This window comes from Hylobates moloch, unplaced genomic scaffold, assembly GCF_009828535.3.
Source record: "Hylobates moloch isolate HMO894 unplaced genomic scaffold, HMol_V3 SCAFFOLD_10, whole genome shotgun sequence".
Lineage (NCBI taxonomy): Eukaryota > Metazoa > Chordata > Mammalia > Primates > Hylobatidae > Hylobates > Hylobates moloch.
The window spans coordinates 79650740-79794918 of record NW_026652285.1 but is presented as its reverse complement, the minus strand read 5'-3'; the positions used below and the strand labels follow the sequence as shown (position 1 = coordinate 79794918).

Below are 144179 nucleotides of genomic sequence, written 5' to 3'. Positions count from 1 at the left end.
CGCCTTTAATCCCAATATTTTGAGAGGCCAAGGCGGGCAGATCACCTGAGGTCAGGAGTTTGAGACCAGCCTGGCCCACATGGTGAAACCGCATCTCTACTAAAAATACAAAAATTAGTTGGGTGCGGTGGCATGCGCCTGTAATCCCAGCTACCCAGGAGGCTGAGGCAGGAGACTTGCTGGAACCTGGGAGGCAGAGGCTACAGTGAGAAAGATCATACTACTGTACTCCAGCCTGGGCGACAGGGCAAGACTCTGTCAAAAAAAAAAAAAAAATTCAAATGCACCAAGGTACTATTAAAATAAAAATAAAAATAAAAACAAGATCATCACAGTGTGCAAATTAATATTTCTGGAGAACGGTTTAATAATATCAAAATTTTAATTGTGTAACTATTACATCCAGAAGTTTTACTCCTAGGAATTTATCCTAAGATAACTAGCAAAATGAACAATGATATAAGTTAAGGATATTGATCTAATTGTTCACTTGTAATAGCAAAAAATATCGAACAATTAAATTTCTTTTTTGGGGGGGTGGGGGTGGGGATTGGAATCTCACTCTGTTGCTCAGGCTGGAGTACAGTGGCACAATCTTGGCTCACTGCAGCTTCCGCCTCCCAAGTTCAAACAATTCTCCTGCCTCAGCCTCCCATGTAGCTAGGATTACAGATGTGAGCCACCACAACCAGCTAATTTTTGCATTTTTAGTAGAGATGAGGTTTCGCCATGTTGGCCAGGCTGGTCTCGAACTCCTGACCTCAGATGATCCACCTGCCTCAGCCTCCCAACATGCTGGGATTATAGGCGGGAGCCACCCAACAGTTAAATTTCTATTAATAGGAAATTGGTTATATAAATTATGGTCAAAACATGCAATGAAATTCTAAATAGCTATTAAATGTGATGACCTAGTTGACACTGAAATACGTCCATTACCTAATGTTGAGTAATTAAAAAATTAATATTACACCTTCTGTATTTGTCTGCTTTCACACTGCTGATGAAGACATACCCGAGACTGGACAATTTATAAAAGAAAGAGGTTTAATGGACTTAACAGTTCCACATGGCTGGGGGGCCTCACAATCATAGCGGAAGGAGGAACAAGTCACATCTTACATGGATGGCGGCAGGCAAAGAGGGAGCTTGTGCAGGGAAACTCCCATTTTTAAAACTATCAGGTATCCTGAGACTCATTATCATAAGAACAGTGCAGGAAAGATCCGCCCCCATAATTCAATCACCTCCCATCTGGTTCCTCCCACAACATGCGGGAATTGTGCGAGTTACAATTCAAGATGGCATTTGGGTGGGGACACTGCCAAACCGTATCACCTTTTATGTAAAATTATATGTATATTTTGTGTGCATGTATTTGCAGTGTGCTGTCTAGAGCACTGTTCATCAAGATATCAGTAATATTCCTCTTGTATAATATAATTCAGGATAACTGTTTTTTCTTCTTTACTTTTTTTTTTTTTTTTTTTGAGATGGAATCTCACTCTGTCACCCAGGCTGGAGTGCAGTGGTACGATCTTGGTTCACTGCAACCTCCACCTCTCGAGTTCAAGCAATTCTCCTGCCTCAGCCTCCCAAGTAGCTGGGACTACAGGCATGCATCACCATGTCCAGCTATTTTTAGTACAGACTAGGTTTCACCATGTTGGTCAGACTGGTCTCAAGCTCCTGACCTCGTGATCTGCCCCCCTCGGCCTCCCAAGGTGCTGTGATTACAGGCGTGAGCCACTGAGCCCAGCCTCTTCTTTACCTCTTTTTAGTTGTGTTCACCTTTTTGTATTATCTACAATTTTATAATTTAAAAAATAACAAAGATATCTTTACTGTAAAACACAAATACTGAAAAATGCTTTTCACGTCCCTTCTGAGTCTTCTCTAAATTAAGGCTTCCTGGCATATTCAAAATTTCTTCAAATGAAATGAACTGGAGTCCTTCAGCATCCTACATTCTCTCTTCAAAAGCACCTTCTCCCACCCAGGTAATTTTCACTCCCTTAGAGTACAGTAGCCAGAATGGAACCCAGTGATGTGGATATGGTCTCAGCAGCCCAGAGTAGAAGGGAGCACTCACCAAGCAGCCAATAGTGTGACTAGCATTGATGGAGGCACAACCCACTGCTGATTCTTATTTAGCTCCCTGGTCTTTTTCACACCAGGGTGGCGTTGAAGTCACTGGGTTCCCACCATGTGTTAATGCTATTGTTTACTTGAGCCCAGATGCAGAAATTGACATCAATCTCTATTGACATCTCACCAGCCTAGATTGGGCTTATTTTTTCAGCCTCTGAAGAGCTTTGTAGAACCCGAGTCTTCCAAACAGCACCTTCACTGTTCTCTTAGACTATCAGGAACTCTAAAATGACATGGTCAATTTCTCCCAAGGTTAACCCAGTTCTTCCTTGCAAGATAAATTTATGTCCATTCCTCTAGTTGCATCCTCTATGTTCTGGGAGATGAAATGATCTATGTTACACATCAATAGTGTCTATTTTCTCTAATCCATTATTGGTAAGAGTATAAGTCAAAACAGAGCTTCTGGAAGGCAATTGGAGAATGTTTATAAAAATGTTAAATGTAAATAATCTTTAACACCGAAATTACCCTTCTCTCTATATATATTTTTATGCACTGTTTTATATAATTTGACTTTCAGGATGACTTCCTAGGAGGTGGTGGGCTGTATTTGGCTCATGGGCAATAGTTTGCCAACCCCTGTTCTAAACCTATGTCAAGTGCATTTTTCTTTCCCTACTTGCTGCTTGCCATCTGTTGCATATACTTTGCACCAGTTAGTTTTTGCTGTATAACAAATAATCCCAAAACTTAGCAGTTCCACACAACAACTGTTTATTTGTGTATGATTCTGAGAGTCAACAGCTTGAGTGGGGATCAGCTGTGACAGCTCATGTATTCCATGTGGAATCAACTGGGCCCCCTCATTTACCCGAGATCTGCTGGCCATCAGCAGCCTCAGATATCTGGCTGGCTTTCAGCAGGGTGATGGAAGCAACTGGGCTATGTGTCTCTTGTCATCCAGCAGGCTGCCCAGGGCTTATTCACGTGCTGGTGGTTGCAGTGTAACCAAGGGCATCAGGAGAAGGCAATCCTCAACCTGAAGCATTTTTCAAGCCTCTGACTGCATCACATTTGCTACTGTCTTACTGACCAAATAAGTCACATGTTGGAATCATGGCCAAGGCAAGATGGTAGGGCTGGAGAAATAGATGCCACCTCCTGATGAGAGAAATTGCTGTTACATCGCACAGGGATATACATACAGGGTGGGGAATAATTTGTGACCATTTTTGAAATCTGACTAATTCCATCAACAATTTCACCTCAGGTCCTGTCTCCTTCCAGGAGCTCTGTCAGGCATCTCCTGCTCAGACAAGTGGCCATCCTGCACAGAGGACCATTCCCCCTCTCCTTGAGATGCTCCTTGGTTGATATCTTTTTGGCCAAGAAGCACTAACCTCAATGCATCTTTTCCAGATACAGAACCGTAATTCTTTTCCTCACCTGCAGCCAATTATTTCTTAACCAGGAAAAGCAATTTGAGCAGCTCAAATTCTCCTCAAAATATTTCTCCACTCTCTGATTTCCCACTTCAAAACTTGTATTTAAATTATTAGCCTGCATCACTTCCCATTCACTGAATTTTCCCTGCTCTCCATGTGTTCATTTTCAGGCTTTTAAAAAATGAAGACTATAAAACTGGGACAGTTTCCATGATAACACATTGGTTTCTTTGAACCTCTTTACTCTCACATGCCGAGGGAACCACCCAGTCAGCTGAGGCTTGTTATAATCCTTTCTGTGAAGAGGGATCACGCCTGCTTCATTCACCCTCCTTCCAAAATTGCCCTTCTCTCTCTCTCTCTGTGTGTGTGTGTGTATATATATCTGTATATATATATATACTTTTTTTTTGAGATGGAATCTCACTCTGTTGCCCAGGCTGGAGTGCAATGGCACAACCTCTGCCTCCGGGGTTCAAGTGATTCTCCTGCCTCAGCCTCCTGAGTAGCTGGGACTACAGGTGCACGCCACTATGCCTGGCTAATTTTTGTATTTTTAGTAGAGACAGGGTTTCACCATGTTGGCCAGGATGGTCTCAATCTCCTGACCTCGTGATCCACCCGCCTCGTCCTCCCAAAGTGTTGGGATTACAGGCGTGAGCCACTGCGCCCAGCCCTCTCTATATATTTCTTACTCACCCTCCTTCCCCCAACACGATATATGACATCATTGGCAGTCTTTAAAAGAAAAGACAAATCTTGCTCAACAACCATCATTGATAGAGATATTGACAGACAGCTGAGGTGTGAGGAAAGCACTACATGTAGAGCCGGAAGGTCCAACCAGTTTCAGATCCAGCGTCCACTGCTATCCATGCAAGCAAACAGAATAATATAGAGAACAATAGAGTGCTCAATAAATGTTCATTCATTCAAGTTTGTCCGCCACTGTATGCAAAATACTGTAGAAGGGGCCATATGAGGTTCAGAGATCAGTGAGACCCAGCAGGGAGCTCATAATATGGTGGTGAGTGAAAGCTCACAGCCCTATTTTAATTCTCAAATAAAACAATGATATAAGAAGAAAGACACTCTTAAACACGCCTCAACTTCTGAGCTTAATAAGGAGAAAATGCATAACAATGACAATGATGTCAAATTCATTCTGTCATCCAGACCATCCCCAACTTTAGCCCCAACCCAAGTCCTGACTTGATTCCTATGGAATAAACACTCCCATGTCAGTCCACTGAGAGTATGACTTTCCTGCATTTCATCCTTGATAGGCAATATCTCAAAAAGGACTTGGAAAGTTCAGCTCATCCAAGGAGCAGAGAAAACTAGATAATGAGATTAAGGAGTCACAAATGACAACTACTTTCATGAGAGAATATCTGGATAAAGAAAAATAGGCCAGGTGCGGTGGCTCATGTCTGTAATCCCAGCACTTTGAGGGGCTGAGGCAGGCAGATCACTTGAGGCCAGGAGTTCGAGACCAGCCTGGCTAACACGGCGAAACCCAATCTCTACTAAAAACATAAAAACTAGCTGGGCATGGTAGTGCATGCCTGTAATCCCACCTACTGGGGAGGCTGAGGCACAAGAATCGCTGGAACCCAGGACGTGGAGGTTGCAGTGAGCCAAGACTGTACCACTGCACTCCAGCCTGGGCAACAGAGCAAGGCTCTGTCTCAAAAAACAAACAAAAAAAGTGCAGAGAGCAAAGGTGACTATCTTTTTACAAGAAATACAGGCAGTTTCATTTAGGCTAATATCACTTGCTTGTTTCTTTCATTTCTGAAAAAAATGGCAAGAGAAAATTAAAAATAAAGAGTCAGTTTAAATTAGGATCAATGGTAAACCCAACCTGTTATTTGGGTGAATATAAGCAAATTAACTTAAGCTCTCAGAACTTGGAATGTTTATAAAATGGGGATAATTGTGTTTTTAATCTCTGATAATATATCAACACCTAGTCAAGAGCACTTCAAAAATAAGCAAATAAATGACAAATGTACTCTACTTCTTGCTCATTACTATCCCCAAAGTGGTCTTTAGGAGGAAGAGAGAATGAATTCTGTACCTAAGATGATCCAGGTGCTTTCCATGGAACAATCCCATTTCTCAACTCTATTTATCTTCAGTTTTCCAGACTAGGAACACGAGGGTCAGAGAAGTTAGGCCACTGAACCAAGATCACAGCGTTACTAAGTGGCAGGTCTTTCTGACTCCAAAACTAATGCTCTAAGTCACTCCCCAAATAGTGCTAACTATAGCACAGGCTAGAACAGAGTATGGCTTTGGTGCCCCATGGGGAATGTTTATCCTGCAGAGACACCTGGATTAGAGGTTGGCTTGCTGTCCCCAGAGAAGGGAATCTGGCAGGGCTGGTGGAAGTGTCTGGCAGGCACCCCGGGGAGCTGTGTTCAGTCTGGCCTCATGCAGTCTGCACCGATGAGCAGGAAGAGGGTGTAGCACAGGCTCTAATGAAGTCCACAGATGCTGGAGGCGTATTGTAAACACCAGTGGGCATGACTGACCAGGAGGGTGGAGGAACAAGGAGGCTGCTCTGGCAGCTCAGAGCGTGTAGAAATATGGGCAAGAAGTAATGAAAGAAAAACTCCATCCCCGGGGCTTGTTTGGGAACACAGCAGCCCAGACACTCCCTGAACAAGAAGCAAGGGTCTGTAGAGGCACGTGTGGCCCTGAAGCCAGAGGGAGAACTCCCGGAAAACACAGATGAGGCAGAAACAGGGCTCTGAACTACAAGCCTCCATCCACCAGCGAGTGTCTAGCGAGCACCTCTGGGTACAAGACTGCAGTGAGAGTCAGAGTCAAAGACTTGGTCCCTGTTCACCAAATAACAGTATTATTAACATCAACTAATTTGAATCCTGATTTCCCTGCATACTAGCTGGATGACTTAGCTAATCACTAACACCTTAAAGCTTTACTTTTCTCGTCTGCAAAATGGTTATAATAATTAATATCTCCCACATAGCGCCTTTGTGAAGATTCAATGATATAATGGTTCTTAAAAAAACTAAAACAGAAAAATGACTGGCCGGCCGGGCGCAGTGGCTCATGCCTGTAATCCCAGCACTTTGGGAGGCAGAGGCGGGCGGATCACGAGGTCAGGAGATCAATACCATCCTGGCTAACACAGTGAAACCCCGTCTCTACTAAAAAAAAATACCAAAAATTAGCCGGGCATGGTGGCGGGCATCTGTAGTCCAAGCTACTCGGGAGGCTGAGGCAGCAGAATGGCATGAACCCAGGAGGCGGAGCTTGCGGTGAGCCGAGATTGCGCCACTGCACTCCAGTCTGGGCAACAGAGCGAGACTCTGTCTCAAAAAAAAAAAAGAAAGAAAAAAAGAAAAATGACTGGCCATAATGCCCAAGCTAAATCCTGAATAAAGGGTGGCTGCTCAGGTTATTATTATTAAGCCTCTCTTACATGCCCAGACACCAGATTTGATATTGTCCAGGTACTGGGAGAAAGCAGATGACATACTGGTCTGGGATACTTAAAATAAATTATATTAAAGGAACTATTTGTCAAGGTCTGGGTAGGATTGCATGGAATAACAATGGATTTTCAGACACTCTGGGACTAAGAAGGCTGCGGACCTAATTCCTCCTCAACCCTATGCCTGGCTAAGAGCTGGAGCCCAAGGAGATTGGCAGCCACCACTGGGAGCTGGAGCTGGATCGTGGAGGCTGTGATGTGTGATGTATCATTGGTCAGACCAAGCTGAAGCAAGGAGGAGCCTTTTTTTTTTTTTTTTGAGATGACGTCTCGCTCTGTTGCCCAGGCTGGCATGCAGTGGCGCGATCTCAGCTCACTGCAACCTCCACCTCCCAGGTTCAAGTGATTCTCCTGCCTCAGCCTCCCGAGTAGCTGGGACTACAGGCACATGCCACCACGCCCGGCTAATTTTTTGTATTTTTAGTAAGATGGGGTTTCACTGTGTTAGCCAGGATGGTCTCGATCTCCTGACCTCGTAATCCACCCGCCTCAGCCTCCCAAAGTGCTGGGATTACAGGCGTGAGCCACCGTGCCTGGCCAGAAGGGAGCCTCTTTCTCCTCCCACATGCCCCCAATCTTCTGCCGCTATTCCCACTAGCTAAGTTCTAGGGGATGGCTGAGGCCAAGGGGTGCTGTCGCAGTCGACTTCCAGGCACCAAAGGAGAAGGGCAGGGAAGGGTAGAACATGGGGATGGGGATGGGAAACGAACAGGACAACCGGTGCAGCTCCAAAACTTGTTTACTGGTCTCATTAACCCCATGGAAGTTGATGGCATGTCTTCCTTTTTCCGATAATGAAACTTGGCTTAGAGGTACAGCACTCAGATGCCCAGCTAAAAAAAGTGAGAAGCTTCCATCAGAATCCAAATCCAATTCACCCCACCATGATTGTGCCAGTGTTGACAGAATGGATTGGGAGGGCCCTTGTTGTCCAAAAGAATTTGGTGAGAGAGTTTTCGCCATGAAACAAAAACTTGCATAGAATTCTAAATTATTTTGGACAGGCCAGGCCTATCGGCTCAAGCTTATAATCCCAGCACTTTGGAAAGCCAAGGTGGGAAGATCACTTGAGGCCAACAGTTTGAGACCAGCCTGGGCAAGATAGCAAGACCCCAATCTTTACAAAAAAAAATTTTTTTAATTTATTTTCAGCAAAGAAATAATCTGTAAAAACAAGAAGAATAAGGAAAACAGAGCCTGGGTACCCATTTAGGTTAAGAATTAGTTCATCCCTTCAACAGACATCTTGGTGCTTCTGGCCTTTACTGGGAGACAAAGGTAACAGCTAGTAGGCATAGCTTTCACTTATATGAGCACTTCTAAGCGTGTTATATGTATTCACACATTTTAATAATAGATTCAATTCACTTAATCATCATTAAATCCTTCAATCAAAACATGGATGCTAACCTTTAAAAACTCACACAATCTCATGTAAGAGACCTATACACAGATGCTTTCAGCTATATGATAGTTGCTAAGGCACAGAGGCCACCACGTGTTTCGGGGCAGAGAGAAGAGTTAGTAACCTTGTGGTGTGCTCGAGGTGGCACTTACTTACTTCCCAGAGCTGACTGTGTATTTTTTCCTAAGCATTCAGTAACTTCACTTTGCTAACTTGATATCGGACTGGAGGGGGTCATTGGCCAACACTATAAATAAAGGCTTTTTATTTCATTTAATTTTTGGAAAGATAATGATTGTTTAACATTTACCGGTACACCATTGCCAGAAGGCTTCCTGGAGGAGGAAGTATTTGAGGTAGACTTATTTATAGGGAGATGGAAAGGTGTCCCAATGACCTCTCCATCCAATTCCTTTTCATACTCCCTTGCTCCAGCCTCATTGAGCTAATCACCATGCTCCTGTCCTCTCACCCCTACTTCTGAATAGACTCTCTGAAGACCTTTATGTGAAAATTCCTGCCCAGGACTCTGATACCAGCTGAATGAGCTTGGACTATCTTTGACATCTCTAAGCCTTTTCTTTGCAGGCTGTCCCCATACACAGTAGGATGGGGAAAATGTGGGCGGCCCTGCCTGCTCCACAGGGTTGCTGTTGGAATGAGATAGATGGTCCAAGAGCCACACTGGAGAGGTGAGCACCAACAAAAGCATGCAAGGAAACACTGGATGTCAGAGCTGGAGGCAAGTTCTGAAACTACCGAAGCCAGTCTTCTCAGCTTACAAATGAGAAAAGCAAGGCGCTTTCAGCTTATGTGCTTTTTGGCTAGATTACTGAGGGAAGTGGAAAAACATGATCCCATGAGTGTCCCAGAAGATCTCTTTTGCCCACCATTGACCTGTGGGCACCACCAGACCAGACCTCCTAGGAATGAGATTCTGGAATCAGTGCAGAAGTAACAACTGCCCATCACTTTCTAGGAAGTGGGCAAGTAAGACAAGGGTTACATCTTGGGAAGGAAAAAAGGGAGGTAGGCTGGGGCTGTGCAGAGACCCCCAGTGGGATGGGACCTTGGAGGGTGTCCTTGTGTGATGGTGTGGCTTATGTGGTCTCACCCCCACTTCTTCTGCTCCAGTAGACAGAAGAAGGAGGGGAGGTAGAGAGGGAGGTAAGGAAAAGGGGGTCATGCCAAACTACAAGAGCCAGTCCAAGAGGAGAGCTGGAGCCCTGGGGGCTTTCTTGAAGATGCCCCAGGAAGCAGCTTTGTGTGGGCTCAGGTGAGATGAGGTGAGGCCAGTCACATAGGTGACACTGACGTGATGCTCAGGTCAAGGCCAGGTTAAGTCTTGGAGGGCAGGCCAGGGGGAGGGACTCCTGGAGCACGTGGCCACCAGTAGGACCCAAAGACAAGAGACAGATCCTACGGACTGAAGAGCAAAGGACACTGCCAAGGTCCTGGGGAAAGGTATGGAGGGGCCGGAGCTGCGGTTCTCATCATTCTTCCCATAGGAGTTCAGGGAAAGATTTGCTTATGTTTTTAATCATTCTTTAATTATAAAAGTAATACGTCAATACATCTCAAAGCAAACACTCAAACATTACATACAAAGCAGAAACCTTCTTTGAAACTCACCCAGCCCACCACTCTCCTAATTCTGATGTGCATCCCTCCAAGCCTTCGGCTATGAGGTTATATCCATATTTGTTCATAGGAGAAATATGTGACTCTGTGTGTGTGTGTGTGTGTGTGTGTGTGTGTGTGTGTGTGTGTGCTTTTATTTTGTTTTTTTGTTTGTTTTTGAGACAGAGTCTCACTCTGTTGCACAGGCTGGAGTGCAGTGGCACGATCTTGACTCACTGCAGCCTCCACCTCCCAGGTTCAAGCTATTCTCCTACTTCAGTCTCCAGAGTAGCTGGGATTACAGGCGTTTGCCACCATGCCCAGCTAATTTTTGTATTTTTAGTAGAGACGGGGTTTTGCCATGTTGGCCAGGCCGGTCTCAAACTCCTGACCTCAGATGATCCACCCGCCTCAGCCTCCCAAAGTGCTGGGATTACAAGCATGAGCCACTGCACCTGGCCTGCTTTTATATTAAAGAGATCAACACTATATGTTCTCTTGAATCTTACTGCCTGCACCCGAGATCACTGCATGTACAGACCCAGAACTACAGCACTCTTTGTAAACCGCCCCTTAACAATTCCACAGTCTGGGGAAGTGATCCATTATCTAATCATCCCCCTAGTGATGGACAGCTTAGACTGTTTCCAATTTTTCATTTTCAAACAATGCACTAGTGAATATCCCTTTACAAGCCTGCTACTGTAAGAAAAAATATATATTTCATATATATTTTTGTCATCTATATTACATATCATTATAGAGAATATATTCATTTACAATATATCATACAATATATCCATTTTATATATATATGAAAAACTATTTCTTTCAGAGATGAACATCTCCTAGGAAAAGTGGGCACCTCCACACCTAATGTACCCCCTTGACTTAAAACAGGTCTAGGCTGACATCTTGAAAAATACCGTCAGTAACTGTGACTACATAAACCCGAGATGGGACCAAAAACCTTAATAAGTCCTCTCTGTCTCCACTTGTGAGGACTCTGTATATTCGTCCTCTCTTAGTCATCATTTGGGTGAGTTCTCCATATTTACGCTTGTTCTTTTTTTCAGCTGTCCTCATAAATCAATCCCTGCAGTCTCCTAATCAAATCCAGCTTTTCAAATGAAACTGTAGCCGGGTGTTTAACTAACTAAATATTGTTTTTCCCCCAGCACTGACAGAGAGAGAGGGTGGGATGAAGCCTTGATCGGTGTCCTCTCCGCCTCAGCAATCAAGGAAGCTGCCGCCGCAATTACTGACAGGGACCCAGGTAGGCGTCAGGCAGTGGGCCATGGGTCTGGAGGAGCAGCAGTTAAGAGGTTTCCTTTTGCTGTCTGGATTTCGGCTGTCTGTCCTGGGATCCCCAGGAAGCAGGTCACCCTTTCCATGGCTACCCTTAATAAAGGCAGGAAATCGAGGGTGAAGTTGCCTGGAGTGGCACTCAGCTGCCACCCTGCCCTTGGAGCATGCCTGCTGAGTTCTGCTTCCACCGGATCTACTAACAAAATTGGCTTGTAGCCGTTCTCAGAGAACAGAGGATGCCAGCCCCAGCTATTCCACCTCCAGACACTCTTCCACTCTGGTCTCAGGTGGCTGCTCACGTGGCCTCAGCAGTAGCAAGACTGAGGGCATTTTTCCTGAGACCTGCCCTTGAACCTGGCTCAATCCTCCCATTGCCTATGGGATCTACAGCAGGAGTTATCAAAGTTCTCCACCTGCAGTGCAGGGGGATGGTTTCCGGATGTTCCATGGACTAGCATCAACAGTGTCATCTGGGAACTTGCTCAATAGGCAAATTTTCAACCCCCACCCCAGACCTACTAGGTCAGAGTCTCTAAGAGCGGGACCCAACAGTGTGTGTTCTAATTAGCCCTCTAGATAATTCCGATGCATGCTCAAGTTTAAACAGCACTGATCTACAGGACCGAGCTCCTAACTCAGATGCCCAGCTCTCCATGAACGGGCCCTGGCAGCTCCTCCAACCCCATCTCTCACTGCTTTCCCTACGGGATGCTACACTACATGGAGCAGCCCAACATACCAGGAGGGGTCTCTCCTCGCCTCTGTGCTTGCCAGCCCTCCTCCTAGCCATGCCCTTGCTCGGATGTATCCCATATCCACCTTTTAAATCCCAGCTCTGTGTCCTCTAGAAAGTCTTCCTTGGTTTCTCCAAGAAAAGCTAAAAATAGCTAACATCTACAGGGCACTGTTCCAAGAGCTGTTCAGTCATTTCTCGGTAACCATGGGGGATTAGTCCCAGAAACTCCCAAGGATACCAAAATCCACAGATGCTCAAGTTCCTGATATAAAATGATGTAGGTTTGCCATATAAGCTAAGCACATCCTCCACGTACTTTAAGTCATCCCCAGATTATTTATAATACCTGATACAATGTAAATGCTGTGTAAGTAGTTGTTACACTATGTTTGCTACACTATTTTGTTTAAGGAATAATGACAAGAAAAAAAGAATCTGTACATGTTCAGTAAAGATGCTTTTTAAAAAAATATTTTTAAGCCATGTTTGGTTGAACCCATGGGTGAGGAGCCCAACTGTCTTTCTCCCTATATGTTACTGACTATATGTAGAGAAATAAAATATCCATATAGTAATATGTAGAGAAAAAGACAGTAGTTGTTGTCGTTTTTGAAACAGGGCCTGGCTCTGTCACCCACGCTCGAGTACAGTGGCACAATTTCAGCTCAGCTCACTGAAACCTCCATCTCCCATTCTCAAGCCATCCTCCCACCTCAGCCTCCCGAATAGCTGGGACTACAGGTGCATGCTACCATGCCCAGCTAATTTTTGTATTTTTTTGGTAGAGACGGGGTTTCGTCAAGTTGTCCAGGCTTGTCTCAGCTCCTGGACTCAAGTGATCCTCCCACCTCTGCCTTCCAAAGTGTGAGGATACAGGCGTGAGCCACCATGCCCAGCCAAAAGACAGTTGTTGGGACATATATCTATAGCTGTAATCCCAGCACTTTGGGAGGCTGAGAGGGTTGGATCACTTGAGGTCAGGAGTTTGAGACCAGCCAGCCCAATATGGCAAAACCCTGTCTTTACTAAAAAATACAAAAATTAGCGGGCATGATGGCACACGCCTGTAATTCCAGCTACTCGGGAGGCTGAGGCAGGAGACTCACTTGAACCTGGGAGGTAGAGGTTGTGGTGAGCTGAGATTGCACCACTGCACTCCAGCCTGGGTGACAAAGCAAGACTTCGTATCAAAAAAAAAAAAAAAAAGTGCTGGCCAGGTGCAGTGGCTCACACCTGTAATCCCAGCATTTGGGGAGGCCGAGGGGGATGGATCATGAGGTCAGGAGATCAAGACCATCCCGGCTAACATGGTGGAACCCAGTCTCTACTAAAAAATACAAAAATTAGTCAGGCGTGGTGGCAGGCCCCTGTAGTCCCAGCTACTCGGGAGGCTGAGGCAGGAGAATGGTGTGAACTGGGGAGGCAGAGCTTGCAGTGAGCCAAGATGGCGCCACTGCACTCCAGCCTGGGTGACTGAGCAAGACTCCGTCTCAAAAACAAACAAACAAACAAAAGTATCAGATAGTTACATATGACTATAATAGAGAGAATTGGGCAAATTTAATTTTATATCTATACATACATCTAATCCTCTCAATAACTCCATGAGAAATGTATTACTGTTAGCTCCATTTTACAGATGAAGAAGCAGAAGCCCAGAGAGCTTAAATAATATGTCCAAGTGAATAAGTGGTGAAGTTGGCTAGGTGAGGTGGCTCATGCCCATAACACAGCACTGGCATTGCCTGTAATCCCTGGGGCAAAGGTGAGATGATTGTTTGAGGTCAGGAGTTTGAGATTAGCCTGGATAACACAGCAAGACTCTGTCTCTAAAAATTTAATAATACTAACCAGTGGTGAAGTTGAGATTTCAACCCCTGGCTCTAGAGCCTTTAACTGTTTTCTTCTATTGCTTCCCTGTGATATAGCCAGACCAATGGTTTTAGTTCTTCACCTTGGACCCCGTCAGAACACACCTGCTCCCACTGCCCCATGACAGCCCTTTAGTTGTGCAAAGAAAACTCTCATGTCCTGCCCAAGATTGTTCTTCTCCAGGCCAACACTCACTGTTTCCTCAACTGGCCTCCATGTGACTTGGCCCTGTATCCACCGCTGCCAGCCCTGTCGTTACAGCTGGCTTCTGAAAGGAGGGACCTCGGCATGTCCTCACATTGGCTGCCTTTGCTTTCTGCTGTTTCCTGTTTCAAATTGCAGGGCCCAATACTTTGCATCAAAAATGAAGACATGACATGCTTTCAAAAAAATCTCATTTTCTAAAGGCATTTCCTATTGATTTCCTTCCTTATTGAGGCTCCTCCCAGCCTGGCTTGTGTTTAAAAAAAGAGAGAGAGAAGGATGATTTTTTTTTTTAAAAAGGAAGAAAGAAATCTGTGTTTCTCCAAGCTCAGACTGGTGTGAGCCTTCTTGCTGACTTAGCTGAAAAGTTGCTGCCTGGGTGCCCCATGGATGAGCGCCCAACCAATGTTCCCCAAAACCACTGGCCTCGGGACCATCTCTGAAATACAACCACCAAAATTCCCCTCAAAATCCCCTCTTCACCACCTTTTGTGGCATTACTGGAAGGAGCATTTCTCCTCAGGAAATTCTCTGCCTTACAAGCTCTGCTTCAGAACTGAAAGGTTCATTTTCCATCTTTCTTTATTTTATTATTTGTTTACTTTGAGACAGGGTCTCACTTGGTCACCCAGGCTAGAGTGCAGTGGTGCCATCTCAGCTCACTTCAGCCTTCGTCTCCTGGGCTCAAGAAATCCTCCCTACTCAACCTCCCGAGTAGCTGGGACCATAGGCACGTGCCCCCGTGCCTGGCTAATCCCAGCTTTCTTCTGTTTATCCAGTCTGACTTTCCTTATCCTAGGCATTCTGCCACTGCATCCCTTGAAATGTCCCCTTGTCCACTTGAAGAATCTGAGTACTGGCTTTGGAATCAGATGAACCTGAGCCTGAGTTACAGTTCCTCATGAGCTAGGTGGCTTTGCAAAAAACACTTACCCTCTCTGATACAGTTTTCTCATTTGGAAAATGGAGATAAAGATAATCTGCATGAGTTTCCTAGGATTGCCATAACAGATGATCCCAAACTTCATGGCTTAAAACAGAAACGTATTCTCTCATAGTTCTGTAAATCGAAGTATCAGTAGGGGCTGGGAGCGGAAGCTCGTGGCTGTAATCCCAGAAATTTGGGAGGCTGAGGCAGGAGGATCACCCTAGCTCAGAAGTTCAAGACCAGCCTGAGAAACATGGTGAAACCCCGTCTCTACTAAAAATACAAAAAAATTAGCTGGTGTGGTGGCACACGCCTGTAATCCCAGCTACTTGGGAGGCTGAGGCATGAGAATCACTTTAACCTGGGAGACAGAAGTTGCAGTGAGCCAAGATTGCACCCTAACACTCTAGTCTGGGTGACAGAAAAAGGTTCTGTCTCTCGATAGATAGATAGATAGATAGATAGATAGATAGATAGATAGATAGATAGATAGATAGATAATAGATAGATAGATAGATAGATAGATAGATAGATAGATAGATAGATATCAGTAAGGCCCACTCCCTCTGAAGTACATACATAAGGAAGAACCCTTCTTCGTCTCTTCTAGTGGCTCTCGGTGTTCCTTGACTTGGAGTTGCATAACTCCAATTTCCACCACCATCTTCACATGGCCATCTCTTTCCCCTGTGTATATCTCCTCTGTGTGTCTCTTATAAAAACATCTATCACTGGGGCCAGGCGCAGTGGCTCATGCCTGTAATCCCAGCACTTTGGGAGGCTGAGGTGGGTGGATCACAAGGTCAGGAGATCAAGACCATCCCAGCTAACACGGTGAAACCCCGTCTCTACTAAAAACACAAAAAATTAGCCGGGCGTGGTGGCAGGTGCCTGTAGTCCCAGCTACTCGGGAGGCTGAGGCAGGAGAATGGCGTGAACCAGAGAGGCGGGGCTTGCAGTGAGCTGAGATCATGCCACTGCACTCCAGCCTGTGCAACAGAGCGAGACTCTGTCTCAAAAAAAAAAAAAAAAATCTATAATTGGATTTAGAGCCCACCAGATAATCCATGATAATCTCATCCCAAGATCCTTAACCTAATTACATCTGCGAAGACCCTTTTCCCAAAGAAGGTCACATTCATAAGTTCCAGGAGTTAGAACATGGATATAACTTTTCAGAGGTCATCATTCAACACACTACAAATATCTCCTTCATAGCTTGATGGTGTGGTTGAAATGAGATCATGAATAGAGGATGCCTGGTAGAGTGTGCTCAACAAGTGTGTAGATACATTAAATTGATGCAAAAGTAATTGCAACTTTTGCTCTTACTTTTAATGGCAAAAACTGCAATTACTTTTGCACCAGCCTGATGGCTTTTTTTCCCTTCTCCTCTGCCTCTATGTCCTTACCCTGTCCCACCCCCTGTCTGTGGAAGCTGACCTCTTGAGCTGGCTGCTTATAGCTGGCCCATGGCCACTTAATGGTCACATTAACAACTTAGATTTGGCCATGACATCACAAAGCCCTCCTAACATATGTAGACCCATCTGACATATGTCAACACCTTGTGAAGTAGGCATGGCAGGTACTTCACTCATCCCCAGTTTACAAATGAGTACATGGAGGCTCAGAGAGGTTACATCACTTGCTAGGCCCACTCAGCTAGTAACTGGCTATCAAATGAAGCTATGAAATTTCCCTAAGTTCCAATATGTAGGCAGAAGATGACCCTGATGAGGATGTCCAGTCATCTGGGGGTAACAAGAATGCAAGGGAGATAACTGTCCAAGAAATGTCATTTCTGCCAAAGATCAAGCCTAGCTCTGCCTTTGCTGCCAACCAGAATGTAAGTGCAGGCAATATGTCTGCCATTCCCCAGGGCTTGTCTCAGGGTTCCTGCCCACCTCACCTTTCCATTGATGTCTGAAAGAATGTCGTAAAGTTCTTGTTTCTGATTCTCTTCATAGTCAAATGTGAAAGTGGGAAATAATCTCAAAATCATAATTGCCTGGCTCCAAGACATTTCTGTAGGAGGAAGGAATATTAGGAGGGAGTGAGATCTGCCTGGGTTGAAGGTTGGACCCTTACTCACAGACTGGGTGACACTAGGCTCATACTTAGCCCACTCTGTGCCCCAACTTGGCCACTTGGGGATAAAGTAGGTTGGATAAAGTGATGGCTCAGTGTTTCCACCACACCCATTCTAAGAATCCCAGACTTGCCAGGCACGCTGGCTCATGCCTGTAATCCCAGCACTTTGGGAGGTTGAGGCAGGCGGATCACGAGCTCAGGAGATCGAGACCATCCTGGCTAACATGGTGAAACCCTGTCTCCGCTAAAAATACAAAAAATTAGCCAGGCATGGTGGCGGGTGCCTGTAGTCCCAGCTACTCGGGAGGCTGAGGCAGGAGAATGGCATGAACCCAGGAGGCGGAGCTTGCAGTGAGCCAAGATCGTGCCACTGCACTCCAGCCTGGGTGACAAAGCAAGACTCTGTCTCAAAAAAAAAAAAGAATCCCAGACTCCAGCATCTTCATACCATCAAGATTGTCTAAAATGATAGAGATAGCATAAAGCCAAATCATTGGGATCCATGTCTTTTTATCTCTTCTGCTTCCAAATCCTTGGTCTAGTTGCTTGTTATGGCAAAAAGAATGTTATTTTTCCTACTCAGTTTTTCCTACATAGCTGTGTTACTCTAAGCAAGTATCTGACCTCTTTGAGTCTCAGTTTTCTCATCTATACAATGGAAATAATAACAATACTTATATTACTGGGCTGCCAAATAGCTAGATCTCTGTGTGTATGTGTGTCTGTATGTGTGTGTGTGTTCATGAATATACGTTTGGTGGGGTGGGGATAGGGTGGGATCTTCGTATCCAAGTTGACCTGAGCCTGGCTCTCCCACTTCTTGGATACAAAACCTTTGCTGGTCACCTCCTCTCCTTCAGCCTGTCTCCCTCTCCCTCACCCTCTTGTGGGTTGGGATAATAATGTTAGGCTGATTCAGTGACACAAAGGAAGAAGGAGCTTAGAGTTATACAAATCACTGCATCATCTCATTAAATCAAGTCAGAAGTGAGCTCTGGAGGCTGGGGATTGGGGGACATGTGCAAGGCCCTAGAGCACTCCATAATCCTGTCAGATAGGTTGTGATTTCCCTAGAGAATGGGTTCTTGGTCCATTCATTCTTTTTTTTCTCTTTTGAGATGGAGTCTAGCTCTGTCGCCCAGGCTGGAGTGCAGTGGCGCGATCTCAACTCACTGCCACCTCCGCCTCCTGGGTTCAAGTGATTGTCCTGCCTCAGCCTCCTGAGTAGCTGGGACTGCAGGTGACTGCCACCACACCCGGCTAATTTTTGTACTTCTAGTAGAGACGGGGTTTCACTATGTTGGCTAGGCTGGTCTCGAACTCCTGACCTCAGGCGATCTGCCTGTCTCAGCTTCCCAAAGTGCTGGGATTACAGATGTGAGTCACAAAGCCTGGCCTCATTCATTCTTTTATTCATTCAACAAACATTCACTGAGCCTTTCCATGCATTAGGGCTCTATGTACTCTTAGGACACAAAGTCAAACAAGATCCAATCCCTGTGTGGAGAAGCCCACACTGGAAGGAGCCCTTCCAGTGAAGTAGACAGGCAGGTCAAAAGATTGCTGGAGTCCAACATACACCACTATGGGAGTCTGAGCGGAGAGCAAGGCATGGAAGACAGAGGAGGCTGGCTCTGGGTGAAAAATTTGGGAACGCTTTGGAGAAGGAGCAGCACTGTATCTGGGCTTCGAGTGGGAAGAAGTTCACTAGGCAGTGAAGAGAGGAAAAGAACATTCCCAGCAGAGAGGAGGGCAGGTCTAAGAGCACGGGGGGCCCAGAGGGCTGTGGGGAGTTCACTGAGGGGACGGGGAGAAATTTGGTATAAACACATGATGATGGCCAGGCACAGTGGCTCATACCTGTAATCCCAGCACTTTGGGAGGCTGAGGCAGGTGGATCGATTGAGGTCAGGAGTTCAAGACCAGCCTGGCCAACATGGTGAAATCCCATCTCTACTAAAAATACAAAAATTAGCTGGGCGTGGTGGCAGGCACCTGTAATCCCAGCTACTCAGGAGGCTGAGGCAGGAGAATCACTCGAACCTGGAAGGTGGAGGCTGTAGTGAGCAGAGATCGCGCCATTGCATTCAAGCCTGGGTGATAGAGCAAGTCTCTGTCTCAAAAGGAAAAAAAAAAATAGCAAGGAAGACGCCAAAGTGACTAGGTGGAGCAGTGGCAGGAGTAGAGACACTTTTACCCAACACAAGGACATCAGGAAATGACTAGGAAGAGATGAGGCTGCCCACTGGGATTGTAGAGCACAAGAAAAATATCAGAGATGGAAAACGTCCCCATAAGAAGTGGAAAACAGGCCGGGCACGGTGCATCACGCCTGTATCCCAGCACTTTGGGAGGCTGAAGCGGGTGGATCACCTGAGGTCGGGAGTTCGAGACTAGCCTGGCCAACATGGAGAAATCCCATCTCTACTAAAAATACAAAATTGGCCAGGTGCAGTGACGCATGTCTGTAATCCCAGCTACTTGGGAGGCTGAGGCAGGAGAATGGCTTGAACCCGGGAGGCGGAGGATGCGGTGAGCCGAGATCGTGTCATTGCACTCCAGCCTGGGCAACAAGAGTGAAAATCTGCCTCAAAAAAAAAAAAAAAAGGAGTTGAAAACAGAGCTGTGATCCACTTCTCGGTGAGTGGTATAACCGCAGGTATACTGGATAAAACCAGAAAGTATGCTTGGCTCAAATTACTACAGCTTAGGAGCATCCAGCATTGAGGGGAACTAAATCGCCACAAGATTTATGAGTGTACAGGGGAGGGAGGAGGGTTCAGGTTGGGGGACACTGTTCTCACCATAAGCAGCAGTGAAGGAAACCAAGTCTTTGGAACCAGTCATATTCCTCCGAGGCTGTACAAACTCAGCCTTGATATGACCTTTTCTGGGGTCTCAGGAAGAAAGAAAAAAAAAAAAAAACAAACACGTGCCTTCATGGTAAAGAGGTATCAGACCAATTAATAAGGCAGATGTGAAAGCTTCTGAAATGCCCCCGAGCACGAAGTCAGGTGCTCAGTTCACCTGCTCTACAGACAAGAAAAATATTTTTTCGGTTCCTATTTAGATAAAGCTGGACATAAATCATTCTTTGAAAAGGTGTCTTGGGTGCCTTTCATGGTGGGGGCTCAAGCCCTTTCCAAACATTGCCTCATTATTCCTGGCAGACACGAAGAGAAAAAGCCTTGACAGACATCACTTTTGGTGTCACTGAACAGATGTCACTAAGTAACTGGCCTCCAACTTTAAGACACACGCAAGTTCCTGCTGGATGTGGCACAAGATCCTCCCTGCTCACTGGCTGTTAGCTACCCTGCCCTGTGGCCTGAAGGAGGGAAGGGGTGTGTGTGTGTGTGTGTGTGTGTGTGTGTGTGTATACACATACATGTAAGCACTTTTAGTCTTAATTACACTATGAACAGAAAATGGGGCAACAGCCACTAATGTTATTAGCTGGGTGGCTGGGATATATATTACTGGGAAATCTATATTCTCTTCTGAAACTGCCAGATTTTTGCAAGCATTTTCCCCATCTCAGGGTGGGTAGGCTGCTGTTGTCCTCGGTAAATGCTTTTTGTTTATTTCCAGCCCTTCCAACATGTTGGCAAATTATTGCAGTATGAACTTCTAATCCGAAAAGGAGGGTAAGGAAGGGACACTGAGAAGAGGAGAAAGTTATAACAAACTCAAGCGACTGACACCCCAGTTTTACTTGTCCCTTTGGACTTGTTTAGGAGTTGGGTCCAGTTTAGTGTTTCAAAGGAGGGAAAAGATAGAAAAGTACGAGGTGCCTTAGAAATGGAAATCTTCTGATGTGGCCTCTTCTTTTCTTTTTAATAAAGAAGGTAAAAGAAAAAAAAGAAAAGAGAGAAGACAGGGAGAAGACAGAGAGACAGTGACAGCCAGAGAAACAGAAAGAGAAAAAGCTGGGGGTGGGAGCGGCAAGAGGGAGAAGAAGAAAGACAGGAAAAGAAAAGAAAAGAAGGAAGGAAAAGAAAAAGAGGAAAGAAAGAAGAAAAGAGAAAGAAGAGAGAGAAAGGAAAGAAAGAGAAAGAGAGAAAGCAAGGAAGAGAGGAGAGGGCGAGTGCCCCGAGGGAGTCGGGCAAAAGCGAAATCCCGGCTTCCTACCCGGGAGAGCCGGGGAGCCGAGTTTTCCGCAGCGGCCGCGGGCTCGGAGCTTTTAAGGGTTTCTAATCCTGGAAGGCTGTCTGACATCACCCCGTTTCTTGTCGGCTGATGTTTCGTACAAGCCTCTCATTTCCTCAGTGTTTTCAGAGCCACCAATTACTGCAACAGTCTCGTGTTTATGTTTGCGCGCGCTCTCCTGCGTCGCTGGCCCTCCGCCTGGGAGGCAGCGCTTCCCTCCGACGCGCGGAGCCCAGAGAGGGTGGGTCGGGGGAGCGGGGAGGGGGAAATCTGGATCAGGCATTGAAGAAAAAGGGAGGGGTCCCCCTTAATTTTTTTTCATTGACTTCAGCACCATGTGATCAGGAAGTCTGGCCTCCCTCCATTTCCCCTCCCGACTAAAGGGAAACATTGTGTAGCAGCCGCCTGGGCCACCGGTGGGATGGCCTTCGCTGCCTGACGTAGGGAGATAAAAATAACCGGCATATTTAAGGCAGGATCAGGAATCCCGGCGCTCACACGCGGCCTGGTCAGTTCCCGAGGCCGCCCGGCAGCGCAGCCTGCGGGGAGGCCCCGCGCTCGACTGTGCGCGCCCGACCGCAGGCCGTGCTAGCGCCTACGACGGGACCCCGACCCTGACCCCGACCCTGACCCCGACCTTGACCTCGGGACCCGGGCCGACTGAGGCCTGGCTGAGCCTCCCAGATTCCGCAGGGAGGCCGAGCAAGACCGGCCCGAGGCAGTCTGGCTCAGAATCGCTGGGCTGGGCCTGGGTTCTGTGTCCTGCCTCCCTGGAGACGAGAAGGAAGGATGCCGTGGCAAAGGGAAGGTGGTGCGAAGTTTAATGCCGAGGGGGGGTGTTACAGAGCCTCTGTCTCAAGAGAAGGCGCACAAGGTGCCACCAAAAAAGCTACTTGTTTCTAGCCAGGCCCCCGACTCAGACCCACCACTGTGTGCACAAACTCAAATCAAATCTGCCTTCTCTATCCCCACTTTCCCTTCCAACTGCACATTGCAAAGATTTGCAAACATGTGGCAGGGCTGGAAATAAACAAGAAGCATTTAGCAGGCAAAAGGCACTGATGTGTTTCCACATTCATGCTCTCCTTGAAACCTCAACCCACACTACACAAGAAGTTCTGTTATCCTTATCTTACACAAAGGGAAACTGAGGCTCGGGGAGATGGAGCCACACATGGGTAATGCTTTCCCTACCACCTCAGTGACCTCTCGAAACTGCACGGCATTGGCAGTGCTTTATCATTCTGGAAACCACCTCCCCTCTCTTCTTCCTCCTCTCTAAATAAAATTATTATCAAGCAAAAACAATGATGGTGAGCTTTCACTGACCTATGAAATCTCAGCTTTGCCCTAGCCCTGGGGCACAAAGAAGTTTTCACATCCAATTAATAATGGGAAATCTCCCTGCCTTCTGATGTCTAAAGTAACAAGATGTTTCAAAATTTCTGGCAGCTTTTCACCTAAAAACCAGATGTGCTGACGAAAAATGAACAGACATCCACCCTTAATCCAGAGATAGCAAATACCTATTTATCCGGGTAGAAGAGGCAAAGAACTTTCATTTTGGGAGATTTGGGAATTTAACCACCTATGGGGATGGAGACCCTGGGGTCTGTCAAGATTTTTCTGAATCTAAGCACCCAGCACAATGCCTAAGACTGAAAATACTCAACCCATAATTGTTGGATTGAGTGAATGTGGGGGGTTTGTGGAAAGTGACAAGCAGCACTTAAAAACACATTGGGATGAGGTATGCTGGTCATATCTTTAGTGATCATATAAGCATGATCTCATTTAGTCCTTATAACTACCCTAGTCTGCAGGTATCATTATCATCCCTGCCTTGTATGTAGGGAAACTGTAATGCAGAGAAAAATTGCCCAAGGTAACACAGCTGGGGGCTGGAATTTGAACTCAAGCAATCTGACTGCAGTAGCCAAGTTCTTCACCACTAGACTAAATCCAAAGAGTTGCGCCATGAGATGTCAGAGAAAGGGACCTGTTATTTACTAAGCACCTCTTTTGACTCAAGTTCCATGCTTACTACTGGAGAGGCGGGTCAGACACCACAGGCTCCAGGCTCTCAAAGAGGTGACTCCGGAAGCAAGACTGGACTTCAGACTCCTTGAAAGCAGCCCTAGTTCTCATTCACTTTTATCTTGCCAAACATCAACTATCACAAATGTCTGTTGAATTGTTCCCCCCTGAGAGAAACCTTATTTGACCACCACCAACAGCAGCATATTTAGATCTCCTTCCTGTTTCCACATTAGATATGGCACATGCCTGCCTTAAAGCACTTGTCACCCAGCATCTGAGCTTTTTACTTACCTGCCTGCTCTCCCACTGGTCTAGGAGCACCTTGAAGGCAAAAATGGTGTCTAGATCAGTATAGACTCCAGAGCATGGCGACCACTCACTAAATGTTTGCTAAATGATGAATGAATGCATATGAGACCTTCACTAGCCTCCCGTACAATGTAGGCCTCCTATCAGCACAAAGCCCAATTTTCTCTATCTCAGCGCCCTGTTCTTTTGCCTCATAGAATTTGTCACAGTTTGTAATTTAATCTGTTTTTCTTCTCCCCCCATGAACCCATGAATGCAGGAACTGCCTCGCTTATGCCTGCCACCATAGCATTCCCAACATGTATTAAAGTGCCTCACACATTGCTGGCACTCAGTAAATACTTGTACAATGAATGAGTGAATGAATGAATGAATGAATCAACAATAACCATTCCAAAGCCAGTCATAACTGAGCGAAGCCACTTGAAATAATGCCATTACCCAGATTGTATTCATAAAGTGAGGGCCTTTTGTTTGGTGACCACGTCAAATCTAAGTCTCATCCATATTGATGATAAAAAAGACTTAAAAGGGGCGTTATTGAATGAGGCCCTTTTTCTCACACAATGTGGGCTGCAGTGATCACTATAGTTAGAGCTGCACACAGACTCCCTTTATGCCCCTCTGTTTTCATTAGCTCAGGGAACTTGCCAAAGAGTGATCCTTTTGCACTGAAATTTTCCATGCTGGGTCTTGGCAAAAGGTGAATTTTGGGGAAAAGTTTGAATAAAATCCCTTCAGCCATTTTTTAGTTTGATGAAGATGAAAAAACTACATTTTTTTCTTGCTTTTAATTGAAGACATTTTTAGGACACAGGAAACTCAAATTGAATTGAACTTTGAAAACTTGAAAGTCATATCTAATCCCGTCTGAGGAAACTGTGGAGCTCATAATAATAATTTTTAAAACTAAAAAGGAATTGAAAAATCTCTTTGCAGCCTTAGCAATCTTGATGTGCTTTCTCCAACTTGAGCTAAGTAAGTCTTTCTGTGATTCTAGCAAATCACAGAAGCTCAGAGCTGTTTAGAAGTGATTTTAAAACTTGAATTTCAGCTCCTATGCCATGACAAATCATATTTTTTCCCTCTTGCCTTTGTCTCAAGAAATTTCTTCACAATGTACCAGGAATATGTGATTTAAACCATAGCCTCAGAAAATAACAAAGCTGAGGTTCCTAGAATGAAAGGACCACTTCTTCAGAGCCAAATATACAACTTTCTTTCCAAAACTTTCTTAGATAAATGCTAACCAAAACATTTTATCTTGCATTGGATTTGGATTTTCTCAATACTCATTGTCAGTACCAGATTCTTGCTCCCTTTTTTTTGTGGGGGGGGCGGTGTGGGGGGATGGGGTCCCATTCTGTCGCCCAGGGCTGGAGTACAGTGGTGCGATCTCGGCTCACTGCAACCTCTGCCTCCCGGGTTCCAGCAATTCTTCTGCCTCAGCCTCCTGAGTAGCTGGGACTACAGGCGTGTGCCACCCTGCCCAGCTAATTTTTGTATTTTTAGTAGAGACAGGGTTTCACCACATTGGCCAGGCTGGTCTTGAACTCCTGACTTTGCGATCCGCCCACCTTGGCCTCCCAAAGTGCTGGGATTACAGGCGTGAGCCACTGCGCCCTGCCAGATTCTTGCTTTCTTATTCACTGGAAACCACCTCACGCTTGTCATATAGTTCTTGCCACAGAATTACTTGCAAAAACCAGTGCTAGGCTGGAAAGTCAGAAACACTTGGATTTGATTCCCTGTGCTGATGTTTACCAGGCAAAGACCTTAACCCCTCTAAGACTCAGTTTGTTCACCTGTAAAACAGGGATAATAATACTGACTCAACGATTGTTGCAATGGTTAATTTAGGCTAAGTGCTACCCCTGCAACCCACCAGACCCCCACATAGTGCCTGGTACAAAGTGAGTGCTCAATAAATGGCAGTGTCCTTCTAACCCTCCTCTGTCAACTCTTTATTCACACTTATCCTATCTTTACATTAGCTAGCTGGCACGTCATGTCTTCAGCTTCTCAGTTCCTCCTGGTGTCTAGCCAGTCTGAGGCACATAGTAGACACAGTCAGAACAGAATCAAGTGAGTGTTGCTGTGCATTTCCACTTAGGCTGTATATTTTCCGAGATAGCAGCAAATGTCTTATCTTTAACTCCTCACTGTCTCTCTCTCTCCTGCTAGAATGATCCTTTCCACCTTTGTAAATCCAGGATGCAGCTAGGTAAACGAGTGCGTGGGTGAATGAACCGGCAAATGCCTCCCATTTCCTCACATGATCTGAAGCCTGAACGTTAGCTTTAATTTTCAAGCAAGTTTCATTTTAACTCAGGCATTGTCTGAGAGCCAGGATTTCTTTGGAATGCTCATTTACCTTGATGGTTGTGTATTCAAAACCCACCACAGCTCAATGATCTTATTTACATGCAGTTCTATTTAGCAGTGAACAAGCAGGGGACCTTCCATCACAGTCCAGTCCTTTGTTGGGACAAAAACTGCCCCATTCGAATTTCCACTGTGCTGACATACCACTGCTCCAAAAGAGGAAAGTCCTAAGGAATCAAAACGAAAAAGAGAGGGAGGGAAGGATCCAGCTCAAGCCAGCACACCTCTACCTCCCCTGAATAATGTATATCTGATTTGTTTGTTTTCCTTCTGCAAGGTTGGCTGGCCTTGCCTCCTCTTTAGTAGATACATTTAAAAAAAAAAAATCAGAGCTGGTTGAGTTCCAACTATGTGCCATTTCTTTTCACACATCTTATATCATTTCATTCTCATCTCATTCATTTTATAGATGAAAAACAGGCTCAGAGAGGTTAGGAAGTTTCTCTTCAGTCACACATCTAGAAGATGCCACTGCATGCTGAGAGCACTTTCAAATTCTTTTTCTCCAATCTTCCCCAACAACTCACAGCCGCCCGACATACGGGCTTGCGCACATACACACCATATTCACACTTCACTGACTATGTTTTACAGAAAGATTCAACACTGGAAGAAGCTTACTTATTGAAACAGAGTGTATCATTCTGGGAAAGATAAATTCACAAATTCACACAGGATTAACCCTGGGAGGAAAAGGGACATACAATCAGGAAAGAACGCAGGGAAAGTTTAAGCTGTATTTGGTAACGTTTTATCTGTTAGGCTGGATGGCATTTACATGAGTGCTTGTATGTTGGACTTTGTAAGTGTTCATTTATTGTAAATCTGTCATAATACACTTTCAGATTCAGCAGCATTGCCCGGTGCTCACTCCCAGTTCTTGCCATCCACACATACATCCTCAGACATACACACTGACAAACACAGAGCCATACTCCGCACACCGACAAGTACACACAAGCACCGACACACACTCACCCATACACATTCACACATTTATCTTCACGTGTTGAGTCGCAAGAACCCCCACACTGGCTCATGTTGACAAGCACACACTCACACACATACAAACACACTGCCTGCCAGCCTAGCCTCTGACCACCCCTCTTCTCCAGTCAAGGACAACAGGGTCAGATGCAGAGACCCTGAAACCTGGGAGGTTGAGATGACACCAGCTGAGTGCTGGGCCCACCTGAAACTGCACAGAGTGGGAAGGCACAAGGCCTGCTTCAGGGAGCTGGCACAAGCAGGTGCCACTGATGGCCAGTCACATGGGACCAGTGTGTATCCCCCAGGCCCAGGCAGATGTTCTCTCTCACCACAGGCTCCTCTAGGAAGGGACAGAGTTAAGGAGCAGAGGGAAGACTCTGGTGCTTCACAGTTCGGGGTGGGAAGCAGTAACTTGTGTGGGAAACAAACTGCTCAGAAACCATAGCAACACCCATTTGGCGGCTCTGGATTGGACCCTGACCAGACATTTATTAAGCAGCCGCATAAGCTGCGGTCTCCAGAAGAACAATACCAAACTGATCAAATGTTAATAGCTTCAATCTGTTCCTCCTCACACAGCTCCTACCCATCCCCCTCTCTCAACAGACTTTGCCTTTCTGCTTCTTAGCCTCAGCAGAAGACTGCCTCTGCTGCTACCCTAGAGCCTAAGTTCAAGTCCAGGACCACGAGGCACGTGCAGGTGACTTACAGTGCAGAGATGGAAGGCAGGTCTCACCAGGGGGCCCTTGGGGGCTAAATGGGGCCATTCTTAGGTTAGACTAACCGAGCTGAATAGTGTCCAAGATCATGTGATTGGATAGTTCTTAACCTCACTGCTTTTAAGAATTAGCTGGTAAGCTTTAAAAAAAAAAAAAAAAGAAAGAAAGAAAAAGTCAATGTAATCTGAGTCTCTAGGGAACAGGCTCTGATCATTTGTATTTTTTACATTTCCTCAGTCAATTCTAATACGCAGCCAGGATTGGGAACCACCGCATAATTTCAACTCCTTGTAGAAGTGGGGGTGGGGAAGCCCAAAGAGGGACAGGGACTTGCCCAAGGTCACAGAGCTGGCGAGACACCATGCTGAGGGGGAACCCAGACATCCTAACCCTAGAGAAGTCGTGTTCATTTTCCTGGGCAACAGCGCTCCATGTGAGTCTTAAAAATGTATCCCTCTCCGGCCGGGCGCGGTGGCTTACGCCTGTAATCCCAACACTTTAGGAGGACGAGGCAGCTGGATCACCTGAGGTCAGGAGATCAAGACCATCCTGGCTAACATGGTGAAACCCCGTCTCTACTAAAAATACAAAAATTAGTTGGGCTTGGTGGCGCCTGCCTGTAATCCCAGCTTCTCGGGAGGCTGAGGCAGGAGAATCAGTTGAACCAGGGAGTTAGAGGTTGCAGTGAGCCGAGATCACGTCACTGCACTCCAGCCTGGTGACAGAGCAAGACTCTGTCTCAAAAAAAAAAAAAAAAATGTATCCCTCTCCTTAACTCACTATGGGTCCTGCTCTTTTCTGCCAGGACTTAGAGGTCGAGGAGGTGGTTGGGGGGGAAGGTGATAAAATGAATCCAAGGAGGATGCCAGAAAATGTGTTTTTGTGCTGGGTTTTGTTTTGTTTTGTTTTTGTTTTTGCTCTGTCGCCCAGGCTGGAGTGCAGTGGCACGGTCTTGGCTCACTGCAACCTCCACCTCCCAGGTTCAAGGGATTCTTGTGCCTCAGCCTCCCAAGTAGTTGCTACCAGGCCCAGCTAAATTTCTTGTATTTTTAGTAGAGACAGGGTTTCACTGTGTTGGCCAGGCTGGTCTCGAACTCTTGGCCTCAAGTGATCCTCCTCCCTTCAGCCTCCCAAAGTGCTGGGATTTACAGGCATGAGCTACTACACCCAGCCCAGAAAATGTAGTTTTAACAAAAATATTAGGGACCAGATATTCAAGACATCACGACAGTCACACTGACTGGTTTACATTTGCCATGGTTAAGACATAATTTATCATGGCTAACCATGGGACTCTCCAACCAGATACCCAGGCCCCCAGGCCCCAAACCTGGGAAATATCTTCACCTCTTCCAGCTTCATTAGTGCCTCTGTGAAGTCGGTCTCCACGCTGTGAAGAGTCTACCTCATAGGGATATGGCGACATCCTCAGAAGCATTGGTTGATTTCCCAATCCATACCACCATCCTCTCTCACCCAAAATGCCTAACCGGCCTCCCTCCACGGGCAGAGGTTCTGTCATCCATCCTCCACAGAGCTACCAAAACATTCTCTCTAGAACACACATCTGGCTATGCTGCCCCGTGGCCAAAGCCTCTGTTTTTAGGTGCACCAAGCAGCTTGCTCACTGCACACTGACCACATCCCACCCTCTAGGTGAAGGCCAGGGACACCAGCGGGAAATAAGATAAACACGGTCCCAGCTAGTGTTCAAGTTACATTCTCCATGAGGAGACCAACACTGACTAATCATGCAACTGCAACAGCTACAGAGCTGAAGGAGGGGTAATACTGAGAGATCGTGTAATGGGGGTCACATTACCTTCTCTGGCGAAGTCAAGAATGGATTTTTCTGGCCAGATGTGGTGGCTCACACCTGTAATCACAGCACTTTGGGAGGCCGAGGCAGGTGGATCACTTGAGGTGAGGAGTTTGAGACCAGCCTGGCCAACATGGAGAAACCCAATCTCTACTAAAAATACAAAAATTAGCCGGGCATGGTGGCACACACCTGTAATCCCAGCTACTCGGGAGGCTGCGGCAGGAGAATCGCTTGAACCCAGCAGGCGGAGGTTCCAGTGATCCGAGATTGCACCACTGCACTCCAGCCTGGGTGACAGAGCCAGACTCCATACCAAAAAAAATGGATTTTTCTGAGCAAAGGATGGGATGTTTAATCTGATATCTGAAGGATGAGGGAGTTAAGAAGAAGGGGAGGAAGAATGGTCTCAACAAGGGGAACAATGATATGCACAGATGCTCTGGGTGGTGTGGGAGCACAGTCCAGGACCCAAGAGCAAGAAGAGATTGGGGCATGATGAGGCAGGTCAGGGGTCAGATCACACAGAGCCTCTTAAGTCATGGAAGAGATTTAGGGTTTAGCCTTTGGATTTTAGTAGAGTGACTAACCATCCCAGTGTGCCCGGGCTGAGGTGTTTCCCAGGATGCAGAACTTATAGTACCAAGATATGGAGGGATGGTGGGGAGGGTGGAGAGTACCAGGACTGCGGGAGGGTAACGAACACAGTGGCTGAGTTTGGGAAGTTAGTGCAGTATTCAAGTGGAAATGTTAGCTAAGCTCCTATTTCCACTGGTCTGAAACTAGAGATCTTTGCAGAAAGAAATAGGTGTGGGAGCTATCAGCTCAGAGAAGGTAATTGAAGTATGGGAGTTGAATAGTCAACCAAGAGATAAAGTAAAAAGAAAGCTGGCAGATAAAATAAACTCCAGCCTTCATGAACCCCAGTGTATAAAGATCTGGTAGCTAAAGGTGAAAACAAGTAAAGGAGGCTGAGAAAGAGCAGCCAAGGCTCTCCAGGAGGAAAACCATGAGTCTGTGGGCTATCTATGCATGAGAAGAGGGAAAGTCCAGCAGGACAGAATGTTCCACCATCATCAATGCCACTAGAAAATCTAACCAAACAACTGGGAAATGCCAACGGACTATGGAATGTGGAGGTTATGATGACCTTGTGAAGCAGCAAAGGTAGAGGTGGATTGGAGGGCGAGGGAAATGGAGATGATGCACATAGCACAGAACATTTATTTGAAAAATTTGGCTGGGAGGGAAATTGATGAGTCAGGAGCTGGAGTGAGACGTGAGGTGGAGTGAGGGTTTGCTGTAGATGAGAGACCTGAGTGCGGGTAAACGTTGATGGGGAGTATCCAGCAGAAAAGGAGGGACCAAACAATGTAGGAGTCCCCACAACTCACCGCACACTGCCTCCTGCAAGCTCTGCACACCACGCCTCCAAACACTCCATGCATTCTTTGCCTGATACGCACCCTCCCTTTATCCGCGATAACTCTTACTGGAATCAAAGGACCACCCTGGGAAGCCTCCCTTCATCTATATTTGTACAGCCCAGCACACATACCTCTGCCACAGCACCCAAATTTGGCTGCTTTCCATGTGGTCTCTCCTGCTAAATGGTGAGCTCTTCAAAGGCACGAAACTCACTTCAATCTTAGCCCACGCATTGGCTGGCCCAGAGTACGTGCTCAGTAAACACTTGTAGAATGAATAAATGAATGAACAATGTTAGTAATCAACAATAAACCAGAAGATGCACATGACCAACCTTGAGGACTTCTGGGTTGGCAACAAGGGTGAGTTCTGTTCCCTAGAAGCAGGGCCCTCAAAGAAGCTAGTTCCTACAATCCCTGAAAGGGGGAAGGGGACTGGAAGGCAGGGTGTGGTGGACGCCTCACCGAGCTCACATTCTTCCCTTCCATTGTTCCTGGCGGCTGCACATGGAAAGTACAACACCCACTAAGGCCCATGTGTTTCCCTCCTGCCCTCCCTCAGCAGGGAGGGAACAGATGGGTGTAATTTATGCCCACACCCTCCTCTTGCAGCCTTGGCACTGGGGAGAGGGGATGCAGGGGCAGAGACCCACCCAGGTTCCACAAACTTCTCTCAGTACTGAGGCAAGAGAGCCACAGCAGGGGCTGGCCGGGCCAGGAGCAGGAGAGGACAGGCAGAGGGGAGGAGGGGGACAAAAAGAACAGAACTGCCATGTGGGAGTGTCCATGGCATTCCAGCCTTGTGCCAGGTGGGTGCATACATTATCTCAGCACATTTCTGCAAGGAGCAGGCTCTTGCACCTGCTTGAAACTCAGAGAGGTGAAGGAACTGCTCCAAGGTCACCCAGCTGGTGAGTGGCTGCAGTGTCAGGGTTCTAATCCAGGTGTCCCTGGTTCCAAAAACAGTGTCCTCCCCACTAGACCCCACTGTGGGAGAAAGTCACATCTTCAAGCCTCCCTGCACCCTCCCTCTCATGGGTCATCTAGGGCCATGACAGGCAAAAGGACCCTCAAGGTTCACATTCTTCTGCTGAAGGAAGCTGGACACTAACGCCAAGACTGTAGAAAACACATACAGATGAGCTGGAGAAGGCAAAGCTGGAGAGAAACACAAAGATGAGCATGGAAAGAGCCAGGGGCCAGGTCCTGTCGGGGCAGGCACTGCCTTGGAGGTGAACCCTCAGAAGGTGACTATCCTGTAGCCAATCCTCAAAGCTGGAAAATAGTCTAAGAGTGATATTCTGAGAAATGCTGAGCTCTGAGACACCAAAACATACCTTCCCTTCCTGGCCACCTCTTTCCTCTTCATTTAATGGCAATTGAGGCAACTGGTATAGAGTCCACGTTTAGGGAATCACATGAACCTGGGTTCAAACCTGTAGATCCTCTCTACATGCTAGCTGTGTGCCTGTGGGCAAGTCATGTGGCCCTTCTGAGCCTCAGTCTCTTTATCCGTAAAATAAGGTTGTGAAAAGGAGATGACTGTGCCAGATGTGGTGGCTCACACCTGTAATCCCAGCTCTTCAGGAGGCCGAGGGAGGCGGATCATCTGAGATCAGGAATATAACACCAGCCTGGGCAACACAGTAAAACCCTGTCTCTACGAAACATACAAAAATTTGCTGGGCATGGTGGCGGGCACCTGTAATCCCAGCTACTCAGGAGGCTGAGGCAGGAGAATCGCTTAAACCTGGGAGGTGGAGGTTGCAAGGCTGCAGTGAGCCGAGACTGCATACTGCGCTCCAGCATGGGCAACAAGAGTGAGACTCCTTCTCCAAAAAAAAAAAAAAAAAGAGATGGCTGAATTCAACACGCAATTGCTGCAATTGTGTCCATTGAGCCCATCCAGTGCTGTTTTGGTTTGGTTTCTTTTTGCTTTATCAAGTCAGCTACTTGCAAAAAATGAGACACTGCACTTAAAAATCCAGATTTCCAGCTTCTTTGGATAATCAGAGTGCCTGCAAGTTGGTTCTGCATTGACCCACAGCTACAATTTAGAGGGGATATACACACTTCATTTTTCCACTGCCCCATTACTCCCTCCCTGCCTCATCAATATCACCTGCCCACGGGATGTGGCTCTTGCTGCCCCTGGTATAAAAACCATTTTGACCTTAACCCTGAAACTCTGACCACCTTGAGTGCAGTGACCCCAACAAGTTCTGGTTCACCAATATCTCCCCAGAGCCCAGCACAAGGCTTGGGTCCTAGTAGATGCTCAGCCATTCGTTTGTTAACAAATATATATGTCGAGTCCCTACTCTGTGCGGGAGCCACGTAATATGCTGAAGATTTGAGCAACTAATAAGCCAGATATGTACATGATGCTCACAACAATACAATCCATGAGACAAGTTGTGTTATTATCTCCAATGTTTAGGTGAGCTGGGGAAACTGAGCCACAGAGAAGGTAAGAATCTTGCTCAAGACTCCAAGATAAAGGGGAGCAGAGGTAGAATTCAGTTTTTCTTCTCCAGCACCAATCAATGCTCTGAACTAGGGGTCTGCAACTACAGCCTATAGGCCATCTGTTTTTATAAATACAGTTTTATTTTCTTTTTTTGAGTCTCGCTCTGTCGCCCAGGCTGGAGTGCAGTGGCGCAATCTCGGCTCACTGCAAGCTCCGCCTCCCGGGTTCACGCTATTCTCCTGCCTCAGCCTCTCTGAGTAGCTGGGACTACAGGCGCCCACCACCACGCCCGGCTAATTTTTTGTATTTTTAGTAGAGACGGGGTTTCACCATGGTCTCAATCTCCTGACCTTGTGATCCACCCGCCTCGGCCTCCCAAAGTGCTGGGATTACAAGCGTGAGCCACCGCGCCCGGCTATAAATACAGTTTTATTTTCTTATTTTTGTTTATTTATTTTGAGACAGAGTTTCGCTCTTGTCCCCCAGGCTGGAGTGCAGTGGTGTGACGTCAGCTCACTGCAACTTTCATCCCCTGGATTCAAGTGATTCTCCTGCCTCAGCCTCCCGAGAAGCTGGGATTACAGGCGCCCACCACTACACCCTGCTACATTTGTATTTTTAGTCAAGATGGGGTTTCACCATGTTTGCCAAGCTGGTCTTGAACTCCTGACCTGAGGTGATCCACCCACCTTGGCCTCCCAAAGTGCTGGCATTACAGGCGTGAGCCACTGTGCCTGGCCTAAATAAAGTTTTATTGGTGCATGACCACAGCCATTTGTTTGCTTTGAGGCCGCTTTCACACAACAATGACAGAATTGAGTGGTTGCAACAGAGATCCTTTAGGCTCTCGAGGCCTCAAATAGATACTCTCTAGCCCTTTGCAGGAAAAGTCAGCTGACTCCTCTGAACCACGATTCTAAGCATCCTATCTTCATGAGGGGTTTTTGCACTCATAAGATTTCCACTGACGGGAGGGGGCAATTTTTTAAATACATAAAAGAGATACATGTGACCGGGCGTGGTGGTTCATGCCTGTAATCCCAGCACTTTGGGAGGCCAAGGTGGGCAGATCATGAGGTCAGGAGTTCAAGACCACCCTGATCAACATGGTGAAACCCTGTCTCTACTAAAAATACAAAAATTAGCTAGGCGTGGTGGTGCACACCAGTAGTCCCAGCTACTCAGGAGGCTGAGGCAGGAGAATCACTTGAACCTGGGAGGCGGAGGCTGTAGTGAGCCGAGATGACGCCATTGCACTCCAGCCTGGGTGACAGAGAGAGACTCTGTCTCAAAAAAAAAAAAAAAAGATACACGTTACAACGGAGAGGACCCTGGTAGCTACTCTACTGAGGGTCCTGGAAAGACCTTTGATAAAAGGTCATTAAGCCAAGATCTGGGTGACAAGGAGCCAGTCACATGGAGATAGGAGAAGAGATTTCCAGGCAGGGACCGCCTGGAGCACAGGCCCTAGGACTTGAGCAAGCATGGGGGTTCCAAGAACAAAAAGAAAGCCAGCATGCTCCCAACTCAGCAGGAGAGCAGGAGGGCGCGGTGCGGGTAGGAAAGGATTTGGCCATGAAGGGCTTTCTGAAAACGTAAACGGATGAACTGTGCAGGCCTGGAGGAGACCAAAGCCTCCTCTGGCATTCGCTGGCTTTCTGAATCCAGATCCTTCCTTCAAACTGGCAGGCCCTCCTCTCCCTGGCTATGAAAGGAGTTCCACTATGTGCCGCGCTTCTGGGACTGAGGCAATAAAAGACTGATGGAAAAGCCCCCTGGAACGACTCAGGGCAGCCCCGAGACTTGAAGGCTGCCCCGATGTGTGTGCTGAAGTGAGCCAGGAGATTCATCACCCCCAAGAGCTGGAGGCCCCTGTAACCCGGGAAGCCTGAGGCTCCCTTCCCAGCCAGGCTGACTCATGGCACAGCCTCCCACGTGCACCTTAGCCTGGGGGTGCCTTCCCTTCACACAGCCCTTGGCTACTGGGGAAGGTTTGCCAAAAAGAAAGGTGGCCAGGGGAAGGAGGCACTGAAGGGATAGGGTAAAAGTCCCATCAACTTCACTGCAAGGAATGATTGAGTTTGCTGGGAAAATAAAAGCAGAAAGCCTGGAAGCTGAAGTACGTGTGTGTGTGTGTGTGTGTGTGTGTGTGTGTGTGTTGACACTGGGAGGCAGCAGCCAAAAAGGAGTGCCTGGGTAATATATGACCAGGGCAAACCAGGTTTTCTAACTGTCATTTATCCAGCTCCCGGGTCTTTGCTGTGTGGGTGACGCTAAGCACCTGTTTGCACGACTGGCTTGTCAAATCTGTAAGGATTTGAAAAGGGGATAAGTGAATGATGGCACGGATGAAAGATTTGGGGTCCAACAGGCTTCCTGGCTCCACCCCTTACTAGCTGGATGACCTTTGAAAAATCATTTCCACTCTGAGTCTTGGTCTCTTCACCAGGCAAGTGGGACTACCACCTCCTATAAAAGGCTATTTTGTGGGTTAACTGGAATTATGACACCCTTAGCAAAGTGCAGGTAGCACTTCTTTCCCTTCCTGGATTCCCTGGACCCAGCTGGGTACCTGGCACAGTGAGACTGGGTAAGAACCTAGATAGCACAGGAGGGACTGGGTTTCTGAGGTCTCTGTGTGACTGATGCATGTAGAATGGTCTGGTTCTTCAGGACACATAGTCCTGAGTCCTGAGAACGACCAGGGTATCAAATGGTGCTGTGACTGAGCTTTATTAATTAGTGAATTCACTCAACAACAATGCATGGGGCATCTGCTCTGTGCTGGACCCTGCAGGAATGCAGGAAATACAGAGATGAAGAAGAAAAGAGGTGTTGGGATGCTACCAGATTGCCAAGTGGGAGAGGGATAAATGAAATGTTGTGGGCACATAAAGAAACATTGGTGGCATGAGCACACAACTGCATGACCATTTTCTTAAGTTATTTGGACACTAACATAGCTCACAAACAGATATAGCTGCCCTCCCTGCTCATAGGAAAACATCACCTCTATCAAAAAGCAATCACACAAATAACTCAGGTTTCATATTCCAGGTAAACGTGGATTCTGTTCTCAGCTCCTTCAATACCCAACTATGTGACCTGGGACAAGCCATTCACTCCTCTGAGTCTCAGGTGGCTTAAAACTAAACTGAGGATAATACCTACCTTCTCAGGCCCAGAGGTTTGACAGGTGGAACAGAGGAAAGAGAAGCTCCGGTTTGTGCTACTGACTCTAATTGCCCTCCAATATTGGTTCTCCCCTTCTCTCTCAGAAGAACCCCATGATATTTGCTGAGTACATGGCCACCCTGAATAAATTACAGCTTTCCTTGCTGCTGTGTTTGGCCAGTCAAGTAAGTTCTGACCAATGGGATAAACTTGGAAAAGTTGTATACAATTTTCAGGGAGTGTGCCTAAAATATGCTCTCACTTATCTCTGCCTTTCCTTCTTCTTGCTTTCTGGAATACAGATTTAATGGCTGGAGCCGCAACAGACACCTTGGACCATGAAGTGACCTTGAGAATAACACAGGAGGAACCTGGGGCTCCAACACTATGTCACATGCCAACCCTGGACTAGACTACCTCTGACTTATTACATGGAAAAAAAAATTGCTGATGTTACCCTTGCTAAGGGTTTAGGGAAGGGGTGATTATCGCCCATCCTCACAACTGAATTCAATTCTTTCTAACTAATTTTCATTAATATTAGCACAACACATTCAGGGGGCGAGCACAGTGTGGTGGGCACTACCCTATAGGCACTGCCTGCATTTCCTCCTGAGGGCCCATCTGCCTGACCATGCATTGCCTCCCAGACTTCCTACACTCTCCCCTGGTTTCCAGTGCTCCTCCAGTGACATCATGAGCCCTGTGGGATGCTCTCAGAGAGCTGAGCTCATTATAGCTAACAATGACTGCTGCCGAGGTCTGGTGGCTGCAAGGTGAGAAATACAGGAACACCTTTATAAATGTACAAAGATGAGAACGTTTCCAAAAGCAGGTCCCAAATTTGTATATGGTTCAAGTTCAGCTGTGTGATTCAGCACCAGCAGCCTCAAAAGCTATCCATGTATGTACTTGTCCAGTATGTACACACGGAATGCCTTCTCCAGCCAGGGCACTGTGCTAAGCCCCACAGGGTGGAAGGACAGAGAAGGCCCGGTCCCCAAGAAGCAGGGGCCAACATCTGAATGAGGAATTAACATGTTCACACAAAGCAGTTCACACAATGCAGTTTATTCACTCATTCAGCAAATATTTACTGAACACCTACTATGTGCCAGGAAAAAGGGCTAAGCTTATAGGAAACGGAGGAAATAGGTGAGGAAAAAAATTATAAATTTAATCCAGGGCTGCCAACTGAACAAGAAAACAGCCTCTCAGTCCCAAAGAGGCCAAGCATCCCCCAAAACTCCCACACTTTGAAGTCCAAATTTTCCTAATAATGAAAAGGGTCACAGAGCTTAACAAATGGACTTGACTTGCTTACTTGTTAATCCCAAGAAAGCAGAGGTCACTAGCAATGGGAAAATACCAGCAGTTTCCTTTGTTGGAGGCGAAGGTTGGAATCTAGAATGTAAGGCCCTCCACTTCTTAAGTGTTAGTCAATGAGCTGAGTTTTACAGTGGTATCGTGATGGCCATCAGACACACCTGCGATGGAATCCTGGCTCAGCCACCACCCAGACAACGCAGCTGTGTGACCTGGGGGGATTTAATATTTCTGTAAAAGGGAAAGAATATGCCACCATCCACATTTGGTACTAGGAGGAAAAACTGCTCTCTATCTATGGGGAATAAAGGAGAAGGAGCAGGAAAGGTCGAGGGGGGAAAAGAGCTTAGAGAGGCCCCCCCACCCAGCCTGTATCCGGTGAGTCTGCCATCCTCCTGGTCTACGAGGGCCTTGTCTATTCATCTTTCTTTCTTTTTTTTTTTTAAGTTGTAATAAAATATACATAATATGCAAGTGCTTTCCCCTTTCAGGGCCTCAGTCTCCCCATTTAAAAAGCAAACGGGTTGGCTAGGTGAAATCTGCTGCTATGCCTCTATTCAGGAGAAGCCAGCTGTAACATTCAACTAGAGGATTTCCTGGACTTCTCTCGAGTGTGACTTAGCAGCCTAGTTTTGTATTTGCAGGGCATTTAACAATCAATCATCTCAGAACAATATCCAAGTAAGCATTTTATCAGGGAAGTTAAAGGAGAGGCGGACAGAGCACACGGAACACCACCAGGACAGACCGGGGCTGGAGCGCAGCCGGCCAGCACGTTCAGAGCCCTGAATTCCAGCCTTGCCTGCCCTGGAGCAGCCAATCACACGGGCCTGGCTGCATCCAGAAGTCTCATTAAGTCTGTTTTATGGCTGTTTTTTTGACAAGTGAGGCCTTTAAAACAGGTTTCCTCATTGTACAGAGGGTGAAGTTCAGTCCAAACATTGTCTGCAGAAGAAACTGGGTGGACCCAAAAGCCAGGGGGACCCTAATAAACTCTACTCCCACTCTGGGGCCAAGGAACGGGATGCTTCTTCAGACACCCTGTAAGTGGCTCTGCTAAGAATAATAATACAAAATAAAGAATAGAAGCCCCAATCTCCCAACACCTCCTAGCTGTCTATACTTTCTATATCTTTAACCTCGCAAATCTAGTATAATATTATTGTCCTGGTTTTCTGAAAGAAAAACTGTATTTCTCTTCAAATCCCTACAGCTAGACAGGACTAAACCAGTATTCAAATTCTAGTTCATCTGATGTCAAAACAGTTCTGTCTATTCCACCAGCTGCCTGCCACAGATGGTGATCGCTTGGAGTGGATTCCTTAACAGCCCAGCTTTTTAGGAAGAGTCTTTGAGAGTCTAAATTACCACATTTCTCCCTGGTCCCCCAGAGGAAGACCAGTCTCATCTTGGAATTGTGTGTGGTTTGGGAGGCTGAGTTGGAGTCAGATTCTCCATCCAGGAGGACAGAGCAGCTGCAGGCCCTGCTGGAAGGGAACTCATGTCGTAGCAATATGCACCAGATTTGAAAGCCTTGCTGGTGAAGTTTCTCAGGGCCAGGTCTGGTGAGATGGGCCTCCTTGGCCATCCCGGAACCCTAGGAGAGTCACAACCACCCACTTGTTAAGAGAAGATCAAGGGGGAAAGTCAGACCCTGAGGGCAGAAGGGAGACCAGGCCAATCAAGGAAAATCTACCTCCCACAGCCTCCTGGAGAGAGATTTCTCAAGCTCTCCTGACTGAGTCAATGTCTTTTAGGAGGCAAAAGTCAAGCTTCTTGGCTCAGGACACAAAAGCCCCTTTTAGGACTGGCCTGTCCTCGCTGGGACAGGCATCTCCCAACTACTCCTCCCCACCTGCCCAGAGCCAGTGCTTGGCCACAGGGAAAGGTGAGGATCGTCTACCTGCTCAGGCTCGCCTGTGGCCATACTGTATGTGTTCTTTCCAGGCCAGTCCCTCCAGGCCAGTCCAACTGTCACCTCCTTGGCAAGGCCTAAGTCCCCTGGTTCCTCTGTCTGCCCAGTGCTCTGTGTTCTTAGGCAAACCACTTAGCCATTTGGTGGCTCAGTTCCCATTTTGTAACTCAGAGATGATAATAGTACCTTTCTCCTAGGTTTGATGTGAAGATTCTATGAGATGAAATAAGTTAGCACTTAAGCAGGACCTGGCCAGACTCAGTGATTCATACAGTTAACCATCATCATCATTCTATTTGGCCTGGATTCCAAGGATCCAGGAGGGAATTTGCTAGCAGGAGCTGCACATGAATGGCTCAGTACTCAAGCTTCCATGCAGCAAAAGCCTCGTTGGTTGCCCCAAAAGAGGGGTTTCCACCCTGCTTGGGCCCCCACTGGTCTGTGTATGTGCTACCTTAAGGCCCCTAGCCCCTGCAGGGCAATGGTCTGTCTACACACTCTTCTCCCATTATACTGAGATAGGGATCGTTTCTGAAACCGCCTCAATAATGACAGAAGGCCAGGTGTGGTGACTCATGCCTGTAATCCCAACACTTTAGAAGGCCAATGCTAGAGGACTGATCGAGCTCAGGGGTTTAAGATCAGCCTGGGCAACATAGTGAGAACACTGTATCTACAAAAAAAAAAAAAAAATTGTAATTAGCCAGGCATGGTGGCACATGCCTGTAGTCCTACCTTGTCAGAAGGCTGAGGCAGGAAGATCACTTGAGCCCAGGTGGAGGTCGAAGCTGCAGTGAGCAGCTCTCCAAAGGATCCTAGGGATTGGAGGATTGGACATTAGTCAGAACAAACCTTGGAAATTCTTTATTGAATATTTTCTAAACTTCTTATTCCAAGTCAGCACTCAGAAAATGGACTCCAACGTTCGAGAGCAGCATATGCAACATGGTGAAACCCTGTCTCTACTAAAAATACAAAAATTAGCTGGGCGTAGTGGCGCGCACCTGTTATCCCAGCTACTCAGGAGGCTGAGGCAGGAGAATTGCTTGAACCCAGGAGGCAGAGGCTGCAGTGAGCTAAGATCGCACTACTGCATTCCAGCCTGGGTGACAGAGAGAGACTCCATCTCAAAAAAAAAAAAAAAAAAAAAGACTCCAACACTGTCTTAGTCTAAGATATGGACTCCCAGGCTATGTGTTATTAGCACTCTCTGAATGTTGAATGCCTTAAGCAATCATCTTAGTCTTCCCAGCAATCCTTAAGGTAGTGTTTCTCAAACTTGAGTGCACATCAGAATCACTTAGAAGGCTTGTTGAAGCACAGATTGCTGGGCTCCACCCTCAGAGCTTCTGATTTTGTAGGTATGGGGTGGTACTCAGGCTTTGAGATGATGCTGTTACTGCTGGTCTGGGAACCACACACCACACTTTGAGAACCACTGCTAGAAGGAACTATTCTCCCATTTTACAAATGAAAAAACTGATGCTCGAAAAGATTCAGCAAATTGCCTACAATCACATGATGTAGAAGATAGTATTATGAGCTGACCTAACAGCATTTCTCAAATCTCTCTTGCTGCTTTCCAGAATAGAAGTTGGAAATGTTCATAATTCTTTTCCAACATTCCTTGCAGCTAGGGATGGCTAGGCAACATTATTCCAATGAATATATCCTTCTTCCTGCCTAAGATGCTGACAGTGTTCTTTTCTCCCGCAAGAGCAACATACTAGAGACGTGGAGCAGAAGAACAAAATGGCCCTGGTCCTCAGTGATTGGCAGTTGACCCAAGGATTCCAACACTACTGAATAACTTATTGTTATGCATAAAAAATAAGCCACTATTGGTTTAAGCCACTGTTAGTCAACCTTTCTGTTATTATAGCTGATGTCATTCCAAATAATAAGTGATCAATATTGGGGCCAGTATTGACACCTAAATCTGTCTAACCTCATACTTACTCTTTATACAACCCATACTGTGACTGGAAATGGAACTTTTGGCCATAAAGTATTCAACATTCCCCAAATCTCTTAACTTCCCTCTAATAGTGTTCCTCAAATGGAAGTGGCTTCAGTGCTTAATCTCAATTCCAAACAAAGGAATTAGATGTGTCTTGAATCTAACCAGTGTCCTATGACTGACCCAAACACAAACATGCCTTTAGGTTCTTACTACTCAAAGCGTGGTTCACCCACCAGCAGAATCACCCGGGAGCTGGTTAGAAATGCAGAATCTTCAGCCCCATCTCAGTCCCACCAAATCAGAATCTGCATGTTAACAAGTTCCCCGTGGGCTTCATAGGCTCATGAAAGTTTGAGTACAGTTCTAATTCAATCAGTAGTTCCCAAGACTGACTGAGCGTTAGAATCACCTGGAAATCTAAAGACAAAATCAAGAGCCCTGGGTCTCGGTCCTGACTTACTGAATCAAAACTCTACTTGGGTGGGAACAAGAAACCACATCACTAGTTATTTACATTATTTCACTCAGGGACTATCTTGAGAAACTGATTAAAGCTATAGCCCTTCTTTCAGGGAACATATACATGTACATGAATTTTGCTTCTAATTTAAAGGATTCACAGGTCACTGAAGTCCACCCAGAGTCCTCCTAGGACCTCCTAGGACATGCGAACTCCGGAAAAGAAAAGGAACCCTTTCAACAAGTCTGGGCAGTTACAGAAATGCAGTCAGGATCCTAATGAGGAGAGGCAGCCCAGCCCCTGCCAGCTGGGTAAGCTCTGGTGAGTTCTCACCTGAAGATGGTTTATGTAACCAGCTAGAACCCAAGGTCGCAATTCAATTAGCAGCTTCTGCCACAACTTTAGCTTTGTGCCCCCCTGGGATTTCCATCACCCCAGATTACAGAGCTATTCATTTCATTTTCACCAAATTAACCTAATTCGCATGGAGGATGACTTCCTGCTCAACCACTGCCCACAAGGATGCCACAGAGGCAGGTGCCTCATTCAATTAGGAGATTTTGAAAAATACATGCAAAACATGCTTTTCAAAACAAAGTACTCAACAAGCAGGGGCAGAGTATCACCACCTCTCCCAACCAACTGGGCAGACCTAGTCTCCCTCAATCTACATATTTCTACTGCCACGCTTATTTCAGCATTATATCATGTAATTGGATATCTGTTCTTTTAAAGGCTACAGGCTTCTGGAGACAAATGAAAGTTTTCATGACCATATTACTCTACCTAGACCTAATATAGGACCTGCTACAAAGTAGGCACTGAAAAGATGATTGGGTTGGTGGGTTGGTGGGTTGGTGGGTGGGTGGATGGATGGATGGATGTGGATGGATGGATAGGTGGGTGAATGAGTGAATGGCCTGATGGGTGGATGGATGGAAGGAAAGATGGATGGATGGATGGATGGAAGGATGGATGGATGGGCAGATGGAAAGATGAGGGATTTTGCTCTTTAAATATAGTATAATAAAAAAAAAATCAGAAGTTCAAGTCTACGAAATTCAGGTGCAAGTTCTACCATGCACTCAAAAGTTGTGAGGTCTCAGCCAAAGCATTTAACCTCCTTGATGAAATTTCTCTCTGTGAAATGGAGGCACTAACAATACCTGAATTTCTAAGGTTATCATGACAATTGAATTGGAGAATACATGGGAACGCCATATTTTTAAGCAGGCCTCAGACAAGGACTATGGAAAGAGATGCATTCCAGAATCTGGCAGAGCTAAGCTCCAAGTCTGGCTTCACCACTGTCAGCTGTTTGACCTTGGACGAATATCATAAACTCTCTGCACTTGCATCCTCGTTTGAGCAATGGAGATGGCAATAACTCCTCTAACAAAGAGGCTCTGAAGGAGGCACTAAAATTACAGAGTGTGTCACTTTGCCCCTTGTCTCCTGTGGCTGGATGGCTTGTGTAAGTTTGCAGAACTTCCAAGAAGAGGTGGCTGAATAAGAAAAATGGCTGTTTCAATAAATCTGATCAAGCTGGGTAGAAAAGCATGAATCACCAACCAGATCTCTGATTAGAGGCTGGGAGAGAAAGAGGTGTGCTGGGAGAACTCTCATCATGTGGGCCTCACAATCTATCTGACATAAAGCTTTCATAGCCAAGTTTCACAATTTCCCACCACATGAGCAAACTTCATTTGCCTTGATGAGGCAATAACTGTGTGCATTTATTTATGTATTTCCCTTTTCCTCCTCTCCCCAGCCTCCTCACTTAATCCACTAGGCCTTTTTCTCAGGCCCTGCTTCAATCTTTCTCCTTCACAGCCTCAGAAGCAGTAAAGTTGTGTAGGGTTTGGGGGCTCAAGTCCTCGGTTCAGATACCAGCTGCCACCTCCTGACTGCATGACCTCGGGAGTCAGTCCACTTCCATGGGCCTTCGTTCCCTCTGTATGGGGGTTATTCACTCCAGCCTGGGGGTGGGGGCTGCTGTCGGGATCAGTGTGCTATCATGGATGATATGGCAGGTGCTTGTGGATCATAGTTTCTCTCTTCCTCTGTGTGTGGAGGGAATCCAGCCAGAAGCTCAAAATGGATTTGTTTGTTCAGGAATTAGGGAAACTGAGAAACTCCCAGACCCAAACCAGTCTTGAACTGAAGTCTGGGAGTGGGGAAAGCCCTTTACTGCAAACGCCTGTAGAAACATCCTGGTCTTTTACAAGCCCCTGGTGCCTTCCGCCAGGGTTGTGAGACTGATTGAGTTGGAAGGGCCAGCACCTGTGCACTCGGTGGCCCAGTGGCTCTCCATTCCTCTCTGCCTGGCTTTGCCCTGAACCCCCAGGTCAATTCAACCCAAACCATAGGTAAGGCAGAGCTCTAACACAGGAAGATCAGGGGAGATTTGTGATAGGGCTCTTGTTAAGCCACTGAAGCACAGTGTGGCGGGCTGGCTGGCCAGGTGCCCATTCACAATGTGTGAGTGCCCCATGCTCCAGGGCATGTCACACCATGCCCAGCCTCACAAGCACTGGGACCCTGAGAGAGTGTCCAGGGTCTTCTTCAGTCCCATCAGTCCTTCTCAGGATGAGGAGAGAAGGAGGAACTGCTGAGTGGCCCTGGACGGCTTGCTCAGAGCCTGTGTGGTCTGTGATACGACACGCCAGGCTCTTTTGCAGGCATTTTCATTTTACCTTTCCCTTACGAGGTAGACCCTGTTAGGCCCATTTTACAGATGAAGAAACTGAGGCCCAGGGAGATATGAAGTGTTCGAGTGAACTTAGCTGGACAATAGCAGTTCCAGTTTCCTAATCTGTGTCTGACTTCCTATCCAAGGGCCTCCCCACTCCCCAGGAGCTACCAGACACTCAGTTCCCTGATCTGTAATTTTTCAGTCCTTCTCCAAGTTTTCAGTGTCCTGGGCCCAGCTTAAAGGGCAAACAGAATAAAGAACAAGGTGCCAAGCAACAGAATATGCTTGCTAGCAGGTGATTTGGGGTTTCCTTCTGCATAGTCATGGGGCAGGAACACCCAGTCTTTGCCCATGGTAGCAGTGGCCAGGGCTCCTAGAAGTCATCCCAAAGCAGAAGACAGCACATGAGTAGTCCCCATCAACTCCTGAAATACCTTTAAGTCCCAAAGTTCACTAGTTGTCAATGATAGAGAGTCTCACATCTAGGAGACACCCATCACATAGCCAGCTTAGGCAAAATGAATGCCTCTCAAAGGCCATAGTACTAGCAGAGAGAAAAAAAAAAAAACTGAGAAAATGTAGCTTGGGTCTGTAGCCAAAATCCAATGTTAAATAACAGGCTGGGGGTGGGGAAAGAAAAGAAATAATTCGTCAGTAGAATGATATAGGCAGTCCATGGGTATCACCAGAACTGCATTTTCTCACCATGTAGAGTGGTTATGTAATTTCCCCCATTTCTCTGTCAATAAGGGGCCAGTGCTATCGGTGAAATAATTTACAACCCAATGTGCTCCACTGTAAATGGGTGCTATGTTTACTGGCTGTAAAAACATCTCTGAACACACTGACCTTCAACAGGTGAGCCCTTGAGTTTATAGCACCGAAGAATTGTTTTACTGCCTCAGCACAGGCAACAGGCATGCCGGACACCTGTCGGGGATGAAGGGTAGGGAATCAAGCCCTCTGGGGTTTCAGGGAAAGGAATCCTAAGAACAAGCTGCCCCCAGTGTGAGCCAACCAGATCAAACAAACCTCCAGGTGCCTGGTCAGTGCTGGGTCCATGGTAAGCGTCTGAGTCTTGGATGAACCCACTAAGCAAGTCCAGGCTAGGGACTGAGGCCTGCAGAGCACTTCCGGAACTGGAGAACCCTATGGAAGGCCAGTAGGATGGAGCCCAAGGCAGGTCCTGAGGGACCTCCAAGCACTGAGCTAGGGGAACCTAAATAAATTGGTCAATATGAGGGGCAGGAGCAAGAGAAAGACCGAAGATAGGAATTACAGCCAAAGGCCCAATGTTGAACAAATCTAGAACCGAGGCAAAGCAAGTTTTCTGCAAATAATTCATGAACCAAAGAAGCAGAGCCTCTGCCTTTAATGATGGCCACCAAAAGGTATGTGGGTGAATGGAGCAGACAGAAAAGAATAGGACTGGGGTGAACAAAAATGTTATTCTGGCCAGGAGCCGTGGCTCACGCCTGTAATCCCAGCACTCTGGGAGGCCGAGGTAGGCGGATCACCTGAGGTCAGGAGTTCGAGACCAGCCTGGCCGATATGGCAAAAACCCCATCTCTACTAAAACTACAAAAATTAGCCAGGGGTGGTGGTGCATGGCTGTAATCCCAGCTACTCCTGAGGCAGGAGAATCATTTGAACCTGGGAGGCAGAGATTGCACTGAGCCGAGATCACGCCACTGCACTTCAGCCTGGGGCAACCAAGCGAGACTCTGTCTTAAAAAAAAAAAAAAAAAAAAAAAAAAGTTATTTCTTTCTCACCCTTCAGCTTGCTCTGGGAAGGTTTTTGTTTTTCCCATCCACGCCTTAGTATGGAGGTTTCAGAGAGGCCCCCACAGGGAGCACACTTCCTCAAAAGCCAATTACCAAAATGGGCAAAAGGATAAATGTGCCAGCCTCAGCCAGGCATATATTCTTTGAGTCTTCACCAGAAAGCTAAAGCGGCATTTGACAAAACCTCTAGAGTGTTTCAAACTATGTTATCAGGCCCCAATCCTGATGACAGACAGAAAAGTATAAAAAAATAAAGATTTCCCAGATGAAAAGCACGCTTGGAGGGTCCTGAGCCCTTGCAGGCAGTGACGAAATCAAGGGCTGCATGCAGTTTGTTCACATGAAGAGCCTTGGAAGAAGGCTTCACACTCAGCAAGCACCCTGGCCAAATGAGGAAGAGCCGAGCGGGCTGGCCTGAGGTTGCTCCATACCCTGGGCCTCTGGGGAGAAATCAGAGGACGCAAACCACTGTGTCCACACCAAATGAGAAACCTAGTGATTTTCATTCCCGGTGTTTTTAATTCTGTGCCTTTGAAGATCATCTTAATTTTTTAATTAAAAAAAAATTACAGTTGATGACCTGCCAGATCTTCACACACACGATTATCATTGAAAGCCAGGGGTCCCCACCTTTTTGCAAATAAACAGGCAGAATAATCTGTGAGAAGACCTCACGGCCAGGCGAAGTGGCTCATGCCTGTAATCACAGCACTTTGGGAGGCCAAGGCAGGCAGACCACATAAGGCCAGGAGTTCGAGACCAGCCTGACCAATACGGCAAAACTCTGTCTCTACTAAAAATACAAAAATTAGCCATATGTGGTAGCTCATGCCTGTAATCCCAGCACTTTTGGAGGCCGAGGTGGATAGATCACTTGAGGCCAGGAGCTTGAGATGAGCCTGGGCAACATGGTAAGACCCCATCTCCACTAAAAATACAAAAATTAGCAGGACATGGCAGCACACGCCTGCCACCCCAGCTACTCCAGAGGCCGAGGCATGAGAATCGCTTGAACCCAGGAGGTGGAGGTTAGCCAAGATCATGTCACTGCACTCCAGCCTAGACAAGAGAATGAGACTCTGTCTCAAAAAAAAAAAAGACAACAGGTTACTGGGGTTGGGAAGGGGTCCTTCATTCCTGTCTCTGCTCTCCCTACTGCACACATGCACAGGTGCAAACACACACACACACACACACACACACACACACACACACACACACACAAATACACCCCTACAACTCCCCAAACAAGACTTGCTCACCACCATAACCCAGCACCTAGCACTGGGGCAGGGATAGTGCAGCCACTCAGTGAATATTTGGCAGATAAACTGATTAATATATAAGGATATAAGAGAGCTAAAAACCAGACAGGCAAGGAAGGGAGAGGGGAAAGAGTGACAAAGTAGGGGTGGCTTGGGATCCCACCCCCAGACGGTTTAGCCATATACTGGCAATAACAAGCCCTAGCATAACACCCTTCAGATTATAAAACCCAGACGCATCTCACATCACTTTTGATTCCCACCACTCCCCCTACTCCCAGGAGGCAAGGATCTTTGCGCTAATGCTAGGGAAAAAACTGAAGCAGAGGAAAGGTCTACTGGCTTGTTCACGGTAGGAAAAAAAACAAAGCTAGGAACTAAAACTTCTGAAGTCAAAGCTTGAGCTCTGGGCCAAGCGCAGTGGTTCACGCCTATAATCCCAGCACTTTGGGAGGCCGAAGTGGGCAGATCGCCTGAGGCCAGGAGTTCAAGACCAGCCTGGGCAACATGGTGAAACCCCATCTGTACTAAAATTACAAAAAAATAGCTACTTGGGATGCTGAGGCAAGAGAATCGCTTGAATCTGGAAGTGCCAGTTGCAGTGAGCAGAGATCGTGCCACTGCACTCCAGCCTGGGCGACAGAACAAGACTCTGTCTATGATGGTTAATGCTGAGTGTCAATTTGATTGAATTGAAGGATGCGAAGTATTGGTCCTGGGTGTGTCTGTGAGGGTGTTGCCAAAAGAGATTAACATTTGAGTCAGTGGGCTGGGGAAGGCAGACCCACCCTTAATCTGATGGGCATAATCTAATCAGCTGACAGCAAACCTAAAGCAGGCAGAAAAACATGAAAATGTGAGACTGACTAGCCTCCTAGCCTACATCTTTCTCCCTTGCTGAATGCTTCCTGCCCTCAAACATCAGACTCCAAGTTCTTCAGTTTTGAGACTCGGACTGCACTGCTTGCTCCTCAAGTTTGCAGACAACCTATTGTGGGACCTTGTGATCATGTAAGTTAATGCTTAATTTATATATATATATATATTCTGTCCCTCTAGGAAACCCTCATACACTGTCTCGGCAACAACAAGAACAAAGCTTCAGCTCTGGTGGCTTCTGGTCTCTGGGTTTGGGACCCTGGTCTAAACCTATACTATTTAAGCAAGTGACTTCATCACGACCCAGGAAGACTGAAGACACTAATGTCCATCTATTCATTCTGTTACTCTATACATATTTACTCTACACATAGCACCTGTTATGTTCCAGGTGTCTGAGGAGCTAGAGAAACCACAAGGAACAGGACAGGCACAGTTCCTATCCTCTCCAAGCTTACATACTGGTGGGAGAGACAGAGACCAAAGGGGCAAACAAAGAGACAGACAAGGTGATGGAATAGAAATTAATTGGGGATCATGAACAGTGGTGTATGCCTGTAGTCCCAGCTACTCAGGAGGATGAGGTGGGAGGATCATTTGAGCCCAGGAGTTCAAGACCAGCCTGGCCAATAAAAAGATCCTGTTTCTTAGAAAGAAAGAAATTAATTGAAGTAGTCCCACCTGAATGGACAGCCAGGGAAAGACAGCCAAGGAAGCTTCTGAGAAAAAGTCATTTGAGCGAAGAGCTGAAGGGTCATTCCAAGAGCAATCCAAGCAGAGAGAAGGAACATGTGCCAAGTGTTGGAGACAGATAGGAGTTCAGGGCTCCCAGGATGAGAAAGGAAGCCAGTGTGGCTACAGTGTAATGAGTGAGAGAGGAGAATCTCTCTGTAGATACGGAGGTAAATGTAAGTGGAGATGGAGACAGAGGTGGAGATGATGATGGAGATCATCTTTCATTTGCCTGCCCAGCATTCCACCCCTTCTTCTCGCAGTAGAATGCTATTTTCTTTTCAATAATTACCCTTCCACTACTTTCATCCTATGAGGCTTGGATGGTATTGACTTCCCTCTGCAGTACCAGAAATCCATGCTTGGCTAATTGATTACTGCCTCCCCCTGCCTCTCCATCATCCCAACCAATTCACCAACCCACTCCCAGCACGTTGCTCAACCAGGCCAATAAGACTTCAGCCAGAACTGTTGGTAAAGATGCAGACTGAGCTGCTAGTGCCCTTCTTAACACAGCAGGGGGACAGCATGCCTAAGAGTAAGTCCCAGAGGCAAGCAGAGCTGAGAAAGTCCTGAGCTATTATTTGACCCTTTGGATCCAGATGTACCCAGACTTTTCAGCTATGTAAGCCATTAAATGCAATTTTGTAAAAATTTTTTGAGACAGGGTTACTATGGGGTTTCTCAAACTTGCAGCTCATGCATGAGCCACACTTACACAGTTATGCTGGCTGCTGAGTGGCAAATTGATTGAAGAGGGACAAAAGTGAAAACAGAGAAACGCATCAGGAGGCCACACAGGAGTCAGAAGAATTAAATAATTTCACTGAAGAGAATCCAGATTTTTCGAGCAAGTGATTACACTAAAACGTGTGGCTATCTGTATACTGTACACTGCTCACAGATCAAGCCCACTCCATATGTTCAGGTGCCCATTTTGCACGTGAGCTCTCTCTCTCGGGGGATCACTCTGAATGGCCAGTTCATTCTCATTCTCTGGGTCTCAGTTCAAATGACCCTTTCTCGGAGTGGCTGCCGGGAAAGCTATCCAAGTGGACTCCCCCATTATTTTCTATCCCATCACTTTGTTTATCTTTTCACAGCACTATCACAATGCATAATTACTTTGATTTTGTTTTTGTGGGTATTTTTGGTTTTGTTTTGAGACAGGGTCTCGCTCTGTTGCCTAGGCTGGAGTGCAGTGGCATGAACATGGTTCACTGCAGCCTCGACCTCCTGGATCAAGCAGTCCTCCCACCTCAGCCTCCCAAGTAGGTGGGACCACAGGTATTCACCACCATGCCCAGCTAATTTTTTAATCTTCTGTAGAGACAGGATCTCACTATGTTGCCCAGACTGGTCTTGAACTCCTGGGCTTCAGTGATCCTCTGGCCTCAGCCTCCCAAAGTGCTGGGATTACAGGTGCAAGCCACTGCACCAGGCCCAAAATTATTTTGTTTGTTTATTTGCTTATCCCTTTGGTCTCTGTCTCCCCCAGAGCAATGTAAGCTTGAGGAGAACTGGAGTCATGTTTGTCCCATTCATAGTTGTGCCTCCAGCTACTGAGCATAGCCTGGAGCAAAGAGGTACTCAACAAATACATGTTGACTACATTTTAACTTAATAACTCCTCTCCTGACAATTTATTCCGAGAAGTCAACTCAGAAGAAATTTTCAAAATACCATAGGCATAGATAATCACCATAATCTAAAATGTTCAAAAAATAGCCGTCTTTAAGTGAGTGAATAATAGCATATCCACAAGGTAGCTACTACAGCCAGAGAAAATTATAAAGTATTAGAAAAATGTCCCAATAAAGGCCAGGTGTGATGGCTCATGCCTGTAATCCCAGCACTTTGGGAGGCCAAGGCGGGCGGATCACGAGGTCAGGAGTTCAAAACCAGCCTGGTCAACATAGTGAAACCCCTTCTCTACTAAAAATACAAAAAATTAGCTGGGCATGGTGGCAGGCACCTGTAATTCCAGCTACTCAGGAGGCCGAGGAAGGAGAATCACTTGAACTTGGGAAGTGGATGTTGCAGTGAGCCAAGACTGCACCATTGCACTCCAACCTGGGCAACGAAAGTGAAACTCCGTCTCAAAAGAAAAAAAAAAAAGAAAAGAAATGGAAAGCAAAAACATGCTAATATAGAATAAAAAATAATGTTAAGTGATAAAGGAAGGATATAACATTGTACAGATTGTACCTGTATTTAAAAATGAACATATACCTGTAATCAAAATCTAAACACATATGGATCACTACAGGAAGGGAGGACGTAAAAGCAAACAGGTGATGTGGAAGTCATATAGATCCAGGGTTATTTTACTAGTGCTTTTTATTTCCTTACAAGTTGATTTTACAATAAACAGGCAATGTGGAGTTATGCAAAATGACTGGATTCAGAATGAAAAGCTGCAGAATGTTTGGGCTGTAGGAATCATGCCAGCCTCCTAGAGCTGTTGTAAAGTTACAATGGGATCTTGGATTCAGAGGTACACAGCTCGGACCTAGGATAAATGTTTGATCCATAAATTTAATAATGATAATGACAATTACAATAAAAACATAATGCTAATCATCATTACATTATAAGGATAAGGGAATGGGTTCCTCCACTACCTGTGTGACCTTGGGGGAAAATACTGAATGTCTCCAAGCCTCAGTTTTCCCATATGTAAAAAAAGATAATAATAGTATCTATCTTATGTAATTCTTACGAAGCTGCTTTGAACATTGTAAGCACTCAAACAACGTCATCATCAAGCAGTAAGAACTGAGAGCAACAAAACTTCAGTCAGGCCTCCTATTATTCAGTCCCTTGATCTGCTTGATGCTGACTGTGTCTTTATTGTTGTTAACTGCGTGCAGGGAAAAGGGCTTTAATGGGCAAAAAAGTATAGAAAGAAATGAATCATCACTCATGCCTGTAATCCAAGCACTTTGGGAGGCTGAGGCGGGTGGATAATGAGATCAGGAGTTCGAGACCAGCCTGGCCAACATGGCAAAACCCTGTGACTGCAAAAATTAGCCAAGGGCAGTGGTGTGTGCCTGTAGTCCCAGCTACTTGGGAAGCTGAGGCAAAGAATCGCTCGAACCCAGGAGGCAGAGGTTGCAGTGAGCTGACATAGCACCAATGCACTCCAGCCTGGGCGTCAGAGAGAGACTCTGTTCTCAAAAAAAAGTCGGGGGAACCCAGAGAACTCTCTCCCACCCTCTCTCTGCCATGTGAGAGGCTACAACAGAAAGTTGGTAGTCTGCAACCCGGAAGAGGAACCTTGGCAGAACCTGACCATGCTGCCAGCCTGACCTTGGATTTTCAGTCCCCAAAAATGTGAGAAATCAATCTCTGTTTTCTAAGCCACCCAGTCCATAGTAATTTGCTAATAGCAGCCTGAACTAAGACACTCAGCTCCAGTCACACTGAACTAACTGTTCCCCAAGTCGTCATGACCTCTCATGGCTGGCGAGAAGCCCCATCTCTGTGCTCTCTTAGCCCCTGTGTGTCTTATTATAGGGACACTTAGATACTGAGTTTTCTGGGCTGTCAGTCTGTCAGTCTCTCCCCCTAGTTCATGAGTCCCACGAGGACTAGTGTCTGATTCATTTCAATGTCCCTTGTACCTATCACTGAATCTAGTTCAATAAACCTGGGTTTAATTGAATGGAAATATAATAAACTGTTTATGATGTGGTAGAAGCAATACAAGTAAAAGGTACAAAGAAGAGAAGGAGCAATTGTCAAGGGTAGAGCCTGGACTCTACACTTACCAAGAATCCTCACTCCGTGCAATCAACCCCAGCTCTGAACTCCAGGGAGGAGTTCAGCTCCTGCCTTCCGCCCCCGTGGGGGCCCTAGTGAGGAATACATACACTTCATACTATCTCACAACCTACCTCGGTTTCCTCACCTGAGCTTGAAGAAAAGAAAAATGAACACGTCTACACTTTGCCAAAATTGCCATCCCCCATCCACCAAAAGCACTTCTCTCTCGTGCCTGGTTCAATTATTCTTTTCTGAGTTGCAACATGCAGGATGAGAAAAAAGCGCCAGCTCCTAACTGGGGCTCTCCTCTAAGAAGCAAAAGCACAAGCTTCAGAGAGATGAAAAAGAAGACCGGGCTGGGACTGGTGGCTCACACCTGTAATCCCAGGACTTTGGGAGGCTGAGGTGGGCAGATCACCTGAGGTCAAGAGTTCAAGACCAGCCTGACCAACATGGTGAAACCCTGTCTCTACTAAAAAAAAAAATACAAAATTAGCCAGGCATGGTAGTGCATACCTATAATCCCAACTACTTGGGAGGCTGAGGCAGGAGAATCGCTTGAACCCAGGAGGCAGAGGTTGCAGTGAGTTGAGATCGTGCCATTGCACTCCAGCTGGGCAACAAGAGCGAAACTCCACCTCAAAAAAAAAAAAAAAGAAGACCCATGTTCTGGGACTTACTGCTATCACAGAGATGCTAGTCATTAGTTTGTTGTATAAAAACAGACTTATGCCAGGCGTGGTGGCTCACGCCTGTAATCCCAGCTTTTTGGGAGGCGGAGGTGGGTGGATCACCTGAGGTCGGAAGCTCAAGACCAGCCTGACCAACATGGAGAAACCCTATCTCTACTAAAAATACAAAATTAGCTGAGTGTGGTGGCTCGTGCCTGTTATGCCAGCTACTCAGGAGGCCGAGGCAGGAGAATCGCTTGAACCCGGGAGGAGGAGGTTGTGGTGAGCTGAGATCACGCCATTGCACTCCAGCCTGGGTGACAAGAGTGAAACTCCATCTCAAAAAAAAAATTAATTAATTAATTTTAAAAAAAACAGACTTATTCCCCCATGTCACATGTTCATGTCGCTGAAGACATCACAAGCTCAAAGCCTCCCAGGCTCAAAGTGTCCAGTGCTTGATATGCTATCCCTGTCCACCTGCAAAGGCACTGTCCTGAAGATTAGATATATTTGTTCTCTTCTACAATGCTTTGGATAAGATAAGGACACAAGAGCCAGTGAATACACATCAGGAGCTGCACAGAAGTATTGAGAAGTATCACCACTGTCACCAGGGTGGATCATAAAGCTGAAAAAAATGCCCATTTGAAAACCAATAACCTATGATCTGAGAGTCAGATATTTAATATGTGGCCACTTTCTGCCTCAAATGTAAATATTTATTGTGTTTTAGCATGTAAAGAAAAGCTATGGCTATTATACTTCCCAACATGATGTTCTTGCTGACCAACACAATGGACACGTTTATTGAAACCAGGGCCACAGAAACCTGGGTTTTCTAATGACAACAGAAACAAGTCTCTCCTTCCCTGGCACATCTCAGATGAATTAAAAATCTTGAAGTGGGCTGGGCACGGTAGCTCACGCCTGTAATCTCAGCACTTTGGGAGGCCAAAGCAGATGGATCACCTGAGGTCAGGAGTTCGAGACCAGCCTGCCCAACATGACGAAACCCCATCTCTACTAAAGATACAAAAAATGAGCTGGGCACGGTGGCGGGTGCCTGTAATCCCAGCTACTTGGGAGGCTGAGGCAGGAGAATCACTTGAACCCAGGAGGCAGAGGTTGCAGTGAGCCACAATTGCGCCACTGCATTCCAGCCTAGGCAATAGAGTGAGACTCTGTCTTAAAAAAAAAAAAAAAAAAAAAATCTTGTAGGGACACACAAATGGTTTCTAAGATATTAAGAATCCTGTAGGAGAGGTTAGCAGGGAGAGCCACCAAAATGTTTGTCAGTTAGATCATGATGTCCCCAAGGCAAGACCCCTTCTCCAATGTATTCCCAGTGCCGGGCACAGTGGTTGGCACATGAGAAGCACTCAACAGGTTCAAATAAACAAATGAATGAAGGGCAGAATGGACTGGATTATTTCAAACATGATCTCTCAGATTCACTGTGAAAACTTAAAGCAAAATTTAGCAAGCATATACTTTCCTACATCCCTAACCCCAGCATTACCCCTGAACCCATTGGCTAAGCACTCACAGTTGGAATATGTATCAATTAAGGTGTTTTCAAGAGCAAAGAATAAACCACTCAACTCAAAGTGACTTAAAGAATTAGGAAATTTAGGCCAGGCATGGTGGCTCACACTTGCAATGCCAGCACCTTAGGAGGCTGAGGTGGGGAATCACTAGAGTATAGAAGTTTGAGACAGCCTGAGCAACAATGCAAGACCCCAGCTCTAAACACACACACACACACACACACACACACACACACACACACACACACAAAGTATTTTTGTTTTTTTGTTTTTTTTATTAGCTGCATGTGGTGACATGTGCCTATAGTCCCAGCAACTCAGGAAGCTAAGGAGGGAGGATCACTTGAGCCTAGGAGTTTGAGGCTGCAGTGAGCTGTGATTGCACCACTGCACTCTAGACTGGGTGACAGAGTGAGATCCTGTCACAAAAAAGAAGAAAGAAGAAGAAGAATTATTAGGAAATTTATTACCTCAAATAGAAATAGAACAACTACAGGGGTTTCAGGTGAGTTACAGAAGAGGCCACACACACACACACACACACACACACACACCCCTACACATCCTTACCCATTATAGTAAGTCCCCGTTTTAATTATTCAAAGGTAGAGAATATTATTGCAATAATTCAGAACAACACGTCAGTCAGTCAGGTGCAGGTCACAGCATACATCTTAGTGAGGCTTCTAATGAGATTCGAAGGGCTATGTCACTGCTCTTTTTTACTCATTGTTCATGTCACTAGAATAGAATTTACTCTAACATCTGTGGCTTCTATTCAAGGGAATCTTTAAACACAACATGAATGAGTCCATTTCCTCAACTGCAGAAAGAAAGCAGAGTCCATGCCCAGGAATTCTCAGACATCACTCTGCCTTCAGCATTGCACAGTGCCGGCAAACCCATTTCCTCACATTTTATTTGAGGATTTTGATACGGAATGCTAGCACAATGATTACAAGTTCATTTTGTCCAATTTATGCACCATAAAGGCCAGAGGTGGGGTGACTTCAGAGTTGATTCAATAACTTCATCTAGGATCCATGTTTTTTCCATGTCTCAACATATCAACTTTGTTCTCAGACTGGCTACCCTCATGGTCACAAGAGGGCTGCCACAGTTCTAGACATCACATCTGGACAGAAAAATATCCAGAGGCAGAAAAAGACTGAATCTTCTAGTGGTAAGAGTAGAAGAAACCTTTTCCGGGTGCCTCCCATCAGCTCCCTGCTTTAATTTTTTTTTTTTTTTTTTTTTGAAACAAAGTTTTAGCCTGTCACCAGGCTGGAGTGCAGTGGCATGATCTCAGCTCACTCACTGCAACCTCCACCTCCTGGGTTCAAGTGATTCTCCTGCCTCAGCCTCTTGAGTAAGTGGGATTACAGGCGTGTGCCACCACGCCCAGCTAATTTTTGCATTTTTAGTACAGACAGGGTTTCACCATGTTGATCAGCCTGGTCTCGAAATGCTGACCTCGTGATCTGCTCACCTGGGCCTCCCAAAGTGCTGGGATTACAGATGTGAGCCACCGCACCCGGGCTTTTTTTTTTTTTTTTTTTTTTAAATTAGCCAGGTGTGGTGGCATGTGCCTGTAGTCCCAGCAACTCAGGTGGCTGAGGAGGGAGGATCACTTGAGCCTAGGAGTTTGACTTTAAGTCTCAGGCCATACTGAGAGACACATCCATCCCCAAATTCATTACTGATAAGGGAACATGGGATTGCAGTTACTGGTTAAATTAATCAAGATTCACCTCTGAGCTGGAGAGAGAGACAGCTTCCATGACTAAACCAGGGCTCTGTCAGCTGGGAAGAATGCCCTAAGCAAAGGACAGGCACCTAACAGCATCTGTGCCAAATAGCCCGAGCCCCACCAGCAGTGACCTTTTGGGATTCTGTGGCTGTGTGGGCTCCAGGAGTCCCTTGAGGTAGAGAGACTATTAAAGGAAAGGGATTCAGCACTTAGGTCACCCATAGTGTTTGATTCTGGCTCCTCTTGAGGCATCAGCAAAGTATGGGGGCTATGCTGACATCATGATCTATGATGCTGCTGCCACCATGGTTTATTAGCCTGCCTGTGCCACTTCCTGAGCCTCCAAATCACACAGAATGTAAGACAGAAAAAAATGTCATCAGAGTACAAGAGCAAAGCAAGCTGCTTTACCTGGTAACTGCTAGACACAAGACATAGTTTTTCACATTAGATCATTTAATTCTCACAATAGCCACCAGCTAGGTATTATCAGCACTCTGTTAATAGAAAAGAGGGCAGTGGCTCAAGCCCATGATCCCAGCACTTTGGGAGGCCTAGGTGGGTTGATCACTTGAGCTCAGGAGTTGGAGACCAGCCTGAGCAACAAAGTGAAACCCTATCTCTAAAAAATTTTTTAAATTACCAGGTGTGGTGGTGCACATCTGTAGTCCCAGCTACTCAGGAGGCTGAGGTAGGAGGATGGCTTGAGCTCAGGAGGTGGAGGTTGCAGTGAGCCAAGTTTGCACGACTGCACTCCAGCCTGGGTGATAAAGCCAGACCCTGTCTCAAAAAAATAAATTAATTAAGCTAAATTAAATTAATGTGGAAGTTGAGGGACAATCAATTTATCCAATATCTCATCACTAGTAAGTGTCAGAGCCAAAATTCTGGCTCCAACCCTGACTCTAAAACCTGCAGCCTTTGTATGCAGACATACTGTGTTCCAGTGCAGAATAGAATGCCAAGTCACAAGCAAAGAGAAAGGGACATACCAGAAAACATTGTCGGCCTAAGAATATAACCAGAGAAGACAAAGAAAGAGTTATAAACATTCAGGAAACATGAGATCGGCGTTACATTATGATTCCATAAACATGGTTCACATATGCAAGTTACATATAAAGCACACCCTCAGTCCCAAAGCCCTATCCTATAGGTTGCCTTGATTTGATTTCATAAGACTACTAAGGCAGTGTCGCTCAAATCTGGTCGATGGACTGATGCTAGTCTGCGTCGCTCAAATCTGGTCGATGGACTGATGCTGGTCTGCGAACTACGTGTTTCCAGTTCACAATAATAAACACAGAAATGAAAGCAACCAGTTAGAAACCTTTCTAATGTTTTGACATTGCCCTAACATTCAAGCATGTGACTAGCAGGCTTGTCTTCTGGAATGGGGTCTAGACCAGTTTGGGTGTCGTTGAACTCAGGTTGCATATGGTCCAAGCTGCATGCTTGTACTGGTTCATCATGGATTGAAAAATAAAAAATTAAGATAAATAGGCCGGGTGCGGTGGCTCAAGCTTGTAATCCCAGCACTTTGGGAGACCCAGGCAGGCTGATCACTTTAGGTCAGCAGTTTGAGACGAGCCTGGCCAGCATGGTGAAAGCCCATCTCTACTAAAAATACAAAAATTAGCCAGGTGTAGTGGCATGCACCTATAGTCCCAGCTACTCGGGAGGCTGAGGGAGGAGAATCACTTGAACCTGGGAGGTGGAGGTTGCAGTGAGCCAAGATCGCACCACTGTACTCCAGCCTGGGCGACAGAGCAAGACCCTGTCTCAAAAAAAAAAAAAAAAAAAAAAGATAAATAAATGAATTAAAAAAAAAAATCCCTGGTGGTTCCCCAGAGAAAGTTGGAAAAGCACCACCCTAGAATTCAGCTGGGTAAATATAATTACCCTCATTTACAAGTAAAGAAAATGAGATTCAAGGAGACTGAGTCATTTTTCCAAGGTCGACACCCTGGGAAGAGGCAGGACAGGAAAACACTCTAGTTCAATGACAAATGAGAACTATGAAATCTCCCAGCTCCTGATAACAGAAAGTGCTGGCAAGAGGGGCCTGTAAAAAGGTGGAGACTTGTTTTAAAAAAAAAAAAAAAAAAAAAGCATTTCCCTCAACTTTGCCATTGCCAAAAGTTCAGCCAAGATAAAATGCCTCTGATGAGAACTACCTACAAAGTGAGGCCAGGAATAAAAGGAAAATGGATGGGCTCATTCCTGGCAAAGCCCAGTCTTGTGCATCCTGATTTACTAGTGTTACTTGTAGAACTGACTCGTTGTTACTGCAATTTCACCATAAATTACGAAGACGAAGGTGTCTTCTCAAAGCCCTTCCAGTCTGGCTCCAGATTTTACCAGCCCCATCACTGACTCTAAGCCTAGCCAAACTGAACCTCCCACCCGCTCAGAGCTAACGTTGGTTATTTTAGAACGTTCCACTATCACCTCTCTCTTCTTCTTACCCAACTAGAAAAGCCCTGCTCTCCATGAAAACATTTTTGGAATATTGTTATAGCTAAGACTCTGGGTTTCAAGAACCAAGGTTCATTTAAGCTCATATTTAAAGGGGGGCAATGTATGTGGGGCTGTTCAGTGGTCTCATGCAGACATTCCAGAATAGGAAGGGAATTAGAGGGCCACAGCGGGGGCTGAGAAACACTGTCACTCCCGGCAGCTCCTAATGTTTTCTCCGTTTCTGAAGTCACTGGACTCTCTAGCCCTCGCTACATCTCTGCTTTCTCCCTAGGCATCTCCTGTTTCCTTGTTGCTGTAGTGTCCCTACACCTTCACTGGTACACAGTCATTATGGCTTCCAGATTCTACCTTGCATATTTGCAAATGCAGCACCAGCACCAACTAGATCCATCCCTCTCTTCCCAAGTCTAACTTCCCAAAGAAGGAATCTGATTGGCTGAGCTCATCTTTTCAAGTCAGGCCACTAATCAGTGATCTCCAGCCTATCTAAGAATCAGTTTACTTGGGGCCTGAGGTCAATCTCTGGTCTCAACAGCTATTGTCAGGAAAGGCCAGGTATGTGATATGGAGAAGGTCTGCTTAAATGCAGGAGACTGGAAGCAGGTGGGTCTACACCACTGATACGATCTTTAAAGGAATTAAAGAGAAATTAATAAACTCTTATTTGTGCTTTGGTTCCCAATTCTCGTGACACTTTCTCTGGGAGGTCTTCCATGATTTCTTCAGGTTAGTTTTTGTTTTTGTTTTCTTTTTTTGAGACAGAGTCTTGCTCTGTCGCCCAGGCTGGAGTACAGTGGCACAATCTTGGCTCACTGCAACCTCCACCTCCCGGGTTCCAGCGATTCTCCTGCCTCAGCCTTCCAAGTAGCTGGAACTACAGACAGGCGCCACCATGTCCAGCTAATTTTTTTTGTATTTTTAGTAGAGATGGGGTTTTGCCATGTTGGCCAGGCCGGTCTCAAACTCCTGACCTCCAGTGATCCACCTGCTTCAGCCTCCTAAAGTGCTGGTATCACAGATGTGAGCCACTGTGCCCGGCCTATCTTCAGGTTGATTTTTGTTCCTTGTATTCTCGCAACACAGTGTGAGTCCCTCTCTAGGAGCTCTCATCATGTTAATTAGAAACTGCTTGCTTGTGTCTCTTCTTTCCGCACTAGATTATGAGGGCTTTGAAGATCTGGACCACACCACAACCACCTTTGAATCCACAGCATGGAGCTTGGTGTTGAAGATAGAAGGAGCACAGGAAATGAGCATGGAACGAATTACTGAATTTACAACCGGGTAAGTCAGCACCTGAATGAAAGGCTGACGAGTGAATTATTCTGAAACAAATGTAAGTCCCACTGCATCCACTCCAGATCAACTAAGGAGAATGACGGGGGTAGAGTGGGTGGGAGGGAAGGGGCAATGGAGAGGTAGGACGATTCTTTACAAGAACAAGTAAAGTGAAAGAAAAATCGCCCCAAAAGGAAGAGACAAAGAAGTAGTTGAACTGCTGGCTTTGTGGCAGCATCTTTTACTTCCAGATGTTTCTTTAGGTATTTCTGCATTCCTTGGTCTAGCAGGGGAATGAAAGATTAAAGCTTGGATTCATCTTCCACATGTATAAAATGGAAATAGGTCCAGCTGCTTGGCTGGGTGACTGGGAGAATAAAAATGAGATAATAGATGAGAAGTACCCTGCAGAGCACCTGGGGGCAGGTAAAAAAGGCTCATGCACTGTAGGTCACAGTGGAGAGTTTCAGAACTGCCCAGAACCTACCAAGCAACCTCTCAATGGCAGGAGGAAGTATGTCCTGGGACTTTCACAGGGAAGCACTGAATCTTTATTAAATTACCCTTCCCCCTGGGATTTAGAGCAAGAGGCAGCAGGGCTGTTCCTGCCTCACTGATGGCAAGAGGCCTGCGCAGGCAAATAACACGGTTACAGTGTTAATCATTAAAATGCTGTGTCTGTTTTTGTCTGGAGACGAGGCATTTCGATCTTTGCTCTCCCTCTATAAAGAGGAAAGGTGAGGTGCTAAGTGGTGACTCCAAGCCAAGAGGCTAGCATGCCTGCCAGGCCACATGAATGGGAAGGCTTCAGATTCCCCCAGCCCCAGCATTTTTGGAGATGTCCTTAGAGGGTAAATCCTGAGTAGATGCAGCTGGAATAGGAGGAAAGGCAGATTAGCTCCTCCCAGAAGGCCAGGCTGTGCCCATTCAAATGAGAGGCTTCTATCATTGGCTGTCAAAAGAGAGTTAAGAAGCAAGGTGGTAGGCTGGGCGCGGTGACTCATACCTGTAATCCCAGCACTTTGAGAGGAGGAGGCAGGCAGATCACCTGAGGTTAGGAGTTTGAGGCCAGCCTGACCAACATGGCAAAACCCCGACTCTACTAAAAAATACAAAAATTAGCCAGGCGTGGTGGTGTGCACCTGTAATCCCAGCTACTCTGGAGGGTGAGGCAGGAGAATTGCTTGAATCTGGGAGGTGGAGGTTGCAGTGAGCTGAGATCATGCCACTGCACTCCAGTCTGGGCGACAGAACAAGAATCTGTCTCACAAAATAAATAAATAAAGCAGCAAGGTGAAGGGATATACCCAAGAGAAATGCAAACATATGTCCACACAAACACATGTATGCAAATGTTCATAGGAGCATTATCCACAATAGCCGAAAAATGGAAAGAACCCACTTCCCCTTCAACTGATGGGCATATGACAGGATTCCATTTATATGAAATGTCCAGAACAGGCAAATCCATACAGACAGAAAGCAGATCAAGGCTGCCCGGGACTAGGGGAGAAGGGGAATAAGGAGTGACTGCTAATGAATGCAAAGTTTCCTTTTGGGGTGATGAAAATGTACAACTTTGTGAATATACTAAAAAATCATTCAATTATACACTGTTAGGTGAATTGTGTGGTCAGTGAATTATATCTTTTTTTTTTTTTTTTTTGAGACAGAGTTTTGCTCTTGTTGCCCAGGCTGGAGTGCAATGGCATTATCTTGGCTCACTGCAACCTCTGCCTCCTGGGCTCAAGCAATTCTGCCTCAGCCTCCCAAGTAGCTGGGATTATAGGCATGCGCCACCACGCCCAGCTAATTTTGTAATTTTAGTAGAGATGGGGTTTCACCAAGTGGGCCAGGCTGGTCTCGAACTCTCGACCTCAGGTAATCCACCCACCTCGGCCTCCCAAAGTGCTGGCATTACAGGCATGAGCCACCGCACCCGGCCAATAAATTATATCTTTAATAAAGCTGGACTCTGAGTCAGATTCTTTGCTCTTTTTTTTTTTATTAAGGAAATATTAAACACCTACTAAGGTCCAAGCATCGTTTTAGGTGCTGGGGCCACCGGATGAACAAGGCAGACAATGCCTTGCTCTCTTGTCATTTACATTTCACTGTGGAAATCTGTCCGCCAAGCACCCCCCAAGCTTAAAGGCAAATAAATAAATAATTGCATGTGTGGTGAAACTGTGAAGCAAACGTGGAGCTTAAATTAGAATGTAGCAGTATGCCCAGAATGGGAGAAATTCCAGGCAGAGACCAGCATGTGCTCAGGGCATGGGTGGAAAAGGTCTTGGGGTGTTAAAGACACTGAAATCAGACCAGGAGGACTGAAACAGTCACTCCACCACTTCTTTGTGTGTGACCTTATACAAGGCCCTGCAGCTCCCTGAGTTACTCTGCGGGGTACTGGGGAGACAGTATCTATCCAATCAGGGAAGCACCTGGCTCTGTGCTGGACATAGAGCAGGTACCCAAATATCATTCCTCGCCCTCTCCATCCATCCCCTCCTGACCTGCTGGCTGCAGCCTATTCCTCCATCCTGGATTGCATATTCTTCCTCTCTCTCTCTAAAAGGACAGACATCCCCTAAAAGAGTCTACAAAAATAGCAAATGTGCAGGCTAGGTGCAGTGTCTCACACCTGTAATCCCAGTACTTCGGGAGGCCAAGGCAGGCAGATCACTTGAGCTCAGGAGTTCAAAATCAGCTTGGACAATATGGCAAAATCCCATCTCTCCAAAAAATACAAAAAATTAGCCGGGCATGGTGGTGTGCACCTGTCATCTCACTACTCAGGAGGCTGAGGTGGGAGGATTGCTTGAGCCCAGGAGGTTGAAGTTGCAATGAGCTAGGATCACACCACTGTACTCCAGCCTGGGTGACAAAATAATAATAATGAGAAAATGTGACCAGGCACGGTGGCTCACGCCTGTAATCCCAGCACTTAGGGAGGCCGAGGTGGGCGGATCACTTGAGGTCAGGAGTTCGAGACCAGTCTGACCAATGTGGTGAAACCCCGTCTCTACCAAAACTGCAAAAATTAGCCAAGCATGGTGGCAGGCGCCTGTAATCCCAGCTATTCAGGAGGCCGAGGCAGGAGAATCACTTGAACCTGGGAGTCGGAGGTTGCAGTGAGCTGAGATCTCGCCACTATACTCCAGCCTGGGTGACAATGTTAGACTCCATCTCAAAAAAAAAGGGGCAAATGTGCCACATAATACTCTCATCAGTGGTACAAGCCAGACACATTATCCCTGAATGTCTGCACTGCATGGACCGTAAGAATTAGCCTGTGATGGTTTGTGAACTGTTTTCCTTGATCAAGTGTGAGTCATTAGGTCTGTTCTGGGTCCTTATTGAGAAGTAGCTCCATAGGAGCGGCTACTGTTGCCTTCCATCTATAAAGGCGGCCTTTCAGCAGCCTCTGGGCTCTGTCTACAACTAATTTGGTTAGGAAAGCTCAGCTAAGGAGGAAAACACAATACTGTTGATCAGGGCATAAGCTTTACAGTCAAGCCTATCTGGATTCCAGGCGGTAGACTTACTTCTACTTCTTCCTGGCTAAGTACCCTAGATGTAGGACTTCTCTTTTTTTTTTTTTTTTTTTTTTTTGAGAGGGAGTCTTTCTCCTGTCCCACAGGCTGAAGTGCAATGGCACAATCTCAGCTCACTCCTGCCAACCTCCACCTCCCAGGTTCAAGTGATTCTCCTTCCTCAGCCTCCCCAGTAGCTGGGATTACAGGGGTGTGCCACCACGCCCAGCTAATTTCTGTATTTGTAGTAGACCAGTTGGCCAGGCTGGTCTCAAACTCCTGACCTCAGGTGGTCCACCCGCCTCGGCCTCCAAAAGTGCTAGGATTACAGGTGTGAGCCACTGCGCCCGGCCGGGACTTCTCCTTTCTGATCATTTTTCACCAGCAGCATCAGCCTCCTGCTACCATTTATGGGGAATCATTAAATAGCTAATGGAATTTCCACTATCACCCATGAAATTTGGCTGCTATTCCCATTTAACAGAAAAGTAAACTGAGTCACGGATCTTAGAAGTCAAGTACCCGTGGTCATACAGTTAGTTGATGGAAGAACCTGGATTTGAATCCAAGGAGTATAGCTCCAGAGCCCATGGTCTTTAATGACCCACACTATGACATCCCTCAGCTGCAAAATCGGATAATAACATTGGCACCGTGGAGTCTGCACAAGGATCGACTGAGCTGAAGTCTATGAAGTATTCTGAGATGCTGGGAACCCAGAGAGTATCCAACAAGTGGTACTGGCCTGCCTCCCTGAAACTTAAGGAGTTTCAGAGGGACTCTGCTATTAGAAGTGACTTTGTCAGACACAAAGGTAAGGTTTGCCCAAGGAGAGATTGGCAATGCTGAGCCGCTGCCCTGTGGAGCTCTCCAGCAATCACCAAAGCTCCCATCTTAACCCAGGATCCTCCACAAAGATCAGACCCAGGAGAGGTGATTCTAGCTTTTAGGGGAACCTGCTGGTGTCAGCTGCTAATATATGTAAAGTGTCTAGTACAAGGTCTGGCACGTATTTTGATTAAAAATCAATAGAGCTCTTATTGATTGCACTAAATTCTATACACATATTTGATATTCCCATTGAATCCTCACAACTATTCTATCGCGTACATACTATTACTACTCCCATTTTGCAGATGAAAAAACTGAGACCTAAAGAGTTACATGACGGTATGTTCAACGTCATGCAGCTGGTGAGTTGTCAAGCAAGGATTTGAACCCAGGCAATGCGATCGCTGAGCCTCCATCAGAACTGGCTCCATTCTCAGAGACTTTCTCCTGCCCCTTCTCAGGACATCCCATTATCAAGCCAACACCAATTCATGTTTACATGGGCCATTCTTGTTAACTGAGACAGTAGAGAGGAATGGCTGAGTTCATGCATGGGTTTTAGGCAGCATCAGCTCCTCCTTCATAGAAGTGATATAACCATATCTCATTCAATCCTTTCAATAGCCCTATGAGAGACTTAATATATTAACTTCACCTAGACCAGAAAACAGAGGCAGGCAGATAAAGTGTACCCAAAGTTACACTGCAAGGCAGTAAGAGGAGAAATGAAAGCCCACTTCAGCTCAGGCTGGGCTCCAGGGAAATAGTTGTTAGATAATAAGTTATCTCACCTCTGGGAGGCCAGGCAGCCTTGTGTCTACACAGGAAAACAAAGGTAGATAAATGCAGGAATTCACAGCCCTATAAAAAACGAATTAAGATAAAATGCGTACCCTTACTACTTAATGAGGGAGGTTTATGAACACAAATGCATGACAATGACTCAGAGGAACATAATTATCTTATCATAAGTTAAAGGCAATCGATTTTCATTTCTAAGTAAATATCGTATTTCCTCCATCCTAACACACCTATTTTTTTTTTTTTTTTCACATTTGGCCATTTCTGAAGTCTGGCTACAACTTACAACAGATGCTCATGGTGACTATGCATCTTCCTTCCCCGTCCCGTAAAGGCGAGTATTGAATTAAAAACGTGACCTACAACCAATGTTGCCTTAGAACTGAGGTTCCCCTTTCGATCTCACCCCTGGCCTAGGTAAGGCATTCTATCACTACCCCCGTCTTCTTTTTTTTATTTCAAGTCACAAGAAGAAAACTATGCATTTCTTGTTAGAAACTAAAAGGAAACTCTCTCACCTGCAGTAGATGTTACAGGAGCGACTCACAGAAGAATTAAATGACTGGAAAATAGAAAATAAAGATTTTCTCTTCCCCAGCCTATAACTACTCCTGTACCCTGATCCCTAATGCAAGAACATGGGAATGAGCCTGGGCAATATGGTGAGACCCCGTCTCTACAAAAAATTTTTACAAATTACCCAGATGTGGTGGTGTGTGCTGGTAGTCCCAGCTACTCTAGTGGATGAGGCGGGAGGATTATTTAAGCCTAGCAAATCAAGGCTGCAGTGAGCCGTGAGTGTGCCACTACACTGCACTCCAGCCTGGGCAAGAGAGCGAGACCCTGTCTCAGGGAAAACAAAACAAAACAAAACATGAGAATGGTTGACTGAGCCTGAGCCTGGATCTGTCTGGAGACGTGTGGTCAGTGGAAGGGGTGTCTTTATGCAGCTGGGACAGGTGAGTCCAGGCAGGAAGAGCCACACTCCAGACCATGCAGTGACTTTGTGGCCGAGCTGCAAACTCAAGGCTCTGCGTTCCCAGAACAAGTGCTTCTCACTGTGCTGCTTCTAGTTTGTTGCCTCAAACTCTCTGCCCAGAAGGCCCTCTCAAACCTGGGCAACACAGTGAGATCCTGACTCTACAAAACAAATTTAAAAATTAACTGGGCGTGGAGGTGCACAACTGTGGTCCCAGCTACTCAGGAGGCTGAGGTAGGAGGATCACTTGAGCCTGGGAGGTAAAGGCTGCAGTGAGCTCTCATCGTACCACTGCACTCCAGCCTGGGAGACAGAGCAAGACTCTGTCTCAAAAAGGAGCTTTCAGCTTGCCAGACGAGAAGTGATACAGTCATACTGTCTTCCTGGAAGCAGAAAAGTTCTGTGTCCCTGAGCAAGTCGCTTCATCTCCTCTCCTGCTGCTAAAACTCCCTCAACCTCACCCTGCCTCATGCCCCTTCTCAGAACAGGCAACAAACTCCTTCCAGGGCCCCTATCTATATGTGGGACTTCCACCCATTGTGGGTCGCTGGGGCCTTCTTCCCTCCCCTGGAGTTTTGAAAATAGAGATAATGCAGTCATAAAAAGAAATGAACTAATGGCATTCGCAGCAACCTGGATGGAACTGGAGACTATTATTCCAAGTGAAGTAACTCAGGAAATGGAAAAAACTTCGTATGTTCTCACTCATATGTGGGAGCTAAGCTATGAAGATGCAAAGGCATGAGAACGACACAATGGACTTTGGGGACTTGGAGAAAAGGGTGGGAGGAGGGTGAGGGATAAAAGACTACAAATTGGGTTTAGTGTATACTGCTCAGTGATGAGTGCACCACTAAAGGATTACTCTTGTAACCAAATACCACCTGTTTCCCAAACACCTATGGAAATAAAAAATAAAATTAAATTAAAAATTAAAATTAAAAAAAAAATAGAGACAAAATGTAAAAGGAAGAAAGGAGTCACAGAAATCACCCAGTCATGAGTCAGAGTGCTGGGTTTGGGCCTTAAACCTTACCCTTCCTCTCTGTGAAATGGGCACAGCCTCTTCCTCTCTCATCTGGTTTCCCAGTTCCCTTCCAGACTGGCCTCTGGGGCTTGCAGGTGCTAAAGCTAAGACACACATCCCTCTTGCTCCTGACAGCCTAGCCTGGGTAGGGGGGATCCTGCCAGCAACAGCACTGGCTGTAAGTTCTGTGGCAGCAGCCTCTGCCCTGTCTTGTTAGTGTCTGTTGAAGTGAATCACTCAGAGGCCATTTTCTGGCCTCCTTTTAACTGGCAGACCCCAAAGACAAACCCTGCTTCAGTTTATGCCTCTTACAACTTTGGCCTAAGGTGCTTTGCTCCCATTCATGGATACAGAACTAGAAAATGGAGCCAGAGCCCAGCCCTTGATGTGTGGAGAGGATGTGGGAAGGTAAGAAAGGGAGAAAAGGGGTGAATGAAACTTCCAAGATGGCTTAAGAACCAGTCTTATCTGGCCAGGCACGGTGGCTCATGCCTGTGATCCCAACACTTTGGGAGGCCTAGGCGGGTGGATCACCTGAGGTCAGGAGCTCCAGACCAGCCTGGCCAACATGGCGAAACCCTGTCTCTACTAAAAATACAAAAATTAGCCAGGTGTGGTGGCAGGCGCCTGTAACCCCAGCTACTCAGGAGGCCGAGGTGGGAGAATCACTTGAACCCGGGAGGTGGAGGTTGCAGCGAGCTGAGTTCGCGACACTACACTCCCGCCTGGGTGGCAAGAGTGAAACTCCGTCTCAAAAAAAAAAAAAGAATCAGTCTCATCAATGCAAATGCTCGCAGCTCCCAAATTAGTTGAGGGCAACTGGACCCAAGAAACAGTAAGCACACACATCTCAAGGTTGTAAAGAACTGTTTAAGAGTCAGACTGCTGGACACAGTGGCTCACACCTGTCATCTCAGCACTTTGGGAGGCCAAGACTGGTAGATTGCTTCAGCCCAAGAGTTAGAGAATAGCCCAAGAGTTGGAGACCAGCCTGGGCAACATAGTGAAACCCTGTCTCTACAAAAAGTACAAAAATTAGCCAGGTGTAGTGGCACACACCTGTGGTTCCAGCTACTTAGGGGGCTGAGGTAGGAGCATCACCTGAGCCCAGGGAGGTCGAGGCTGCAGTGAGCCATGATTGTGCCATTACACCGCACTCCAGGCTGGGCAACAGAGAGAGACCTTGTCTCAAAAAACAAAAACAAGCCAGTCTTCTAGATTCATGACCCCAGCTCTGCCGCCTACAAGTTACCGGACCTTGGGCCATGACTTAACCTCCCTGTAAAATGGGAGTAAACAGTCCCTTCCTCCTAGGGTTGAGGAATGCTTGGAACAGCGCCTAGTACATAGCTAATTCTACAGTATTGTTCACTACTATTACCTGCCCAGGGCTTTAATGCACTATAATCTCATAGAATCTTCATAACAAGCCTGGGAAAAAGTAATTATTTTACAGATGAAAAACCTGGGGCTCAAGTCATACTGCTGATTTGCAGCAGGGCTGGGATTTAAAGGCTCCCTGGTCTTTCCAACTTCAAGTTCCACTGTCCCGGGTTCCCTCCCAGAGAGAGGGGATAGAAAAGGACAACACAGTGGGGGAGGGGAGGTAAATCATGTGGAAGGGGCATGGACGCCATTGGGAAAGGCTCAAAGTGGGAGTGGCTGCCCGGTGGGGTGGTCTGATGGAGACAGTTTTTCTCCATGACCTCTTGAAGTGCCACCTCCCAGAAAAGATGCTGACTGCAGGCTGAGGGCACACTGGGGACTCCACATCTTTCATAGCCATTGCTGAAGTCTCTGAGCCTCAAGAGAAATTTACTGCAGACCATGCCACACATCGGCAGCCATGAGAGGGAAGGAGGAAGGGCAGGTCAGATGGGACAGTCCCCAGGCAGGACTCTGCACAGGCTGTGGGGCTCTGGGCTGACCACAGCCTGGAAGAGCCTAGTGACACCCTGTCATCCCCAGACTCCTCAGTTCCCAGACACCTGGTTCTGATGAAGTGAATGGGGAGGCTGGGCCTGGGGGTGGGAGAATAGCCACATGGTAGCCCCTCACCCCCCCATGCCAGCAGGCAGCAGGGAAGGCAAAAAGGAGCCCAGAGGGCCAGCAGCAGTGACCACGGGGCCAACATTTTTCTGGCAACAAGGGTTGGCAAGGGAGACCAGACAGAAGCCTGCTGTATCAGGCTGGAAAGAGAAGGACTCTCCTCAGCTTGGAGAAATTCCTGCCTAGTGCCATTTGCCCATTTCCAGACTAACTAAATGTTAGAGCAGAAAAAGGGGCTTCCTGAGGTCAGCCAACAGGGCCCCTTACTTTGCAATGGAAAAAAATTAGGTCACACAAAGTTGAAAGCTGTTGTAAAGGAGACCAGAACTTGGGTGCATCAATACCTAGTCCCATGGTCTTTTAGGGAATGCACATGAGATCCAGAATCAGGTCACCATGGCTCTGGCTCTGGATCTGCCCCCAGCCATCAATCTGCATATTCTAGAAGCTTCCTTCACGTTGTAGGTTCTATAGCTCTGAGATAGAGTGGCATGCACTGTGTGTGCACGTGTGTATGTAGTATGTGTCCATTCAACAGCAAATATTTATCAAGTGCTCCATTTTAGGCCCTGGAGATAAAGCAGTTCACAAATAGAGGAAGCCTCTCCTCTGTGTCTCTAGGGCTGACTTTCACTACAGAGAGAGCCTCATGCACAATCTGTACCTAGACTCAAAGGTAGGATGTGTCGTGTGCACACCATCAAGAGCTACAGCCCTTCTCCGGGTCTCCTTGTGCTTCACAGGGGTTTTGGACAAACCTTATGGGATCATTTCCCCAGCCCCAACTCATGCCCTGACTCCCACCTCCCATGGCACCCCAGGGTGCTGCTTCTGGCATTTGGTGCCCTGCCTTGCAATCACTGACTTCCCGAGCAACCTGAAGAGGGACTGTACCTACTTCACCTCTTAATCCTTAGCACCTGGTGGATGCACGCTCCCTAGGAACTCCGGTTGAATAAAGGGATGATTAAATGAAGCCATCGATTCTCAGTTTCTCTCATCTGTAAAATGCAGGTGATAACTATCTGGATGACTCCTGATTTTCCTCCAGATCAGATGAGACATAGGAGATGAAAGGATCTTGGAACTAACATGCCGTTCTTCCCGAGATACAGTTCTTATTATCCCCCATAAAAATGGCACCAGCTCAGTGTCTCTGAGAAAGGACTCAGCTATAGAGAGCCTCGGTTTTGATCTGGGAGTGTGTGCTTGAGCATGAATGTGTGTGTGAGTGTGAGTGTATATGCTGGCCTGGAGAGCCAAATCAACCCCATAAGAAGATATAATTTCAAGGAGGCTTCAGGGAACCCAGGCCTCCTCCCTGTCTGTCCCTATTTACAGGGACATACGGCTGCCAGGCCAGCAGAGCCCCAGAGGAGTCAGCCCTCAGCCGAGGACAAAGGGAAAGACGGGAAAGAGAAAGCACCCCTAAGAGCCCTTGTCTCTCCATCATCCGTCTGTCTGTCAGCAGCAGCCAGTGGCTTGCCAGGCAGGACGGAAGCACTGCCCGGCCATAAATGACCCCTGGCTCCAGGCTGGCCACCCGCCCTGGCCGCCCGCACGGAAGGGCCGGACTTTACCCAGCAAATCGGGAAGGAACTGAAGCCTCTGAACTTGGGACTTGGGCTCTGTCGATAAGGCCAGTGGACAAACAGAGGGCAGGGACCAGGGCTCCCCTTTATACACACAGAAGCCCGGCTCCAGGCTGATACTGCTGAGATCTTTGCCCTTTAGTTCAAACAGGAAATCTTAAAATGGAAAATGAGCTGCGTAAGGAAGGGGCGCGGCCACTAGCTTACAGGGAAGACGGAGCAGGTTGTTCGCCAAAGAATGTTTCGGCTCCATGCGGCCTGGGGTGTTTGGGAGGGGGCAAGACCCTGCCTGGGGAAGGGAGAAGGCAGCCTGGCAGGTGAGGACGCCCTATAGGCAGCTGTAGGGCGGGGGGAGTGTCAGAAACCTGGGTCTGAGCCACAATATGCAACTGATCTGTGGTGTGGCTTGTGGGGAATGACTTCACATATAGGAACCTCAATTTCTCCATCCATAAACGTGACTAGCCATACCATCCACCTAGAGCACTCACCGAAGATCTGAATGAAGTCATGGTGTGAAAAGTGCCATGGAAGTCACAACCCTACATCCTAGCAAGGCCCTCCCCAGAAGGAATTTCACAATCACAAGGGGAAATCCAGAATAACATCTCCAGCCCCCCATGCCACCCCCATACACCCCCGTGCTGGCAGTTCAAAGAAGAGAAAATTGGGAGAAGAGAAATAATTAGAGAACCCCAGCAGTCTCTCTGCTGAGGTTTCCAAGTAATTATTCACCTGTAAATTACTCCTCTCACCTTAATTCTATCTCCAGATCCTTTAGACAAGGTAAATTCATTTATTTACATCTCTAACTATCCTGCTTTGGTAAACATTCCAACAAGGTTGGATGGCCCATTAAAGAAAAAACAAATGAAGAAGCGAGGCAAGCAGGAGAGAGAGAGATTAACTACTGGTCATTACTGGCATTTGCAGAATTACCTCTAAGGGTAATTAATGAGGAACCATGCCAAGGCAAACCTCAACCTGAGCCAAAAAGGAACCCATCACAGCCAGGTGGAAACTACAGGCGGCCCCACTTGCAGATGGCCCTTGCTTCCCACCTGCAGGATGGGAACCTTCCAGGAGGCTCCCCTCAGCTCCTTCTGCCTCAAGCAGTGGTGTGGGCTACACCTTCATTTCAGGAAGAACTCTCCTTATCTGGTGAGGTCACTTTTGACTCACCCCTCTCACTCACAGACCAGCAATCTTTCCGGGCCACCCCCCAACCCAGGCCTGGCTATTTCTGGGCCTGGCACATCTTAGCTGCTCAATAAACAGATGGCTAGGCATGGCGGCTTATACCTGTAATCCCAGCACTTTGGGAGGCCAAGGCAGGAGAACCACTTGAAGCCAGGAATTCAAGACCAGCCTGGGCAACATAGACAGAATCCATCTCTATAAAAATTGTTAGTAGTGACACGCACCTGTATTCCCAGCTACTTGGGAGGCTGAGGCAGGAGGATCACTTGCACCCAGGAAATTGAGGTTATAGTGAACGACAATTGTACCACTGCACTCCAGCCTGGATGACAGAGCAAGATCCTGCCTCTAAACAGACAGATAGTAGCTGCTGAGTGAATGGATCAATGTACTATTCATTCTAATTTCCTAAAGCCTCTTGAATTTGCCAAATTTCAAAGTCACCCCCCCCCCCCGCAAGATTAAACTCACCGTCCTCTTTTGCCTGAACCAGAGCCTCCCATGGGCCTCTCTGCTTCTAGTCTCTCCTCCTTTCCTCCTCCACACAGATTTAACTCTCAAAAAGGTAAACTGAAAAATCAAGCAAGATAATACTTCAGCTCCGACCACTGAGGAGAAGGGCGGGGTTAAGAGAGTGGCCCCTAGAGTCAGATAGCCTGGGTTGAAGTCTGGGTCAACAACAGACCACCTGTGTATCCTTTGGGTCGGGGTCAGTTACTTAACATCTCTGAACCTTAGTTTTCTCATGGCTTCTTCACCTTAAAATGAGAATAACATCTATCCCCCTTACAATGGCTGTTGAGTGCATTATGAGTTAATGAAGAAATGCCTCGCACCTGATGAACACTGGCTGTTATCAGCAGCAGGGAAATTAGTCTCATCAGCATCGTCCTTACAAGAAACGCCTTCACTGCCTTCTCATTGTCCTCACATTCAAGCCCAAGCACTTTAGCATGTCAAGACACATGGAGTTCACAAGGACAAGAGCCTGATTCCTGTCCTAGTCCAGAGTCCAACTCAGAGAGCCCTCAATGGATATCATGAATGGATAAATAAATAAATGAAACCAGGCCCTGCTCTCTCTCAGCCTCAATTCTCACCACTTTCCCACCCTCCCTAGTCCAGCCACAGAAGCCCTTACAAGTTCCCAAATGCTACGTTCTCTCTCAACCTCAGCTCTTTGCACAGGCTGCTTTCTCTGCTAAGAATGCCCTTCCAGGAATCCAGGCACTGCATCCCAGGACCCAGGCATTCACAGACGACAAACGCAGAGAGGCGACCTTAAATGGCTCATCTCTCAGAGGTGTATCCCATTTTGGACAGTGTGTGAGCTGAGGATTGGACCTTTCAACTGGCCTTTTAAAGCTCATGTGTCTTCTAGAAAGAGCTTTCTAGTTGCTTTGAAATATCCAACAACCCCATGAAAGGGGAAGATAGATATGGGTCTCCCCAGCTTTAAAATGAAAGAATTGCGGTCCATAAAAGGCCAGTGACTTGCCCGTGGTCACCACTTAGTATCAGCAGTGACATAACCTTAAACTTTCCAAGACCACAGAATAGGGGAAAGAACACAGACTCAGAAGCAGGTGTGAGTTTGCAACCCTGGCCAAGACTTTGAGCAAACATTCACCTCTTTAAGCTTCTAATTTCTCCATCTGTAAAGCAGGGGTAAGCATAACTTTCCTGCAAGGTGGTTTGGGAAGATGTGTTGAGACACCTACTACATGAGAAAGCACCCAGCCACTGCCTGGTCCTAGAGGCAGAGTCACTGCATGAAATGTGAGTGAAGGTTTGGAGAGGAGAGGGAGGCTGAACAGTGGCAGGTGTGCAAGGATCTGGAAGTGGCAATAAAAAGCAGGAGAAGGCAGCCTCTGCCTCCACATCTGGAGTCAGGAATTTTTTAAAACCTTAACTCTCAAAGGCCAAGGGCAAATGGTGTCCTCAGCAGAGAGTCGAGGGTCAGTTAATACAAGAAATAGAGGTAAATTAGGGCTAGAGACGCAGCTCACAGGCAGCCAGCATCCAGCATTCGACTCACACACACTCTGCCCAACTGGGATAAACTTCTGAGAGCCAAGCCCCTTTAAAGTCTCCTCTCTGCGTTTGTCGTCTGTGAATGCCTGGGTCCTGGGACGCAGTGCCTGGATTCCTAGAAGGGCATTCTTAGCAGAGAAAGCAGCCTGTGCGAAGAGCTGTGGTTGAGAGAACATGGAGCATTTGGGAACTTGCAAGAGCTTCTGTGGCTGGACTAGGGAGGATGGGAAAGTGGTGAGAATTAAGGCTGAGAGAAAGCAGGGCCTGGTTTCCATGAGTCATGCTAAGGTGCTTGGCCTTTAATTTGAGGACAATGAGAAGGCAGTGAAGGCATTTCTAGTAAGGACGATGGTGAGGAGGGTAATTGCACTGCTGCTGATTAACAGCCAGTGTTCATCAGGTGTGAGGCATTCATTAACTCATGAGAAAACCACAGTGATGGGATCAGGTGAACTTTTCCAAAAAAGAGTTGGAGATGGAAACCAGAGGGGTAGCTAAGACCAGGAGGTAGGGAGAGAGACTTGGAAGAGGCAGAGGCCAAAAATATGCAACAATGACCAGCAATAATAGAAATGTCACCACAACAATCAGAGTGAAATTAGCTCCTGGTCATTACTGGCATTTGCAACTTCTATTTATTCAACAATTTCTTCCACATGACTGGTAGGAGATTCTTTTTGTAACTCACTAAAAGAATAAATAATCGGCCGGACACAGTAGCTCATGCCTGTAATTCCAGCACTTTGGAAGGCAGAGGCAGGTGGATCACCTGAGGTCAGGGATTCGAGACTAGCCTGGCCAACATAGTGAAACCATATCTACTAAAAATACAAAATTAGCCAGGTGTGGTGGCACATGCCTGTAATCTCAACTAGTTGGGAGGCTGAGGCAGAAGAATTGCTTGAACCTGGGAGGTGGAGGTTGCAATGAGCCGAGATCACACCATTGCACTCCAGCCTGGACAACAAGAGTGAAACTCCGTCACAAAAAATAAATAAATAAATAAATAATCTCACAATGCTAAGAAGCAGGTCAGGACACATGAAGTTCACAAGGATAAGAGCCTGATTCGTGTCCTGGTCCAGAGTCCAGCTCAGGGAGCCCTCAATAGAGATCATGAATGGATAAATAGAAAGAAAGAAAGAAAGAAAGAAAGAAAGAAAGAAAGAAAGAAAGAAAGAAAGAAAGAAAGAAAGAAAGAAAGAAAGAGCTAGCACTAATATTACAAGAGCAAATCCCCAGACAGCCCTTAAATTCTTATTTACCAATAATCCCAGATTCTTTTATCTTATTTTCCAAATGACTGATTAAGCAGTTACATAAGTAAAAAAAACTGAGTGAAATCAACCTGAATTAACACCTACCTTCTCTATTTGCCCCTCTTGGCCTCAGTTTCCTCATTTGTTTAATAAATATTATTGTGTATTTGGGAATTCTTGAGGAGTCAGGATAATGTATATATAGTGTCATCCATATGGTTTTCAGTGAACACATGAAATCTTTTCTACCAGTCTATAAAGCAAATCCAACAAAATTCAGAAACCTTGCATATATACAGTGTTTAACCACAAAGCAATTCAGCTGGAAATAGATAACAAAAAGATAACAAAGAGAAGCTTACGCTTTTGAAAATTTATGAGCTTATAGCTAAATAAGTCAAAAATCAAAGAAGCAATGAAAGTAGAAATTACAACATATTTAGAACTGAATGTCAATGAAAATACTATATGTCAAAATGTATGGAACACAACTAAATCAACACCAAAGGGGGAAATCTGTTACTGTAAATGCTTATATGGCCAGGTGCAGTGGCTCACGCCTGTAATCCCAGCACTCTGGGAGGCCAAAATGGGCAGATTTCTTGAGCCCAGGAGTTCAAAACCAGCCCAGGCAACACGGTAAGACCCCTGTCTCTGCAAAAAAAAAAAAAAATTGGCAGGATGTGGTGGCTCATGACTGTAGTCCCAGACACTTGGGAGGCTGAAGCAGGAAGATCACATGAGCCTAGGAGGTTGAGGCTGCAAGTGATCCATGTTTGTGCCACTGCAGTTTAGCCTGGGTGACAGAGCAAGACCTGGTCTTAATCAATCAAGCAAAAAAAAAAAAAAAAACAAAAAGATTAGAAAAACAAGAAATGCTGAAATGTAATAAACTAAACATCCAACTTAAGGAATTAGAAAATAAACACAGGATAGGACCAGGCACAGCGGCTCACGCCTGTAATCCCATCACTTTGGGAAGCTGAGGTGGGTGGATCACCTGAGGTCGGAAGTTCGAGACCAGCCGGGCCAACATGGTGAAACACCGTCTCTACTAAAAATACAAAAAAATTAGCCCAGTGTGGCAGTGCGCACCTGTAATCTCAGCTATTCCGGAGGCTGAGGCAGGAGACTCACTTGAACCCGGGAGGCAGAGGTTGCAGTGAGCCGAGATAACACCACTATACTCCAGCCTGGGTGACAGAGTGAGAGACTCTCTGTCAAAAAAAAAAAAAGAAAATAACCACAGGATAAACCCAAGGAAAGTAGACATAAGAAAATAAGAAAATGAGAACAGAAATTGGTAAAATAGAAAACAAAAATAGAGAACTTTAACGAAGTTGGTTCTTTATGAAATCTAATAAAATTGATAAATTTTAGGTGAGAATGATCAATAAGAAAATTATGTGAGGCTCAAAAAATAACATTAGGAATAATAAAAGGAATGAGCAATTACAGATAGAGCGAAGATTTAAAAGATAATAAAACACACTATAAATGACTTTATGCCAATAAATTTTAAAACTTAGATAAAATGGAAAAATTCCTAGAAAAGAATTCTACCAGAACTGACTAAAAAATAATTAGAAAACTTGACTCTTCCTTTAACCATTAAAGTAATTATATCTATCAAAAAAAACTATTGTATATCAACTGATTTTTTTAATAAATAGAGACAGAATCTCGCCATGTTGCCCAGGCTGGTCTCAAACTCATGGGCTCAAGTGATTCTCCCACCTCGGCCTTCCAAAGTGCTGGGATTACAGGTGTGAGCCACCGCACACAACCATATGTCAATTTAAAAAATATATTTTATTAAGAAATTAAATCTATAAAACTATTCCATAAATAACTTCCAGGCCCAGCAGTTCTTCTCTTTTTTTTTTTTTTTTTGGCAGGGAAGGTTGGTTTTTCATATTGTTCTTTTTTTAGACGGAGTCTCGTTCTATCACCCAGGCTGGAGTGCAGTAGTCCTACCTCAACTCACTGCAACCTCCACCTCCCAGACTCAAGTGATTCTCCTGCCTCAGCCTCCCAAGTAGCTGGGACTACAGGCAAGTGCGACCATGCCCAACTAACTTTTGTATTTTTAGTAGAAACGGGGTTTTACCATGATGGCCAGGCTGGTCTTGAACTCCTGACCTCAAGTGATCGGCCCGCCTCAGCCTCCCAAAGTGCTGGGATTATGAGCCACTGCACCCAGCCCAGGCCCAGCAGTTCTTAAAGCAAGTTCTAACTAAATGTCAAGGAACAGGTAATTACATATCACTTCAGACTCTTGCAGGGAACAGAAAGAGGAGAATAAATTTCCCACTCATTTGATGAGAAAATTACAGCTTTGCTATTGAAATAAGGCAAAATAATATAAAAATGAAAAATCATTAGTCAATATTTCACGTGAACTTAGACAGTCCCCAAACAAAATTTTAGTAAATCAAAGCCGGCAATCATAGAAGAAAAAAAAAGATAGTCCACATGACCAAATTTGGCTTAAATTAGGTATGCATTTTGGGCATTCATCATTTTAACACATTAAGGGAGATAAATGACAAGATCATATGAGTTGTCACACAAAAAGCTATTTAAAATTCAACATTCATACATGATTTTTTTTTTTTTTTTTTTTTTTTTTTTGAAACGAAGTCTTGGTCTGTTGCCCAGGCTGAAATGCAGTGACGCAATCTCGGCAACCTCCATACGGGTCTCACTGCCCCGCCATTTCTTTCTACTTCAGTTTGCTAAGCTTTTTTAAAAAAAAAAAAATCATGTAGGGCCGGGCGCAGTGGCTCACGCCTGTAATCCCAGCACTTTGGAAGGCAGAGGTGGGCAGATCACCTGAGGTTGGAAGTTCAAGATCAGCCTGACCAACATGGAGAAACCCCGTCTCTACTGAAAATACAAAATTAGCCAGGCATGGTGTCGCATGCCTGTAATCCCAGCTACTCAGGAGGCTGAGGCAGGAGAATCGCTTGAACCCAGGAGGCAGAGGTTGCAGTGAGCCGAGATTAAGCTATTGCACTCCAGCCTGGGCAACAAGAGCAAAACTCCATCTCAGAAAAAAAAAGAAAGAAAAAGAAATAAAGAAATAAAAAGGAATGTCCTTAACTAGAAAAAGAATATTTGCAAAAATCCAAAATAAATATTATACTTAATGGTGAGTAATTAGAAGAATTTCCGTAATAGTCAGCAAATAAAAGAAAGGTACAAAAATTCTTTATTCCCAAATTATGTGATTGTCTACAGACAATATTCAAACACCAATAAAAACTGTAAATGCTTAGAAAGAATAAGAAAATTAACAAAATTGTTATCAGTAAATGAAACTCAATTACATTTTTACAACCAAATAACCATCAGTTAAAAGTGTAATTTTAAAAATACAACTTACTGGCCGGGCGCAGTGGCTCAAGCCTGTAATCCCAGCACTCGGGAAGGCCGAGGCAGACAGATCATTTGAGGCCAGGAGTTTGAGACTAGCCTGGATAACATGGTAAAACGCTGTCTCTACTAAAAAAAAAAAAAAAAAATTAGCCGGACATGATGTGGCACACGCGTGTAATTCTAGCTACCTGGGAGACTGAGGCATAGGAATTGCTCGAACCCAGAAGGCAGAGGTTGCATCGAGCCCAGGTCACACCACTGCACTCCAGCTTGAGTGACAGAGCAAGACTCTGTATCAAAAAAAAAAAAAAAAAAGGTATTATGGCAACAAAAATAATTCTAGTAAAAAATGTGCAAGACCTCTGTGGAGAAAATTATAAAACTTGTTAAATCACATTTTAAAAGACACAAATGGAAAAAGAGAGAGGAACTCTGTTCATGGATAGGAAGTTTTGATATATAGATGTCAACTGTTCCCAGACTGATCTGCAAATTCAATCCAATTGAAATGCAAATACCAGCGGAGTTTTCAAAGAATTTGAACACCTAATTTGAAATGAATGATCAAGAGCAAATGGCAAATAATTTAGACAATTAATATAAATTGTGATTGTAATTTAGACAAATTTGAGGAAGAATAACAAAGTGGGTAAACTTGCTCTGTGAAATATCAAAATTTGTTATAAAATTATAAAAACTAAGATAGTATAGTATTGATATGTGGAGAGAGATATACACTAATTGGGGGAGAATTAAGCCCAGAAACAGATCCATGGACCCATGCATTTATGAATATCTATGATAGGAAAGAGTTTGCATTGTGTGTTGGTGGTGGTTAAAGATGGACTATTCAATAAATGGTTATGGACAACCAGTTATTCAGATGGAAGATATAATAAAATTTTGATCCCTACTTTATCAACACACACACACACACACATCAGGTTCAGGTATTATAGTGACTGAAATAAAAAGCATAACTTTAAATTTGGGGGAAAATATAGAAGATATTGATAACTTCAGGGTAAGGAAAGATTTCTCAAATAAGACACTCCAAAAAAGCATCAACCTTCATCAAACTAATAAATTCAAAAATGTGATTGAATGCAGTGGCTAAAGCCTGTAATTTCAGCACTTTGGGAGGCTGAGGCAGGCAGGTCACTTGAGCCCAGGAGTTTGAGACCAGCCTGGGCAACATGGCAAGACCCTATCTCTACAAAAAAAAAAAAAAAAAATTAGCCAGGCATGGTGACATGCACCTGTAGTCCTAGCTACTCAGGAGGCTGAGGTGGCAGGATTGCTTGAGCCTAGGAGTTGGTGGCTGCAGTGAGCTATGATCGTACCACTGCACTCCAGCCTGGGTGATGGAGCAAGACCTCATCTATAAAAGAAATAAAGTTGTATTTTTAAAAAAAAAAAAAAAGAAAGAAAAAAGAAAAGTGAAAAAACAAGGCCAAAACTGATAGAAAATACTGACAATACTGACCGAGGAATAATATGTGGAGTACATAAAGAATTCTTAAAAAAAAAAAAAAAAAAAGATAAAAGCCCGCCAGAAAAATGGGCAAAAGACACTAGAGACATTTCAAAAAAGGAGAAAATTTAAATGGCAAAGGATTTTTTAAAAAGGCATTCGACTTTATTAACAAATCAAGAAAATGAAAACTAAAATAAAGATATATCATTTTCATCCACCAGAAAGGCAAAAATTGACAAGTCTGACAATACTCAGCATTGGCCAGGTGCAGTGGCTCACGCCTATAATCCCAGCACTTTGGGAAGCCAAGGTGGGTGAATCACCTGAGGTCAGGAGTTCCAGACCAGCTTGGCCAACATGGTGAAACCCCGTCTCTACTAAAAATACAAAAATTAGCCAGGCATGGTGGCACACACCTGTAATCCCAGCTACTCGGGAGACTAAGGCACGAGAATCACTTGAGCCCACTGGGGCGGAGGTCAAAGTGAGCCGAGATCACGCCACTGCACTCCAGCCTGGGTGACAGAGTGAGACTCTATCTCAAAAATAAAAATAAATGAAAGAAGCATAGAAAAAAAAAGTCTAGAAGAAAAAAAGTCATGAAGCATTAACCATGGCTAGCTTTGAATGACAGATGTCATTTTCTTCTTCCTTTTTTTTAGTAGTTTCTAATTTTCTATAATGAACATGTACTCCTTTTAAAATCAAGGAAAAAAATATTTTGTTTAACAAGACAAACCCCCTAATTCTAAGGATAAATACCACACAGTTGAAAGGAGAAGGAAAAAAAAAAAAAAAGACTAGGTATAAAAATAACTTTCTCTGGGTTTGATCTTCAAGCAACAAACTACAATCTCAGGAACTCTTTCTCCCCTGAGCTTTTCTGGGTCCTACGCAAAAAAATCAGGCAAAGTATGCTTGTTGGATTATATTGTTCCCTAGGCAAGTAGAAAAGAGAAAACTTTTGTGCATTTAATGAAAAAGCACACAAGGCCTTATTTTTAGATTTACCGTAATTCTGTCCCCTACAAGGCTCTGCAGCCAAGTGAACTCAGAAAGATTTTCCTGCTTTAAGCATCATTTGTTTCTCTTGATTTTTTGTTTTGGTTTCGTGTGGAGGTGAGAGCAAAGCAGCCTCTACTCCAGGCGGGAACTTCCCTTCAGATTAGCATGTTCTGTGGTGTTCATCTGATTTGGACTCAGCCCCTTGCTGGCCTCAGCAGTTGCTACATTATTTCCTGGGAGGAGATTAGCAACTTGAGGCAGTGAGACAATAATAGTAGCAATAATGATCAGCTGGGATTATGGTGACCCTGAAACAGATGCAGAAACCGGGATGCCAAAAGGTGAATGATCTGAATGCCCCAGGCTATGACCGGCTTTACCTTGCGCCTCACCCTGCTGCCCTAGGCCCCGTCTTTTAGCCCCTCTGTGATATCCCATCTGCGTAGATGCCAAGAACCAGTTCCAGGGCTCTGCTCAGAACCGCTTATAAATCTTCTCATGGGCATGTGTGAAGAAAGGAAGAAGAGGGAGAGAAGAGAGAAGGAAAGGAGAGACAAGAGGAAACTCATCTTCATGGCAATAGCTACTATTTGTCATGTTTGTCAGGTGCCAGACGTCATCCTGGGTATATCAATGCTATATTATCTCATTTAGTCCTCACCAAAATGCAATAAATTAGGTGATTTTTTAAAATCTATTTTTCATAGAAAGAAATTGAGTTTCAAAGTGGTTATGTGACTTCCCCATCATCACATGCTCTTTTTTTTGAGATGAAGTCTTGCTTAGTCGCCCAGGCTGGAGTGCAGTGGCATGATCTCGGCTGACTGTGAGCTCCGCCACCCAGGTTCACACCATTCTCCTGCCTCAGCCTCCGGAGTAGCTGGGACTACAGGCGCCCAACACCAAGCCTGGCTAAATTTTTTTGTATTTTTAGTAGAGATGGGGTTTCATCGTGTTAGCCAGGATGGTCTCGAACTCCTGACCTTGTGATCCACCTGCATCGGCCTCCCAAAGTGCTGGGATTACAGGCGTGAGCCACCATGCCTGGCCTTAATCACATGTTCTTAAGGGGCAGAGCTAGGACTCTAGGTCCCAGGAATACGGTTTTGTAGCTTGAACCTTAACAATGTTTCCTCCTTCCTACCCCCTTCTCCATGCACCTATCACAGAACCCTAAATTGTTGAGCTTTTCCTCTGAAATAGAAACAATAATATATGTGGTTTGGCTGCCCTCAAACATTCCGGGGCTATTTCCTGAAACAGCTTAATCAGAATTCCCCGTCAACCCCTACAATCTCCCCACAGTGTGGCCTCCACTTGAAACCTACCAAGCCCCAAGATTGTACAGAATACCTGATCCCCCACACAGGCTTTCATACCTCCAGGTTCACGTCTGTCTCTGGCTTTAGCTGCCAGGCCACTCCTCTCCTTGCTGTGGTCTCATGGAATGTCTTCTCAGCCCACTGGAGCAAGGTACACCTCCTCCAAGAAGCTGTCCCTGATTTTATTGAATTCATTAGCTCCTTCATTAAATCAACAAATTTTATTAAGCAGCTATCTATCATATGACCTTCGCTGCAAATTAAATAAGAGATCAGTATACCACTGAAACTTACCCAGAAAGTCAAGAAACCCTTTCCTGAAAAATTAATACTTGTTTAGGAATCCAAAGAGTGATTAAGAGGAGTTAATTAGAAAAAATGGAGGAGTAGGGGAATGTTGCTGAGAGGACCAGATCGAGGAAATACCATGAACCAACAAAAAGACCATGGATAAACCATAGCTGCACCACAAACTAGTTTGTAGAAATATGGGCAAGGTATTTAACCAGCCTCTCTGAAACTCAGTCACCTCTGCTATAAAAAAGCGGGTAGCGGTGCTTCTCATGTTGTCAGAATGCAATGCAAATATATTTGCAAAACCCCTGGCACAAATTCTATCATATAGTAGGTTCTCATTAAATGGCATGTCCCTTTGGACAGATTTTTCTTTTAGGGAATGGAAATAATTTGGAACGCCAAAAGATGGTAATCTTTGTAGCTATCAAAATCGCAGAGCTGACAGTGGGATATTATTGATCAGGTCAGCTTCAGATCCCTGAGTCACCCACCATGTCCGTTATTTATGTCCATGCTGGAAGCTCCACTGAAGGAGGGGCCTTCACTTGTCTTGTTCACCACTGTATCCCCAATGCTGAAGCAATACCTCTCACAGACTACTAATTTTAAAATGTTTGTTGAATGAGTGTTTGATGACTTTACTCATCCACTCAATCAATGGTCACAAAGACTGGTTCCCTAAGTCTCACCATCAGCATCCCTGGAAACCTGTTGGAAATGCACATTCTCAGGCCCCACTCTGGGGCTGCTGAATCAGAAACTCTGGGGATTGGCTCCAGGAATCAGTGTTTCAACAAGCCTGCCAGGTGCAGGTGCTGCTTGAGTTTAAGAAGCACTACTCTGAAGGCCAGGCGCGGTGACTCACGCCTGTAATCCTAGCACTTTGGGAGTCTGAGGCAGATGGATCACGAGGTCAGGATATTGAGACCGTCCTGGCTAACACGGTGAAACTCCGTCTCTACTAAAAATACAAAAAAATTAGCCGGGCGTGATGGTGAGCGCCTGTAGTCCCAGCTACTCCGGAGGCTGAGGCTGGAGAGTGGCATGAACCCGGGAGGCGGAGCTCACAGTGAGCTGCGATCGCGCCACTGCACTCCAGCCTGGGCGACAGAGCGAGACTCTGTCACAAAAAAAAAAAAAAAAAAAAAAAGAAGCACTACTCTGAAAGGAGCATCTAGACAGCAGCGATTGGCTTACTCAGCTCTAATACGCAGCCCTGGGCAAATGCATTAGGACTGAAAATTGATGGCCCCTCCTAGGACTCAATCCTGCTGCGAAACTCAAGCCAATCTTAAGAATGTCAGAAACAAACTGGCTCAAGAAAAAGCCCCCACCACCGCCATCCACCTGTACCAGCCACCAGATGGGTGATCCTACCTTTCCACGGATGACCTCCTCTTCTGAGTGCAGTCAAGTCCAACTCAAAAGCCCCCTCCTCTGGAAAGCTTTGAGAAACAATTTCCAGATAGGATGAACTTCTCCCTTCCCGGTGCCACAGGTACAGGTTTTCGCTATGGCCAGGAGCCCATAGTGGTTTTCAAATACATTTAGAAATATCTCCCCTCTAGATATTTGCCATCCAATATGGTAGCCACTAGCCGCATGTGGCCATGGATCCCCACCAGAGGGACTAGTAGAAATTTAGATACGCTGTAAAGTGTAATATCCATATTGAATTTTGAAAATACAGATTTTTAAAAATGTAAAATATCTAATTATGAATTTTCATTTTGGGGCCAGATGCAGTGGCTCATGTCAGTAATTCCAACACTTTGGGAGGCCAAGGCAGGAGGATTGCTTGAGGCCAGAAGTTTGAGACCAGCCTGCACAAGCAAGACCCTATCTCTACAAAAATAAAAATAAAAATAAAAATAATAAGCCGGGGCCAGGCACAGTAGCTGACGCCTGTAATCCCAACATTTTAAGAGGCAGAGGCAGGTGGATTACCTGAGATCAGGAGTTTGAGGCCAGCCTGGTCAACATGGCAAAACCCAGTCTCTACTAAAAATACAAATTAGCCAGGCATGGTGGCAGGCGCCTGTAATCCCAGCTACTCTGGAGGCTGAGGCAGAAGTATTGTTTGTATCCGGGAGGCAGAGGCTGCAGTGAGCTGAGATCACACCACTGCACTGCAGCCTGGGCAACAGAGCGAGACTTAAGTCTCAAAAAAAAAAAAAAAAAAAAAATTAGCTATGTGTGGTGGTGCAGGCCTGTAGTCCTAGCTACTTGGGCGGCTGGGGCAGGAGGATCGCTTGACCTCAGAGTTTGAGGTTACAGTGAGCTATGATCAGGCCACTGCCCTCCAGCCTGGGTGACAAAGAAAGACCCTGTCTCAAAAAAGTAAAATAATTTTCATTTTGACTAAATGTGAAAATGATATTTTAGATATATTGGGTTAAAGGAATATAGTATTAAATTAATTTCACCTGTTTCCTTTCAGTGTTCTATTGTGGCAACTAGATAATTGAAAACTACACACAGCCACTGGCTTCTTAATGACAGATACGTCTGAGAAATGTGTTGTTAGGTGATTTCACCATTGTGCGGACATCATAGTGTGTACTTGCACAAACCTAGATTGTAGAGCCTACTATACAGCTAAACTGTGTAACATAAACTCTTGCTCCTAGGCTAAAACCCAGACAGCATGTTGCTGTACTGAATACTGTGAGCAATTATAACACAATGCTAAGTATCTGTGTGTCTACACACATCTAAACATAGAAAAGGTATAGTAAAAATGGGGCCCAGCGCAGTGGCTCAGGCCTGTAATCCCAGCACTTGGGGAGGCTGAGGCGGGCGGATCATCTGAGGTCAGAAGTTCGAGACCAGCCTGGCCAATATGGTAAAACCCCGTCTCTACTAAAAATACCCAGACGTGGTGGTGGGCGGCTGTAATCCCAGCTGCTAGGGAGGCTGGACAGGAGAATCACTTGAATGTGGGAGGCGGAGGTTGCAGTGAGCTGAGATCGTGCCACTGCACTCCAGCCTGGGCGACAGAGCGAGACTCCATCTCAAAAGAAAAGAAAAAAGAAAAGGTATAGTAAAAATACAATGATAATTTGATGGGACCACCATCGTGCACGCAGTCAGTCATTGACTAAATTGCCGTTAAACAGTGCATGGTGTCTATGGCCCACATTGTCTTTTTATTGGGCAGTAAGAATTCCACCATGGTGGAGGTCAGAGTTGACTCACCTTTGGACCCCAATGCCCACCTCTTGCATATAGTAGGTGTTCAAGAAACAAGTGTAGAAAAGTAAAGTATTTCGCAAATTTCTCAAGGCCTAGAAAGAATTGTTTATCTTCTCAACTACAGATGCACTGGTATCAACATCTGGGACTGATTCAATTGGTTCCAACTCAAAACTCAAAGAAACAAAACAAATTTGTGGGATCTGAAGACCCGGATTCTGATGCTGGCTGCTAAGTAGCCAGATGATTTTATGTAGCTCAACCTTCTGCTTAACTCTAATAATTGCTGTGTGCCCACTCCACAGGCTCTTTTGGGAACTGAATAAGAAAATAAATAGGATCCTATTGCAGAGACTATTAGCACTGGAGGAGTGAGAAATTATTCTCCACCCCCCACTCTCCCATCCTACCCCCTCCAGTTGCCTGGCCTAGATTTTCTGGAAAGCTGCAGAATGTGCAGACATTGTGTTCCCTGGATTTATAGCTCATTTTATAATGTTTTTGGGTGAGGTCAGAAGCTTTATACGCACTATTGTTGTTTTTGTCTTTAACCTAAATATGATTTCTCTCAAAGAAAAGAATTCAGGAAAGAGGGAATGGGAGGAGGCTACTGAGAGGAAGAAAGTTCCTGTCCTCTTTCTCTTATTTACCCAGACTTTGGATCTCAGTCCATGTCTAGGGAATTGGAGGGAAAGTTATCATCTTAGGCAGGGCACGGTGGCTTACGCCTCTAATCCCTGCACTTTGGGAGGCCAAGGCGCACTGATCACCTGAGGTCAGGAGTTCAAGACCAGCCTGGCCAATGTGGTGAAACCCCGTATCTAGCCGGGTGCGGTGGCTCATGCCTGTAATCCCAGCACTTTGAGAGGCCGAGGCAGGCAGATCACGAGGTCAAGAGATCAAGATCAGCCTGGCCAACATGGTGAAACCTCGTGTCTACTAAAAATACAAATATTAGCTGGGTGTGGTGATGTGCACCTGTAGTCCCAGCTACTTGGGAGGCTGAGGCAGGAGAATGGCTTGAACCCGGGAAGTAGAGGTTGCAGTGAGCTAAGATCACACCACTGCACTCCAGCCTGGTGACAGAGCGAGACTCTGTCTCAAAAAAAAAAAAAAAAAGAAACCTGTCTTCACTAAAAATACAAAAATTAGCCGGGCGTGGTTTCACATGCCTGTAATCCCAGCTACTTGGGAGGCTGAGGCAGGAGAATCTCTTGAACCCCAGAGGTGGAGGTTGCAGTGAGCCGAGATCCTGGGTGGTGGGGGCCTGTAGTCCAGTACCCGGGTGAGGCAGAGAATGGGTGAGCCGGAGGGATTTGCAGTGTGGGGGTGGCGACAGAGCGAGACTCCGTCTCAAAAAAAAAAAAAAAAAAAAAAAGTTGTCATCTTAGAGTTTAAGGTTTATCTTATACCAGCCTTGCAAATATCAAAAAAATGCAATAGCCCACCAGATGTCTAATTCAACAATTGTCACTGATGCAATTACAGTCAATCCTCATTCAAGGATTCCATATTTATGAATGTCTCCTTACTAAAATGTATTTGTAACCCCAAAATCAAAATTTATTGCACTTTCATGGCCATTCACAGACACGGGAGAAGGAATGAAACATCTGAGTCACCCACATACCTTCCCAGCTGACCTTAGCAAGGAGGTACTCTGTCTTCTTGTTTCAGTTCCCCAACTATATATGTGTCCTTTTTGCAACCCATCTAGTGCCACACACATTTTTCGTATGTTTGTGCTTTTTGTTTTGTTTTGTCTTGTCTTTCTGTTTGTTTGTTTGTTTTGTTTTGAGATAGAGTCTCGCTCTGTCCCCCAGGCTGGAGTGCAGTGGCACGATCTCAGCTCACTGCAACCTCTGCCTCCTGGGTTCAAGTGAGTCTCCTGCCTCAGACTCCCACGTACCTGGGATTACAGGTACAAACCACCACGTCTGGCTAATTTTTGTGTTTTTAGTAGAGATGGGTTTCACCATGTTGGCCAGCTGGTCTTGAACTCCTGACCTCAGGTGATCTGCCCACCTTAGCCTCCCAAAGTGGCATGACTCAATGCACCCAGCTGTTTGTGCTTTTTGTTGGTAATTTGGCTGTTTAACATGGTCTCCAGGAACAGTGCTGAAGTGCTGTCTGGTGTTGCCAAGCCTAAGAAGGCTGTGATGTGCATTATAAATAAGCTTTATTTAGGCATTCATTATATTGCTGTAGGCTGTGAATTCAATGTTAATGAATCAACAAGATACATTAAATAAGGTGCCTTTATTTAATTTTTTTTTTGTTTTTTTGAGACAGAGTCTCGCTCTGTCACCCAGGCTAGGGTGGAATGAAACATCCACCTCCTGGAGTTTAAGTGATTCTCCTGCCTCAGCCTCCCGAGTAGCTGGGATTACAGGCATGCGCCATCACACCTGGCTAATTTTTGTATTTTTAGTAGTGACAGCGTTTCACCATGTTGGCCAGGCTGGTCTTGAACTCCTGACCTCAGGTGATCTGGCCACCTCGGCCTCCCAAAGTGCTGGGATTACAAGCCTGAGCCACCACGCCCAGCCTAAATAAGGTGTCTTTAAACAGAAGCACACACACAACACAGTTATATATTGATTGGTGGGTGAAAACATTGTGACCAGAGATTCAAAGGGACCTTACCCAGTATATCCCCTGGGCGCTACCGTTAAGTATTCAGTAATTCAGTGTTCATTGCAACTTTACAGAAAACAGCTGCCACAAATAATGAAAATCGGCCGTAAATTTTTTGAGTAAATGAGTTCAGAGTTATGCCCTTTGAATGTGTTACTCTTTCCACGAATCTAGCTCTCTGCGCTTGCTCCTCTCCTGTCTTTCGAATGGACAGTCACTACCTGGTGACATGAAGCAGATATGCTCAGGAAAGACAAGGATGGGAAAGCTAATCATTTCTCAATGCTCTTTGGTAGGGAAGCATCTTGGTCTGCTTTTTGTTTTTTGCTTTATTTTATTTTTTATTTTTGACACGGGGTTGGACTCTGTCACCCGGGCTGGAGTGCAGTGGTACAATCACGGCTCATTGCAGCCTCTACCTCCCAGGCTCAAGAGATCCTCTGACCTCAGTCTCCTGAGTAGCTGAGACTACAGTGGTGTGCCACCATGCCTGGGTAATTTTTATATTATTTGTAGAGATGGGGTTTCACCATGTTGCCCAGGTTGTCCCAAATTCCTGGGCTTAAGCAATCGGGCCCACGTCGGCCTTCTAAAGTGCTGGGATTACAGGCTTGAGCCATGGCGCCCAGCCCCTGGTCTGTTTTATATTGTTCAGGGGAGGGATTATGTTGGTCAGGCACAGACATCAGCATGTAGACTAAGGAATAGAACTCAATCCTCTAACTGGGCAAAGAGGTGCCAATGTACTGTTATTAGAAGAAAGAAAATGCCTCACCCTTTACAAGCTTACTGGCTCATGGAATGCAGAACAGAAGATAGCCAGACAATAATAAATAAAACAGGGACCTTTGATTAGCTGCCTGGCATGAAGGGACACTTGCCTCAGAGAGGGAAACCTATGACCCTATTTCCTGAGTCACTCATCTGGCACCTCTCCTGCCCCGTGGAAAGGTTAGAGGTTGTGGAGTCAGACAGATACATTAATAGATTAAAGGCCCGTCTGCCCTATTCACTGACTGTGTAAACCTCAGCCTCAGTTTTCTTATCTGTAAATTGAGGGCTAATAGTACCTATTTCAAGGAGATATTGAAAGGATTGAGAGAAATTAAGTGCCTATTGCAATACGTGGTCCATACTGGGTTATTCAGTAAGGTTCTTCAACGTTGCCGTCTTTTTTCACTATTGCACGTTGATTTGTGAATATGATCTTTCAGTAACCCTTTCTCCTGGAGAAGAAAGAATCATGTGTCAAACTTTCAGTCCTTTTGCAAAGTTTAATTGTGTGCCTACTACTTAGCAAGCCCCGTGTGATATTGGAGAAAGAGAAATGTGAAGCTGGTATGACCTCATTCTGAAGGAACTCAAAGAAAAAACAATTTTTGAATCAATAAGAATTATCTAGAATAACAAGGACCTGGTTAACAGACTGACTTTACTCCACATCTAAGAAATTCCAGACTTGGCCGGGCGTGGTGGCTCACACTTGTAATCCCAGCACTTTGGGAGGCCAAGGTGGGTGGATCAGCTGAGGTCAGGAGTTCGAGACTAGCCTGGCCAATGTGGTGAAACCCCTGTCTCTACCAAAAATACAAAAATTAGCCAGGCGTGGTGGCACACACCTGTAATTCCAGCTACTTGGGAGGCTGAGTGAGGCAGCAGAATCACTTGAACCTGGAAGACGGAGGTTGCAGTGAGCTGAGATCGCATCACTGCACTCCAGCATGGGTGACAGAGCAAGATTCTGTCTCAAAAAAAAAAAAAAAAAAAAGAAATTCCAGATTTGATAGTAATGCCTATTTGATAACAAGCAAAATCAGGTCTGTTTTCCTAGTAGCTGAGCTTGTTCTCCTCTTCTTTCTTATAAAGAAAAGTCTAGATACCATAATGCTGACTACAATTGCATTATATATAACTTAATTTGTTTTAGGATACATGTATTTTAAAAAAAGCAAAAGAATTCTACAAGACAAAAAGAGTATGTACAACTTCTTCAAAAATAGTCTGATATTCTCATAATAAATTAATTTTGAAAACATGTTTTAGAGAAATGCAAACAGGGCAATGAATAAGGGTTAACTTTCTATATGACATATTTCTTTAATGCTTGCAATTTTATTCAATGAAAGCATTAACTTTTTATCAGAACAAAATAAAGGTTATTTTGGTTTTTCTTAAGCCATGAGAAGTTGAAAGAAAAATAAAATCATTCCTATTCCCAACACCTACTGTTACTATTTTGGTGTGTTTCCTTGCAACCTTTTTCTCTGCATACTTAGTAGCCTTTATTTACACAGCTGGGACCATAGCATAAAATATTACGTCCTGCTTACTTCAATCATAATGTAAGCATTTTTCATTTATAAACTTTTCATAAACATTTTTAATGGCTGCATAATATTCCATTGAGCAGTATATAATCATTTACATAATGCTACTCCTATATTCAAACACTTAGGTTGTTTCAAGCTTTTCCCTATTATATATAAAGTTTCGATCTCGGTGCATGAATCCAAGTCTGCACTTTGGATTATTTCCTGATTTCCTTATGAGAGATTCCCAGAAGTGGAATGACGAGCTCTAAGGCAATGAACATATTTCAGCCCTGTGATACAGATTGCCAAATCGCTTTCCCAAAAGAGTTGTACCATTTCACACTCCCACTGACAATGTTGCTCATTCCATTTGTAATAGCATCATGTGACTGAAATGGCCAATAGCAAGGTTTACATAAACTATGATACATCTAGCCAGTGAATTATACCGCCCATGAACTTTCTAATGGGGTCTGGGTAACAGCATGGAAAAATAGTTATGCTGCAATGTTAAGCAGAAAAAGCAGAACACAGAATTGAATGTAATTGCCAGTGCCTCAGAATAATAATAATAATAAATCTGCCTAAGGATAAGGACCAGGAAAGCAAAACAAAACGAAAAAAAATAAAATAAAACATTGACATGTATAGTAAGTGTGGCAAGGTGATGACTGTGAGATTGATAACTGCCTCTCTGGTTGCAATTATTTTCACTCTCTGTGTTAATTTCACCTTGTGTTGCTATAGCACTGTTCAATATTTCAAAAACTTCACATACCAGTAAAGTATTCAGGCTACAACACTGCACAGTACTGAATTTCTCAAAAGCTTCTCCTGCAGGATTCTAGCATTTCCAAAACTGGCCCAAGTGTTTTCACGGCTAAAGGATCATGGTGGTCTTTTCTGAATTCCCAGAAATAATTAAGTCAATGAATGGAATTTTCTCAAATGTAAATTCTCCCATGACTTCTTTTTCCTCAAACCTCTGGCAACTGGCACCACTCTTCTGCTAGAGATGACAAGAATGAAGACTTCACAAATAGTAACAGAAAACCACTGAAACAGCTGCTCACATTCTATGGATCCTGGCCTTGTGGTTGTACTATTTTGCCACAGCATAGAAGAGAGTAGTATTTTCTGCTAGCAAAACTGTTCCAAGTCCTGTGATGGAGTGAATATCAATAGGTTGTGACGATCCCCCAGGAGCATTGTGATGTCAGTTGCCGAAATTCACCAGCTGTACAGACGTGCGCACAGCTGAGTTCTGACCCCTCCCATCTCCTGCCCTGTTCTGGGAGGGAAAAATACAGGGGATGACATAACTCGGGGCTGATGGGGGCTGCTTCCAAAAGTAACGGGAGAAGCAAGAGTGTTCTTAAGAAGTAAGGCCGGGCGCGGTGGCTCACGCTTGTAATCCCAGCACTTTGGGAAGCCGAGGTGGTTGGATCACGAGGTCAGGAGATCGAGACTACGGTGAGACCCCGTCTCTACTAAAAATGCAAAAAATTAGCCGGGCGTGGTGGCGGGCCCCTGTAGTCCCAGCTACTCGGAGAGGCTGAGGCAGGAGAATGGCGTGACCCCGGGAGGCGGAGCTTGCAGTGAGCCGAGATCGAGCCACTGCAGTCCAGCCTGGGTGCCTGGGTGACACAGTGAGACTCCGTCTCAAAAAAAAAAAAAAAAAGAAGTCACCACCCCCAGTGCCTTGTTTGATATTTTTCCTGTGTCTAGTCTTTTCCCTCCTCAGCTGATCTTCCACATTGACTTTAAGTATAGCTAACTAAAATCTTTCTACTTCAAGTATAATCCAGGGACCAGTAGCCTCTGCATACCCCTGGGAACTTGTTAAAAATGCAGAACGCCCCATCCCAGACATATGAAATCAGAATCTTCATTTTAACAAGATCCCCAGGTAATCTACTTGCACACTATGTTTAGGAAGCCCTGGGGGCCGGGCGCGATAGCTCACATCTGTAACCCCAGCACTTTGGGAGGCCAAGGCGAGAGAATTGCTTGAGCCCAAGGGTTTGAGACCAGCCTGGACAACATAGCAAGACCCTGTTTCACCTATTTATCATTCCTTGAATTCATTAAGGCTTTCTCAAGCCCAACAAAGCACAACTTTGTATGTGCAGTTCCCTCTGCAAGAATGCCTTTCCACAAATGGGGAAATCACGCTCAACCTTCAAAACCCAACCCAGGCCAGGCACAATGGCTCACGCCTGTAATCCTAGCACTTTGGGAGGCTGAGGTGGGCAGATCGCTTGAACTCAGATGTTCAAGACCAGCCTGGGCAACATGGCAAAACCCCATCTCTACAAAAATACAAAAACAATTAGCTGTGCATGGTGGCACGGGCCTGTAGTCCCAGCTACTTGTGGGGGCTGAGGCTGGAGGATCGCTTGAGCCCAGGAAGTCGAGGCTGCAGTGAGCCGAGATCCAGCCACTGCACTCTAGCCTGGGTAACAAAGTGAAACCTAGTTTCAAACACAAAAAAAACCTGACCCAAGTACTCCTCCAAGAAAGCTGCTTGGTCTCCTCCCAACACACTCCCTACTTCTCCTTCCTCTGAGCTCCACAGCTCTAGTTTTGTTTGTTTGTTTGTTTTGTTTTGTTTTGTTTGAGATGCAATCTCTTGTCTCCCAGGCTGGAGTGCAATGGCACCATCTCGGCTCACTGCAACCTCTGCCTCCCGGGTTCAAGTGATTCTCCTGCTTCAGCCTCCTGAGTAGCTGGCATTACAGGCGCCCGCCACCACGCACAGCTAATTTTTGTATGTTTAGTAGAAATGGGGTTTCACCACGTTGGCCAGGCTGGTCTCGAACTCCTGACCTCAGGTGATCCACCCACCTCGGCCTCCCAAAGTGCTGGGATTACAGGCGTGAGCCACCGCGCCAGTCAGCCATCATATTTTAAGTAGTCTATGTGCGTATATGTGTGTATTCACTACTAGGTGACAATTTCCTTGTTGGTGGCTCAGTAGACACTTAAGCTATGTTTGCAAAATAGGAATGACTGAATAAATGAGTGCTGCTTCTGGCTCTGCAACATGATAACTGATGTGATTTTCCTCTTTGAAAAATGCCCTGGATGTTGTGAAAATCAAATAAGTTCTGTGCATGGAAAAGTGATTCGTAAACTGCAAGATCTGCAGAATTTACCTAAATCTCAGTGCTCTGCAAGGGCCATCCCTGGATCTGCCTGGGGTTGGCCTTGTGATAACAACCCAAGAGGATATTGATATATATGGATTCCGAGGCCCTACCTGCAGAGATTCTGATTCAGGAAGAATTCTGCATTTTCACAAGCTTTTCAGGTGGTTCAGTATGAAGCCAAATCTGGGAACAGTTGGCTTGTGAGTTCACCTCTCACTTCTTGACCCAAGGCCTGGACTTGAGCGAGGCAGGAGAAGAACCAGAGTGAATATTTAAGGAGGACCTCATTCTCAAGGGCGTGCAAGTGTGGGATAGGCCCCCTGAGAGAGAGAGCCTTCTTAAAAACTGTGCACCTTAGGAGTCCTTTGGCAGTGACCCCCGGCAAAGCAGGTAGGATCATCCAATGTGACCCTTGTCTGAGCCTGCTGCCTGGAGATCTCCAGGGCCTCAGCCTCAGGCAGGCCCAGGTGAGTTGAGGACAAGATGCCCACACGACCTTGAAATTCCAGGCCCGACCACTGCAGCCCCATTAACGGCCTGTTTTCCCTTAAGTGGAGAAGAAGCAGACTAAGTCTAACCTCAATGCCCCACGGAGTCTGACCACCACAGGGCACCAAGATCCTTTGAAGAGCCCAGGTCTTGGCATTCAAGCAAGCAGATTTTTCTCAGTTGTTCAGACCCCCCGTGCCAGCTCTGAGCATTCCAGACTCCTGGTGGTCAGCATCCTCTTAGGCTCATGGGGACTGTCCCTAGGTTGCCATGTGTGGAAGTTAAGTGACTTCCTACCCCTCTGACTTCCCAGAAGGCACAAAGCTCACTCTCCTCCTTCCCTCTTTTCCTTTTTCATGAGCTGGCCTGGCTGTGTCAGGTAGGGTCAGGCTCAACAGAAGGCACATCACATATATCTTTTTTATTAAAGATAGAGTTTCACTTGTTGCCCAGGCAGGAGCACAGTGGAACGATCTTAACTCACTGCAGCCTCGAACTTCTGGGCTCAAACAATCCCCCTACCTCAGCCCCCCAAGTAGCTGGAACTATAGGCCCATACTGCCATGCCCAGCTAATTTTTTTGTATTTTGTAGAGATACGGTTTTGCCATGTTGCCTCCCGAGTAGCTGGGACTATGAGTGCATCACTACACCCAGCTAATTTTTAAAAAATTATTTTTGTAAACAATGGGGTCTTGCTATATTGTCCAGGCTGGTCTCAAACTTCTCACCTCAAGTGATCCTCCTGCCTTGGCCTCCCAAAGTGTTGGGATTACTGGTGTGATCCACAGCACCCACCATTTTATTTTTTTTTCTTTAGAGACAGTCTTGTTGGCATTCAGTGATACAGTCGTAGCTCACTGCAGCCTCAGACTCCTGGGCTCAAGCAATCCTCCTGCCTCAGCCTCCTGAGTAGCTAGAACTACATGTGTGCTCCACCAGAGGGCCAATTTTTTAATTTTGTTGTAAAAATGGGGTCTCAGGGCTGGGTGCAGTGGCTCACACCTGTAATCCAAGCACTTTGGGAGGCCGAGGCAGGCAGATTCCCTAAGGTCAGGAATTTGAGACCAGCCTGGCCAACATGGTGAAACCCTGTCTCTACTAATAATAAAAAAGTAGACGGATGTAGCAGTGTGTGTCTGTAATCCCAGCTACTCAGGAGGCTGACACAAGAGAATCTCTGGAAGCTGGGAGACAGAGGTTGCAGTGAGCCAAGATCACGCCACTGCACTCCAGCCTGAGTGACAGAGCAAGATTCTGTCTCAAAAAAAAAAAAAAATTGAGTCTCACTGTGTTGTCCAGGCAGGTCTTGAGCTCCTAGACTCAAGCAATTCTTGCCCCTTGGCCTTTCAAAATGTTGGGTGTGAGCCACCATGCGCAGCCATATTTCTTTCCTGTCACCATTACTACATCTCGCAAGGCAGGTACTATTATCTCTATTTCACAGATGAGACTACGGTTCAAAGAGGTGAAGGGATTTGTTCAAAATCACAGGACAAGCCAAAGGCAGATGGGATTAAGCCCCAAAGCTCTTCCTCTCCTTCTTCTGCTTCTCTAAATTTGTTTTATTATATTCATGCGTATACATATATATATGTATATATTTATGTAATTTCCCCTGCTTTGCATTTCTAAACTTCTTCCTGATTTTCCTGGAGCATCTGTAGTTAACAGTAATCAGAAACGGGTTCTAGCTGTTTCCCCTGAGGGTGTTTCTCCAATCTGAGACTGGATTCTTAAGGGATTTTAGAGTTTGTGTGTTTGTGCTTGTGGGTGTACCTCTTTTCAAAATAATGTGTTTAGACAACATATTAGCATCTTTTCAATGCTGAGAGTGAGGGACGAGGGCAGAAAACACTGCCAATCTAAAATTCCATACCCAGTGAAAACAGTTTTTTGGCTCGGCCCAGTGGCTCACGACTGTAATCCCAGCACTGTAGGAGGCTGAAGCAGGAAGATTGCTTGAGCCCAGGAGTTTGAGACCAGCCTGGACAACATGGCAAAACTTTGTCTCCACTGAAAATATTTTTTAAATTAGCCAGACGTGGTGGCACGTGTCTGTGGTCCCAGCTACTCTGAAAGACTGAGATGGGAGGATTGCTGGAGCCCAGGAGGCGGAGGTTACAGTGAGCTGAGATCGTACCACTGCACTTCAGCTGGGGACAGAGTGAGACCCTGTCTCAAAAAAAAAAAAAAAGAAAAGAAAAAGAAAAGAAAAGAAAAAAGAAAAAAAAGAAAACAGGCTTTTAAAATGAAGGCGAAGTAAGGTTCTTTAGGCAGAAGAAAAATGATTCCATTTGAAATAATGGAAATGGGGTAAACATAAGTGAATATTGACTCTACAAAAGCAACAATGGTAATAGTATGTGTCATTTAACATATATGAAAAATGAGGCCACGGCCGGGTGCGGTGGCTCACGCCTGTAATCCCAGCACTTTGGGAGGCTGAGGTGGGCGAATCACGAGGTCAGGAGTTCGAGACCAGCCTGGCCAACATGGTGAAACCCCGTCTCTACTAAAAATACAAAAAGTAGCTAGGCATGGTGGCGGGTGCCTGTAATCCCAGCTACTCGTGAGCCTGAGGCAGGAGAATTGTTTAAACCCAGGAGGCAGAGGTTGCAGTGAGCTGAGATCGCGCCATTGCACTCTAGCCTGGGCGACAGGGCAAGTCTGCATCTCAAAACAAAAACAAAGCAAAAAAAAAAAGGAGGCCGGGTGCAGTGGCTCATGCCTGTAATCCCAGCACTTTGGGAGGCCGTGGCAGGCGGATCACCTGAGGTCGGGAGTTCGAGCCTAACCAGCCTGACCAACATGGAGAAACCCATCTCCACTAAAAATACAAAATTAGCTGGGTATGGTGGTGCATGCCTGTAATACCAGCTACTCAGGAGGCTGAGGCAGGAGAATCACTTGAACCCAGGAGGCGGAGGTTGTGGTGAGCCGAGATCACGCCATTGCACTCCAGCTTGGGCAACAAAGAGGGAAACTCCAGCACAGGGCCAGGCGCAGTGGCTCACACCTGTAATCCCAGCACTTTGGGAGGCTGAGGTGGGAGGATCACCTGAGGTCAGGGGTTCGACACTAGCTTGGCCAACATGATGAAATCCATCTCTACTAAAAATAAAAAAATTAACTGGGCTTGGTGGCGGGCACCTGTAGTCTCAGCTACTCTGGAGGCTGAGGTAAGAGAATCGCTTGAACCCAGGAGGCGGAGGTTGTGGTGAGCTGAGATCATGCCACTGAACTCCAGCCTGGGCGACAGAGTGAGACCCTGTCTCAAAAAAAAAAAAAAGATGACAAAGAAAAGGTTGGTAAAAATCCAATCATCAAAATACTCAAAACCAAATTTGTGATATTATAGCATAGGCGTCTTTGTTATTGCATTAAATAACAAGATCTGATGGTCAGTCTAATTTCTAAGTCATAGAAATGAGCATAAATGATATTTGGGAAATCTACTATTACTTTCATTTGATATGAAATATCTGTGATTTGCATATACAACACACATAACATATGCACACACAGTTGCCCCACATTAGCAGAGACGAACTGAAATGGAATCTACTGCCTTTAAGAAATAGGAGAAGATGCAATGGCTCACACCTATAATCCCAGCACACTGGGAGGCCAAAGCAGGTGGATCACTTGAGCCCAGGGGTTCAAGACTATTCTGGACAACATACTGAGACTCCAGTCTAAAAGAAAGAAACAAACAAACAAAAAACCTCAAAAATAAATAAATAATTAAGAAAATAAATGTACCAGGTGTGGTGGCTCATGCCTGTAATGCCAGCACTTTGTGAGACTAAGGCAGGCTTGCTTGAGCCCAGAAGTTTGAGACCAGCCTGGGCCACATAGGAAGACCCTGTCTATACAAAAAAAAGTTTTTTAGGTAGCCAGGTGTGATGATGCATGCCTGTGGTCCCAGCTCCTTGGGAGGCTGAAGTGGGTGGATAGCTTGAGCCTAGGAGGTTGAGGCTGCAGTGAGCTGTGTTTGCACCACTGCACTCCAGCTTGGGCAACAGAGTGAGACCCTGTCTCAAAAGAAAAAAAAAAAGAAGAAGAAAAAGAAGAAAAGAAAATTAACGGCAATGCAAAATGGAGGCTAGGCGCAGTTGCTCATGCCTGTAATGCCAACACTTTGGGAGGTTGAGCTGGGCAGATCACTTGAGGTCAGGAGTTGGAGACCAGCTTGGCCAACATGGTGAAACCTCATCTCTGCTAAAAATACAAAAGTTAGCTGGGCATGGTGGCACATGCCAGTAGTACCACCTACTCAGGAGGCTGAGGCAGGAGAATTGCTTGAACCCAGGTTGCAGCGAGCCGAGTTCGTGCCACTGTACTCCAGCCTGGGCAACAGACCAAGACTCATCTCAAAAAAAGAAAAAGGGGGATGCCTCCAGTACAGCAAGGACTCCATTTCCTTAAGGCTATTCCATTTAAAGTGTCTGCATAAAATCCTCAGGGGGTCTCCAGGATTGCCCAGAAAGAGGGTAATACGACTCTTTTCTTGAAAAAATAGGTAACATTTAGTCCTCTATAATACAAGAAAAGAAAATTTAAAAAATTTTTTCTGGTTTTGGAGACAGAATTTCACTGTTACCTAGGCAGGAGTGCAGTGACACAATCACGGCTCATTGCAGCCTCCATCTCCCAGGCTCAAATGATCCTCCTGCCCCATTTTTTAATTTTTTGTAGCGATGGGGTATCACTATGTTGCCCAGGTGGCCTTGAACTCCTGGGCTCAAGTGGTATGGGCCTGCCTCAGCCTTTCCAAGTGCTGGGAATTACAGGCGTGAGCCACCATGCCTAGCCCCAAAAAAATAATTTTTAAAAAGTAGGAAACAAAGATTCTCATTTGAGATCACAGCTACTGAAAGAAGTAACTGATGAATCCACAGACCTCTCTCTTGCCTGTCCAATACTCCACGCAAGACAACTAGTCAGGCAGAGAGCTATTAGCAGCTTATCAGCACGGAGCTGGAAAGGACAGCCCATCATCTGGGTAATAGAAGAGATAAGTGTGTTTGGATGGGGAGGAGAATGTGTGTTTAAAGTACTGTTGTGTTGTCAATTCTGATTCTCCCAAACTATCAGAGTTGCCTAAGTGACCCTGTATCAGGTGCATCGCCGAGAAATGCTAATTTCCAAAACAGGCCAAGTGGGAATGAATCACAAGCAATCCAACACACGGCAACGGAAGACAGTAATCCCTGAACTTAGCCCACTGGTTGTCTTGGGCGCTGGGGATCAGAGATGTGACAATGAGGGCAGATGGTGAGGCTCCTTAGCCAGCAGAGAAAGGGGTTTGGGATTTTTATGACTTGCAGAAAATGGGGAACCGCCAAAAGTTTTGTAGGAGAGGAGAAACCCACCGAGCACTGTGCTTCAAGGTCACAGAGTTCATCTCGGAGCAACAAACACTTTCTAGGGTTTGCTCCACATGGATCTTGTGCTAGGCACAGGCTTGAGGTGATGAAAGAAAGAGTTCCTGTTCCCAGAGAACAAATAATCCCCACAGTATGACAAATACAGTGATGGGGCCAGGCGTGGTGGCTGACGCCTGTAACCCTAGCACTTTGTGAGGCAGAGGCAGGCAGATCACCTGAGGTCAGGAGTTCGAGACCAGCCTGGCCAACATGGTGAAACCCTGTCTCTACTAAAAATACAAAAATTAGCTGGGCATGGTGGCGTGTGCCTGTAGTCCCAGCTACTTGGTAGGCTGAGACAGGAGAATTGCTTGAATTCAGGAGCTGGAGGTTGCAGCGAGCCGAGATCGGGTCTCTGCACTCCAGCCTGGGTGACAGAGTGAGACTGTCTCAAATAAAATAAATAAATAAATAAATAAAAACCTGATGGAAAGGAGCTCCAGGAGGGTTTTTTGGAGGAGGCAGACCTGACTGAAAGGCTGACAGGTAGGAGTGAGCCAGATAAAGAGGGGGCTGCAAAGGCACTTATAGCAATGGGAACATCTTTGGAGGGGAGGGAGAACAAATGTGAGTAGGATGGGGTGCTGGACACCTCTCATCTGACCCCTAGATCCACTCTGTACATTTCAGCACTTTGCTCTGTGCCCGCAGTTGAACTTCATGGACTACACTCATGATAACCTTGACCCTGGTTTCTGGTCAGGTTCTGCCTATGGACGACACTGGCAGGAGATGGGAGGTGAGGAGAAAGGCTGGTGTATATATCCCCTGCTCTCCCTCTCTCCTTCCTCTTGACCCTTCAAGCCAAGGGGAGTGGATGAGGTGCCTCTGTTATCAGAGTCTCAAAGTAATGCTTTTTGGTTTTCCCAAACCCTACCAACCCTCCATAAAAGTTGTTTTATTAAATACCCCCAAAGGTATCCTCTGTACCCTGCTGGGACCATGACTGATACAGCAGCATGGAGGAGGTTTTTCATTATCCAAATACAATATGAGGCACGGTGGCTCACACCTGTAATCCCAGCACTTTGGGAGGCCAAGGCAGGCAGATCACTTGAGGTCAGGGGTTCAAGACCAGCCTGGTAAACATAGTGAAACTCCATCTCCACTAAAGATACAAAAACATTAGTCAGATGTGGTGGCGGCCCCTGTAATCCCAGCTACTAGGGAGGCTGAGGCATAAGAATTGCTTGAACCCAGGAGACGGAGGTTGCAGTGAACCGAGATTACGTCACTGCACTCCAGCCTGGGCAACAGAGCGACTCAGTCTAAAAACAAAACAAAACAAAACAAGAACAAAACAAATACAACATGACAGTCTCCTAAACTAGGAGAGGAGTGGGAACATTACCTTGTGAATGTACAGCACTCTACTGCAACAAAGCCTTTTCTCAGCATGGACTTATCCACAGCTCCCAACTACCCCAGGTCAGAGGCCACCAATTCCATCTCATAGATGTGCAGCAGCAGAGGCCTGGAGAGTATGTGGAGACTTGGCCAAGAGACATGACCTGTCAGTGAGAGACCCAGAGCCCACAGCCTGATTTTTTCAGTTGCTAATCCATTCCCTTTCTACCAGTGCAACTCTAAGTGGGCCTGGAATGGTGGAAGAAATTCAAAGAGGCCTTCCAGGTGCGTGCACACATGCAGGTACATGTCTTCCACAGGAATCAGTGAGTCATTCAACAAACATTTATTGAGCTCTGACTGGATTTACAGACCTGTATTAGAAACTGAGGGATGAAAGAGATTAGATATGGGGAAAAGGAGAATGAGTCAGAAGGAGGGGTGGCAGCACAGGGTGGTAGAAGAAAACACTGGCCCACAGTCCAGCAGTCCTGATTCCCAGGCCCAGTCTATGAAATGTGTCTCTGAGATCTTCCATCGACTGAACCTGGAGAGATCAGCCATTTCTGGTTTTGAACAAAGAAGTCAAGTCAATTTCAGATGCAACTGCAAGCTGAAATTCCTCCAAACAGCTCTAGACTTCTTGGCATGACACATAACACCCTTTATCAACTGGCCTTCTCTCATCTCTCCAGTCTTGATTGCTGGAGGCTCTCTGCCTCCCATCCTTCTACCCTGACATTAGAAGCTACCCACAGCTTCCCATAAGCCACACTTGCTCTCACCTCCAAGACTTTGCACTAGCTATTCCTTGTGCCTGGAAGGCTTTTTCTCACACTTAGCTCTACAGCTGACCCTTGAACAACACAGGAGTTACGAGTGCCAACCTCTCCCACAACCCCACATAGTCAAAAATCCACAAAAATTCTGACTCCCCGAAAACGTAATTACTAATAGCCTACTGTTGGCCAGAAGCCTTTCTGATAATGTAGTCATTTAACACATATTTTGTAGGTTATATGTATTATATACTGTATTCTTACAATAAAGTTAGAAAACAATTATCTATCTATCCACCCACCCACTGGTTGGCATGAGCCACTGGGCATGGTGGCTCATGCCTACAATCCCAGCACTTTTGGAGGCCGAGGTGGGCAGATCCCTTGAGCCCAGGAGTTCAAAACCAGCTTGGGCAACACAGCGAGACCCTGTCACTACAAAATTACAAAATTAGTCAAGCACGGTGCCAGCTCTAGTCCCAGCTACTCAGGAGGCTGAGGTAGGATGATCGAATCACTTGAGCCCAGGAGATCGAGGCTGCAGTGAGCCATGATCACACCACAGCACTCCAGCCGGGGTGACAGAGCAAAACACTGTTTGGAAAAAAAATAAATAAATAAGAGAAAAAATATACCTACTATTCATTAAGTGAAAATGTATCATCATAAAGGTCTTCATCCTTGTGATTTTCACATTGAATAGGCTGAGGAGGAGGAGGAAGCAGGGGCTTGGTCTTGCTGTCTCAGAGGTGGCAGAGGCAGAAGAAAATCCTCCTATAAGTAGACCTGCACAGTTCAGTGCTGTGTTGTTCAAGAATCAATTGTAATTTCTTCACCTGTAAAATGCTTATGCAAACTTCAAGATTCAATTCAGACTAATTACTGTATCCTCAGTAATACCCGCACAGAGAAAGCCCCCAAATCTTGGCAAATAATGATCCAACTGATTAAGTAATCATAAAATAGCTACTATGTAGTGAGTCCATGTCCATGGGATAACAATAAAAATATCAAACAAGCTCTTTGGGGACTAGGAACTTGAATGCAGCTGAAGAGTGAGTGAGCAGGGAGATGATTAGATGGATGAATAAACAGATAGATAAAAACAAATGGATGGCCTAGCGCGGTGGCTCACGCCTATAATCCCAGCACATTGAGAGGCCGAGGCAGGTGGATCACTTGAGGTCAGGAGTTTGAGACCACCCTGGCCAACATGGTGAAACCCCATCTCTACTAAAAATACAAAAATTAGCTGGGTGCGGTAGCATGTGCCTATAATCCCAGCTACTCAAGAGTCTGAGGCACAAGAATCACTTGAACTAGAGAGGCGGAAGTTGCAGTGAGCCAAGATTGTGCCGCTGCACTCCAGCCTGGGTGACAGAGTGAGACTCTGTCTCAAAAAAAAAAAAAAATGGATGGATGGAGAAATAGATGGATTGAAAATGAGTGTGTGACAGTTGGCAGTTGAATGGGGAATTAAATGGATGGATGACTCCATGAATCAGTGGTTGAATGGATGGGATTACTTGCTTGCATTGATCAAAACAGACTTGACCTAATCTCAAAGTGGTAAGAAAGGACAGGAATCTAGCTGGTGAGATTGGGACTGTGGAGCTTAAGAAAACATTGGGAATCTCACTAGCAAACGTAAGGTCTGCTTGTGAACAAGTTACTATCATCACAAAGCTCTGAATAAGTTCCAATCTGCTATCCCAGGTGAAGCCCGGAGGATGATGCCAGCCATGAAAGTCTGATCAACTGGACTGACTGACCAACAGGACTTGACTTGATGGAAGTCTATTGGAGTTAGGTCAGATATAGAACCTTAAGGCTTTGGGATCTGACAAAACATCTGTATTTATGATTCTTCTCACAAGACGGTAATGCACAAATCGATGGGAGAAGACAGGAGGGATGCATGAACTGCTAACTCCTCTTACTGTCAGAGCTTCAAAGTGCAGGTTCTGCACAAACCAGCCTGCCTCCCCAGGACCTCTCAGCACACTTTCCTTACGATGGACTTCCTTGAATCTCAAAGTATTCTGACAGCTGTGTCCCAGATTGCATTGCTCCTTGGAAACTTGAACTTCACATTAACCCCATCTCCTCTGTTACCCCACAATCTCCCTTTACCTCCCCTCATAGAGGGTGCTCATGGCTTGCAAATCCATAGCTTCCAGAGGGCTGGGGAGAGCACTCTGATGACCAGACGAACGCTGCTTCGCCCAGGAAAAGCCCTATTGTAAGTTATTACTAGGATAGGGATAGATTTCCTTTGGAGCCAAAGATGAAGCATTAGCAAGAGTCTGCTTTCAGTGAGAGTCTGCACTGTAAGGGAATTTTTTTTCTTTTCTTTTTCTTTTTTTAAATTACAGAACTTAATTTTCTTTTAAAAAAGAATTCAGAGCTGGCACAGGAAAACAGTGAGGTTTCAAAAGTACTTCAGCCTTGACAAAGCCCTTCACACAGTTTGATTTTTGTTTGTTTATTTGTTTTTTGATATGCAGTTTCACTCTGCCTCCCAGGCTGAAGTGCAGTGGCGCAATCTCGGCTCACTGCAACTTCTGCCTCCCGGGTTCAAGTGATTCTTGTGCCTCAACTTCCCGAGTACCTGGGATTACAGTGCGCACCACCACGCCCGGCTAAATTTTGTATTTTTAGTAGAGACGGGGTTTTGCCGTGTTGGCCAGGCTGGTCTTGAACTCCTGACCTGAAGTGATCCACCCACCTCGGTCTCCCAATGTGCTGAGATTACAGGCATGCTCCATCGCCCCTGGCCTTAGTTTTCTTTTTGATCTCCACAAGACCCTTCTAAGAAGGGTCTCTGCTTTGTCTGCACAATAGAACCACCTGGAGAGTTTTTAGAAATCCTGATTTCTAAAGCTAGATCCCAGAACAATTACATAAGAATCATGGGGATGAGGTGGGTCTGAGCCCCAGGTGATTCCAATATCAGCCTAGGTAAAAACAAGTGCTCCAAGGTCTTAGCCTCATTTTGCCAAGGCAGGAGGCTTCAGAGGGGTGAAATAAGTTGGCCCCAGATCTCAAGCTTGTGAAAGTGAATTTCAAAACCACGTCCTCTCTTCACTCTCTGTGTTCTTCCAGATGTGGCTCTTATGGCCACAGGAAAAAGTAGTAACTAATATGTACAGTTGTTCCCTAGTATCTGAGAGGAATACATTTCAAGATCCCCAGTGGATGCCTGAAACCACGGATAGTACCTTATATAAAACCATGGTTTTTCTTTTTTGAAAGATGTTAGCTGGGCAAGATGGCTCACGCCTGTAATCCCAACACTTTGGGAAGATGAGGCAGGAGGACTGCTTGAGCCCAGGAGTTCAAGACCAGCCTGGGCCACACAGGGAGACCCTGTCTCTACAAAAAATTAAAAAATTAGCTGGGTGTGGCAGCTCATGCCTGTAGTCCCAGTTACTTGGGAGGCCAAGGTGGGAGGATCACTCGAGCCTGGGAGGTCAAGTGCACCGCTGCGCTCCAGCTTGGGCGACAGAATGAGACTGTTTAAAAAAAAAAAATTAGACATAGGGTCTGTGTCATCCTGGCTGGAGTGCAGCGGCATGATCAGAGCTCACTGTAACCTCAATTTCCTGGGCTAAAGATTACTCCTGCCTCCGCCTGCTAAGTAGCTAGAACCACAGGTGTGTGCTGCCATGCCCGAATAATTTGTTTTTTTGTTTTTTTTTTTTGTAGAGACAGGGTTTTGCTATATTGCCCAGGCTGATCTTGAACTCCTGGGCTCAAGCAGTCCTCCTGCCTTGGCCTCCCAAAGTAATGCGATTACACACATGAGCCATTGTGTGGGCCCTATAGTATGGCTTTTCGATCTGAAACCTATATTATTACACCCATTTTACTAATACAGACCCAAAGCTCAGGGCAGTAAACACACCTAGGAATTGTTAGGGTTTGGACTCTGGTCTGTCTGAAAATATAGTCTATGTTCTTCATCATCATGCTGTACCGTCTCAAATTTTTTTTTTTGTTTTTTTTTTTTTGAGATGCAGTCTTGCTCTGTCATAGGCTGGAGTACAGTGGCCCGATCTCAGCTCACTGCAACCTCCGCTTCCTGGGTTCCAGTGATTCTCCAGTCTCAACCTCCAGAGTAGCTGGGATTACAGGCACCTACCACCACGTCCGGCTAATTTTTGTATTTTCTTTTTTTTTTAGTAGAAATGGGGTTTCTCCATGTTGGCCAGGCTGGTCTTGAACTCCTCACCTCAGGTGATCCGCCTGCCTCGGCCTCCCAAAGTACTGGGATTATAGGCATGAGCCACGGCACCTGGCCTCCTCAAATATTTTTGAATATCTGATAACATCCCTGTAACTTGATCATGTGTTCAGTCAATGAGTGTAAGAAGACAACATTTAATTAAAAACAATTTTTTTTTAATTTTTAGAGAGAAAGTTTCACTATGCTGCTCAAACTGGTCTTGAACTCCTGGCCTCCAGCAATCCTCTCATTTTAGCCTCCCAAAATGCTGGGATTACAGAGAAAAGAACATTTAAATATGACTTGTTTTATTCACCTTGATCATTCCTTAGACAGCTTCTCCCATCTAGAAGCGGAAGAGTAGTATAGAGAAGAGGATATATTTGTATATAATTTGTCATAAGTATATGATGCTGGGCGCGGTGGCTCACGCTTGTAATCCCAGCACTTTGGGAGGCCGAGGCGGGCGGATCACAAGGTCAGGAGATCGAGACAACGGTGAAACCCCGTCTCTACTAAAAAAAAAAAAAAAAAAATACAAAAAAATTAGCCAGGTGTGGTGGCGGGCGCCTGTAGTCCCAGCTACTCGGAGAGGCTGAGGCAGGAGAATGGCGTGAACCCGGGAGGCGGAGCTTGCAGTGAGCCACGATTGTGCCACTGCACTCCAGCCTGGGCAACAGAGCGAGACTCCGTCTCAAAAAAAAAAAAAGTATATGATGTATAAGTTATTATTTATACTTATGGTTTATATACATATCATAAAGCACTGAACTCCTCATTCCATCATACATTCCTCTTCCCTTCCAGACATACCAAGCAATTTTTCACACTTATTGTGGCATTTAATAGACATAATAGGCCTATAAAGTAGTTTCTAAAATGTCTGTTTTCCAGGTGAAGAAACTCAGCCCTAGAGGACCAAATGATACAACTAATGTCATCAGTGACGGAGCCTGGATGGCCTCAAGCCAATCTGCCTCCAGAGCTCAGAAGCTGAGATATGCCTTTCTCCCTGCACAACCGTGACCTTACACCCTCAACCTGTCATCAGAACTAAGGAAATTCTGTTTTAACCAGGAGAAACAATTATTTGGGTATAGGTTAAATGCATATTTATGCATGTATTTTGAGTAGAAATAGATGGTTTAGAGGTACAAAGATCAAGAATATTTTGGCATAGAGGTGAACCAAAAGTTGGGCCTTCTACACTGGCTGATGTCAGCTGAACGCTGAGCCTAAGGGGATAAAAGGAGGGAAAGACCTACACCTCAATGGCAACTTTTTTTTTTTTTTTTTTTTTAAGAAACAGTCTTGCTCTGTCACCCAGACTGGAGTGCAGTGGTTCAATCTTGGCTCACTGCAACCTCCACCTCCCGGGTTCAAGCGAGTCTCCTGCCTCTCTGCCTCCCAAGTAGCTGGGATTACAGGAGTGCACCACCACACCCGGCTAAGTTTTGTATTTTTAGTAGAGATGGAGTTTCACCATGTTTGCCAGGCTGGTCTCAAACTCCTGACCTCAGGTGATCCACCTGCCTCGGCCTCCCAAAGTGCTGGGATTACAGGTGTGAGCCACTGCACCCCGCTTAATATTTTATAAACAACAAAAAAAAGTTCCTTTGCTTGAATCCAAACACAGTTTTGAGACCATGCGTGGTGGCTCATAACTATAATCCCACTTTGGGAGGCTGATAGGAAGATCACTTGAAGCCAGGAGCTAGAGACCAGCCTGGGCAACGTGGCGAGACCCCGTCTCTATAAAAAGTTAAAAAATTAGCCAGGTGTGGTGTCATGTGCCTGTAGTCCTAGCTATCTGGGATGCTGAGGTGGGAGGATCGCGTGGGGGTAGAGGCTGCAGTGAGCCATGATGGCACCACTGCACTCCAGCTTGGGCAACCGAGTAAAACCCTGTCTCAAAAAACAAAGAAACATGGCCGGGTGTGGCGGCTTTTGCCTGTAATTCCAGCACTCAGGGAGGCCGAGGGAGGGTGGATCACTTGAGGCCAGGAGTTCCATGGCCCATCCTGTTCCATGCCTCATGCAGCTGCTTCTATCTGCAATGCCTTTTGTATTTTTTTTTGTCTCGCTCCATCGCCCAGGCTGGAGTGCAGTGGTGCGATCTCGGCTCACTGCAAGCTCCGCCTCCCGGGTTCACACCATTCTCCTGCCTCAGCCTACCGCGTAGCAGGGTCTACAGGCGCCTGCCACCATGCTCAGCTAATTTTTTGTATTTTTAGTGGAGACGGGGTTACACCGTGTTAGCCAGGATGGTCTCAATCTCCTGACCTGGTGATCCGCCTGCCTTGGCCTCCCAAAGTGCTGGGATTACAGGCGTGAGCCGCCGCGCCCGGCCTCTACCTGCAATGCCTTTCTTCCCTCTGCAGCCTCCAATGAGTCCACTCAAAAGTCAGCTGTGGTCACACGGGAATCCCATCCCAAAACCAGAGTGCATCTTTTATCCCTTGCTCTCACAACACATACGGGTTGAGTATCCCTCATTTGAAATGCTTGAGACCAGAGGTGTTTTGGATTTCAGATATGGGAATATTTGCATACACATAATGAGATATCTTAGGGATGAGACCCAAGTCTAAACACAAAATTCATTTATGTTTCATATACACCTTATACACATAGCCTATGGCAATTCTATACAAAATTTTTAACAATTTTGTGCAAGAAATAGTTTTGACTGCGACCTATCACATTAGGTCAGGTGAGGAATTTTCCACTTGTGGTGTTACGATGGCACTCAAAAAGTTTCTGATCTTGGCCAGGCATGGTCGCTCACGCCTGTAATCTTAGCACTCTGGGAGGCCAAGAAGGGCGGATCACGTGAAGTCAGGAGTTCGAGACTAGCCAGGCCAACATGGCAAAACCCCATCTCTACGAAAAATACAAAAATTAGGCTGGCATGGTGGCGCATGCCTGTAATTCCAGCTACTCAGGAGGCTGAGGCAGAAGAATCGCTTAAACCCAGGAGGTAGAGGTTGCAGTGAGCTGAGATCGTGCCACTGCCCTCTAGCCTGGAAGACAGAGCGAGACTCCATCTCAAAAAAAAAAAAGAAAACTTTCAGATTTTGAATTTTTGAATTAAGGATGCTCAAATTGTACTATATTTTATTGAAATCACTGCTTTCCACCTCCCCTACTATGCTTGGCATTTTCAGGACAGAGATTTATATCTTACTGTTTATGTATCCCAAGCATCTGGCATGGTACCTCCTACATACTGAGTGACATCAGAAGTTTGAAGAATATGGCTGGGCACAGTGGCTCACACCTGTAAACCCAGCACTTTGGGAGGCTGAGGTGGACAGATCACCTGTGGTCAGGAGTTTGAGAGCAGCCTGGCCAACATGGTGAAATTTCATCTCTACTAAAAATACAAAAATTGGCCGGGCATGGTGGTGGGTGCCTGTAATCCCAGCTACTCAGGAGGCTGAGGCAGGAGAATTGCTTGAACTTGGGAGGCAGAGGTTGCAGTGAGCTGAGATTGGGCCACTTCACTCTAGCCTGGGTGACAGAGCAAGACTCCATCTCAAAAAAAAAAAAAAAGTTTTAAGAATAAATGAATGTTGTCCACACCTCAATTCTTGAAAGTTTATACTTATGTGTAGCCTCTGCCTATAAGAATTAAGGCTGGGTGTTGTGGCTCACTCCTGTAATGCCAGTAGTTTGGGAGGCCAAGGTGGGAGGATTGCTTGAGGCCAGGAGTATGAGACCAGCCTGGGTGATATAGTGAGACCTTGTCTCTACAAAAGAAAACAACAATAATGATAAAATAATACAGATTTTTTTTCAAAAGAGAATTAATGTTTGTAATGGGTCCCTTAATTTGCACAGAACTTCAAATTAAATTATTCCAATCTTTGGAATGACCCTCAGGGTATTATTATGACCTTTCCCAGATGAGAGAAACAATAGCCCAAAGCTACACTGTCAAAACTAACAGAACTGGGATCCTGGCATTTTGGCCCCACCTTCTCCACTGCAATGCCAGCCCCCGAGACGGCATATACAAATCTACGTTATCTGTTATTTTTCACATGTTGCCAGCACGTCACAAATCCAGTCTAAATAAAATGTACAACTTCCTCTTGCTACCACAGCTCATCCCCCAGCTAGGATTTCTAACTTGCCGTCACCAACAGGATCCATTCCTGAACTGTGCTCATGCCTTATCTATAAACCAGGACCATCTCCAGGAAACTGCTCTCCCTCTACCCAAGCCCAAAGCAAGTCTTGGGGAGGGGAAGGTCACAAATCCACCTGTTAGAGAAGGGAGTTTCTAGTTCAAAAAAGGTTCTTCCTATACATCTCTAGGCATAAGAACCCCATTCCAGTCTCAAGCTACCTCCAAGAAAAGTGGCTCATCCAATTGGCCCTGTTAATCAGCCCAGGAGATGATCCTGGAATTGTGTTTGTGAACATTAAAATCCTAATGAAATGCACTAGGAAGCTTGGCATTTAAAGGATTCCTGCTAGCAATGAGTAAGCCACAGTGAAGATTCCTTCTGGAAGGGGAGTAACTGACCCCAGAGTAATTGTCCTGTTCATCTCATTGATACCTAATGGGCTGGCTTAAAGAAGCGCTCACCAGCTCCTACTTCCAGGCCTGGAATTCTTGGAAATGTGGTCTTTCTGGGCTCCCCACTGCTTGGCATTGGAGCCTCGTTTCCTCATTCTGCTTCCCTTTCCTCCTGAAACTGTTTATAGACCTGAGGTCCCGCTTGTGAGCTGAGGAAGGGCTGAGGGCCCTCAGTGAGTTGCCTACCTTTGGGAAAATGAAGATACAGGGTGCGGAAAGCCATGTGCTAAATGATAAAGAGTTAAAGAAAGATTTGTCTAGATTTCACAATGGCTCTGTGTCTCATATCACTTTCATTTTTATGTCAGAAACAGGATTCAGTGCCTCTTAATCACGGTTGCATCATTGATGGCAGAGAGACATTGTGTTTCTTGGCAGAGGCTGGCCCTTACAGATGAACTGGGGAGAGGGGGCTCATGCTGGGCCTGAAACACACTTTAGGAAGCCTTTTTCTCTCCCCTGTTGGAGATGCTTCCTCACATTTCTCTCAACAATGGGTTCTAAGTCCCTCCACCCCTTCCTCAAACTAACAGCTGCACGCACCCCAAACAGGCTCATTCACCCTGAGCAAAGAAGACCCCATCCTACAGTCCCAGTGTTCCTCATCCACACTTCTGGGCCTGCCTCCCTTCTTCCTTTCACCTAAGTCTGCCACCTCCCCATCCATCTGCCCAGGAGAATCACACTAACAAACATCTCCTCTCCCTAAGGTGTCTGCAATCAATTCTTTCCACCAGCCCTTCCCGTCAACATCCAAACATGCCCAGGTTTCTCACACTGAAAAATTAAAAAATAAGTAATCCTTTCACGCCACTTCCCCTCCAGTTACGGCCGTAGCTCTCCCTGCACAGTTCCAAAACTGGCATCAGGCCCATCCTACTCCCAAAACAGTTCTTAACAAGGTCACTGTGATCTTTGGTTGATCAAACCCAGTTGTCAGTCTGGTTTCCATCCTCCTTCCTCCTTACAGCTGATGCTCACTTCGTCCTCCCGAGCTTTTCTTGCCTACTAACCGCTCCCACAGGTTCCCAGCTTCAGCAGGCTCCTGGCCCCCATGGGCAGGACTGGGAGATGTTCTCCCTGTAGACAGACCGGCCCTTGAGAAGCCACATTACAATCTTGAAGGGTCCTATGTTATGGTCATGTGATCTAAAAATAAGTACCTTAATAGAGAAAGACACCAAGTCCCCATCAATAATAGTTCCTATTTTCCAAAATTCCAGGAATGACTCCAGTCTCCATTAGATGGACGCAATCTTTCTTTAGAAATGCTAAAATTGTGGAAGGCCTTGATCTAGTCAGCTGTTCTGTCTTTACCAGAGATTTGCATATCTCTGGTTCCATCCTATTTGATAGTTCCTTTCTTAGAAGGCAACCTTATTTACAAGTGGCTAAAATATGCTGTTGCCCTTAGGTATCAACAACAAGGAGTCCTGTAACTGGCATGAGACCATCCGCAAGAAGTTCCTGATTCTTCACCTACTGAGTAACCCCTGCCCTTGCCCCCTCCTCCAGTTCCTCCTCAGAGGCCTCCTAAAAGCCTTCCCATCCTGTAAGCCCCCAACCCCATTACGCAGTCAGACAGAACTAATGGTTCCCCTCGGCAGTCCCTCCCAGGATTACACATTTATCATACTCAAGTATTGATTAGTCTTGACATTCTATTAGGGCCATTTAGGGGCTTATTCTCACATTTATTTTCATTTCAAAACAGTGTTAAAAAGCAATCAATAACTGCCTGATACCTAAACAAACACCCAGACTCATTATGTCAATAACCTGGTAAATGTTTTACTTGCTGGTTTCCAGCTGCCATGAGGAAAGATCCTCTCATTTGCCAGATGCTCAAATGGTGCCTGGAAAACAGATCTGTAAGGTGCATTATCCCAGGAGGGAGCCCTACAGTAAATCAACAATTTCAGGGTTGCTGAATGTTTCATACCTATTTTTTGTCAGGGAGTGGGGTAAAGGCATGGCGTACTGGAAAAAGCATGGGCTAAACTTCGTTCATAATTCACGATAAAACTATAATTCTTACCGTGTCGCTTACTAGCTCTGTGTAGTCTCTAGAACTCAGTTTCCTCATCTATACTAAATGGTTAATGCAAATAACAGGATGGAATGGCCACAGTGGCTCACACCTGTAATCCGAGCACTTTGGAAGGCCAAGGCAGGCAGATCACCTGAGGTCAGGAGTTCAAGACCAGCCTGACCAACACGGTGGCTGTTGGTCTCTACTAAAAATACAAAAATTAGCCAGGCGTGATGGTGGGCTCCTGTAGTCCCAGCTACTTGGGAGGCTGAGGCAGGGGAATTGCTTGAACCCAGGAGGCAGAGGTTGCAGTGAGGCAAGATCGTGCTGTTGCACTCCAGCCTCAGTGACAAACAACAGGATGGCCTCCCCTGCTAGGGATTGTTAAGAGAAGAGATATGAAAGCCCTCTGTGTTCTGTTAACTTCGTGAGCCGTTTGTGAGCTTCAATGCCCTTGCTCGAATGGGCGGCAGAGTTGCTTTTGGCTGGTATCATGGATGATCTGTGATAGAAGAAAAACTGGAACGGCCAATTAAGTAGCTCAACTTCGCCTTGACCCAGCTGGTCACTTTGGACATAGTATGCCTGCATTACTTCACAGGATTCTTTGGAACACAGTGATATAGGAAATGGCAAATGGTTTCCAAGAGGCAAGCAAGTCTTGGGGCACTAAATAGTATAAGCTCTTTATGAAGAAGCAAACTGAGGACATTTGTTCTTCTTCTGTCTGGGTATTATCAGCCACAGCAATAAGCACTGACAAAAAAGTAAAAAAAAGAAAAAAAAAAGAGAGAAATAGTGGAGAAACCATGTCTCTACTAAAAATATAAAAATAAATGTATTTCTATAAATACAGCCCAAAGAAAATATAAAAATAAGCTGAGTATGGCGGTGTGCTCCTGTAATCCCAGCTACTCGGGAGGCTGAGGCAGGAGAACTGCTTGAACCTGGGAGGCGGAGGTTGCAGTGAGCCGAGATCCCACCACTGTTCTCCAGCCTGGGCGACAGAGAGAGACTCCATCTCAAAAGAAAAAAAAAAAATTTCGTTGTCTACTGATAATATGAGCCACCCAGCCCAACCCTCATGTGCCCGGTCTGGCAGCAGAAGACCCCTGCAGTCTAACTGACCTTGAACTGGTCACTTAGGTTTCCTGTCCTCTTCATTGGTTCAACTAGGGATACTAGGAGAGCCCTCCTTCGGTGGTTATCGTGTCAGCATCAAGTGAAGTAATACATTTGAAAGAATTTGGTAAACCGTATCTGTTTACAAAACTGTATGCATGTGAATGATCAACATTATTTACAGTAAGTTTGTGAGATAAATACAAAGGAAACCCGATGATAGTCCATTTTTTGGCCCTACTAGGCAAAGGCAGAAATTTCTGTTTAAGCAGAACCAGGGTGGGTGGGGCCTTCCAGTAACTAATGCAGCCCCAGAGAGAGGGTCTCAGATCAGGGTCTAGAGCACAACAGCTTTGGTATTTTAGATTTGAGTCCTGCCTACTGTCAGTGACAATTTACATAATCCTAGGCAATTTATTTAATCTGTTTAAGCCTCCTCGTATCTTCTGTAAAATGAGAATAATAATAGCACATACCTCACAGGGTTGTTATGTTGATTATTTGAGATAATGCACTTAAAACAATTTGCACAATGCCGGCTCAGTACAATGTTAGTTGTACTTTGGGTAGGCTGGAGGAGGAAAAAGGGAGTGGATGTATTAACTGGTAATTTAGTTCTGTTTTGCTCCCTGCCGTGGCTTGTTCTCACCTAAGGAAGTATTTAAAAATCACACATATTTGCAAGTACTGGAACATCATATGGAAGATGAGAGTTGGTATTGCTACTTATGGTGGAGAGATAGGGAAGTGATTGCTTCTCCTTTATCTTTTGTCACAATGTTGTTTGCACAAAGGATACAGCTTTGTTTTGTTTCGTTTTAATTTAAAAATAAAATACAAGGCTTGCCCTGAAATGTAGCAGCAGTTGGCTCTGAAAATGCCTTAAAGTGGGGAAGTCTTTGGAAGGTAGAGACAGAAATCTGTAGCTTGCAGGAAGAGAAGTCAGAAAGATAATATTAAAGTGACACATTCCCATTGCACTTGAAATAAAACCTATGGGCCGGGCACGGTGGCTCACGCCTGTAATCCCAGCACTTTGGAAGGCCGAGGCGGGCGGATCACCTGAGGTGGGGAGTTCGAGACCAGCCTGACCACCATGGAGAAACCCCGTCTCTACTAAAAATACAAAATTAACCAGGTGTGGTGGCGCATGCCTGTAATCCCAGCTACTCGGCAAGCTGAGGCAGGAGAATTGCTTAAACCTGGGAGGCGGAGGTTGCGGTGAGCCAAGATCACGCCACTGCACTCCAGCCTGGGCAGCAAGAGTGAAACTCCGTCTCAAAAAAAAAAGAAAAAAGAAAGAAAGAAAACCTGTGAACCTCACTGAGGCCTAAAAGTAGTTCCATGAATATAGAAGATACTCAAGGTAGGACTGAGCTGTTACCTTTCGCCTTCCAGTTGCCTTTCCCCCTGCCTCCTGGGCCAGCAAGCATTCTGGTGTCCAGCTCTCCCGGCCTCTATCAGCACTGCCCGCCATGCTCTGCCAGCTACTTCCGTGTTTGCAACTCAGGTCTCTGCTCATGTTATCTACTTCTAAAATACCTTGGCATTCTATCTCATTATCCTTTTTATTTTATTTATTTATTTTTTTTGAGACGAAGTCTCACTCTTGTTACCCAGGCTGGAGTGCAATGTTGCATCCTCGGCTCACTGCAACCTCTGCCTCCCGGGTTCAAGTGATTCTCCTGCCTCAGCCTCCTGAGTAGCTGGGATTACAGGCATGTGCCACCACACCTGGCTAATTTTGTATTTTTAGTAGAGATGGGGTTTCTTCATGTTGGTCAGGCTGGTCTCAAACTCCCAACCTCAGGTGATCCGCCCACCTAGGCCTCCCAAAGTGCTAGGATTACAGGTGTGAGCCACCGCACCCGGCCCCTTTTTATTTTCTTTACCGTACTTATACACTGTCACACATTATCTCATTTGCTTACATTTCGCTGTGTTTACCCATTTGTTTACATGTTTGCTTTCTTTAGAATACAGTAGCTCCCCCTTATTGGAGGCTTTGGCTTCTTCAGTTTCAGCTACCGGAGGTCAGCGAAGGTCTGAAAATACTAAATGAAATATTCCAGCTTTGGAGACATCAATGCCATCCAGAGCCTCTTGCCACCAGCTATGGTCAACCCCACCATATTCTTTGACATTGTGGTCCACGGGCCACGTCTCCTTCAGGCTGTTTGCAGACAAAATTCCGAAGACAGCAGAAAACTTTCATGCTCTCAACACTGGAGAGAAAGCATTTGGTTATAACGGTTCCTGAATTCATAGAATTATTCCACAGTTTATGAGTTAGGGTGGTGACTTCACATGCTATAATGGCACTGGTGGCAAATTCATCTATGGGGAGAAATTTGATGATGAGAACCTCATCCTGAAGCACAAAGGTCCTGGTATCTTGTCCATGGCAAATGCTGGACCCAACACAAAAGGCTTCCAGTTTTTCTTTTCTTTTTTTTTTTTTTTTTGAGACGGAGTCTCGCTCTGTCGCCCAGGCTGGAGTGCAGTGGCGCAATCTTGGCTCACTGCAAGCTCCATCTCCCAGGTTCACTCCATTCTCCCGCCTCAGCCTCTCCGAGTAGCTGGGACTACAGGCAGCTGCCACCACGCCCGGCTAATTTTTTTCTATTTTTTAGGAGAGACGGGGTTTCACCGTGGTCTCGATCTCCTGACCTCGTGATCCGCCCGCCTCGGCCTTCCAAAGTGCTGGGGTTACAAGCGTGAGCCACTGCGTCCGGCCTAGGCTTCCAGTTTTTCATGTGCACCACCAAGACTGAGTGGTCGGATGGCAAGCATGTGGTCTTTGACAAGGTGAAGGTCAGCATGGATATCACGGATGCCATGGACCACTCTTAGTCTAGGAATGGCAAGACCAGCAAGAAGATCCCCATTGCTGGCTAATAAATTTGACTTGTGTTCTATCTTAACCACCAGACCATTCCTTCCGTATATCAGGAGAGTACCCCCCCACCTCATTTGCTCACAATATCCTATGATCTTTGTGCTCTCGCTGCAGTTCCTGGGTTCCATATCTTCCTTATTGCCTTCCATGTCTAGCTGGATTGTAGAGTTAAGTTTATGATGATGAAATCAAAGCTAAATAACATAAAAAAAAAAAAAAGGAGAAGAAATATTCAAAGGCCAGGCATGGTGGCTCATGCCTATAATACCAGCACTTTGGAAGGCTGAGGCAAGAGGATCATTTGAGCCCAGGAGTTTCAGACCAGCCTGTGCAATATAGCAAAGCCTCATCTTTAAAAACAAACAAACAATAAACAAGTAAATAAATATTTACTTTTTTAAAATAACAAAAAGAAACATTCTGGAAAGAATTCATGTTTTAAATTGCACACAATTCTGAGTAGCATGATGAAATCTCTCACTATCCCACTCCATCCAGCCGAGGACATGAATCATTCCTTTGTCCACCGCATTGACACAGGCTACACACCCATTAGCCGCTTAGTAGCTGTCTGCATGATCCATTAGACTGCCATGGTAACTCAGTGCTTGTGTTCAAGTCATCCTTAATTTACTTAACAATGTCTCCAAAGAGCAAGAATGGTGATGCTGACAGTCTAAATATGCCAAAGATAAGCTGTAAAGTGCTTCCTTTAAGTTAGTCTCTTACTGTGCCTAATTTATAAATTACACTTTTATCTTTTTATTTATTTATTTTTGAGACAGAGTCTCACTGTGTTGGTCAGGCTGGTCTCAAACTCCTGACCTCAAGTTATCCACCTGCCTCGCCCTCCCAAAATGCTGGGATTACAGTCATGAGCCACCATGCTTGGCCTAGAAGCCACTTAGATCTGATGCCTGGGCTTTAGAGTGGCAGCGGATATAAGGGCAATGGTCCATGTCTTTTCTAAATAAAAAACCAAAAGACAAAATTTAGCTTAAGGGAATCAAATTATTAGGAAATCTCATAGCTCACTTTGATTTAACCCACATTTACTGGGCCGAGTCCCATAGCAAGATGAACAAGATTCAGAGTATATTCCTCATAGGGTAGATATGACTAGAATGGGAATCATGAATAAAAAGCAGAATGGGAAAAGAGTAATAAGGTACCAGCAATAAATTCTTCAGGAGCATGGAGTGAAGATTCAGAAGCTCCATCTAAAGTGAACTCTAAGGAGACTTCGGCCTTCCCTTTCTGTCAAGGTGAAAGTGCAACCTGTGAAAAGTGAAATCCACAACAGAAACTGCCCTTGAGGTCATCTTACCAGCCTCCTCTGCTCTCACAGTCAAGATGGCTCCTTAATGTCTCACATCTTTTTCTCAGCATTGCAAACAGTGGCAGGCCTGGGGGCAGATGGGCAAACTGCCTTGCTGTTTGCAGAAAAGAGGACAAGATCTTGAACCACTTAGTTCTTCAAGAGGAACAAGGAGTTCTGACCACATCTTGGGTTGTTATAGAGGCTGCTAGGAAAGAAATGAAACTTCTGCTCACACTGGCAGGTGAAGGTGAAGCACTGAACTCCAAGGGAAAATACCCTAGTGCCTCTTTTCATTTGTTTTTATTTTTAGTTTATTTTTGTAGAGACAGGGAGTCTCACTATGTTGCTCGGGCTGGTCTTGAACTGCTAGGCTCAAAGGATCCTCCATCCTCGGCCACCCAAAGTGCTGGAATTACAGGCCTAAGCCACGGTGCCTGGCCAAGTGTCTCCTTTTTGCAATGAGCCTGCTGTTGAAAAGGTTGTGTGCTTATGGGCTTTTGTGGACCCTTTTACAATTTAAAAAAAAAAAAGTCCCTTCTAACCTACCATGTTAGAAGTGCCACTGTTTACACAGCAGAACCTGGAGTTTCACCTCCATGAAGTGGTCTGTGGAATAGCTAGAGCTGTGGGATCCACACGTCTCGGCTCAGTCCTGTGCCACTCACTATTTTACTTAAGCAACTCTTTCCCCCTCTGCGCCTCAGTTTCCTCATCTGCCATCTGAGGAACTGGATGAGGGCAGTGTCTTTCAAACTGCAAATTTTGATCCATTCATAAATAATAAAATCAATCTAGTGGGGTGCAACCTTTTTTTTTTTTTTTTGAGATGGAGTCTTCCTCTGTTGCCTAGGCTAGAGTGTAATGCCGTGATCTCAGCTCACTGCAACCTCTGCCTGCCAGGTTCAAGTGATTTTCCTGCCTCAGCCTCCTGAGTAGCTGGGATTACAGGCACCCACCATCGTGCCTAGCTAATTTTTGTACTTTTGTAGAAACGGGGTTTCACCATGTTGGCCAGGCTGGTCTTGAACTCTTGACCTCAGGTGATCCACCTATCTCAGCCTCCCAAAGTGCTGGGATCACAGGCCTGAGCCACTGTGCCTGACCTGCAACCAATTTTTTTAAATGGAGAAATAGAATAGTTTAGAATACAAAACTATTCATTACAGTTAATAAGTATTGTCTTGTGAAATGTTTGTTTTATCCATAAACACATATTACTGACATCAACACAAAATGCATTTTTCACTGTTAGTTATTCTGAAAAGAAAAGAAAAGAAAGAAAAAAGCTCAAAACATACCATATCGAGTTTTCAGGGCTCTTAAGCAGAGACAGACCAATCAATAGGTTGGCACTACTGCTTGCTTAATTGCCTATTTCCCATTGTTTGCCTGAGGACTGAGCCTGGCTCCAAGTGAACATGCCATTTGGCTCCTCTCTCTAACTGTGGATACAGTGACCTAGAAAAGGAGATGCTCAATGCTGCATTTATTGTCCAGCATGACATCAGCCAGAAAGCATTGCGAAAATAATAATATTATGATTATTGAGTGAAGGTCTGTTATGTGCCAGATTTTGTGTTAAGTGATTTAAATATAGTAAAGTTCATTCTTACAACAAGCTGTCTGTTGTTTAAGGTGTATGTGATTTGTCCTCATTTTTCAGAAAAGGAAACTGAGGCACGGAGAAGTTTTGGTGTGGCATTCCAAGGTCATAGAACGGGTAAATGGCCAAGGTAGTATTGGAGCCCTTATCTGTCTGTCTCTAGAGTCCTTTCCATTACACACTTTTTCCAGGCTGAGATGCTTTGCAACAAAGTGGCTTTGAAACAGCAGTTCCCTTCACGTTGTATAAGTAACCAAGTCCTCCCCTGACTGGCTGTGGCTCTGGCTCTGACCTACAGGTGGTGGAATGGAGTTGGTTTACATTTCTAAGGGAGTAATCAAATTACCTTCCCTGGAGGGGGGCTGGGGGTGTCTCAGAAGGACTGAATTAAACTGAAGGTCTAATCTGGGGAGGGACATTCTTTTCTTCTTTTTTGACATGGAGTCTTGCTCTGTCGCCCAGGCTGGAGTGCAGTTGAGCTATCTCAGCTCACTGCAACCTCTGCCCCCCAGGTTCAAGCGATTCTTCTGCCTCAGCCTCTCAAGTGGCTGGGATTACAGGCATGAGCCACCACGCCCGGCCAGTTTGGGGACATTCTTATTGCACAAAATTTCTTCCAGAACATTTGGTCCTTTGGGATTTCCCCAGATTGCCACCAATTAGACAGAAAATTCCAACTCTCCTTCCCTGGTTGCTTCATAGTATCTACCATTTCCCCCTGCCCCCACCTTACTTATGAGTATACCTCTCTTGTGGGCTATGTTGGTAATACCTTACTATCCAGGGAATCTTGGGTTTGGGGGTTTTTTAAATTGTTGTTTTAACAAATATAGTTGTTTTAACAAATATAACTTCATTTCACTACTTCTTTGGTGAGGCCACGTCCAACCAATGAAGTTGGTTAGTAACTTGTTCAGTGTACCCAAGAATAGACGATGAAGAGATCAATATACCAACTTTTCTTATATTAGAGGTTTTAGAGATTTTTAAATTCAACATCCAGATTACAATACGCTCACCATCCCAGTGTTCTAAGGAAATTAGTCGGGGCTTAAATTAAACTTAAATCTTGTTTCATATTTAAAATACAATTTAGCACATTAGTTTCATATGTTTCTATTTTCTAGCCTAAAAAACACTAACAGCTCCTTGACTACAGTAGTTGAAATCCTGCTTAGCACTCAATAACCAACACAACTTCTCCAACCCCCAGGCAAGGCAAATTCAGTGGTCTTTTGGCACCCACTATGCTTTGCAAAATGTTGAAGACTTGACTCTCCATCCTTTATCCATCCCCCATTCCCTACCCTCCATCCCTGAACTTACCCCAGGGCAGTAGCCACATTGTATTCTTACTTACCCTGATATCTGGCTCCCACACCAGTGCAGGCTGAGATTCCCTGCATATGTTAAGCCTTCAATGTATGTTGTCACATTGAATTAATTTTTAAGTTAACTTTGTGTTGAAGTATAAGATGCCTATAGAAAGGTGCACACTAGTGTTTGAATCCTCACAAAGTGAAAGAGAATATACATCCAGCATCCCAGAAGCCCTGCACCATAGCCCACCATCCTCAAATGTCATGACTTTCCTAACTTGTAATGCCATAGAGTAGCTTTACTAGTTTTTGAACTTGTTATAAATGAAATTACAATATGAACTCTCTTGGTTTGGGTTTACTGCATTAAACACTATGTTGGCCAGCTTTAGCCATGGTTTTGTTTTGTTTTGTTTTGAGATGAAGTCTCGCTTGGTCTCCCAGACTGGAGTGCAGTGGTGCAATCTCTGCTCACTACAACCTCTGACTCCCGGGTTCAAGTGATCCTCCCGCCTCAGCCTCTGGAGTAGCTGGGATTACAGGTGCACACCACCATGCCAGGCTAATTTTTGTATTTTTAGTAGAGATGGGGTTTCACCATGTTGGCCAGGCTGGTCTCGAACTCCTGACCTCGGATGATCACCTGCCTCGGCCTCCTAAAGTGCTGGGATGACAGGCGTGAGCCACCGCGCCTGGCCTACACCAGTTATTTATGTATTCATTCTACTGTGGATGGACATTTGGGTTGTTTCTAATTTGGGGCTCTTATGAATAGAGTTGCTATGAATATTCTTTGTATATTTCTTTCTGTTCAGTATTTACTTAAGAGTACAATTGTTCAGCTTTAGTGGATACTGCCAAACGGTTTTAGAGGTGATTGTGGAAGTTGACAAGCTGATTCTAAAATGTATATAAAAATAGAAAGGGCCAAAAAACATCCAGACATTCTTGAAAAACAAGGCTGCAAGTCTGACACTACTATGTATTATAAAACTACAGTAATTACAACAGTGTGGTGTTGGCACAAATAATCCAAAGGATTGGAAGAGAGAATCCAGAAACATTTGCAATTATAAGCTACCTGATTTACAATATAGGTGACAATACAATGCAGATAAGAAAGGACGATGTTTTCAATAAATGGAGCCAGATCGATTGGATAAACAAATTAAAAAAAAAAGCTTAACCACACATTCAAATCAATTCCAGATGGGTTATAGATCTAAATGTTAGAATGTTTAAAAATAAAACAATAAGGCCTTGTAAATCTATGTATTAAATAGAACATGAAAAGTACTAACCATAGAGAGAAAACTTGATAAATTTAACTACTTTAGAAATGAGAACTGTTCATCAAAGGACACCACTAAGAGATTGAAAACAGCCGGGCATGGTGGCTCATGCCTGTAATCTCAGCACTTTGGGAGGCCGAGGCAGGGGGATCACCTGAGGTCAGGAGTTCAAGACCAGCCTGGCCAACATGGTGAAACCCCATCTCTACTAAAAATACAAAATACAAAAATAGCTGGGCATGGTGGTACATTCCTGTAATCCCAGCTACTTGAGAGGCTGAGGCAGGAAAATTGCTTGAACCCAGGAGGCAGAGGTTGCACTCCAGCCTGGACAACAAGAGCAAAACTCTGAAAAAAAAAAAAAAAAAAAAAAGACAAGACAGACGAAAGAAAGAAAGAAAGAAAGAAGGAAAGAAAGAAAGAAGAAGACAAGACAGATGAAAGAAAGAAAGAAAGAAAGAAAGAAAGAAAGAAAGAAAGAAAGAAAGAAAGGCAAAGCACAGACTGAGAAAAGATATTTGCAAAAGTGTATCCAACAAATGACTTATAGACAGATCATATGAAGACCTCCTACTTATCAATTACAAAAAGACAGACAACCCAGCTGGGTATGGTGGCTCACACCTGTAATTCCAGCACTTTGGGAGGCCGAGGCGGGCGGATCATGAGGTCAAGAAATTGAGACCATCCTGGTCAACATGGTGAAACCCCATCTCTACTAAAAAAAATACAAAAATTAGCTGGGCGTGGTGGCATGCGCCTGTAGTCCCAGCTGCTGGGGAGGCTGAGGCAGGAGAATCACTTGAACCCGGGAGGCAGAGGTTGCAGTGAGCAGAGATCATGCCACTGCACTCCAGCCTGGCGACAGAGCGAGACTCCATCTCAAAAAAAAAAAAGAAAGATAGACAACCCAACAGAAAAAAATGGGCGAAAAAGAAAAGGAAGAGGAGAACAGTGAATGAGCAATTTACACGCACACACACACACACACACACATATTCAAATGGCCAATAAACATATGAAAATGTGCATGAGGGAAATGCAAATTAAAACTACCAGGAGATGTCTGCACATTCAAGAGCTGGATAAAATGGAATACTGTCAGGTGGTACTCAGTGTTGGTGAGAATGTAACTTAACTCATGCTCTCATTTGCTGTTTGGGGGAATAAATATTGGTTTGTCCACTGGATTTCTTCTAAGCTGGACTGACTGAAGTCTAGAAAGCAAATTGACAGGATCTACCCAAATTTTCATCTCTCCCCAGCTCCCAGGGTAATTGACTGGGGCAGGAGGATAGTGGCTGGGAAGCTCCATAGTTATTACTACCAAGCTAGTGTACCTCAAGCTATGGGCAGGCATCTCCTTGCTCTCCCAATAGAAGCCTCTGTTTATTTCTTTTATTGCATCTAATCATTGACCCAGGTGTCATCAAACACTCCCTGAGCGATATTCTCTGGTTGACTCTTTGCAAAATTCATGGGCATCAGAGGAGCAAGACTCATTTCTCAGCAGGCTGGGCTCCCGAACTCCTGGAGAAACAAGCGGGCACAGGCTACAAACAACATACGGTTCTTATCTCATCCAAAGACTCGACGTTCCTGACTATTAAATCTATCCTCAAAATAAATTCCTAGTATTCAGCGTGACACTCATTTTTATTTTTTTTACAGGTTCAAGTTCCAAAATTGTCCTCCTAGCGGGGAACCATGTAACCCCAGCAGTTTGGGAGGCCAAGGTGGGAGGATCACTTGAGTCCAGGAGCTCAGGACCAGCCTCGGCAACATAGGGAGGCCCTGTCTCTATTTTTTTTTCTTTTTTAAAGGCCGGGTGTTGCTGGCGGAGGAGAAAAAAATTGTCTTCCTCAAAGGGATCAGCTTACCACTAGAGGTATATGTTGGCACCATTTGTCCACATGATTGGTGAAAAATGTGTCTTGCTTTACTTATCTCTTTGATGACTAATGAAACTAAACTTACTTTTTTTTTAGATGGAGCCTCGCTCTGTCACCAGGCTGGAGTGCAGTGAGGCCATCTTGGCTACCTGCAACCTCCACCTCCCAGGTTCAAGTGATTCTCCTGCCTCAGCCTCCCCGGTAGCTGGGACTAGAGGTGCATGCCACCACACCCAGCTAATTTTTGTATTTTTAGTAGAGATGGGGTTTCACCATGTTGGCCAGGATGATCTTCATCTCTTGACCTCGTGATCTGCACACCTCGGCCTCCCAAAGTGCTGGGATTACAGGCGTGAGCCACCGCACCCAGCCAAGACTAAACTTTTAAAATGTGTTTATTGGTCATTTTTATCTCTTTAATTGGTTTCACCTACTTTGTCCACTTTGCCATTATGTTTTCCTTGTGATTTTGCAAGAATGCTCTATATAGCAAAGATATTAAATTTTTTTCTGTTACACCACAAATATTTTTCCAATATTTGGTTTTACCCTTTTAACTTTACTTGTGGTGGGTTTTCTTTTTTTAGACATGTGAATTGTAATTGTTTATTTTTTATTTTTACTTTTTTTTTGAGATGGAGTCTCTCTCTGTCACCCAGAGAGAGTGTAATGGCGCGATCTCAGCTCACTGCAAACTTTGCCTCCCAAGTTCAAGCGATTCTCCTGCCTCAGGCTCCCCAGTAGCTGGGATTACAGGCACGCACCACCATACCTGGCTAATTTTTTTTTGTATTTTTTTTTTTTTTTTTTTTGAGACGGTGTCTCGCTCTGTCGCCCAGGCTGCAGTGCAGTGGCGCAATCTCGGCTCACTGCAAGCTCCGCCCCCCGGGTTCACGCCATTCTCCTGCCTCAGCCTCTCCGAGTAGCTGGGACTACAGGCGCCCGCCACCACGCCCAGCTAATTTTTTTGTATTTTTAGTAGAGACGGGGTTTCACCATGGTCTCGATCTCCTGACCTCGTGATCCGCCCGCCTCGGCCTCCCAAAGTGCTGGGATTACAAGCGTGAGCCATGGCGCCCGGCCTGTATTTTTAGTAGTGATGGGGTTTCACCATGTTAGCCAGGCTGGTCTCGAACTCCTGACCTCAGGTGATCTGCCCGCCTCAACCTCTCAAAGTGTTGGGATTACAGGCATGAGCCACCGTGCCCGGCCATTAACTGTTTATATAGTAAAGCCTGCCAATCTGTTATAACTGATATTTTTGCAAAATACTTTCCTTTCTTGTTTTTTTTTTTTAAACTTTAAAATCCCTCAAACATTGTTTATTATACAAGTGAATTCTGATCCTCTTGATGGGCTTATCGGCAGGATTCACAGTAGCGTATATGGGCACTAGGACCTCCAAACCTTGGACTTGCAGCAACCAGTGTCAGCTGCCAGGACACATGTCGTACTGGATGAGGATGTCTTTGATCTCCTTCTTGGAAGCCTCATCTACATATTTCTTTTCTATTTTTCTTTTCTTTTTGAGATAGGGTTTTCTTTTCTTTTTTTGAGATAAGGTTTGGCTCTGTCATCCAGGCTGGAGAGCAGTGGCATGATCTCGGCTCACTACAAGCTCCGCCTCCTGGGCTCAAGGATCCTCCCATCTCAGCCTCCCAAGTAGCTGGTACCACTGTCGCGTGCCACCATGGTCAGCTAATTTTTGCATTTTTTTGTAGAGGGAGGGGGTTTTGCCCTGTTCCCCAGGCTGACCTCAAACTCCTAGGCTCAAGCAATCCGCCCGCATTGGCCTCCCAAAGTACTGGGATTAATGGCGTGAGCCCTCACCCGCCCACATATTTCTGGCAACAGGCCACAAGGGCTTTGGAGATGAACTGACAGATAGTACAAATAGGACCCACATGACCATCACCCATCACCCTTCATGAATGTACACACCAACAAATCGCCCCTTGCCTAGAAGCAGCACTGGTTCTAGCAGCTTGTATTGCAGCGTGCCTGGCTCAGTTGTCTCCAGGGCCGCCAGTTCACCTTGATCAGGCCACGAGGGCGTTTGCCGAGCACCACAGCTGTGGCTTTCTTCTTGCGTCTGAAGACCTAAACAGACTGCAACCGGCCCTTGGATGGCCTGGCTAGGTAGATTAGAGCTCCCCATTACGCAGTGCCACAACTGGAAAAAGCTCAATTTTTCCAATATGGTTTTATTTTTCTTTTTTGTTGAGACAGGGTCTCGCTCTGGTTGCCCAGGATTGAGTGCAATGGCACCATCTCGGCCCACTGCAGCTTCAGCCTCCTGGGCTCGGGTAATGCTCCCACCTCAGCCTCCCAAGTAGCTGGGAATACAGGCGTAGGCCACCATGCCCGGCTGGTTTTTCTGTATTTTTTGTAGAGACGAGGTTTCCATATGTTGCCCAGGCTGGTCTGGAACTCCTGGACTCAAGCAATCCTCCAGCCTCAGCCTCCCAAAGTGCTGAGATTACAGGCATGAGCCACCACGTCTGGCCTCATTTATTTTTAAATATGTAAATCACCTAGAGTTTATTTTGCACAGGGTCTGAGGTAGGATTCCAATTGTATGTGTGTGTGCACATAATTTTTTTCTTGAGTGGTAGGCAATCATTCCAGCCCCATTTCTTGAATAATGTATCCTTCCCCTACTTTTTCCTGTGTATTTCAATAATATACAAGTTGGATAGTGAGATTTGGTATCAGAAGGATCTCCTTTAGCATAGCAGAAGGACTCCAGCATAGTAGATTGACCCCAGAGTGACCAGACTGGAGGTGTGGAACAGTAGAATGCTCAGCTGATGCAACCCTGTGGGAGAAAAAGTGAACGCCTGAATTACAACAGGCACTTTGGAGAGGTGAGACGCTGATAGCCTCACTCTTTTCTCTGTTTTCCTATAATCACTTCCTCTAGAGGCCTTTCCCAAATCTGTAAGCCTCCTTCTGTTGTTGATGGAGGAGATAAAGCCCAGTTGTTAATCTTGGGGAACCTGGATTCAGAATGGTTCATTTAAATCTTGACTTAACCACTTACTAACAGCCACTTAACCACTTACTAACAGCATTGTAATCTCAAGCAAGTTTCCTTATGGTTCTGGTCTCAATTCTCCCATCTGAGAAATGGGGATATAGCAATAACTATTGCAGATCATATCAAGGAGGATTTGACCAGCTGGGTAGAGTGGCTCACGCCTGTAATCCCATCACTTTGAGAGGCCGAGGGGGGCAGACTGCCTGAAGTCAGGAGTTCGAGACCAGCTTGGCCAACATGGTGAAACCCTGTCTCTACTAAAAATACAAAAATTAGCTGGGCACCGTGGTGCATGCCTGTAATCCCAGCTACCCAGGAGGCTGAGGCAGGAGAATCACTGGAACCAAGAGGCAGAGGCTGCAGTGAGCCGAGATGGTACCACTGCACTCCAGCCTGAGCAACACAGCAAGACTCTGTCAAAAAAAAAAAGAGGATATGATCAGCTAATTATTCATATGAGGCTCTTTTCCTGGTGCCTGGCATGGACTGGTTTTAATTAGTCAATATTGTTATCAGTTTGTTTTTAAGAAAAGGTGTAACCATCACCTTTCTCAAGGGAGCAAAACTTGTAACCTACCTTTGGATGTGTGTGGAGGTCTAGGCTTAAAAGAGAGTTTGCGTCGGGTGAGGTGGCTCATACCTATAATCCCAGCATTTTGGGAGGCCAAGGCAGGCAGACTTCTTGAGTTCAGGAGTCTGAGACTAGCCTGGGCAACATGGCACAACCTCGTCTCTACAAAAAATGCAAAGTTAGTCAGGTGAGGTGGCTCATGCTTGTAGCCCCAACTAATGGGGGAAAGGATTGGGGGTGGTTTCAGGAGTGGGGAGTTGCTAAGGCAGCTGAGGTGGGAGGATCACTTGAGCCTGGTGCAAGATTACACCACTGCACTCCAGCCTAGGCGACAGAGCAAGACCCTGTCTCAAAAAAAAAAAAAGAAAAAATGCCAGGCACGGTGGCTCAGGCCTGTAATCCCAGCACTTTGGGAGGCCGAGGGGGGCGGATCATGAGGTCAGGAGATCGAGACCACCCCATCTCTACTAAAAATACAAAAATTAGCTGGGCTTGGTGGTGGGCACCTGTAGTTCCAGCTACTCGGGAGGCTGAGGCAGGAGAATGACGTGAACCCAGGAGGCGGAGCTTGCAGTGAGCTGAGATTGCGCCCCTGCACTACAGCCTGGGTGACAAAGCGAGACTCCGTCTCAAAAAAAAAAAAAAAAGGCAGATTAATTAATAATGCCCTATATTATCACCACCCCACACTTAAACACAACTGTTTTATTTGTTTATGTAAAGATTCGGTCAAAGATAAAGACACAGGACACTTTTTTTATTTCTCATATTTTTTAAGGAGTGGGGTGATAGCCATAGTTGATTGACCCACATCTTAAAAGGCACAGTGCTAAGCCCTTTAAAATTTCTCGTGTAATACCCCTTCTGTAATAACTCTGAGGTTGTTATTATCATCCCCAATGTATAGATGAGAAAAGGGAGTTTCCCAGAAATGAGGAAGTCACTTGCATTCAGCCACCATTACTAATGACCTAGATTCAAACCCAAGTCTCTGTGACTCCAGCACCCAAGCTCTAAACCCAACGATGAACACATTGATGTTCAGCTGGAATTTGGAAGCTTGGAAGTACAGTTTGCCAGATGGAAGAAATTGTCTCCTGAAACATTTAGTACCTTCTATTTATCTAGAAAATTGTAGACCCATGCTGGGCACAGTGGCTTACGCCTATAATCCCAGCACTTTGGGAGGCCAAGGCAGATGGATCACCTGAGGTCTGGAGTTCGAGATCAGCCTGACCAACATGGAAGAACCCCGTCCGTACTAAAAATACAAAATTAGCCAGGCATGGTGCACATGCCTGTTATCCCAGCTACTTGGGAGGCTGAGGCAAGAGGATCGCTTGAACCCAGGAGGCGGAGGTTGTGGTGAGCCGAGATGCACCATTGCACTCCAGCCTCGGCAGCAAAGCTAGACTCCATCTCAAAAAAAAAATAAATAAAAAAAGAGAGAGAGAGAATGTTACTGCTAAACACACTGCTAGGAACAGGAGACAACAGAACCCAACATATGAAATGACAAAGCCTTCAGAATCTGTACAGATTCCCTCATCAGCATCCCCCAAAAGTGATAGCAGCCTTCCCTGGATGGCCTCAAAAGAAAGAAAGAAAGAAAGAGAGAGAGAGAGAGAGAAAGAAAGGAAAGAAAGAAAGAAAGAAAGAAAGAAAGAAAGAAAGAAAGAAAGAAAGAAAGAAAGAAAGAAAGAAAGAAAGAAAGAAAGAAAGAAAGAAAATTGTCAGCCCAGTGCAGTGGCTCCCACCTGTAATCTAAGCAGTTTGGGAGGCCGAGTTGAGTGGATCATCGGAGCTAAGGAGATCGAGACCAGCCTGGGCAACATGGTGAAACCCTGTCTCTACCAAAAATACAAAAAATTAGCTGGGCATGGTGGCATGCACTTGTAGTCCCAGCTACTCGGGAGGCTGAGGTGGGAGGATCACTTGAGCCTGGGAGGCGGAGGTTGCAGTGAGCCAACATTGCGCCACTGCACTCCAGCCTGGGTGACAGAGTGAGGCCATGTCTCAAAAAAAAAAAAAAAAAAAAAGAAAGAAAAGAAAATTGTCTTAGGAAGTCATCTAATCCAGTGTCCTTGCATTGTACTGTCGGAGAACCTGGAGCCCAGGGAAAGAGATATGCCCAAGCTGACGATCTATGGAGTTTTCCAATGAGTCCTGGGTCTCCTGACCCCAGTGCACTATCTGTAATCTCCAGGTGGCCTCAAGATCAAAGACCGAGAAGATAAAGAGGAGGAACCTGCTTGGTGAAGGGCAGCCTACACGGTGAAAAAGACATTGTTTCTGCCCGAAGAAGCCTGCAAATCAGCAAAGGAGAGAATTCAGGCCCAAATAACAAACACCAAGAGAAAGAGGGTAAAAACAAAAACAAAACAAAAACCTTTAGGGTCTTTAAAGGGCTTCATCTCTCAGGACAGAATTGGGGAAGACTTCTTGGAGGAGACTATGGGGGAGCTAGGCCTGCAGTAGAGACCACAGAAAGGTGGAGGGGCACACCTAGACGGGAGTACTAATAACAACTAATATTTATTGACCTGGCTGGGCATGGTGGCTCATGCCTATAATTCCAGCTCTTTGGGAGGCTGAGGCAGGTGTATCACTTGAGGTCAGGAGTTCTAGACCAGCCTGGCCAACATGGTGAAACCTCATCTCTACTAAAAATACAAAAATTAGCTGAACATGCTCGCTTGAACCCAGGAGGCAGTGATTGCAGTGAGCCGAGATCGTACCACTGCACACTAGCCTGGGTGACAGAATGAGACTCGGTCTCAAAAAAAAAATTGTATTGTGCCATAATGTACAGGCTCTATGCTAAATGCTATACAAGTTACAAGTACGAGCTCCTTTAAATCCCATATTAACAGTGTAAGGTAGGTATGATAATTACACCTATTTTTCAGAAAGGGGAAATTGAGACATAGAAGATAAGAGAGTAGTCCAAGGATATGTGGCCGGGCAGTGTCAGATTCCAGAATGAGAATGAAGGCTGGAGCGGAGTGACTCCGACATTTGGATGCCTGAGGGAGGATTCCGGGTCGGCAAGGGGGCAAGGATGTAGGATGAGGGATAGGAGATAAGGCACTCTTTGTTGAAGGCAAATCAACTTCCAGCTTTCCCCGGGCTCTTCCCTGACTACCTGGGGCCTCCTACAGCAGGTAAGGAGTACTCAGTTAATGGGGGTCAGGACCCAGACTCACTGGCCTCTGGATGTGCCAAAAGACCTTCCAGAAGCCACCAGCACTAAGTTGAGGAGCCCTGGCTAAAGGGTCATGGAAGCTGTTGGACTCATACTGGAACCACATGTCCAGGCACCTATTCCTGACTGATCTTATACCAGCCCTGGGAGCTCTGTGAGGAAGACCTTGGACCCTAGTCCTAGAATCTCGTGCATACTTTCCAAATGCCAATCACAACTATGGCTCAGCCCCCATGAGGACAGTAGGGTTAACGAGTAAGGGCACAGGTTGTGGCAGCAGCCCAAGCCCCGCTCTAACAGCTGTGAGACCTCAGGCCAGCTCCAGCCCTCAGGACTTCAGTGAGTACTGAGAGTGATCATCCCTACCTCATGGCTGGTTAGGAGGAATCTGTGAAATCAGATGAATGACAGCCAGTATAATGCCTGGTGCCCACAGGTGTTTAAGAAATGCTAAATTCTTGCAGGTGACTTTGAGACTTCTCTTCTTCTTGGAGCGGGTTGGGCATGGGATGGGCATGCCCCAGTCCTTGGTTCCTTTTCTTCCCTAAAAACAGATCCATGGGCCTTTTGAGGGTTGAGAATGTTACTGCTTCTCACCTGATAGTGGTGAAGGAAAAAACAAAAAGAAAGAAAACAAATACAAATAATAAAAAAGAAAGAAAGAAAGAAAGAAAAGGTCATGCACAGTGGCCCATGCCTGTAATCCTAGCACTTTGGGAGGCCAAAGCAGGTGGATCACTTGAGGTTAGGAGTTCAAGACCAGCATGCCCAACATGGTGAAACCGTGTCTCTACTAAAAATACAAGAATTAGGCTGGGTGAGGTGGCTCACACCTGTAATCCCAACACTTTGGGAGGCTGAGATGGGCAGATCACCCGAGGTCAGGAGTTTGAGACCAGCTTGGCCAACACGGCAAAATCCCACCTCTACTAAAAATACAAAAATTGGTTGGGCATGGTGGCACATGCCTGTAATCCCAGCTACTCAGGAGGCTGAGGCAGGAGAATAGCTGGAACCTGGGAGGCAGAAGTTGCCGTGCTGAGATCATGTCACTGCACTCCAGCCTCGGCAACAAAGCTAGACTGTCTCAAAATAAGAAAAAAAGAGAGAGAGAGAGAGAGAATGTTACTGCTAAACACTGCTAGGAACAGGAGACAAAGGAACCAACATGTGAAATAACAAAGGCTTCAGAACCTGTACAGATTCCCTCATCAGCATCCTCCAAAAATGATAGCAGCCTTCCCTGGATGGCACCCACTATTTCAAGGGGGCAGCTTTCTTCAACTTTCCTCCACCCCAGACCTTCTTGAGACGCCACTAGAGTTTTGTTCATCCATTACACTCACTGAATATCGAACCAGTGTTGTGGATGTGAGACAACTCAATGGCAAATGGGAAAGCCACTCAAGCGTTCATCAAGGGATGAATGGATAAACGAAATGCAGTGCACACATACAATGAAATAGTACTCAGCCATGAAAAGGAAGGAAATTCTGACACATGCTACATCATGGATAAACTCTGAAGACATTATGCTAAGGAAATAAGCCTGTCACAAGAGGATTTTACCTATATAAGTAGAGTAGTCAAATCCATAGAGACACAAAGTAGAATAGAGGTTACCAGGAACTGCAGAGAGAAGAGAATGAGGAGTTAGTGTTTAATGGGAACCGAATTTCTGTAGTAGAAAGTGAAAACGCTCTGGAGATGGATGGTGATGATGGTTGCACAATAATGTGAATGTGCTTAATGTCTCTGAACTGCACACTTTAATGTGGTTAAAATGGGCAGGGTGTGGTGACTCACACCTGTAATCCCAGCACTTTAGGAGGCCAAGGCGGGGGGATCACTGGGTCAGGAGATAAGACCATCCTAGCCAACGTGGTGAAACCCAGACCCTACTAAAATACAAAAAAAAAAAAAAATTAGCCGGGTGTGGTGGCACGTGCCTATAGTCCCAGCTACTCGGGAGGCTGAGGCAGGGGAATCACTTGAACCCGGGAGGCGGAGGTTGCAGTGAGCCGAGATTGCGCCACTGAACTCCAGCCTGGAGTGGGAGCGAGACTCCGTCTCAATAAAAAAAATTTTTTTTTAAAGTGATTAAAGTGGTAAATTTTGTGTCATGTATATTTTACCACAATTTTAATGATTAAAAAAAAGGAGGGGATGGGCAAATAGGGGCTTTCCTGCTCCCAGAGCTCTCCCCGTCTAGATTTCTTATCACAAAGCCATGTGATAAGAAATCTGAACAGCCAGGCCAACATGGCGAAACTCCGTCTCTACTAAAAATACAAAAAATTAGCTGGGCATGGTGGCGCGCCTGTAGTCTCAGCTACTCGGGAGGCTGAGACGGGAGAATTACTCGAACCCCGGAGGCGGAGGTTGCAGTGAGCCAAGATTGTGCCACTGCACTCCAGCCTGGGGGACAGAGCGAGACTGTGTCTCAAAAAAAAAATCTGAACCGTACAGGCAGCTGTGGGTGTCTCAGTCTGGTCTTTCTCCCAGCCCAGAGTGTAGAGAGTTCCCTCTGGGCTGGGAGAAAGACCAGCAATGAGTCCTTTCCCTGCTGGGAGGCGGGCAGCCTGGCTGCGTCCATCTCCGTACACACTGGAGAAGTCCCTTCAAAATACAGCTTGTTTGCTCGGTACCCTGGGTCAGTCTGTAATCCCAGCTATCCCAGCACATTGGGAGGATAAGGGGGAAGGATCGCTTGAGCACAGGAGTTCAAGGCTGCAGTGAGCTATGACTGCACCACTGCACTCCAGCCTGGGTGACAGAGTGAGGTTCTGTCTCAAAAAGAAATTTTGTTGTTGTTGTTGTTGTTTTTGAGACGGAGTCTTGCTCTGTCACCCAGGCTGGAGTGCAGCGGCGTGATCTCGGCTCACTGCAACCTGCACCTCCTGAGTTCAAGCGATTCTCCTGCCTCAGCCTCCCAAGTAGCTGGGACCACAGGCGTGTGCAACCACACCCAGCTATTTTTTTTGTATTTTTAGCAGAGATGGGGTTTCACCGTCTTAGCCAGGATGGTCTCGATCTCCTGACCTTGTGATTCACCTGCCTCAGCCTCCCAAAGTGCTGGGATTACAGGCGTGAGCCACCGCGCCGGGCCTAAAAAGAGTTTTTTTTTTTAACGACAAAATACGTCTTGTAGACCTGTGGGTCCCAACCACCCCCAATCCCCCACCCATCGCAAACCAAGCTAACTATCAACTGCTCAATTAGGTCAGTCGTGGTGGCTCATGCCTTTTTTTTTTGAGACAGAGTCTCACTCTGTTGCCCAGGCTGGAATGCAGTGCAGTGGTGCCATCTCGGCTCACTGCAACCTCCGCATCCTGGGTTCAAGAAATTCTCTGTCTCAGCCTCCTGAGTAGCTGGGATTACAGGCAGGTGCGCCACCACGCCCGGCTAATTTTTGTATTTTTAGTAGAGATGGGGTTTCACTATCTTGACCAGGCTGATCTTGAACTCCTCACCTCGTGATCCACCCACCTTGGCCTCCCAAAGTGCTGAGATTACAGGTGTGAGCCACTACGCCCGGCCCATGCCATGCCTATTATCTCAACGATTTGGGAGGCTGAGGTGAGAGGATTCCCTGAACCTAGAAGTTCAAGACCAGCTTGAACAACATAAAAAGACTCCCACTCCACAAAAAATTTTAAAAATTAGCCAGGCATGATGGCACTGACCTGTAGCCTCAGCTACTTAGGAACCTGAGATGGGAGGATCACTTGAGCCTGGAGTCTGCAGTGACTTATGATGGTGCCACTCTCGTCCATCCTGGACAACAGAGTGAGAACCTGTCTCTAATAAAAAAAATGTAGGCCAGGTGCAGTGGCTCACACCTGTAATCCCAGCACTTTGGGAGGCCAAGGCGGGTGGATTGCTTGAACCCAGGAGTTCCAGACCAGCCTGGCCAACATGGTGAAACCCTGTCTCTACTAAAAATACAAAAATTAGCCAGGTGTGGTGGCACGCACCTGTAATCTCAGCTACTTGGGAGGCTGAGGCAGGAGAGTCGCTTGAACCCAGGAAGTGGAGGTTGCAGCGAGCCAAGTTCGTATCACTGCACTCCAGCCTGGGTGACAGAGCAAGACTCAGTCTCAAAAAAAAAAAAAAAGTAAAAAGTAAATAAATTTTAAAATTATTTTATGAAACTGCTCAACCAAAATTCACTTCTCCCGTTAAGTGGGCTTTGACCAGAACAGAAATGAATGTCGCGGACGGGGCACTCCTCAAATGACCCACTGCTGCTCCTGAATTTCCAACCTAGGTAACGGCCCTGGTCCCTGTTATTAGGCTATCTTCTTTCCCTGCTACCTTCCTTCTCGAACTCTCAAATCCAACTTGACCTTTTGTTATCCACTTTTTTTTTTTCTTTTGAGACAGGGTATCCCTCTGTCGCCCAGGCTAAACTGAGCAAACGACAAAATACAGCTTGTAGACCTGTGGGTCCCAACCCCCCAGCTTTATCACTGCAACCTCAGCCTCCCAGGTTCAAGCGATTCTCCCGCCTTAGCCTCCTGAGTAGCTGGGATTACAGGTGCCTGCCATCACACCTGGCTAATTTTTTTGTATTTTTATTTTATTTTATTATTTCATTTTATTTTTTTGAAATGGAATCTCGCTCCGTCACCAGGCTGGAGTGCAGTGGCACGATCTCGGCTCACTGCAACCTCTGCCTCCCGGGTTCAGGCAATTTCCAGCTAATTTTTGTATTTTTAATAGAGACAGGATTTCACCATGTTGGCCAGGCTGATCTCAAACTCCTGACCTCGAGTGATCTGCTGCCTTGGCCTCCCAAAGTGCTGGGATTATAGGCATGAGCCACCGTGCAGGGCTTTGTTACCCACTTCTAGGGGCCAAGATAGGGAGGACTGAATGGGTGTCCAGGGGTCTGATTCTAATGCTGCCGCTACCTCCTTCTCCAGGCCACTCACAGGTCAGTCATAGGCCAGTCACAAGACCTTTACAGATGCGAGCTTGATAGAGGTGACAGTGACATGCCCTAAAGCATTAGGGCAAAGATATGCAGAGCTGAAAAGAGATTGGATGGCTGTCCCGGAACAAAACTAAACTTGACTCAGGATTAATGTATCTAAAGAAGGAATGTGCCCAGGAGTGGCTGGCAGAGGGCAGGAAGGGAAGGGACTTTGTCAGCCTGGGAGTCACAGAAAAGGCAGAGTTATTTATTTATTTATTTATTTATTTTTATTTTGTTTATTTATTTATTTTTTCGAGATAGAGTCTCGCTCTGTCACCCAGGCTGAAGTGCAATGGTGCGATCTTCAGCTCACTGCAACCTTCATCTCCCAGGTTCACGTGATTCTCCTGCCCCAGCCTCCCAAATAGCTGGGATTACAGGCGCCTGCCACCATGCCTGGCTAATTTTTGTATTTTTAGTAGAGACAGAGTTTCACCATAATGGCCAGGCTGGTCTCTTGTCCAGGCTGGTCTTGAACTCCTGACCTTGTGATTCACTGGCCTCAGCCTCTCAAAGTGCTGGGATTACAGAGTGAGCCACCGCGCCTGGTCACACCTGGCTAATTTTTATGTGTTTTTTAATAGAGACAGGGGTTCGCCATGTTGGCCAGGCTGGTCTCAAACTCCTGACATCAGGTGATCTGCCCACCTTGGCCTCCCAAAGTGCTGGGATTACAGGTGTGAGCCACCGTACCCAGCCATATTCATTGATTTATTCAATAAATGATTACTAAACTCTCACCCTATGCTAGGCAGTGTTCTCGGTATGAGGATATAGAGTGAGTAACACACACAGTTGGAACCCTGACCTTGCAGAGCTTATATTCTAGGGAGGAAGTCAGACAATAAAAAAGATAACCAAATATAATAAGTTGTATGGCAGATGCAGGTAAAAGATACAGAGAAAATAAACTTGGATGGATGCAGTAGCTCATGCATGTAATCCCAGCACTTTGGGAGGCTGATGCAGGAGGATGGCTTGAGTCCAGGAGTTCAAGACTGGCCTGGGCCAGGCATGGTGGTTCATGCCTGTAATCCCAGCACTTTGGGAGGCCGAGGTGGGGAGATCACCTGAGGTCAGGAGTTTGAGACCAGCCTGGCCAACATGGTGAAACCCCGTCTCTACTAAAAATACAAAAATTAGCTGGGCGTGGTGTTACGTGGCTGTAGTCCCAGCTACTTGAGATGTTGAGGTGGGAGAATTGCTTGAACGCTGGAGGCAGAGGTTGCAGTGAGCCGAGATCGCACCATTACACTCCAGCCTAGGCAACAGAGCAAGACTCCATCTCAAAAAAAAAAGTCATCAAGAGGAATATAGATTTCCAACTTTGGGGATGAGGAATTGCAATTTTTTTTTTTGAGACAGAGTTTGGCTCTTTTTGCTTAGACTGGAGTGCAATGGTGTGATCTCGGCTCACTGCAAACTCCGCCTCCTGGGTGCAAGCGATTCTCCTGCCTCAGCCTTCCAAATAGCTGGGATTACAGGCATGCGCCACCACAGCGGGCTAATTTTGTATTTCTAGTAGAGACGGGGTTTTTCCATGTTGGTCAGGCTGGTCTTGAACTCCCGACCTCAGGTGATCCGCCCGCCTTGGCCTCCCAAAGTGCTGTGATTACAGGTATGAGCCACTGTGCCCAGCTGGAATTGCAATTTTTAAAAGGCTGACTATGGCAGAAAGTTGGTACTAAGGCAAGACTTGAAGTTGATGAAATTCACTGTTTGGATGTCTCTGGAAGAGTATTCTAGGTAGGGGAACCCACAAAGGCAAAAGATTTGGGGTAGGGGGCCTGGAGCACTGGAGCAACAGTGAAGAAGCCAGTGCTGGAAGAGACTTTGCAAGTGGGGAGGAGGAGATGAGGTCAGCAAGGAAACAGGGAGCTAGGTGGTCTAGGGCCTTGCAGGCCACTGCAAAGATTTGGCAAGACCTACGGCAGATCCCACTCCTGTTCAGGGGAGAGGGGTCTTCACCAGTGGATTGGTGGTGGTGGTTGTTGTTGTTGTTTTTGAGATGAGGTCTTGTTCTGTTGCCCAGGATGGAGTGGAGTGGCACAATCTTAGCTCACTGCAACCTCCGCCTCCCAGGTTCAAGTGATCCTCCTGCCTCAGCCTCCTGAGTAGCTGGGATTATAGGCAGCTGCCACTATGCCCGGCTAATTTTTGTATTTGTAATAGATACGGGGTTTCACCATGTTGGTCAGGCTGGTCTCTAACTCCTGACCTGATGATCCGCCCACCTCGGCCTCCCAAAGTGCTGGGATTAGGCGTGAGCCACCATGCCCAGCCACCAGTGGATTTTAAGCCTTCTCCCAATGGCGGGATGTACAGGGCAGGTTGCTTGGGACTGATACCTTTGAACAGGGAAGGCCCATAACTAAACTGCCTGGATTCCAGGCCCACCTGGTAACCTCCAGGTCACACTCTGGCTTCCCAGGGACAGATCCTCTAGAGGGAGAAAACCTGGGCATTCTTCTCACTGTGAAACTTCTACTTTTTAAAAAAATTTTTAAACACATTTTTTATTAAGTAGAGATTGGGTTTCTCAATGTTACCCAAACCAGTCTCAAATTCCTGGCCTCAAGCGATCCTCCTGCCTTGGCCTCCAAAAGTGCTGGGATTACAGGACTGAGCCACTGTGCCCAGCAGGATCATGTTCTTGTATATCATATTTCATTAAACGCAGCCTCCCAATACATTTTTTTTTTTTTGAAGATGAAGTCTCGCTCTGTCACCAGGCTGGAGTGCAGTGGCATGATCTTGGCTCACTGCAACCTCCACCTCCTGGGTTCAAGTGATTCTCCTGCCTCAGCCTCCTGAGAAGCTGGGACTATAGGTGCACGCCACCATGCCTAGCTAATTTTTGTATTTTTAGTAGAGACGGGGTTTCACCATGTTGGCCAGGATGGTCTCGATCTCTTGACCTTGTGATCTGCCCACCTCGGCAGGCTGGGATTACAGCCATGAGCCACTGCACCCGGCTGCCTGCCGATGCATTTTCAAAATTTAATTGGAAAATAATAATCATATAATAATTATATATATTTTTTATATATATATTAGAGACAAGGTCTCTCTGTGTTGCCCAGGCTGGTCTTGATCTCCTGGGCTCAGGCAATCCTCCTGCCTCAGCCTCCCAAAGTGCCGGGATTACAGGCGTGAGCTATCATGCCTGGCTGTCATTTCTATATTGCCCTGGACTTCTCTTACATGTCCAAGCCTTCCAGAATGACAGGGCGGTAGCAAAGCTGCACTGTAGAAGGTAATTCGGGAGGAGGTGGAGGCAAGCAAGCAGCATTGGGCCACAGAAGAGGACCTGGTATCCCACGAGAAAAGAGGACAAGGAGTGGGGTTGCTGTCGGGAAGATAAGAGGTAGATAAGAGGTGTTTAAAATCCTGTATTGTGATATATAGACCAGTGGAACAGAACAGAGGCCTCAGAAATAATGCCACACATCTAAACCATCTGATTTTTTATAAACCTGACAAAAACATGCAATGGGGAAAGGATTCCCTATTTAATAAATGTTGCTGGGAAAACTGGCTAGCCATATGAAGAAAACCGAAAGTGGACCCCTTCCTCTCACCTTATACAAAAATTAACTCAAGATGGATTAAAGACTTAAACGTAAGCCTAAAACCATAAAAACCCTAGAAGAAAACCTAGGCAATACCAATTCAGGACATAGGCATGGGCAAAGACTTCATGACTAAAACACCAAAAGCAATGGCAACAAAAGATAAAATTGACAAATGGGATCTCATTAAACTAAAGAGCTTCTGCACAGCAAAAGAAACTACCATCAGAGTGAACAGGCAACCTAAAGAATGGGAGAAAATTTTTGCAATCTATCCATCTGACAAAGGGCTAATATCCAGAATCTACAAAGAACTTAAACAAATTTCAAGAAAAAAAACAACCCCATCAAAAAGTGGGCGAAGGATATGAACGGGCACTTCTCAAAAGAAGACATTTATGTGACAGACAGGTGAAAAATGCACATCATCACTGGTCATTAGAGAAATGCAAATCAAAACCACAATGAGATACTATCTCATGACAGAATGACGATCATTAAAAAGTCAGGAAACAACAGATGCTGAAGAGGATGTGGAGAAATAGGAAAGCTTTTACATTGTTGGTGGGAGTGTAAATTAGTTCAACCATTGTGGAAGACAGTGTGGCGATTCCTCGAAGATCTAGAACCAGAAATACCATTTGACCCAGCAATCCGATTACTGGGTATATACCCAAAGGATTATAAATAATTCTGCTATAAAGACACATGCACATGTATGTTTATTGCAGCAGTGTTCAAAATAGCAAAGATTTGGAACCAACCCAAATGCTCATCAATGATAGACTGCATAAAGAAAATGTGGCACATACACACCATGGAATATTATGCAGCCATAATAAAGGATGAGTTCATGTCCTTTGCAGGGACATGGATGAAGCTGGGAATCATCATTCTCAGCAAACTAACAAAGGAACAGAAAACCAAACACCGCATGTTCTCACTCATAAGTGGAAGTTGAACAATGAGAACACATGGACACAGGGAGGGGAACATCACACACCAGGGGTTCTGGGGAGGAATAGCATCAGCGGGGCTAGGGGAGGGATAGCATTAGGAGAAATACCTAATATAGATGATGGATTGATGGGTGCAGCAAACCACCATGGCGTGTGTACACCTATGTAACGAACCTGAACGTTCTGCATATGTATCCCGGAACTTAAAGTATAATAAACAAACAAACAAAATGCTAAAGCAGAAAAATAAATAAAATATCAAAAAAAAATCCTCTGTTGTTCAGCAGGATCAAGCTGAGACTATGAACTTCAGAGCAGAAAACCTTGGCCTTTAGAAGTGTGTTTTTATGTATGGGTAAACCTTTGGGTCCCATGTCCAAAAACAGCAATGAGTATTGTGTTCTGTGCTCTGTCTCCAGTTGACCCACTCTCCTTCAGTGAAGCTCCAGCTGAAAAAGGGACTTTCTTTTATGAAGAAAGAGAGAAGGTGAAACAGTTATAACCTAAGGAAAGTAATTACACATCAGGCCAGAAACACCCCACTGTGTTTCCAAGTGAATGTAATTTTGTTTGAACAAGTTGAACTAAAATTTATTTTGGCTGATCTTGAATTTGCAGAACACACACACACACACACACACACACATACACACAAACTTTCACATGGGAAAAAAGAAAGAAAGAAAGAAAGAACTCATTTCTTGCTGTTGTATTTTAAGTTTAGGTAAATGTAGGAGGCTGTACTCAAGCCCTGACACTTGGCTACCCTGAGCCTCACCCTGTGCACAGAAGAGTGTGTCAAAACTGGGGCAGGTTCTGGTCAGCCAAGATGTTGGACATCACAAGGAGTAGAACAGACAGGAGAAGAAGGCTTCAGTGTGTCCTAGAAAGAGCTCTAGATTCACAGAGAGGGGAACCTGGAGCTTGCTGAATGATCTTGGTAAGTCACTTAACCTCTCTAAGCTTCAGGCATAAAATAGAGTCTGTGAAACCCTCCCTATGGGCAGAAGTGGCAGTGTGCATTTAACAATCCAGATGGCAGGAGAACCGCAACAAGGGTACTGCCATAGGTTCCTGGTGGGGTTGGGGGAAGGTACCCAAAGTTAACCCTTTAGTAGTTGAATCATAGGGAGGACCAGGGCACTCCAGGAGAGTAGCCAGTGTGGTGGGGGACACTCAGTGGTCTCAGGACAGTGGCTACTTACCAACTACTACAATGTTGATGTAATATTGCAGCAGCAGTTACAATGGCACAACTTATGCCAGTGTCTATCACATGAATGGCACTTTGCCTACGGGCTGTCTGCAAAGATTAAGTGAGATCATGCAGATGAATGAATGAGTGGGTGAATGAGTGAATGGGCAGCTTGGACTATGCTTGTAAGTCAAGAATGCGCTTAAAAACATTTTATTGAATATCTACATTATGCCTGTTTTCATGCCAGATGCTGAGGATGAAAACTCCTTGGGGCAGTACGTGATGGATGGGAAGGGCATTGCCAGTGGAGGTCATGGTATGAACAAAGGCACAGAGGTAAAAACAAAAGCGAGCAAAAGCAAGCAAACAATAACCACAAGCAGCCTGCCTTGCTTAAATAAAAAGCAGCCTGCCTTGCTTAAGAAGCCACAAGGTGTCATGGTGCTCAGCATAAAGTTTGAGATTGGAAAGAGCAAGAGATGGAGTCATGGAGACATAATAAAGACCAGTCTTGTTAGAGTTGAATGCTGCCATAGAAGGGCACCAAGGATGGGCAGTGACAGGTTACTTGCTAACTAAAATAATCAAGGCTGGGTGCGGTGGCTCACGCCTGTAATCCCAGCACTTTGGGAGGCTGAGGTGGGAGGATCACCTGAGGTCGGGAGTTCGAGGCCAGCCTAAAAAACATGGAGAAACCCCGTCTCCACTAAAAATACAAAATTGGCCGGGCATGGTGGTGCACACCTGTAATCCCAGCTACTCAGGAGGCTGAGGCAGGAGAATCGCTTGAACCCGGGAGGCGCAAGTTGTGGTGAGCTGAGATTGCACCATTGCACTCCAGCCTGGGCAACAAGAGCAAAACTCTGTCTCAAAAGAAAAAAAAAAAAAAATCACTCCGGCAGCAGTGTGGAGAATGGTTCCCAGGCAGGGAGGCTGTTTAGGGAATATTGCAATAATCCAGGTTAATGAAGATGAAACAAAAAATAAATT

The 144179-nt window shown here is 45.7% G+C and overlaps 1 protein-coding gene and 1 pseudogene across 1 annotated transcript; both read right to left on the bottom strand.

The window, feature by feature from the left end:
• Nucleotides 1-35776: 35776 nt before the first annotated feature.
• LOC131384489 (uncharacterized) lies at nt 35777-104121 on the bottom strand. The gene is made up of 7 exons (XM_058445920.1): nt 104007-104121; nt 40694-40773; nt 39412-39640; nt 38205-38255; nt 37630-37738; nt 37377-37486; nt 35777-35850 (listed from the first exon to the last, which is right to left on the bottom strand). The coding sequence occupies exons 1-7, from the start codon at nt 104044-104046 to the stop codon at nt 35777-35779; spliced, it is 693 nt and encodes a 230-aa protein (XP_058301903.1). The 5' UTR covers nt 104047-104121.
• A 4634-nt stretch (nt 104122-108755) lies between these two features.
• On the bottom strand, nt 108756-143504 carry LOC131384488 (uncharacterized; annotated as a pseudogene).
• Nucleotides 143505-144179: the final 675 nt, after the last annotated feature.

What these genes read in the sequence shown, in the direction of transcription:
- LOC131384489 (XM_058445920.1), bottom strand. Translation starts at nt 104,046, where the DNA reads ATGAAGACCTTTATGATGATACATTTTCACTTAATGAATA. An exon ending in TGCCTCAGCCTTCTGACAAG is followed by an intron (nt 39,641 to 40,693) that starts GTAGGACTACAG and finishes TGACTCTCCTAG; the next exon opens with GGTTCCGGGATGGCCAAGGA. An exon ending in ACTGGAAACCAGGGGAGAGT is followed by an intron (nt 35,851 to 37,376) that starts GTAGGAAGTCTG and finishes AAATCCTTACAG; the next exon opens with ATTTGACAAGCCAGTCGTGC.